Source organism: Mustelus asterias, chromosome 29 (genome assembly GCF_964213995.1).
Source record: "Mustelus asterias chromosome 29, sMusAst1.hap1.1, whole genome shotgun sequence".
Lineage (NCBI taxonomy): Eukaryota > Metazoa > Chordata > Chondrichthyes > Carcharhiniformes > Triakidae > Mustelus > Mustelus asterias.
This window is the reverse complement of record NC_135829.1, coordinates 8227061-8370893: the sequence shown is the minus strand read 5'-3', so window position 1 is coordinate 8370893 and position 143833 is coordinate 8227061. Positions and strand designations below refer to the sequence as shown.

The 143833-nt window shown below is 48.2% G+C and overlaps 3 protein-coding genes across 4 annotated transcripts in view; all 3 read left to right on the top strand.

Moving 5' to 3' along the window:
* Positions 1-40673, top strand: part of LOC144480407 (sorbitol dehydrogenase-like) — a 59656-nt gene extending 18983 nt beyond the window's left edge. Inside the window, exons 3-10 of the mRNA XM_078199814.1 lie at positions 17152-17185; positions 18707-18871; positions 20034-20193; positions 24452-24570; positions 30908-30973; positions 33565-33743; positions 36621-36742; positions 40320-40673. Of these exons, the coding sequence (XP_078055940.1) occupies positions 17152-17185; positions 18707-18871; positions 20034-20193; positions 24452-24570; positions 30908-30973; positions 33565-33743; positions 36621-36742; positions 40320-40620 (1146 nt within the window). The 3' untranslated portion in view covers positions 40621-40673. The remainder of the gene's footprint in view (positions 1-17151; positions 17186-18706; positions 18872-20033; positions 20194-24451; positions 24571-30907; positions 30974-33564; positions 33744-36620; positions 36743-40319) is intronic.
* Positions 40674-46865: 6192 nt separating this feature from the next.
* On the top strand, positions 46866-98428 carry LOC144480529 (sorbitol dehydrogenase-like). The gene is made up of 11 exons (XM_078200093.1): positions 46866-46994; positions 52475-52583; positions 61174-61317; positions 68168-68201; positions 69750-69914; positions 73676-73835; positions 86528-86646; positions 90087-90152; positions 91608-91789; positions 95848-95969; positions 97192-98428. Exons 3-11 carry the CDS (start codon positions 61270-61272, stop codon positions 97355-97357), a joined length of 1062 nt encoding a protein of 353 aa, XP_078056219.1. The 5' UTR covers positions 46866-46994; positions 52475-52583; positions 61174-61269; the 3' UTR covers positions 97358-98428.
* An 11556-nt stretch (positions 98429-109984) lies between these two features.
* On the top strand, positions 109985-143632 carry LOC144480523 (sorbitol dehydrogenase-like). 2 transcript variants are annotated; one of them, XM_078200086.1, is made up of 10 exons: positions 109985-110269; positions 114061-114094; positions 116274-116438; positions 117750-117909; positions 128921-129039; positions 130185-130250; positions 135540-135715; positions 138376-138497; positions 139976-140144; positions 142539-143632. In XM_078200086.1, exons 1-9 carry the CDS (start codon positions 110060-110062, stop codon positions 140139-140141), a joined length of 1218 nt encoding a protein of 405 aa, XP_078056212.1. In that variant the 5' UTR covers positions 109985-110059; the 3' UTR covers positions 140142-140144; positions 142539-143632. The 2 variants fall into 2 exon arrangements, with proteins under 2 accessions (XP_078056212.1, XP_078056211.1); XM_078200085.1 differs by lacking the exon at positions 142539-143632 and having other exon boundaries at positions 139976-140371.
* The last annotated feature ends 201 nt before the right edge of the window (positions 143633-143833 follow it).

Sequence of the window (143833 nt, the reverse complement as noted above, 5' to 3'; positions counted from 1 at the left end):
CTTTTGAATGGACCTACCTTGCATTAAGTTGATCTTTCTCTGCACCCTAGCTATGACTGTAACACTACATTCTGCACCCTCTCCTTTCCTTTTCTCCTATGTACTCTATGAACGGTATGCTCTGTCTCTATACCGTGCAAGAAACAATGTTTTTCGCTGTATCCCAATATATGCCACAATAATAAATCATCATGCTGGAAATCTGAAAGGAAAATGTTAAGTTGCCTGGCCTGCATTTAAAGTTAACATAGAACATAGAACATAGAACATTACAGCGCAGAACAGGCCCTTCGGCCCACGATGTTGCACCGACCAGTTAAAAAAAAAAACTGTGACCCTCCAACCTAAACCAATTTCTTTTCGTCCATGAACCTATCTACGGATCTCTTAAACGCCCCCAAACTAGGCGCATTTACTACTGATGCTGGCAGGGCATTCCAATCCCTCACCACCCTCTGGGTAAAGAACCTACCCCTGACATCGGTTCTATAACTACCCCCCCTCAATTTAAAGCCATGCCCCCTCGTGCTGGATTTCTCCATCAGAGGAAAAAGGCTATCACTATCCACCCTATCTAAACCTCTAATCATCTTATATGTTTCAATAAGATCCCCTCTTAGCCGCCGCCTTTCCAGCGAAAACAATCCCAAATCCCTCAGCCTCTCCTCATAGGATCTCCCCTCCATACCAGGCAACATCCTGGTAAACCTCCTCTGCACCCTCTCCAAAGTTAAATTTATTTATTAGTCATAAGTAATGCTTACACTAACACTGCAATGAAGTTACTGTGAAATTCCCCTAGATGCGACAGACTGGCGCCTGTTCGGGTACACTTAGGGAGAATTTAGCATGACCAATGCACCTAACCAGCACGTCTTTCAGACTGTGGGAGGAAACCCACGCAGACACAGGAAGAATGTGCAGTCTCCGCACAGACAGTGACCCAAGCTGGGTATCGAACCCAGGTCCCTGGTGCTGTGAGGCAGCAGTGCTAACCACTGTGCTGCCATGCCGCCCTTCTGCTTTTGATTCAGATTTCTCACGTCAGAGCTACATGAATCACGTCATTTAATTTTCTTCCACTTTCCTCCTAACTCCAGGCAGTGAAATTCTCTAATTATTGAGGTTATCCCAACGTTCCTTGGCATTGAGCCAAGGAGTTTGCTTTTAAACCTCCGTTTTCTACCCAATTAAAGCTTTGCTTTCCCGATAACCTTCACCTGGCATTTACAACCTCACAATCAGCACCAAAATACATCAGTCGAGATAATGCCTGTAATCTAACAGGCACAATCAGTTTGCTCTTCAAATACCTCCCACGACTGAGACTGGGACATCCAAAGTTGTGTATCTAGGCTTGTGAAAGTAATAGTGCAGGATAATTAACTCCTCGTTTCCCACTGTTGCACAGTTTTGATCAGATTACATTGCATAGGATTTAAGTTTTAAGTTTATTTATTAGTGCCACAAGTAGACTTTTTAAAAAATTCATTCGTGGGACATGGGCGTCGCTGGCTAGGCCAGCATTTATTGCCCATCCCTAGTTGCCCTTGAGAAGGTGGTGGTGAGCTGCCTTCTTGAACCGCTGCAGTCCATGTGCTGTGGGTTGACCCATAATGCCGTTAGGGAGGGAATTCCAGGATTCTGGGGATTCCAGTGATATATTTGGGATGGCATGGTGGCACAGTGGTTAGCACTGCTGCCTCACAGCGCCAGGTACCTGAGTTCAATTCCCGGCTTGGGTCAGTGTCTGTGTGGAGTTTGCACATTCTCCCCATGTCTGTGTGGGTTTCCTCCAGGTGCTCCGGTTTCCTCCCACAGTCCAAAGACGTGCTGGTTAGGTGCATTAGCCGTGTTAAATTCTCCCTCAGTGTACCCGAACAGGTGCCGGAGTGTGGCGACTAGGGGATTTTCACAGTAACTTCATTGCAGTGTTAATGTAAGCCTACCTGTGACTAATAAATAAATAAACTAAATAAAACTTTAATATATTTCCAAGTTAGGACGGTGAGTGGCTTGGAGGGGAACTTGCAGGTGGTGGTGTTCCCATGTTTCTGCTGCCCTTGTCCTTCTAGATGGAAGTGGTCGTGGGTTTGGAAGGTGCTGTCTCAGGATCTTTGGTGAATTGCTGCAGTGCATCTTGTAGACTGTACACACTGCTGCTACTGAGCGCCGGTGGTGGAGGGAGTGGATGTGGTGCCAATCAAGCGGGCTGCTTTGCCCTGGATGGTGTTTGAGCTTCTTGAGTGTTGTTGGAGCTGCACCCATCCAGGCAAGTGGGGAGTATTCCATCACACTCCTGACTTGTGCCTTGTAAACATAGAAACTAGAATCAGGAGTAGGCCATTCGGCCCTTTGAGCTGCTCTGCCATTTATTTTGATCATCGAATTCAATATCCTGTTCCTCCATTCCCTCCCATATCCCTTGATTTTTTAGGCCCAAGAACTATATCCCCATAATCCCACATATTTACCCTGCTAATCCCCCTGACACTAAGGGGCAATTTAGCATGGCCAATCCACCTAACCTGCACATCTTTGTACTATGGGAGGAAACTGGAGCACCCGGAGGAAACCCATGTGGACATAGGGAGAATGTGCAAACTCTGCACAGACAGTGACTCAAGCCGGGAATTGAACCCGGGTCCCTGGTGCTGTGAGGCAGCAGTGCTAACCACTGTGCCACCATGCTGCCAAATGCTCTGAGGACATGGGTTCAAATCCCACCATGGTAGCTGATGGAATTTAAATTCAACTAATAAATTTGGAATTGAAAGCTAATCTCCATAATGCAACCATGGAACTATCATCAATTGTCGTAAACAAGACCCATCTGGTTCACTAATGTCCTTTTAGGAAAGAAATCTGCCTTCCTTACCTGGCCTGGCCTACACGTGTCTCCAGAGCCGCAGCAATGTGGTTGATTCTTAACTGCCTTCTGAAATTTCTTCTCCCTTTCAGGCCTAGTGGTACTATCGCTAGACTATTTATCTAGAAACTCAACTAATGTTCTGAGGACCCGGATTCGAATCCCGCCACGGCAGCTGGTGGAATTTGAATTCAATAAAATTATCTGGAATTATGAATCTACTGATGACCATGAAACCATTGCCGATTGTCGGAAAAACCCATCTGGTTCACTAATGTCCTTTAGGGAAGGAAATCTGCCGTCCTTACCCGGTCTGGCCTACATGTGACTCCAGAGCCACAGCAATGTGGTTGAGTCTCAACTGCACTCGGGGAACTAGGGATGGGCAATAAATGCTGGTCCCAGCCAGCGACACCCATGTCCCAGGAATGAATAAATTAAATTGGCCTCACAAGCCACTGAATTTCAAGACATTTAGTGAAAGGCTCTCAACTGCCCTCAGGGAACTAGGGATGGCCAATAACTGCTGGCTTTTTGCCAGCGACGCCCACATTCCAAAAAAGATTTTTTTAAATCTTGAGGAAGCCTCAGTCTGTTTGAGCTTTCCTGATAGCAAGACTATTCTATCAGATCTGTGAAGCAGAGTCCTGGAGTCAGGTTTGTAATGGTTGAATTCTCCACCCACTGGCAAATTATAAATAGTCGGGGGAGGCATTATTGTATAAAGCGTACAATTGAAAATCCTACCAACCCAGAAGGAGAATTGAAGAACGTCTCCTGCCACTGTGTAGTGGCTACATGAGTGGTACGGGCAAAGCTCGATCTTACCCGGTACCATTTTACCAGAATGAAAGTGATTAGATTGGAAACTGATATTTTGTGTTGGCTGCTCCCTCAACCACATGAAATCACTCGAACACATTTCCCTGTTCAATATAGAAACATAAAAAATAGAAGCAGGAGTAGGCCATTCAAGCCTGCTCCGCCACTCATTTTGATTATGGCTGACCATTGTGGTAAACCACTGTCGTGCCTTCGGCACGGTTGAGCTGTATATATTGTTGCCACCACTGTTCGTATATGAGACACTCCCTGACACCTTTAATTCGGCTGCACCTTTAACTGGAGGCTCCGCCCTCAGGGTATAAAGGCTGCAGCCCTCCCCCTCCGGCCTCAGTCGGGAGATCCTCATGCTCAGTATCGTTCTGTTTATTGTCTGTTCCACATCGTTCCTTTTTAGCGAATAAAAGCCTTCTGTTCCTGGCAACATCAGCCTTGTCTATTTATCAGACGCGCCTCAATCATCAAATTCAATATCCTGATCCTCCCCTTCCCCCCCCCCATATCCCTTGATCCCTTTAGCCCCAAGAGCTATATCTAATTTCTTCTTGAAATCACACAATGTTTAGACCTCAACTACTTTCTGTGGTAGTGAATTCCACACATTCATCACCTTCTGGATGAAGAAATTTCTCCTCAACTAAGTTATAGAATCATCGAATCCTGCAGTGCAGAAGGAGGCCACCCAGCCCATCAAGTCTGCATCGACCACAATCCCACCCAGGCCCTAACCCCATGCACTTATCCTAGTTAGACACACCAACACTAAGGGGCAATTTAGCCTGGGCAATCCACCTAACCCGCACATCATTGGACTGTGGGAGGAAACTGGAGCACCCGGAGGAAACCCACACAGACACGGGGGGAATGTGCAAACTCCACACAGACAGTGTCGCGAGCGGGAATTGAACCCGAGTCCCTAACGTTGTGAAGCAGTAGTGCTAACCACTGTGCCACCGTGTCGCCCAGTTCTAAAAGGTGTTCGGGTTAGGTGGATTGGCCATGCTAAATTGAGACTAAATGTCAGGGGTTCTAGCTAGGGTAAATGCATGGGGTTATGGGGATAGGGCCTGGGTGGGATTGTGGTCGGTGCAGGCTCAATGGGCTGAATGGCCTCCTTCTGCACGGTAGGGATTCTATGAAATTAACGGATCTCCATCTCTCCCCTTAACAATACAAAGGAGAAAGTAGCTGTCACTGAAAGAGAGGAGATTGGCCCTCAGGACAAGACCAAGACCCAACGGCACTGGTTGTGGGAGCTGTGTCCTCCGTAGCTGCTGCCTCCCCAACCCCATGAATAGTTGTCTCACCGAGAGCCATAGTGCCAAGGTATTGCCTCCCTAACAGCATTGTGACCAAGAAGGCAACTCACCACCACCTTCCCAAGGGCAATTAGGGATGGGCATCAAGTGCTGGCCTAGCCAGAGTTGCTCACATTCCATGGCAGAATAATAAAATGTCCACAGGTGTTAAAGGACAGAAACAAGCCCTTCAAATCTTAGAATCCTTACAGTGCAGAAAGAGGCCACTCGGTCCATCAAGTCCATACTGACCTCAATCCCACCCAGGCCCAATCCTCGCAACCCCATTCGTTTACCCTGCTAATCCCCCGACACTAGGGTCAATTTAGCATGGCCAATCAACCTAACCCGCACATCTTTGGACTGTGGGAGGAAACCGGAGCACCCGGAGGAAACCCACGCAGACACGGGGAGAACGTGCAGACTCCACACAGACAGTGACCCGAGGCCGGGAATCGAACCCACGAGCCCGCATAGGGCGCGAACACAGAGTCCATGGTTTTGATTTGATTTATTATTGTCACATATATTAACATACAGTGAAAAGTATTGTTTCTTGCGCGCTGTACAGACAAAACATATCGTTCATACAGAAGGAAACGAGAGAGTGCAGAATGTGGTGTTACAGTCATAGCCAGGGTGTAGAGAAAGATCAACTTAATGCAAAGTAGGTCCATTCAAACGTCTGACAGCAGCAGGGAAGAAGCTATTCTTGAGTTGGTTGATACATGACGTCAGGAACATGATCTCAGTCTTGTGTATCTTTTTCCCAATGGAAGAAAGAATGTCCGGGGTACGTGGGGTCCTTGATTATGCTGGCTGCTTTGCCGAGGCAGCATTGAGTGTAGACAGAGTCAATCCAGGTTGGTTTGGAAAGGAGAGGGTGCAGAATATAGTGTTTAAAGTTAATTTATTAGTCACAAGTAAGGTTTACTTTAACACTGCAGTGAAGTTACTGTGAAATTCCTCTTTGCGAGAGAGAGAGCGCGCGAGAGAGAGAGAGCGAGAGAGAGAGAGAGCGTTAGAGAGAGAGAGAGAGAGCGCGTGAGAGAGAGAGAGAGCGAGAGAGAGAGAGAGAGAGCGTGAGAGAGAGAGAGAGAGAGCGCGCGAGAGAGAGAGCGCGCGAGAGAGCGCGAGAGAGAGAGCGCGCGAGAGAGCGCGAGAGAGAGAGAGAGCGAGAGAGAGAGAGAGCGCGCGAGAGAGAGAGAGAAGTGCCTGTTCGGGTCACTGCACCTAACCAGCACGTCTTTCAGACTGTGGAAGGAAACCAGACCACATGGAGGAAACCCATGCAGACACGGAGAGAATGTGCAAACTCCGCACAGACAGTCACCCAAGGCAGGGAATTGAACCCAGGTCCCTGGCGCTATGAGGCAGCAGTGTTAACCATTGTGCCACCATGCCGCCCCGTGTTACAGTCATAGCTAGGGTGTCGAGAAAGATCCACTTGATATATGGTAGGTCCATTCAAAGTCTGATGGCCGCAGGGAAGAAGCTGTTCTTGAGCTGTTTTCAGGGATAGACTGAACTTTTATGTTCTGTAAAGATATCCGACAATTCCCAGTACTCCCTTGTGGCGTGGGCCTTTTGTCCCTTCTTCACTTTGTTTTTTTTTTCCAATTCTTCCGAGTTTTTTTAAAATTTCATGAGGTGGCGTATGACAGAGGCAGCAATAAATAGCTGCAGCTTTACATAGCTTACAGGATGGTGTGGTAGCTGCCATATCTCATCAGTTGCACCTACAAATAAGCATAGGTTGCAGGCGGTAATTAGCATTTTTCTAAGTGACTAATCGTGAGTTCAACGGAAGGTCATTTCTGGAAGGGAGACTCAAATGAATGGGTCTGAGATAACAATGCTGAAATAGCAAAGTCAGTTCCAATTGGCTAATGGGAAACGTCAGCGTGCTTGAAGGGAAAAGTGAAAGGACCTCGTGAATGGCTGCACAGTCTCTGTCGACTACTCCTTATTTGTTTTTCATTTCATGTTAACTATTCACAAATTAATTCAAGTGCGGTTTATGTTGCTGCCGTCTGCGTGGGCAATGTGCCGTGGCACAATCTTTTTCCAACTGTGCTACGTTCTAGTGAAGTACTTGGGGTACATTTTCTGGTCCTGCCCGCCACAGGAATCCTGGCTCGCGGGGTGGAGAATTTGACAGACCGTTGACCTCGGGTGGAATCAGAAAATCCCACCCTTTTAGCTTTCAATTGTAGGCATTGGTCTCAGCCCTCTCCATCTTTGTACACTACCTCCAACCCTTCGAGATTTGAAGCGGCACGGTGGCACAGTGGTTAGCACTGCTACCTCACCGTGTCAGGGGCCAGGGTTCAATTCCTGGCTTGGGTCACTGTCTGTGTGGAGTAAAGCAGGGAAGAAGCTGTTCTTCAGTCCGTTGGTGCGTGATCTCACGTATCTTTTTCCCGATGGAAGAGAGAATGTCCGGGGTGCGTGGGATCCTTAATTATGTTGGCTGCTTTGACTAGACAGGGTGGATTTGGAAAGAATATTTCCGATGGTGGGGAGTCCAGAACTGGGGGGTCACGTTCTCTCTGTGTCTGCGTGGGTTTCCTCCGGGTGCTCCAGTTTCCCCCCACAGTCCAAAGATGTGCAGGTTAGGTGGATTGGCCATGCTGAATTGCCCCTTTGTATCAGGGGGACTAGCTAGGGTAAATGCATGGCATTACGGGGATAAAGCCTGGGTTGGATTGTGATCAGTGCAGACTCAATGGGCCAAATAGCTTCCTTCTGCATTGTAGGATTCTATGAGTTTTTAAAATTCATTTGTGGGACATGGGTGTCACTGGTTGGACTGCAGATACCCAACCCTCGTCCTCATTCCCCAAGTCTATGAAACATTTGTACTTGCTATAGAGGGAGTACAGCGAAGGTTTACCACGCTGATTCCTTGGATGGCAGATCTGTCATATGAGGAGAGACTAAGTCGGTTAGGATTATATTCATAGAAACTTATAAAATTCTAACAGGACTAGACAGGGTGGATTCAGAAAGAATGTTCCTGATGGTGGGGGGAGTCCAGAACTAGGGGTCATAATTTGAGGATAAGGGATAAATCTTTGAGGACTGAGGTGAGGAGAAATTTCTTCACCCAGAGGGTGGTGAATGTGTGGAATTCACTACCACAGAAAGTAGCTGAGGCCAAAATATGTGATTTCAAGAAGAAATTAGATATAGCTCTTGGTGCTAAGGGGATCAAGGGATATGGGGGGAAGGGGGGATCAGGATATTGAAATGATCAGCCATGATCAAAATGAATGGCGGAGCAGGCTCAAAGGGCCGAATGGCCTACTCCTGCTTCTAGTCTCTATCTAGCATTAACACTGCCAAGGTTTTGTGAACTGTGTTAGTAATTACCAGTTTATGTACCCAAATTGGTAGTTTTGACGTTGTGAGTGCATTGCACTGCCATTGACCCTCCTAATTAATGTGAGCATGGATTCAAACAAACCGACTACTGTGCTAAAGAAAACTTACAGCCTGTAAAATCTAGCATAGAACAAAGCACTCTCACTGTTAGTAACAGTGAAAACCTAATTACGTAAGTGACAATTGGATCAGCATGAGATTGGGATTAAAGAATCCCAAACTGTGAAGGAGTTTGCACATTGAGTCACAATGCCTGGTGTGGCCTGTATTCCAAACCAAAAATCACAAAGAAAATCACTTTCTCTCCGCATCAAATGATTCCATGAACTGAACAGAGAACCATTGGACACACCGAGGGGGAATTTAGCATGGCCAATGCACCTAACCAGCACGTCTTTCGGACTGTGGGAGGAAAGACAGAAGCTCTTTCCCAGGGTGGAAGAGTCAATTACTGGGGGGCACAGGTTTAAGGTGCGAGGGGCAAGGTTTAAAGGAGATGTACGAGGCAGGTTTTTTACACAGAGGGTGGTGGGTGCTTGGAACTCGTTGCCGGGGGGAGGTAGTGGAAGCGGATACAGTAGTGACTTTTAAGGGGCGTCTTGACAAATACATGAATAGGATGGGAATAGAGGGATATGGTCCCCGGAAGGGTAGGGGGTTTTAGTTCAGTCGGGCAACATGGTCGGTGCAGGCTTGGAGGGCTGAAGGGCCTGTTCCTGTGCTGTAATTTTCTTTGTTCTTTGTTCTTTGAAAGCAGAGCACCTGAAGGAAACCCACGCAGATACGGGGAGAACGTGCAGACTGCACAGACAGTGACCCAAGCCGAGAATTGAACCCAGGTCCCTGGAGCTGTGAGGCTGCAGTACTAATTCACCACTCTCTGGGTGAAGAAATTTCTCCTCACCTCAGTCCTAAAAGGTTTACCCCTTATCCTCAAACTATGACCCCTAGTTCTGGACTCCCCCGTCATCAGGAACATTCTTTCTGAATCCACCCTGTCTAGTCAAAGCAGCCAGCATAATTAAGGACCCCACGCACCCCGGACATTCTCTCTTCCACCTTCTTCCGTCAGGAAAAAGATACAAGTCTGAGAGCACGTACCAACCAACTCAAGAACAGCTTCTTCCCTGCTGCCATCAGACTTTTGAATGGATCTACCTCCCATTAAGTTGATCTTTCTCTACACCCTAGCTATGACTGTAACACTACATTCTGCACTCTCTCCTTTCCTTCTCCCGTGTACTCTATGAACGGTATGCTTAGTCTGTGTAGCGCGCAAGAAATAATACTTTTCACTGTATACTAATGCATGTGACAACAATAAATCAAATCAAGTCAGTCATCAGTCATGATAACAGGGAAAGCAATGCTGGAATGAATCAGTGTAGCCATTTGATCCAAAATACCTCTACTGGAAGATCTATCCCACTCCTCTGCTCTTGCTCATAGAAAGAAGTCTCACAACACAACAATAGGGATAGCCCAGGAAATTACCGACCGGCGAGTCTAACCTCAGTGGTTGGTAAGCTGATGGAGAAGATCCTGAGGGACAAGATTTATGAGCATTTAGAGAGGTTTAGTATGCTCAAGAATACTCAGCATGGCTTTGTCACAGGCAGATCGTGCCTTACGAGCCTGGTGGAGTTCTTCGAAAATGTGACTAAACACATTGACGAAGGGAAAACGGTGGATGTGGTTTATATGGATTTTAGCAAGGCGTTTGATAAGGTCCCCCATGCAAGGCTTCTCGAAAAAGTGAGAGGGCATGGGATCCAAGGGGCTGCTGCCCTGTGGATCCAGAACTGGCTTGCCCAAAGGAGGCAGAGAGTGTGTATAGATGGGTCTTTTTCTAATTAGAGGTCAGTCACCAGTGGTGTGCCCCAGGGATCTGTTCTGGGACCCTTGCTGTTTGTCATTTTCATAAATGATCTGGATGAGGAAGTGGAGGGATGGGTTGGTAAGTTTGCCGACGACACGAAGGTTGGTGGGGTTGTGGATAGTCTGGAGGGATGTCAGAAGTTACAGAGGGACATAGATAGGATGCAAGACTGGGCGGACAAGTGGCAGATGGACTTCAACCCAGATAAATGCGTAGTGGTCCATTTTGGCAGGTCGAATGGGATGAAGGAGTACAATATAAAGGGAAAGACTCTCAGTACGGTAGAGGATCAGAAGGACCTTGGGGTCCGGGTCCATAGGACTCTACCATCGGCCCCGCAGGTGGAGGAGGTGGTTAAGAAGGCGTATGGTGTGCTGGCCTTTATCAATCGAGGGATTGAGTTTAGGAGTCCGGGGATAATGATGCAGCTATATAAGACCCTCGTCAGACCCCACTTGGAGTACTGTGCTCAGCTCTGGTCGCCTCATTACAGGAAGGATGTGGAAAAGATTGAAAGGGTGCAGAGGAGATTTACAAGGATGTTGCCTGGATTGAGTGGCGTGCCTTATGAGGATAGGCTGAGGGAGCTCGGTCTTTTCTCCTTGGAGAGACGTAGGATGAGTGGAGACCTAATAGAGGTGTATAAGATGTTGAGAGGCATAGATCGGGTGGACTCTCAGAGGCTTTTTCCCAGGGTGGAAATGGCTGCTACGAGAGGACACAGGTTTAAGGTGCTGGGGGGGTAGGTACAGGGGAAATGTTAGGGGGAAGTTTTTCACACAGAGGGTGGTGGGCGAGTGGAATCGGCTGCCGTCAGTGTTGGTGGAGGCAAACTCAATAGGGTCTTTTAAGAGACTCCTGGATGAGTACATGGAGCTTAATAGGATGGAGGGTTATAGGTAGGCCTAAAAGGTAGGGATATGTTCGGCACAACTTGTGGGGCCGAAGGGCCTGTTTTGTGCTGTAGTTTTCTATGTTTCTATGTTTCTAACACCAAGTTAAAGTCCAACAGGTTTATTTGGAGTCACAAGCTTTCGGAGCGCTGCTCCTTCAGAGGCACCTTATAAAGCAACAATACCCCGAAAGCTGGTGATTCCAAATAAACCTGTTGGAATTTAACCTGGTGCTGTGAGGACTTCTTACTCGGCCCTATATAGATATAGATGTCTCTATAGGAAACTTGTGGCTGTGTTGTGGGGGGAATTCTCTGGTTTAAAGTTGACCCCTTTATATGTCTAGACGGTGCACATTTTGGCCTCTGACTGTCTGAACTTCAGCCTTTGTAAAATAATGACGGGAGGGCGGATGTCACAGGTACGCTTGAAAGGTAACCCTGATAGTTTTTGTGACGCAGCCTGTGGTAAACAGCCCTGCGCTGGGCTGGCCAGGTTATAGCCAGGGACCTGTGCAGAGCGTGTGTGTGCAGTCAACTCGGGCGGCAGAAAGAAGTGGAAATAACAGCAGCAAAGGAGTCCAACGCTGACCAATGATAACTTCATCCCAATAGGAAAAGAACCCGACAACCCAAGCCCCCGACTGTTCAGAAGCCACTAGTCACAGGGATAAGAAGATGTCGGAAAACTTAGCCCTGGTGGTCCATGGACCTGGAGATATCAAACTGGTAACCCGTTTCCCTGACGGTCTTTGTCCACCCTGTACTCTCGCACATCTTCCACCCGAACTCCCCAGGGATTAGAATCATAATGGAGAAACTGGGATCCACCCCACCCCAGGGATTAGAGTCACAATGCAGCAACTGAAAGTTGCTGAAATTTGATGGAGGTGTTTAAAAGAGAAATGGAAGGGAAAGGTGTGGGTGGGCTGAAATGTTAATTCCCAGAGCGCACAGGTTTAACATCACTGGCGAAAGAACCAGAGGTAGAGAGGCACAGATAGGAAAAGATTTTTTTTTCCCTTGGTAGAGGGGTCAATAACTAGGGGGACATAGATAGGGTAGAGAAGAAAGGACTTTTTTCCCTTGGCAGAGGGATCAGTAACTAGGGAGACATAGGGTAGAGAAGAAAGGACTTTTTTCCCTTGGTAGAGGGGTCAATAACTAGGGGTACATAGCTGGGGTAGAGAAGAAAGGACCTTTTTCCCTTGGCAGAGGGATCAGTAACTAGGGAGACATAGGGTAGATAAGAAAGGACTTTCTCCCTTGGTTACAGGGGTCAGTAACCAGGGGTCATAGATAGGGTAGATAAGAAAGGACTTTTTCCCTTGGTTACAGGGGTCAGTGACCAGGGGTCATAGATAGGGTAGATAAGAAAGGACTTTTTCCCTTGGTTACAGGGGTCAGTGACCAGGGGTCATAGATAGGGTAGATAAGAAAGGACTTTTTCCCTTGGTAGAGGGATCAATAACTAGGGGAGCTTGAATAGGATAGGTAGAAAATAACTTTTTCCCTAAGTAGAGGGGTAACAGTAATCACGGGGACATAGGGTAGATAGAAATTTTTTTTTTCCCAAACCAGAAGAGAAAATGCTGGAAAATCTCAGCAGGTCTGGCAGCATCTGTAAGGAGAGAAAAGAGCTGACGTTTCAAGTCCAGATGACCCTTTGTCAAAGCTAAAAGGCAGAGAAAGTGAGAGATATTTATACTGCAGGGGGCGGGAATGAAAGATGCGTCATTGCCACATAAACTAGAGGAAAAGACTGCTGATAGATGTCCACAGAGAGAATAACGGGCGTGAATGGCCAAACGGCAGAGAAGCTGTAAATGTGACAGATGGAAATAATTTTTTTTATTTGATTTGGTTTATTGTTGTGACATGTATTAGTATACAGTGAAAAGTATTGTTTCTCGCACGCTATACAGACAAAATGCGCAAGAAACAATACTTTTCACTGTAGATTAATACATGTGACAATAATAAATCAAATCAGGGGCATACTTAGGGTAGATAGAAAAGAACTTTTAAAAAATTTATTATTGTCACGTGTTAATGTACAATGAAAAGTATTGTTTCTTGTGCATGAGACAAACAAAGCGTGCAAGAAACAATACTTTTCACTGTATACTAATACATGTGACAATAATAAATCAAATCAAATCAGGGGGCTTACTTAGGGTAGATAGGAAAGAACTTTTTCCCTTGGTAGGAACATAGGAATTAGGAGCAGAAGTCGGCAAATTCAGTCTTTTGAGCCTGCTCCGCCATTCATTCAGATCATGGCTGATCTCTCCCTGGTCTCAAATCCACCTCCCCACCTGTTCCCCATATCCCTCTTTCCGTCTATCTCCCTCTTGAAACCATTCAACGATTCAGACTCCACCGCGCTATGGGGCAGCGAGTTCCACAGATTCACCACCCTCTGCGAGAAGTAGTTCCTCCTCATCTCAGTTTTAAATCTACCGCCTCTCAACCGATACCTGGGACCTCTTGTTGGAGATTGTCCCACAAGGGAAAACATTTAGTCTATGTTTACTTTATCAGTCCCTTTTCATATTTTATACACGTCGATCAGGTAAAGGGGTCAATGGCCAGGGGCGTAGATAGTAAAGGAACAAACACAGGAAATGCTGGAAAATCTCAGCAGGTCTGACAGCATCTGTGGGGAGAGAATAGAGCCAACGTTTCAAGTCTGATGACCCTTCATCAGAGCTGAAGATCTGATGAAGAGTTATCCAGACTGGAAACGTTGGTTCTATTCTCTCTCCACAGATGCTGTCAGACCTGCTGAGATTTTCCAGCATTTTCTGCTTTTGTTTCAGATTCCAGCATCTGCAGTAATTTGCTTTTATCCATCGATAGGAAGGGACATTTTTCCTTAGTAGAGAGGTATGATTCTATGATTCTATGAAGGAATATGGGGAACAGACTATGACCTTGTATACTCTGTACACAGACTGTGACTTTGTATACCCTGTATGCAGACTGTGATTTTGTATACTCTGTACTCAGACTATGACCTTGTATACTCTGTACACCAGACTTAAGGCCAGGGGCAGGAGATTTAGAGGGGATTTGAGGAGAAGCGTTTTCACCCGGAGGGTGGTGGGAATCTGGAACTCACTGCCTGAAAGGGTGGTAGAGGCGGGAACCCTCACAACATTGAAGAAGCATTTAGAGGAGCACTTGAAATGCAATGGCATACAAGGCTAATGGACCAAGTGCTGGAAAATGGGATTAGATTAGATAGGTGCTTGATGTCCAGACATGATGGGCTGAAGGGCCTCTTTTTGAGCTGTAAAGTGCTCTGACATGAGGAAAATGGTGCTTACATCACCAATTATTAAGATCTGGAGTGCCTGATCCATTGGTGTAAAGAGAACCGGATGAAGATTAGGATTTTTAACAAATACATGTTCTTTCCTGGGGTGTTTATTGCCCATCCCTAATTTCTCTTAAAATAAGGGTCTTGCTAGTCGATTTCAGAGGGCAGTTTAGACTGAGTAACGTTGATGTTAGTCTGGAGTTACATGTAGGCCAGACCGGGTAAGGAAAACAACATTACTTTTATGACAACTAACTAGTTTTAAATTCCAGATTTATTAATTGGGTCCCAAAGCATTAGCCTGGGACTCGGAGTTACTAGGCTAGTCACATTAGCACCATACCACCATCTTCCTGCAATAACTAGGAGAGAAGCTATGTGGGGATTTGGGAAGAGATCCAGGAAGTGAGATTACTTGGATTATCCCTTGAAAGAGCTAGCACAGACTTGAAGAGCAGAATAGTCTCATTGAGTGCTGTACCATATAAAGTATAAACTGTACAATCTGTACTTGTATACCCTGTACAACAGACTGTGATCTTGTATACTCTGTACTCAGACTGTGACCTTGTATATCCTATACATATACTGTAATCTTGTATACCCTATATTCAGACTCTGATCTTGTATACCCTTGTACATAGACTGTGATTTTGTGTACCCTGTGCTCACACGGTGACCTTGTATATCCTGTACTCAGACGCAGACCTTATGTACTCTATACTTAGACTGTGTGACCTTGTATACCCTGTACTCAGGTGATGATCTTGTGTACCCTATATTCAAATATGTATCTGTATTTCCTGTTCATAGACTATGATCTTGTGTACCCTGTACATAGACTACGATCTTTATACTCTGAGCACAGACTGTGACCTTGTATACTCTGTACACAGACTGCGGCCTTATATACACTGTACATATACTGTGACCTTGTATTCCTTGAAAATAGACTGCGATCTTGTATACTCTTTACTCAGACTGTAACCTTGTATACCCTGTACATATACTGTGAAATTGTATACCCTATACTCAGATGATGATCTTGTGTCATCTGTACATAGACTGTGAGCTTGCAAGCCCTTACTCAGATTGCGATCTTGTATACTCTTTACTCAGACTCTGACAATGCATACTCGTTACTCAGACTGTGATCTTGTATACTCTGTACTCAGACTGTGATCTTGTATACCCTGTACTCAGACTGTAACCTTGTATACTCTGTACTCAGACTGTAACCTTGTATACTCTGTACTCAGACTGTAACCTTGTATACCCTGTACTCAGACTGTGACACATTATCACCCTGCAAATGGACTTCTGAACTGTGAGTTCAAAATTGTTGGATATTAAAGGATGCCATTGACTCAGAGAGGAGGGCTATGTGGATGTTTTATGTGGAAGAATATGTACACTGTGAGAGGAACATAATTTAATCTGAGGTAAAGTTTGTTTATTGACAGACTCGGGAGATATTTTAGGCAAGGTTGAATCTAAGGATAGTATCTGACTGGAATATCATTTTATTACACTTACCAAGACTTGCAATGATTTCAACTATGACTTTTTTTATGGTGGGTCGCTTTATTTAACTGCATGTTATAGAACGCAGGAAACAAAAGCAGGAGTGGGCTACCAGACCCATCAAGTCTGCTCTTCCATTCAATACCACCATGGCTGATCTATGCCGGCCTCAGCTCCTGTTCTGTCCCTTTACCCATAGCCCTCTATTCCTCAATCTATCAAATATTTATCCACCTCCACTTTAAATTCTTCTAATGATCCAGCCTCCACTACCCTTTGGGGCAAAGAATTCCAGAGATTCGCCACCCTCTGCGAGAAGAAACTTCTACGCATCTAAGTTTCAGCCCTTTATCAAGTAGCTATGTCCCCTTGTTCAAGACTATGGGCCAACTGGTAGCTGGGATTAGGTGGGAGTTTGGGTGTTTCTAATGTATTGGTGCAGGCTTGATGGACCGAAGGGCCTCTTCTGCACTATGATTCTATCTTGGCACATGATAACTCTCCCACCAGCGAAAGCATCTCACCATCTACTCTGTCAAATCCCATCATAATCTCATATGTTTGAATAAGATCACCACTCCAAGAATACAGAAAGCGACAGAAACTTGTATGCAGATTCATAAGTTCATAAGATATAGGAGCAGAATTAGGCCATTCGGCCCATTGAGTCCGCTCCGCCATTCGATCATGGCTGATATGCTCCTCATCCCCATTTTCCTGCCTTCTCCCCATAACCCTTCAACCCATTACCAATTAAAAATCTGTCTAACTCCTCCTTAAATTTACTCACTGTCCCAGCATCCACCGCACTTTGGGGCAGCGAATTCCACAGATTCACAACCCTTTGGGAGAAGTAGTTTCTCCTCAACCCTGTTTTAAATTTGCTGCCCCTTATCCTAAGACTGTGACCTCTCGTCCTAGAATTCCCCACAAGAGGAAGCATCCGCTCCACGTCTACTTTATCCATGCCTTTTATCAGCCGTTGTGATCGGGTTGCGGACTGAAGGGACTGTGGGAGGAGGTCACCCGATGACCACGTTCAGGACCCTGTGGGTGGCAAACATGCCAAATGTTCTTGGGTGGTAAAATCTCAATGTTTATTTCCATCACATCATACATTTCTTCTCCCAACAGGAGAATCGACCAATTCCAGAACCAGGCGCTGGCGGTAAGTATCCACTCCAAATGATTTCCTGAATGAAGCCTTACTCGGTCCTTTCGAATTATGCTTTTTCTCTTTTGTCACACACTGCTAGTGTTATAAAGGGAAGGTTGATTCTCTCTCTGAGAACTAACACTTAACCGCTCAAAGAGGAGTCCCTCGCCTCATAATCTGTTAAAGAGTGTGTGAGAAGAAGTACGATCTGCTCTTCAGCAACTTCTAGTGGCGAAATCAAAATAACTACCTTTCAAATCTCTCTTTAAAATCAACAACTGACTATTTGTCTAACTAACAGTGAACTGGTTAACTCAATTATTAACAGCCGAATAAAACACTATTCTAATGGAATGCTGTTTAGATAAATACAATTTCCAATTATTAACAAAAAAATAGAATTTTTTAGTCACTCTCAAAATTTCAACCGGGTTTGTCATCTTCCTGAATTTTCTTTCTTCCGTCTGGAATCTCTGCTTTCTTTCTTCTGTCTGGAATCTCTATCTTCTTTCTTCTGTCTGGAATCTCTGCCTTCTTTCTTCTGTCTGGAATCTCTGCCTTCTTTCTTCTGTCTGGAACCTCTGTCTTCTTTCGATACCTTTTCTATTCAGATGAGGCTTTGAGCTAAAAGCTTTTAGCTGTCGCAGAAAGCAGTTGCTGGCCCCTCTGGAGCTGAGAACTGTCACTTATAGCCCTGATGGCAATAGGATTGGTTCTCAGGTTACTGAAACATCGAATTTATATTTAATAGGCTGCTGTTATTCAAGATTTGAGGCGGCACAGTGGTTAGCACTGCTGTCTCACAGCACCAGGGACTCTCTTCGATTCCAGCCTTGAGTGACTGTTTATCTATGCGGAGTTTGCACATTCTCCTCGTGTCCGCGTGGGTTTCCTCCGGGTGCTCCGGTTTCCTCCCACAGTCCAAAGATGTGCAGGTTAGGTGGATTGGCCATGCTAAATTGCCCCTTAGTGTCAGGGGGACTAGCAGGATAAATATGTTTAAAGTTTATTTATCAATGTCACAAGTAGGCTGACATTAACACTGCAATGAAGTCACTGTGAAAATCCTCTAGTCGCCACACTCCAGCACCTGTTCGGGTACACTGTGAGGGAGAATTTAGCATTGCCAATGCACCCTCCTAGCACGTCTTTCAGACTGTGGGAGGAAACCGGAGCACCCGGAGGAAACCCACGCAGACACAGGGAGAACGTGCAAACTCCACACAGACAGTAACTCAAGCCGGGAATTGAACCCAGGTCAATGGAGCTGTGAGGCAGCAGTGCTAACCACTGTGCCAACTGGGGGTTACGGGGATAAGCTCTGGGTGGGATTGTTGTCGGTGTGGACTCGATGGGCCAAATGGCCACCTTCTGCACTTTGGCGAATCTATTCTATAAAGTGCGAGGTTAAGTATAATTTATTTGTTAAATTTATTAGGACTTGCGTTCAAGCTGTGGATTTTCTTCTCGCAGAGGGTTGCTACTCGGTTTGAGATGCGTGGTTTAATTACCTTGCTGTGCTTGTGCTTTCAGAGGTCCTGCTGAAGATGCATTCGGTTGGGATCTGCGGTTCTGATGTGCATTACTGGCAACATGGAAAAATAGGCGATTTTATTGTCAAGAAGCCAATGGTTTTGGGGCACGAAGCTTCAGCGACTGTGCATAAACTGGGGGCTGGAGTGCAGCATCTGAAAGTAGGTCAGTTCCAAAAACCAAAAAAAAGCCTCTTCAAAAAAACATACAGAGAAATCGTAACAATTTTCCCACAACTCCAGAAAGCACCAAAACACTTCACGGCCTGTGAGGTGTTTTTGAAGCACATTATCCGTCGTAATGCAGGAAATGTGGCATCCAATTTGCCCGCAGCAAGCTCCCGAGAGAGACAGTGAGATATTCAGACCTGCAGAGGACGTGTGAGTGCCAGGAAGTGTCCTCTGCAAGGATCAACAAGGGCGGCACAGTGGCACAGTGGTTAGCACTGCTGCCTCATAGCACCAGGGATCCGGGTTCAATACCCGGCTTGGGTCACCGTCTGTGCGGAGTCTGCATATTCTCCCTGTGTCTGCGTGGGTGTCCTCCGGGTGCTCCGGTTTCCTCCCACATTCCAAAGATGTGCAGGTTAGGTGGATTGGCCGTGCTAAATTGCCCCTTAGTGTCCAAAGATGTGCAGGTTGGGTAGATTGGCCGTGCTAAATTGCCCCTTTGTGTCCCAAGATGTGTAGGTTAGGTGGATTAGCCGTGCTAAATTGTTCCTTAGTGTCCAGAAATGTGCAAGTTAGGTGGATTGGCCATGTTAGATTGCCAGTTAGTGCCCTAAGAGATGTAGGGGTTTAGCCATGGTAAAATGTCCCTTAGTATCCAAAGTTGTGCAGGTTTAGATGTATTAGCTATGGTAAATTGTCCCTTAGTGTCCAAAAATATGCAGGTTAAGTGCATTGGCCATGCTAAGTTGTCCCTTTGCGTCCTAAGAGGTGTAGTTTAATGGGATCAGCCATGGTAAATTGTCCCTTAGTGTCCAAAAATGTGCAGGTTAGGTCGATTAGCCATGGTAAATGGGTGGGGTTATGGCGATTGGTGGGAGGGGAAGTGGGGGGGGGGGGGGGGGGGGTGGTGTGGGTGGCGGTGGGCCTGGGTAAGAAGTCCTTTCGGAGGGTTGGTGCAGATTCGACGGGCGAAATGGTCTCCTGCTGCACTGTAGGGGTTATATGGTTTAAGCTTGAGTCATAAAATTGTAGAATGATACAAGAGAAGGCCGTTCGGCCCATTGTGCTGGTTCTCTTTTTGAAGGAGTTGTGCGATCAAACCCACTATCCTGAACTTCCCCCGTGGCTCAGTATCTAAAGTGCTTCTTCTGCTGTAGGTGACAGAGTGTCTATCGAGCCAGGTGTCCCAAAAGAAAATTGTGAGTTTACCAAAATTGGACGCTACAATCTTTCCCCGACGATTTTCTTCTGTGCTACTCCCCCGGACGATGGGAATCTTTGTCGGTACTATGTCCACAATGCCAACTACTGCTACAAGTGAGTACTCGTACATATAGTTATAGAGTTTTACAGCACAGAAGGAGGCCCTTTGGCCCATCGTGTCAGCACCAGCCATCAAGCATCTATCCCATTTTCCAGCTCTTGGTCCATTAGCCTTGTATGCTATGGCATTTCAAGTGCTCATCTAAATGCTCCTTAAATGTTGTGAAGGTTCCCACCTCCACCACCCTTTCATGCAGTGAGTTCCAGATTCCACCTAGGTGAAAACGTTTTTCCTCAAATCCTCCCTAAATCTCCTACCCCTTATCTTAAATCTATGCCCCCTGGTTATTGACGCCTCTACTAAGGGGAAGAGTTCCATTCTGTGTACCCTATCTATGTCCCTCATAATTTTGTACACCCCGAACAGATCCCCCCCCACCCAGCCTTCTCTGCTCGAAGGAAAACAACCCAAACCTAACCAGCCTCTCTTCATAACTGAAACCCTCCAGCCCAGGCAACATTCTGGTGAATCTCCTCTGCACCCTTTCTAGTGCAGTCACATCCTTCCTATAGTGTAGCGACCAGAACTGTACACAGTACTCTAGCTGTGGCCTAACAAGCGTTTTATACAGCTCCGTCATAACCTTCCTGCTCTTGTCTTCTGTGTCTCGGTTAATGAAGGCAAGTATCCCGTATGCTTTCTTAACCAGCTTACAGGTGGCACAGTGGTTAGCACCGCTGCCTCACAGCGCCAGGGACCCGGGTTCGATTCCCGGCTTGGGTCACTGTCTAGTCCTTTCGGGATCTTGTCTGCTTTCTTGCATGTTTGTAGAAACTTGATGTCTGTGTCGATATGCGCGATCTTCTTGGAGATCCTCTCCACTTGGAGCCCGCAGTTTGCGGCGTCGATGGTAGCCATGATGTGGAGATGCCGGCGTTGGACTGGGGTAAACACAGTAAGAAGTCTCACAACACCAGGTTAAAGTCCAACAGGTTTATTTGGTAGCAAATACCATAAGCTTTCGGAGCACAGCTCCTTCGTCAGATGGAGATACCGAAAGGACTACGGATCACGAACCCACTCAGGTCAACCTTTAACACAGACTACGCTGAGAGACTTTGCCGTCGCACCTCTCTCACCCTCCTCAAACACCTCGTACACCAACTCTACAGCAAACGCCGCAGCCTGGAAACCAAGATCGAATCCATATTCTCAACTTGCGCTCAGGACGCAGCTGCGAAACTCTGCCAAGCAGACGAGACAAAGGAACTACACCATCTACATGCACACCAAGAACAGGAAACTTGAGAAACTCGGCATCACCACCAGCAGCAACCAAGCCTCCCCCGGTACCACAGTAGAAAACAGTACCACTGCAGGGAAGTCCATTGTCAACCTATCGGACTACACACTTCAGCCAGATGAAATCGAAGTTCTCAGCCGAGGGCTCAACTTTTGCCCCACCACCAAAATAGACCCCATCAGTCTCGCAGCGGACACAGAGGAATTCATCAGGCGAATGAGGCTGCGGGAGTTCTTCTACAAACCCCAAGAGGCCAACAGCGAACACAGTGAGACAGCTAATGAACCGGAACAGCAGACAGAGAGACCCGCAGTGCAACCGAAGAGGAAAGAGTCGAATTGGACTCCTCCGGAAGGCCGCTGCCCTCGACTTGACATGTATGCCCAAGCCGTCAGGAGGTGCGTCAACACCAAATTCATCAGCCGCACTCACAAGACAGCCCCGAACATCACCCAAGCACAACGCAACGCCATCCACGCTCTCAAGACCAACCGCAACATTGTCATCAAACCAGCAGACAAAGGAGGGGCCATCGTCATACTGAACAGAACGGATTACTGCAAAGAAGTGTACCGACAACTGAACAACGAGGAACACTACAGACAGTTACCCACAGATCCGACCAAAGAACACACCCGTCAACTCAACACTCTGATCAAAACCTTTGATCCGGACCTTCAGAGCACCCTCCGTGCTCTCATCCCACGTACTCCACGCGTTGGAGATCTCTACTGCCTCCCAAAAATACACAAGGCAAACACACCCGGCCGTCCCATCGTTTCAGGAAACGGAACCCTGTGCGAGAACCTCTCCGGCTATGTCGAGGGCATCTTGAAACCCATTGTACAAAGAACCCCCAGCTTTCGTCGCGACACTACGGACTTTCCACAGAAACTCAACACACATGGAGCAGTTGAACCAGGAGCACTCCTCGTCACAATGGATGTCTCGGCACTCTACACCAGCATCCCCCACGATGATGGCATTGCTGCAACGGCCTCAGTGCTCAACGCCAACAACTGCCAGTTTCCAGATGCAATTTTACAACTCATCCGCTTCATCCTGGACCACAATATCTTCACCTTCAACAACCAGTTCTTCATCCAGACACACGGAACAGCCATGGGGACAAAATTCGCACCTCAATATGCCAACATCTTCATGCACAGGTTCGAACAAGACTTCTTCACCGCACAGGATCTTCAACCGATGCTATACACTAGATACATCGATGACATTTTCTCCCTTTGGAGTCATGGTGAGCAATCACTGAAACAACTATATGATGACATCAACAAGTTCCATCCCACCATCAGACTCACCATGGACTACTCTCCAGAATCGGTTGCATTCTTGGACACACGCATCTCCATTAAGGACGGACACCTCAGCACCTCACTGTACCGCAAGCCCACGGATAACCTCACGATGCTCCACTTCTCCAGCTTCCACCCTAAACACGTTAAAGAAGCCATCCCCTAGGGACAAGCCCTCCGAAAACACAGGATCTGCTCGGATGAGGAGGATCGCAACAGACACCTCCAGACGCTGAAAGATGCCCTCATAAGAACAGGATATGGCGCTCGACTCATCGATCAACAGTTCCGACGCGCCACAGCGAAAAACCGCACCGACCTCCTCAGAAGACAAACACGGGACACGGTGGACAGAGTACCCTTCGTCGTCCAGTACTTCCCCGGAGCGGAGAAGCTATGGCATCTCCTCCGGAGCCTTCAACATGTCATTGATGAAGACGAACATCTCGCCAAGGCCATCCCCACACCCCCACTTCTTGCCTTCAAACAACCACGCAACCTCAAACAGACCATTGTCCGCAGCAAACTACCCAGCCTTCAGGAGAACAGTGACCACGACACCACACAACCCTGCCACAGCAACCTCTGCAAGACGTGCCGGATCATCGACACGGATGCCATCATCTCACGTGAGAACACCATCTACCAGGTACACGGTACCTACTCTTGCAACTTGGCCAACGTTGTCTACCTGATACGCTGCAAGAAAGGATGTCCCGAGGCATGGTACATTGGGGAAACCATGCAGACGCTACGACAACGGATGAATGAACACCGCTCGACAATCACCAGGCAAGACTGTTCTCTTCCTGTGGGGGAGCACTTCAGCAGTCACGGGCATTCAGCCTTGGACCTTCAGGTAAGCGTTCTCCAAGGCGGCCTTCACGACACACGACAGCGCAGAGTCGCTGAGCAGAAACTAATAGCCAAGTTCCGCACACATGAGGACGGCCTAAACCGGGATGTTGGATTTATGTCACATTATCAGTAACCCCCACAGCTTGCCTCCTGGACTTGCAGAATTTCACTTGCTGTTCTGTCTGGAGACAATACACATCTCTTTAACCTGTGTTGCATGCTCCCTCCACCCACATTGTCTGTACATTTAAGACCTGGCTGGCTGTAGAGATTTGCATTCTAATCAGTATTCTGTAATTTGTTTTCTGTGTCTGTTTGCACTGTTTGAGAACAGATATCCACTCCATCTGACGAAGGAGCTGTGCTCCGAAAGCTTATGGTATTTGCTACCAAATAAACCTGTTGGACTTTAACCTGGTGTTGTGAGACTTCTTACTAAGATAATCTGCCAGAGGACCGGTGCAGACTCGATGGGCCGAATGGCCTCCTTCTACACTGTAGTGGTTCTATGATTCTACTCTAAAGGAAATGGTTTAGGGGATTGTTAACATTGTAGAAAAGCTTCTGGTTTCTCTCCTGTCACTGTCCGTTAGGACAATATTGCTTCATTAATTGACCAATGCTCTGTAAACGGTGGACACGGGCAGGGTCTCGCGTTGAACGTGGAGGTAGCCAGGGATGAAATTAGCAAACAGATTTCCCCTTGCGATCCCTTTAATATTGTAGCCATTTGGTTTCAGTGGGTCACCGTCTAATCATTTCAGGTGAAACACCAGTAACGACGTGAAAATCTTCTCGCGTAACAAAAACGTTAACAGTTGTGCCATTTTCCAGGCTTCCTGAGTGCGTGGATTACGAGGAAGGTGCACTGATCGAGCCTCTTTCTGTTGGGATACATGCCTGTCGCAGAGGTGAAGTTCGCATGGGCCAGAAAGTCCTCATCCTTGGGGCAGGTAGGCAAGGCAGTTATTTGCCCCTGATTTAAGCAACGACTACATGGGTTCATGAGAAATAGGTTATGTTCTTTTAAGCTGAGATCAAGAAGGAACAAGATTGCGTTGTGGGGATCCCTTGAGTCAGTTGGAAAAAAAAAGAGTTGGAAGGAACCATTAACCCAACATGGGTGAACCAGTTTCAGAAACTCGACAGAAACTCATAAAAGTTTACAGCATGGAAACAGGCCTTTCAGCCCAACTTGTTCATGCCGCCCAGTTTTTCATAAGTTCATAAGATATAGGAGCAGAATTAGGCCATTCGGCCCATCGAGTCAGCTCCGCCATTCGATCATGGCTGATATGCTCCTCATCCCCAGTTTCCTGCCTTCTCCCCATAACCCTTCAACCCATTACCAATTAAAAATCTAACTCCTCCTTAAATTTACTCACTGTCCCAGCATCCACCGCACTTTGGGGCAGCGAATTCCACAGATTCACAACCCTTTGGGAGAAGTAGTTTCTCCTCTACTCTGTTTTAAATTTGCTACCCCTTATCCTAAGACTGTGACCTCTCGTCCTAGAATGCCCCACAAGAGGAAGCATCCGCTCCATGTCTACTTTATCCATGCCTTTTATCATCTTGTATACCTCAATTTGATCTCCACTCATTCTTCTAAATTCCAGAGAGTATAGGCCTAAACTGTTCAACTTTCTTTTACCACCAAGCTAGTCCCAATTGCCCGCATTTGGCCCATATCCCTCTATACCCATCTTACCCATGTAACTGTCTAAATGCCTTTTAAAAGACAAAATTGTACCCGCCTCTACTACTGCCTCTGGCAGCTTGTTCCAGACACTCACCACACACTGTGTGAAAAAATTGCCCCTCTGGACCCTTTTGCATCTCTCTCCTCTCATCTTAAACCTATGCCCCCTAGTTTTAGACTCCCCTACCTTTGGGAAAAGATGTTGACTATCTAGCTGATCTGTGCCCCTCATTATTTTATAGACCTCTAGAAGATCCACCTCTAAGCCTCCTCGATTGGGACTAGTTTAGGGGTTAAAAGAGGGGCGGCATGGACAAATTGGGCCGAAGGGCCTGTTTCCATGCTGTAAACCTCTATGACTCTATGAGAGCAATGAACTGGGCCGAAGATTTCCTGGCCTGCCCCACAGCGGGAATTGTAGCGGGCGAGACCAAAACGTTGGCCGACCATATAAAGGTCCGTTGAGTTTGGATGGGAATTTCTGGTCTTGGTGGGGGCATCCCGCCCGATAGCTCTGGTTGGAGACCTAGCAATGGTGATGATTGGCGGGAATGAATCACTGTTATGTTTTTCATTGGCTTTGTTCCCGTACTTGCTGAGTAATGTTGGCGTTGGCCGTTGATTACACTCTCCACATCGCTCGTTGAGGATTGCCTCCAGATTTAGTTCAATGTGGATGCTCATAATACAAAGAACAAAGAACAAAGAAAATTACAGCACAGGAACAGGCCCTTCGGCCCTCCAAGCCTGCACCAACCATGCTGCCCGACTTAACTAAAACCCCCTACCCTTCCAGGGACCATATCCCTCTATTCCCATCTCAGTCATGTACTTGTCAAGATGCCCCTTAAAAATCACTACTGTATCCGCTTCCACTAGCTCCCCCGGCAATGAGTTCCAGGCACCCACCGCTCTCTGTGTAAAAAATCTGCCTCGTACATCTCTTTTTAAACCTTGCCCCTTGCACCTTAAACCTGTGCCCCCCAGTAATTGACTCTTCCACCCTGGGAAAAAGCTTCTGACTATCCACTCTGCCCATGCCTCTCATAATCTTGTAGACTTCTATCGGGTCGTCCCCTCAACCTCCGTCGCTCCAGTGAGAACGAACCAAGTTTCTCCAATCTCTCCTCATAGCTAATGCCCTCCATACCAGGCAACATCCTGGTAAATCTTTTCTGTACCCTCTCCAAAGCCTCCACATCCTTCTGGTAGTGTGGTGACCAGAATTGAACACTATATTCCAAGTGCGGCCTAACTAAGGTTCTATAAAGCTGCAACACGACTTGCCAATTTTTAATACCCCAGTCGATGAGGGCAAGCATGCCGTATGCCTTCTTGACTACCTCCTCCACCTGCATTGCCACTTTCAGTGACCTGTGTACCTGTACACCCAGATCCCTTTGCCTATCAATAAGGGTTCTGCCATTTACTATAGATTTCCTATCTGCATTAGACCTTCCAAAATGCATTACCTCACATGTGGATAAAACTGGTGGATAATAGAGTTGATTCTACAAACTCTGCTTCTTGGTGACCTATGGGTGGCACAGTGGTTAGCACTGCTGCCTCACAGCGCCAGGGACCCGGGTTCGATTCCCGGCTCGGGTCACTGCCTGTCATGGATGGGCTTTTCCTGATTTTATGCTCTTCCAAGAGTCCATTAACTTGGGTATTAAGACTTTTGAAGGCATACTGAGATCCAAATTGAGACAAATTTAGTCCATAAATTTCAGAGAGACCAGAGGATGGACTCTTAACAAAGATGAGAAGAAATAGGAGAGGAGAGGTCACCCTGTTGGGAGTCTTTTATAGACCTCCTAAAAGTTCTAGAGAGGTTGAGGAAAGGATTGCGGAGTCAATCCTGCTTAGGAGTGAAAGTAATGGGGCAATTGTTATGGGGGATTTTAACTTGACTAATATTGACTGGAATTGTTATAGCTCTAGCTCGTTAGAGGGGTCAGTTTTTGTTCAAAGCGTGCAGGAAGGTTTTTTGACTCAGTATGTAGACAGGCCAACTAGAGGTGAGGCTATATTGGATCTGGTGCTGGGAAATGAGCCAGACCAGGTGCTAGACTTGGAAGTTGGTGTGCATTTTGGTGATAGTGACCACAATTCGGTTACGTTCACCTTAGTGATGGAAAGGGATAGGCATGAACCTCGGGCCAGTGGTTTTAGCTGGGGGAAGGGTAATTATGAGGCTATTAGGAGAGAATTAGGAAACATAGGTTGGACTAGGAGATTACAGGGACTGGGAACGTCCGACATGTGGAGTTTTTTCAAGGAGCAGCTACTGCGAGTCTGTGATAGGTATGTCCCTGTCAGGCAAGGAGGAATTGGTAGGGCTAGGGAACCGTGGTGCACCAAAAAAGTTTATTTGTTGGTTAAAAAGAAAAAGGAGGCTTATGTTCGGATGAGACGTGAGCACTCGGGTAGTGCACTAGAAAGCTTTAGATTGGCTAAGAGGGAGTTGAAGAGCGAGCTTAGAAGGGCTAAAAGGGGACATGAGAAGACTTTGGCGGATAGGGTTAAAGAGAATCCTAAGGCGTTCTATAGGTATGTCAAGAACAGAAGGTTGGTTAGGGCAAGTTTAGGGCCAGTTATAGATGGCAGAGGGAAGTTATGTGTGGAACCGGAGGAGATTGGTGAAGCATTGAACCAATATTTCTCTTCGGTGTTCACGCAAGGGGACATGAATATAGCTGAGGAGGACACTGGGTTGCAGGGGAGTAGAATAGACAGTATTACAGTTGATAAGGAGGATGTGCAGGATATTCTGGAGGGTCTGAAAATAGATAAATCCCCTGGTCCGGATGGGATTTATCCAAGGATTCTCTGGGAGGCAAGAGAAGTGATTGCAGAGCCTCTGGCTCTGATCTTCAGGTCGTCGTTGGCCTCTGGTATAGTACCAGAAGATTGGAGGTTAGCGAATGTTGTCCCATTGTTTAAGAAGGGGAACAGAGACTTCCCCGGGAATTATAGACCGGTGAGTCTCACTTCTGTTGTCGGCAAGATGTTGGAAAAAATTATAAGGGATAGGATTTATAGTTATTTGGAGAGTAATGAATTGATAGGTGATAGTCAGCATGGTTTTGTGGCAGGTAGGTCGTGCCTTACTAACCTTATTGAGTTTTTTGAGAAAGTGACCAAGGAGGTGGATGGGGGCAAGGCAGTGGACGTGGTATATATGGATTTTAGTAAGGCGTTTGATAAGGTTCACCATGGTAGGCTTCTACAGAAAATGCAGATGTATGGGATTGGGGGTGATCTAGGAAATTGGATCAGGAATTGGCTAGCGGATAGGAAACAGAGGGTGGTGGTTGATAGTAAATATTCATCATGGAGTGCGGTTACAAGTGGTGTACCTCAGGGATCTGTTTTGGGGCCACTGCTGTTTGTAATATTTATTAATGATCTGGATGAGGGTATAGTTGGGTGGATTAGCAAATTTGCTGATGACACCAAAGTCGGTGGTGTGGTAGACAGTGAGGAAGGGTGTCGTAGTTTGCAGGAAGACTTAGACAGGTTGCAAAGTTGGGCCGAGAGGTGGCGGATGGAGTTTAATGCGGAGAAGTGTGAGGTAATTCACTTTGGTAGGAATAACAGATGTGTTGAGTATAGGGCTAACGGGAGGACTTTGAATAGTGTGGAGGAGCAGAGGGATCTAGGTGTATGTGTGCATAGATCCCTGAAAGTTGGGAATCAAGTAGATAAGGTTGTTAAGAAGGCATATGGTGTCTTGGCGTTTATTGGTAGGGGGATTGAATTTAGGAGTCGTAGCGTTATGTTGCAACTGTACACAACTCTAGTGCGGCCGCACTTGGAGTACTGTGTGCAGTTCTGGTCCCCACATTACAGGAAGGATGTGGAGGCTTTGGAGAGGGTGCAGAGGAGGTTTACCAGGATGTTGCCTGGTATGGAGGGGAAATCCTATGAGGAGAGGCTGAGGGATTTGGGATTGTTTTCGCTGGAAAGGCGGCGGCTCAGAGGGGATCTTATTGAAACATATAAGATGATTAGAGGTTTAGATAGGGTGGATAGTGATAGCCTTTTTCCTCTGATGGAGAAATCCAGCACGAGGGGGCATGGCTTTAAATTGAGGGGGGGTAGTTATAGAACCGATGTCAGGGGTAGGTTCTTTACCCAGAGGGTGGTGAGGGATTGGAATGCCCTGCCAGCATCAGTTGTAAATGCGCCTAGTTTGGGGGCGTTTAAGAGATCCGTAGATAGGTTCATGGACGAAAAGAAATTGGTTTAGGTTGGAGGGTCACAGTTTTTTTTTAGTTTTTTTTTAACTGGTCGGTGCAACATCGTGGGCCGAAGGGCCTGTTCTGCGCTGTAATGTTCTATGTTCTATGTTCTATGTCTCACAACACCAGGTTAAAGTCCAACAGGTTTATTTGGAATCACGAGCTTTCGGAGCGCTGCCCCTTCATCAGGTGAGTGGAGGGATGGGTTCACAAACACGGCATATATAGACATTGTCTGTACCTGTAAAGACTTGATTACCTGTAAAGAACCATAGAACCATAGAAAATTACAGCATGGAAACAGGCCTTTTGGCCCTTCTTGTCTGTGCCGAACCATTTTTTGCCTAGTCCCACTGACCTAGGACTAAGACTCGCATTCCAATCATTATCTTGCAATTGTGTCTCTGTCTATTTGTGCCCTGTCTGTGAACCCATCTCTCTACTCACCTGATGAAGGAGCGGCGCTCCGAAAGCTCGTGATTCCAAATAAACCTGTTGGACTTTAACCTGGTGCTGTGAGACTTCTTACTGTGCCCACCCCTGTCCAACACCGGCATCTCCACATCATAACAAAGATAAGCAAAAGGACCATAATAGGCTAAAATGTTCATGGGATAGTTGGATTGAATAGAGAAATTTAGGGCGGCACAGTGGCACAGTGGCTAGCACTGCTGCCTCACAGCGCCAGGGACCCGGGTTCGATTCCTGGCTACTCCTGTGGCATTGCCAGTCAGTCACGGTATCCCATGATGGGATGATGCTCATGTTAACGCTGAGTTTAATGGTCGAATGGAGTAACTAAAACATACACCAGATTAGTGTATGATTAAAAATGGTAGCATTCTCCTTGTCTAGACACAGTCAAATTATCAGTTGTCAATGTTATCCTGCTACCGGCACAGTGGTTAACACTGCTGCCTCACAGCGCCAGAGACCCAGGTTCAATTCCTGGCTTGGATCACTGTCTGTGTGGAGTTTGCACGTTCCCCTCCCCGTGTCTGCGTGGGTTTCTTCCGGTGCCTCGGTTTCCTCCCACAGTCCAAAAGTGTGCAGGTTAGGCTGATTGGCCATTCTAAATTGCTCCTTAGTGTTAGGGGGATATCAGGGGGATTAGTAGGGTAAATATGTGGGATAGGGTCTGGGTGGATTGTTGTCGGTGCAGGCTTGATGGGCCGAATGGCCTCCTTCTGCACCGTAGGTATTGTATGATTCTTGTATGATTCATAGCAATGTTAATGTAAGCCTGCTTGTGACACAAACAAAAAAATAAATAAGGATTCAACTATTTGCATTAACAATGCAATCCTGTGCTTATGATCTAACTTTCAACCTTTCATCTAGGGACAATTGGACTTATGAATGTGCTTGTTGCCAAGTCTATGGGAGCCAACCCAATTATAGTTGTTGGTAAGGATACTTTTGTGTCATTTTTTCCAACATGTTTCTGGCTCAGATGAGCAAATTTTACGTTTTTTTGGCTTGTCTTCTGATGTTATGTTTTGGTGAAGCAATAAGATGCCTTTAGTATTCATTCATGAGATGTGGGCATCATTGGCTAGGCCTTAGCATTTATTGCCCTTATTGCCCCTCACGGATTACATGTCAGGAATGCTTTGTTACAGCTTAATTCACCAGTTCGTTCACTGCTTACCCCCTGAAGCCAAACTAACGTTAGCCCCTCTGAAGAGATTTTACATCATTTGCATTTTTTTTTAAGCGACTGGTTTGACCTCTGGATATTTACAGAAACGAGACTTTGTACCTTCCACATCAGGGCAGGTGAATGTCTCCGGGGTCTATGAGTCCAGTATTCTCTCTGTGTGTCCATTCCGTGTATCGATCATTCTGCGGACTAACTGGATCTTGAATCTACAAATGAGGCCAGGTTTTACCCCCATGTTTTCATAAAGTATGGCACGATGCCATGAACTTTGCAACCTGACATCATCCCACCAGTCAGACAAATATAGATAGCGAGCGGACGGTAAAATTGCAAGCCCGTCCGCCCAGTTGGAAAAACAGACGATTAGCAAGCTGCTGAACTTGTTTAAAAAGTCAATCGACTGCAATTTCCCATCGACCCACTCCGTCATCCACCATGGGATGGGAAAACCATTGGGAAAACCATGTCTGCATGTGTTTTCCTCACAGCGCCAGGGACCCGGGTTTGATTCCCGGCTTGGGTCACTGTCTGTGCGGAGTCTGCACGTTCTCCCCGTGTCTGCGTGGGTTTCCTCCGGATGCTCCGGTCTCCTCCCACAGTCCGAAAAGACGCATTGGCCGTGCTAAATTCTCCCATCTGAACAGGCGCCGGAGTGTGGCGACTAGGGGATTTTCACAGTAACTTCGTTGCAGTGTTAATGTAAGCCTACTTGTGACACTGATAAATAAACTAAAGTTTTAAAGTTCAGGCTTACTGTATTATAGAATCATAGAACCCCTACAGTGCAGAAGGAGGCCATTCAGCCCATCGAGTCTGCATCCTACTCTAGGCTTTATCCACCCCATCATCAAATTGCTACCAGGTCAGAGTGGGCGGGATCCCAGAGGGAATTCTGTTCATGCAATTTCATGCTAACGCCTACTCAAATGTGGGTGGGGGGGGAGTGGGGGGGTTGGGCAGTGGGGTTGCTGAGTGAAAGATTCGAGTATGGGTGGGGATTTGCAGTTGAGGCCACCATCAGATCAGTCATGAAGTCATGATCTTATGGAATGGCAAAGCAGGCTCGAGAGGTTAAACGGCCAACTCCCCCTTCCTTATGTTCCTCTTCTGAATCGGTATCGATTGCTGTTAATTAACTTCTAACTCATTGATATTTGGGTATCATGTGCACAATTATCTTTATTACTGTCCGGTCTCCCTTACCTTAGAAAACTTTACGTGGTAGGGGAGTCTAAAACTAGAGGGCATAGGTTTAAGGTGAGAGGGGAGAGATACAAAAGAGTCCAGAGAGGCAATTTTCTCACACTGAGGGTGGTGAGTGTCTGGAACAAGCTGCCAGAGGTAGTAGCAGAGGCGGGTACAATTTTGTCTTTTAAAAAGCATTTAGATAATTACATGGGTATGATGAGTATAGAGGGATATGGGCCAAATGCGGGCAATTGGGGTTAGTTTAGGGGTTTAAAAAAAAGGCGGCATGGACAAGTTGGGCTGAAGGGCCTGTTTCCATGCTGTAAACCTCTATGACTCTCTGACTCTATGGTGTAGTTTAAAGGAAAGTAAATTCATTTTTATTGGCTGTATTGGTGTCTCTCTAGGGAGTATTCATAGTGTGTGGAAGAATTAGGGTGGCATGATGACACAGTGATTAGCACTGCTGTCTCACAGCACCAGGACCCAGGTTAGATTCTAGCCTTGGATGACTGTCTGTGTGGAGTTGACAGATTCTCTCCGTGTCTGCGTGGGTTTCCTCAGGTGCTCCAGTTTCCTCCCCAAAGTCCAAAGATGTGTAGCTTAGGTGGATTGGCCATGCTAAATTGCCCCTTAGTGTCCAAAGATGTGCAGGTTAGATGGATTGACCATGCTAAATTGCCCCTTAGTGTCTCAAGATGCGTAGGTTAGGTGGATTGGCCATGCTAAATTGCTCCCTAGTGTCCCAAGATGTGCAGGTTAGGTGGATTGGCCATGCTAAATTGCTCCTTAGTGTCCCAAGGTGTGCAGGTTAGGTGGATTGGCCATGCTAAATTGCTCCTTAGTGTACAAAGATGTGCAGGTTAGGTTGATTGGCCATGCTAAATTGCCCCTTATTGACCAAAGATGTGCGGATTAGGTGGATTAGCGCCGTGGTAAATACATCAGGTTACGGGGATGGGCCTCGGTGGGATTGTTGTCGGTGCAGGCTCGATGGGCCGAATGGCCTCCTTCGGCGCTGTAGGGATTCTAATTTTACTGATCATTATAAATGTTCCCGTGATTAAAGACCTACATTTATTTTGAACCTTCCGCTGCAGATTTATCTCTAAGCGTTTGAGATCTTGTTGCTTTCGTTCTATTTCAGACTTGGTGCAGGAGCGATTGGACATGGCAAAGTGCATGGGTGCCCACTGTATCTGTAAGATGGAGAAGAACACATGTCCAAGAGAGATGGCATCGAAGGTGAAGGCTGCTCTTTGTGGCATGCCAGAAGTAACAATTGAATGCACTGGGGCAGAGCAGTGTGTGCAGACGGGTATCTATGTAAGTGTTGACTGATGTTTGGTCAAATGTTTTGTGGTCTGCTGCTTTTGCACCATGAGTTAGTTACGGATCACCATCCATTTTATTGATAAGGCCGCATTTCTTGCCCAACCCCTTGTAGTCCTAAGTGGAGCTAAGGGTGGTCAACATGTACAGGACTGGACATACATTTAGACCACTGAGATCAAGGCAAAAATACTGCAGATGCTGGAATCTGAAACAAAAACAGAAAATGCTGGAAAATCCCAGCAGGTCTGACAGCATCCGTAGGGAGAGAATAGAGCCAACGTTTCGAGTCTGGATGACCCTTCGTCAGAACAGATGCGGCAGGGGCGAAGGAACTGAGAAAATGGGATGGAGTCCGTACACGATGTTGGGTGTGTGAAGAGCTGTAGTCAAGGTGGCTGCGGGAGTCGGTGGGCTTGTAATGGACACTGGTGGACAGTCTGTCACCAGAAGTGGAGACAGAGAGGTCAAGGAAGGGAAGAGAGATGTCAGAGATGGGCCATGTGAAGGTGATAGAGAGGTGGAAATTGGAAGCGAAATTGATCAATTTTTCCAGGTCCAGATGACAGCATGAAGCGGCACCGAAACAGTCATCAATGTATCCTTGAAAGAGGTTTGTGTGGGGGCTGGAGTAGGACTAGTTCTTTGGCATCATCAGAGCAGATGTGGCGGAGGCGAAGGAATTAAGAGAAAGGGATCGAGTCCTTACAGGATGTGATGAAAGGTCACCCAGACTCGAAACGTTGGCTCTATTCTCTCTCCACGGATGCTGTCAGACCTGCTGAGATTTTCCAGCATTTTCTGCTTTTGATACATTTAGACCACTAGGGTTGGCATGTTTCTCTCCATGTCAGCGTAGGTTTCCTCCGGGTGCTCCGGTTTCCTCCCGCAGTCCAAAGATGTGCAGGTTAGGTGGATTGGCCATGCTAAATTGCCCCTTAGTGTCCAGAGATGTGCAGGTTAGGTGGATTGGCCATGCTAAATTGTCCCTTAGTGTCCAAAGATGTGCAGGTTAGGTGGATTGGCCATGCTAAATTGTCCCTTAGTGTCCAAAGATGTGCAAGTTAGGTTGATTGGCCATGATAAATTGTCCCTTAGTGTCCAAAGATGTGCAGGTTAGGTGGATTGGTTATGCTAATTTGCCCCTTATTGTCCAAAGATGTGCAGGTTAGGTGGATTGGCCATGCTAAATTGCCCCTTAGTGTCCAAAGATGTGCAGGATAGGTGGACTGGCTATGCTAATTTGCCCTTTAGTATCCAAAGATGTGCAGGTTCGGTGGATTGGCCATGCTAAATTGTCCCTTAGTATCCAAAGATATGCAGGATAGGTGGATTGGCCATGCTAAATTGTCCCTTAGTGTCCAAAGATGTGCAAGTTAGGTTGATTGGCCATGATAAATTGTCCCTTAGTGTCCAAAGATGTGCAGGTTAGGTGGATTGGTTATGCTAATTTGCCCCTTATTGTCCAAAGATGTGCAGGTTAGGTGGATTGGCCATGCTAAATTGCCCCTTAGTGTCCAAAGATGTGCAGGATAGGTGGACTGGCTATGCTAATTTGCCCTTTAGTATCCAAAGATGTGCAGGTTCGGTGGATTGGCCATGCTAAATTGCCCCTTAGTATCCAAAGATATGCAGGATAGGTGGATTGGCTATGCTAATTTTCCCCTTATTGTCCAAAGATGTGCAGGTTAGGTGGATTGGCCATGCTAAATAAATTGCCCCTTAGTATCCAAAGATGTGCACGTTAGGTGGATGGGCCCTGCTAAATTGCCCCTTAGTGTCCCATTAGCCATAGTAAATGTGCGGGGTTATGGGGATAGGGTGGGGGAGAGAGCCTGGGTAAGATAACCGGCCAATGTCAGAGAATCAGTACAGACGCCATGGGCTAAATGGCCTTTTCTGCATTTCCAGGATTCTATTTTCCCTTCTGTAAAGGAGGTTTGCGAAAGCAGCTTGGGTTTTTTTAAAATGACAATACGTTAGATATCCTCATCATTTTTCCAGCGGCAACCGAGAGATTATTGAGACTTATTGCAAAATCCCCACCCACGCCTGCGAATCCCCTGGCCCCAAGACCACCCCATGGGGAGGAGAAGCACCCAAGAAGGAGCTGAACATCCGGCGTGTTTCATTGCTGAGAGCAAGCGGACCCCAGCGAAAGAAGTGTGTGGCAACCCGGGTACCTCACCCACTTGCCCCTCTGGCTACCATCTGCCCTATGCCCCCCCCCCCGGTGAGAGAGACTGTGAAGTGAATGGGCATTTCCAACAATTTAGTCAGTTCATGGAACGGAATTCTCCCATCTGGGACTAAGTCCCATGATGGGAGCGACGGGGAGGGGGAGCATTTAAGAGTCAATCTCATTGCTGTGGATCTCGAGTCACATGTAGGCCAGACCGGCCAATGGTGGCAGATTTCTATTTTATGTTTTGTTAGTGTCACAAGGAGGCTTACATTAACGCTGCAATGAAGTTACTGTGAAAATCTCCTAGTCGCCACACTCTGGCGCCTGTTCGGGTACACTGAGGGAGAATTTAGCACGGCCAATGCACCCTAACCAGCACATCTTTCGGACTGTGGGAGGAAACCGGAGCACCCGGAGGAAACCCACGCAGACACGGGGAGAACGTGCACACAGACAGTGACCCAAGCCGGGAATCGAACACGGGTCCCTGGCGCTGTGAGGCAGCAGCGCTAAACCACTGTGCCACCGTCTTGCAAGAGAGCACTAAATGGCGATTTTGCTGCACTTAAACCAAATTATTTGGTACTTCAGTCATCAGGAAATGAATGGATAATGTTTGATGCTCCTTGAAGATGCATTTATAATTAAGAAGTTTGACTTTCCCCTGTTTGTCTCCTGTTTTTTAGGCTACCAAGTCTGGCGGAGTTTTGGTCCTGATTGGAATGGGTAACACAAATACCAGCGCCCCCCTGATCAACGCAATATCCCGAGAGTTGGACATCCGTGGGATTTTCCGATACTGTAACACGTAAGTGGCAAGGGCAACGTGGGCAAATTTACAGCAAAAGACAGTTGGTCCCAGAACTTTTGCCCGCTCGCCTGTGGATGTTGTTTCATGGCATAATGTGGGAATTATTCCGGGTGGTGGAGAGAGGGATAGCCTGCAAAGAGCTCTCCGTCGCCTCCTTCAGGTAAGGCCCCACCATGTGAAGGGTCAGTGGGGCACAGAAGTGGCCAGCAACAGGCCGTCTCCAGGGTCAGAGAACTCGGGGACAGAGGCCTGGCAGTCGGAGGTAGCCATGATGTGGAGATGCCGGCGTTGGACTGGGGTAAACACAGTAAGAAGTTTAACAACACCAGGTTAACCATTATTCATGTAAATTGAGTCTGTGTCTTTATAAGCTCTGTTTGTGAACAGAATTCCCACTCACCTGAAGAAGGGGCTCAGAGCCTCGAAAGCTTGTGTGGCTTTTGCTACCAAATAAACCTGTTGGACTTTAACCTGGTGTTGTTAAACTTCTTACTGTGTCGGAGGTAGCGCCAGTGGAAGAGGCAATGCCAGCTGTTGGCAATGTCCTCCATGGGTGGAATTAAGCTCCCACCCAACACCATCTACTCTGATTAAATATCATTCCCACCTCCGAGTTCGCCTCGAGAGAGGGCAATAAAGTTGCAATGAGGTTATTGTGAAAATCCCCGAGTCGCCACATTCCATGAACAGTAAAAATAGTAAAAGGGGCGGCACAGTGGCACAGTGGTTAGCACTGCTGCCTCACAGCTCCAGAGACCCGGGTCCAATTCCTGGTCTCAGGTCACTGTCTGTTTGGAGTTTGCATGTTCTCCCCATTTCTGTGTGTGTTTCCTCCGGGTGCTCCGGTTTCCTCCCACAGTCTAAAGAAGTGCGGGTTAGGTTGCTTGGCCATGCTAAGTTGCCCATAGCGTCCCGGGATGTGTAGGTTAGAGGGATTAGCGGGGTGAATTTGTGTGGATGGGGCATAGGGTGGGATTGTTGTTGGTGCAGACTCGATGGGCCAAATGGCTTCCTTCTGCACTGTAGGGTTTCTATGATTTCTATGAGTATGTTCTTGTCTGTGCAAGAAGCAATAATTTCCACCATATACTAATACATGTGACAATAAAAGCAAGACGGCACTCAATATTTCCTCGACTTCAGTGAGTGTAAAGGCAAGCAGGCACCACTAGGAGGTGCCACCCTCCACGGTTGCCAACGCTCTCGCCCAGGGCCTAGTAGCGGGTGGAAGAGGAGTGCAGACACCTCGCAGTGGAAAGAAACATCTTTCCTACACCTCAACCATGCAAGGGATATGACTCTGGAATCCAAGCCAGATAGTACAACAGGATTTAAGCTGTGAGACGATGAACGTTGATTTATCCCAAGATGTTTGGGCTTTGGCGCAATGATATGCCAAAAAAAAATACAATTAAATGAGAGGCCTGGATTGGCCATTATTGAACAGGAGGAGGATAAATGCTGCCAATTTTGTATCTGTCTGTCACATAGATCCATCTTGAAAATAGTGCTTCCGTTCATTGTTAATGAACCCAAACAGAATCATTGTCAGACCGTGTTCCATAATATTCAAATTTACCCAACCCTTAAAAGAGGCCACCTCTCAGAAGCTTAAAGGAAAATTTGGCAAGAAGGGTGGCATGTCCTGATGGTGCCGACTTGCCTTTTCACCCATTGAAATCCAGGAAATATTGGGTGTGATTTTACCGTCCCGCCTGCCACGGGAATCGTAGCAGGCAGGACACGGACTATGCAAAGGTCCTTTGACCTCGGGCGGGATTTTCCAGCCTTGCGGCGAGTGCGGACGGAAAATCCCGCACACTGAGTGCAGTCTCGCTCCCAACTTTCCTTTTCCTGCCCTTTATCCAGGTTGTACAGATAAAAACCTCCAAGTCTAATTTCCACCTCAGTCACCTTGGAGGACTGATTTGATCAGTTAACTCTTTATCTGATTACAAAAGTCATAGAAACTAGAAGCAGGAGTGGTCCATTCGGCCCTTCGAGCCTGCTCCCCCATTCATTATGAACATGGCTGGTCGTCAAATTTAATATACTGATCCCCCACTTCCCACATATCCCTTGATCCCTTCGGCGCCAAGAGCTATATCTAATACTTTCTTGAAATCACAAAGCTTTTTGGCCTCAACTACTTTCTGTGGTAGTGAATTCCACACATTCACCACTCTCTTGGTGAAGAAATTTCTCCTCACCTCAGTTCCAAAAGATTTACCCCTTATCCTCAAATTATGACCCCTAGTCTGGGCTCCCCCACCATCGGGAACATTCTTTCCGAATCTACCGTTAGAATTTTATAAGTTTCTGTGAGATCCCCTCTCACTCTTCTAAACTCCAATAAATACAATCCTAACTGACTTAGTCTCCCCTCATATGGTTGACCTGCCATCCCAGGAATTCCACCCCCTGCCCTAGCCCCGTAACCCATTTACATAGCTAATTTACATAGCTAATTTACATAGCTAATCCATCTAACCTTGGGATACTAAGGGGCAGTTTAGCATGGCCAATCCACGTTTCCCGCACATCTTGGGACACTAAGGGGCAATTTAGCACGGCCAACCCACCTAACCAGCATGTCTTTCGGACTGTGGGAGGAAACCGGAGCACCCGGAGGAAACCCAAGCAGACACGGGGAGAACATGCAGACTCTGCACAGACAGTGACCCAAGGCCGGAATCGAACCCGGGTCCCTGGTGCTGTGAGGCAGCAGTGCTAACCACTGTGCCACCGTGCCACCCAGGAGAATATCACACAGTTACATAGTTTGTAGAAATTTCTCGGCTCTGGTAAATTGATGTGGGATTCTAGATGGGATGAGTATACATTTTAATGTTTAAAGTTATTATTTTAAAGTTTATTTATTAGTGTCACAAGTCGGCTTACATTAACACTGTCCTGGAGTTACTGTGAAACTCCCCTAGTCGCCACACTCCGGCGCCTGTTCGGGTACACTGAGGGAGAATTTAGCACGGCCAATGCACCTAACCCGCACATCTTTGGGTCTGTGGGAGGAAACTGGAGCACCCGGAGGAAAGCCACGCAGACACGGGGAGAATGTGCAGACTCCGCACAGACAGTGAACCGAGCTGGGGATTGAACCCGGATCGACACAAGGGGAGTACGGTGGCGTAAGGGCAATATCACTGGATTCAAAGTAGAATCCGACAGTGCAGAATGAGACCATTCGGCCCATCGAGTCTACACCCGACTACAATCCCACCCAGGCCCTATTCCCGTAACGCCACTTATCTAACCTACAAATCTCCCTGATACTACAGGGCAATTTAGCACGGCCAATCAACCTAACCTGCACACCTTTGGGACTGTGGGAGGAAACCGGAGCACCCGGAGGAAACCCACGCAGACACGGGGGAGAACGTGCAAACTCCACACAGACAGTGACCCAAGCCGGGAATCGAACCCGGGTCCCTGGCGCTGTGAGGCAGCAGTGCTGTAAATGGACTAGTGCATGCATTTAAAAGGTCCCTGCTTGTCGCGATTGTCGGGTACTGGGAGCGCTGTGGGAATTGCTAACATGTTTTTGTCACTGCTTTAGATGGCCCACAGCAATTAACATGCTGGCTTCAAAGATGATAGATGTGAAACCTCTGGTCACCCATCGCTTCCCCCTGGAGCAGGCCATCGAAGCGTTCGAGTTGGTGAAGAAAGGTGCAGCACTCAAGGTGATTGTGCAGTGCGAGGAGCAAGAGAAAAAAGAGGAACCGCAGGCAAAGACACTCGAACAGTGCCAGCAGCAGTGTCAACAGTTGCTGCAACAGTGCCAGCAACAATGCCAACAGCTGCAGAAAGACCAGAAGGAACACTGTGGGCGCACCGGTGGCAGTGGTCACTCCTGAGCTGGTTTGTGCTTCTTGGTCTTGCCCGCAGACCCTCGCGCGCTGTGTTTACACCAAACATCTGTCCCAAGCTTGTAATAAACACACTGAACGATAGATAACATTTGTACGTTTCTTATCTGGCAAAGTTTCATTATTGCTTGAGTGGGGGGGGGGGGGTGGGGGATCTGACTGGCTCGTCATGCTTGGTGGCAAGATGTTAAGATCATGAGAGAGGCTAAAACCGGGTTCGCACCAGGGGTGGCAGGGGCGATATACAGAGTGTTGGGGTGGGGGGGGGCGATTGGCTGGGAGGGTCAGCCGTCAGTCAGGGGGGTTGGCAATATCCAAGGGGGGAACGGGCTGACAGATTTTCAGTGTTCCGAGCATTGCACGGAACAGAGAGATCTGCTCATGCACGATAACGCCCTCTAGTGTGAGCAGCTGGCTTTCCAACGAGCAGTGACTCCTTCCACTCGCCCTCCTGGCATGAATCACATTTTGCACTAAGTGCCACAAGATTGTGTTTGAATGCTCGCTGGGTGCGATTCTCTCCAGTTTTCATGTCCATTTGGCACTTGGAATTTATTTGGTAACATCGCCCTCTCGATTTCCTCCAGCACCCTGGTCCAGTCCCATTTGTAGATGCAAGGTACAATTAGGGTCCCCGTGTGTTCTGATTGCTGCTCTGGAGAGCTATGTTACAACAGCTTGCTTTTATAAAGTGTCTTTATTGTAAAATGTCCCAAGGCACTTCACAGAAGAAAAACAAACAAAAATTAATACTGAAACAAGGAATAGGGCACTGTGCCTACGCCTAATTATACTCCAGAAAAAAATGAAGATTTTTTTTGTGCATTCATGGGACATGAGTGTTGCTGGCTGGCCAGCATTTCCTGCCATTCCCTAGTTGCCCTTGGAGGGCCACACAGCGCCAGGGACCTGGGTTCGATTTGGCCTTGGCTGACTGTCTGCATGAAGTTTGTACATTCACCCCATGTCTGCGTGGGTTTCCTCCGGGTGCTCTGGTTTCCTCCCACAGTCCAAAGATGTGCGGGTTAGCTGGATTGGCCATGCTAACTTGCCCCTTAGTGTCCCAAGATGTGTGGGTTCGGTTGATTGGACACTAAGGGGCAATTTAGCATGGCCAATCAACCTAACCTGCACAACGTTGGACACTAAGGAGCAATTGTGCATGGCCAATCCACCTAATCTGTACATCTTTGGACACTAAGGGGTAATTTAGCATGGCCAATCCACCTAACCTACACATCTTTAGACACTAAGGGGCAATTTACCATGGCCAAAGATGTGCAGGTTAGGTGAATTGAGTATCCAAAATTGCTCCTTAGTGTCCAAAGTTGTGCAGGTTCGGTGGATTGGCCATGCTAAATGGCCCCTTAGTGTCCAATGATGTGCAGTAAGGTTGATTGGCCATGGTAAATTGCCCCTAAGTGTCCAATGATGTGTAGGTTAGTGGATTGACCATACAAAATTGTTCCTTAGTGTCCCAAGATCTGCAGGTTAAGTGGATTGACCATGCTAAATTGCCCTTAGTGTCAAGGAGATTAGCAAGATAAGTAAGTGGGGTTACGGGATAGGGCCTGGGCAGGATTGTGGTTGGTGCAGGCTCGATGGGCCTAATGGCCTCCTTTTGCACTGTAGGGATTCTATGATTAATTATTTTTTTAATTTCTAACTACTTTGGTCTCCCCTGGCCCCTTCCCCTCCTTCACTTGAAAGACCCTGAGTGATGGTCTTGATTTAGCTCCTCAAGGTTGCTGATTAAGAATCTCTTTGAGATTCTACAGGATTGATCAGTGTGAAATCTGGAAATGTCACATTACACAGTGCCTGTGATTTAATGCACTGCCGTCTGTCAAAAAAAGGACACCAGCTTCACTGGCCTCTTGGTGTTCGGGAAGGTGCGTTTTGGAAAAGTATATAGTTCGTGTTAATTTTCCTGAAACCAGAGATTAAAAAGATTACAAAAGCAGGGAAGTCATGATGGAGTTGTATAGACCTTTGGTGAGGCCACAGCTGGAGTACGGTGCGCGATTCTGGTCGCCACATTATAGGAAGGACGTGAACGCAGTGGAAGGGGTGCAGAGGAGACTCACCAGGATGCTGCCTGGGATGGAACATTTAAGTTATGGAGAGAGGTTGGATAGGCTTGGGTTGTTTTCTCTGGAGCAGAGAAGACTGAGGGGCGACCTGATTGAGGTGTTCAAGATTATGAGGGACACGGACAGGGTGGATAGGGAGCAGCTGTTCCCCTTAGTTGAAGGGTCAGTCACGAGGGGACACAAGTTAAAAGTGAGGGGTGGGAGGTTTAGGGGGGATTTGAGGAAAAATGTTTTTACCCAGAGGGTGGTGAGGGTCTGGAATGCGCTGCCTGGGAGGATGGTAGAGGCGGGATGCCTCACATCCTTTAAAAAGTACCTGGATGAGTACTTGGCACATCATAACATTCAAGGCCAAGTGCTGGCAAGTGGGATTAGATGGGCAGGTCAGGGCCTTTCATGCGACGGTGCAGACTCGATGGGCCGAAGGGCCTCTTCTGCACTGTAGGATTCTGTGATTCTGTGTGAAATACTTTCCCTCTTTGTCAACAAGCTTTGACAAACTCTCCTCAAAGGCAGAGGAAGAGAGACACCAGCTCTGAAACCAGTGAGAGAGACTGCAACGTCCCTCATGTGAAAAAAAAGAATATCACATTTTCTCAACCGTAGGATATTAAATAGGCGATAAGGAGGTCCACCAGGTGATGGAACGGTGGCACAGTGATTAGCACAGCGTCAGGGACTTGGGGTTCAATTCCGGCCTTGGGTAACTGTGTGGAGTTTGCACATTCTCCCCATGTCTGCGTAGGTTTCCTCTGGGTGCTCAAGTTTCCTACCAAAGATGTGCAGGTTAGGTGGATTGGCCATGCTAAATTGCCCCTTAGTGTCCAAAAGTGTGCAGGTTAGGTGGATTGGCCATGCTAAATTGCCCGTTGGTGTCCAAAGATGTGCAGGTTAGGTGGATTGGCCATGCTAAATTGCCCGTTGGTGTCCAAAGATGTGCAGGTTAGGTGGATTGGCCACGCTAAATTGCCCCAAGGTGTCCAAAGATTTGTAGCTTAGGTAGATTGGCCATGCTAAATTGCCCCTTAGTGTCCAAAAGTGTGCAGGTTAGGTGGATTGGCCATGCTAAATTGCCCCTTAGTGTCCAAAAGTGTGCAGGTTAGGTGGATTGGCCATGCTAAATTGCTCCTTAGTGTCCAAAGATGTGCAGGTTAGGTGGATTGGCCATGCTAAATTGCCCCTTAGTGTCCAAAAGTGTGCAGGTTAGGTGGATTGGCCATGCTAAATTGCCCCTCAATGTCCAAAGATGTGCAGGGTAGGTGGTAAATGTGTGGGGTCACAGGGATATGGTGGGGGGAGAGGGCCTGGGTACGATATTCTGTCCGAAGGTCATCTTATGGACTCGATGGACCAAATGGCCTCTTCTGCAGTGTGGGGATTCTGTGATTCCAGGGGTGGGATTTTCCGGCTGCGCTCGCCCCAAAACCCGCAAAATCCCACTCGAGGTCAATGGACCTTTGCATGGTCCACCCCCATCCAACCCCGCCGCAACGATTCCTGTGGCGGGTGGGACAGGAAAATTCCCCCGAAAGTGTCACAGAGACATAAACAGTTAACTAAGAATGTTTGACTCAGATTGTTGTGCCCACTTGAAGGTAACTTTTTTAGTTAATGGATAGAGAATGCCCCTGAAAGCACTCCAAACACTCAGCTATACTCATGTCAAATGCAATTGATTACCATCTACTCAACTCAGGAAGGACAGCTTAAAATAGTTACACAAGACATGACACTGGTAACTCTAAACAGGCTGTATTGTGTTTCTCCCTCCATGTCTTTTACCATGACTCACACATCATGTCAAGTGCAAATATAATATTGCCACCGACAATATCATAGAATCATAGAAATCCTACAGTGCAGATGGAGGCCATTCAGCCCATCGAGTCTACACCGACAACAATCCCGTCCATGCCCTATCCCCGTATCCCCATATATTTACCCCACTGATCCATTTAACCTATGACGTGGAGATGCCGGCGTTGGACTGGGGTAAACACAGTAAGAAGTCTCACAACACCAGGTTAAAGTCCAACAGGTTTATTTGGTAGCAAACGCCACTAGCTTTTGGAGCGCTGCTCCTTCGTCAGGTGAGGAGGAGCAGCGCTCCGAAAGGTAGTGGCGTTTGCTACCAAATAAACCTGTTGGACTTTAACCTGGTGTTGTGAGACTTCTTACTCTCTTTAGCCTACGCATCCCAGGATACTAAGGGGCAATTTAGCATGGCCAATGAATCTAACCCGCACAACATATAATAATAAAAGCAAGTTACTACGGATGCTGGAATCTGAAACTAAAAGAGCAAATGCTGGAAAATCTCAGCAGGTCTGGCAGCATCTGTAAGGAGAGGAAAGAGCTGAGGTTTCGAGTCCAGATGACTCTATATCAATTTGACAAAGGGTCATCTGGACTCGAAACATCAGCTCTTTTCTCTCCTTACAGATGCTGCCAGACCTGCTGAGATTTTCCAGCCTTTTCTCTTTTGGTTTCTAAGCCGCACATCTTTAGACTGTGGGAGGAAACCGGAGCACCGGGAGGAAACCCACGCAGACACGGGGAGAACGTGTAAACTCCACGCAGGCAGTGATCCAAGCCAGGAATCGAACCCGGGTCCCTGGCACTGTGAGGCAGCAGTGTTAACCACTCGAATGGATACAATCCCCCAACCCACATAACCCTGGGCAGGGAGGGAGGAGGTCCTGTTCATGGGCCTGCACTTGATCGAGGTGGCCATTGATAGGTCCAGGCCGTGGGGGCAGTCGGGGTGAGGGGGTTGAGGGGTGGTCCATCTCGACAGTCAAGGACCTCACGCACCCCGGACATTCTCTCTTCCACTTTCTTCCATCGGGAAAAAGATACCAAAGTCTGAGGTCACGTACCAACCGACTCAAGAACAGCTTCTTCCCTGCTGCCGTCAGACTTTTGAATGGACCTACCTCGCACTAAGTTGATCTTTCTCTGCACCCTAGCTATGATTGTAACACTACATTCTGCACTCTCTCCTTTCCTTCTCCATGAACGGTATGCTTTGTCTGTATAGCGCGCAAGAAACAATATGTTTCACTGTATACTAATACATGCTACAAGTAATAAATCAAATCAACTCAAATACTTTATTAACTGCTCTCCCCACCTGTCCTGCCACCTTCAGTGATCTGTGCGCATATACACCAAGCTCCCTCTACTGCTGCACCACTTTAAGAATTGTACCCCTTATTTTCTATTGTCTTTCCATGTTCTTCCCACCGAAATGCATCACCTTACACGTCTCTGCACTGAACTTCACCTGCCACCTATCTGCCCACTCCACCACCTTGAACTCTCCTTGAAATTGAACTGCCCAGTGTGGCCCAGTGACTCTCCCCAGGACTGTGGCCATTGTGGGTCAACCTGGGGCGGCACGGTGGCACAGTGGTTAACACTGCTGTGCCTCACAGCATCAGGGACCCGGGTTCAATTCCTGTCTCGGGTCACTGTCTGTGCGCAGCCTGCACGTTCTCCCCGTGACTACGTGGGTTTCCTCCGGGTGCTCCGGTTTCCTCCCACAGTCCGAAAGACGTGCTGGTTAGGGTGCATTGACCTGAATAGGTGTCAGAATGTGGCGAATCGGGGAATTTCTCAGTAACTCTATTGCAATGTGAATGTAAGACTTCCTTGTGACTAATAAATAAGTAAATTAAACTTGTCTATGTTCTTCTGAAAATCTACACGGCCCTCTTCACAGTGTATAATATAGTATTCTTCACACTTTACTATTTATCCATCCAATACTGGCTCCATCTGGAAGGATGTAGTGGCAGGTTCCTCTAGGAGGTGCCACCTTCCTTGCCTCTCTCTCTGCTGTGCCCAGCTGGGACTATCTTATGCAGGATAGTGCCCGAATCACGTCTGTGTGAATGATTTGGTTAATTTGAGCGAGCCAGGAACTGCAAAGCAAGTTAAAGGGGTGAAGAATCCTGAAGCTAGACTTGTCTCTGCAGCTCAGTAGCAACTAACTGAAAACAGCTGAAATAACTGATACTGTTGCAATTACTGTGAGTGACAGCGGCGTTGGCCAATGGGGGTGTCGCAGGCATGTTGCAATAGCCTGTAGGGCGTGGCCTATGGAGGGTTCCAGCCAATCAGTGCTGGGGTCGGTGTCCGGGTTTGATCTGGGCTGTCGGATGGTGAAGGGGTCGGTGCGCTGAGTGTGGGCACACACACACAGAGAGAGTGTGGGCACACACAGGGATTGCTGTCTCACAGGGAGAGAGACACAGAGAGCTCCTGGTAAAGGAATTGCTGCGTCCAACAACGGGGCCGATTTCCTCCCCCCCCCCCCCCCATTCCCTGTTAATTTCCCTCTTTGGGGCGATGGATGGTGAGAGAGGGTCTCACCTCTGGACTGTGTCCAGTGTGGGTCAGTGACTCCTGGGCTGTGTCCAATGTGGGCCAGTGTCTCCCACCAGGACTGCGTCCAGTGCGGGTCAGTGACTCCCCCAGGACTGTGTCCAGTGTGGGTCAGTGTTTCCCCTGGCCTGTGCCCAGTGTGGGGCAGTGACTCCTGGGCTGTGCCCAGTGTGGGTCAGTGTTTCCCCTGGACTGTGCCCAGTGTGGGTCAGTGACTCCTGGACTGTGTCCAGTGCGGGTCAGTGACTCCCCCCAGGACTGTGTCCAGTGTGGGCCAGTGACTCCCCCTCTGGACTGTGCCCAGTGTGGGTCAGTGACTCCCCCCAGGACTGTGCCCAGTGTGGGTCAGTGACTCCCCCCAGGACTGTGCCCAGTGTGGGTCAGTGACTCCCCCCAGGACTGTGTCCAGTGTGGGTCAGTGACTCCCCCCAGGACTGTGTCCAGTGTGGGTCAGTGTCTCCCACCAGGACTGCGTCCAGTGCGGGTCAGTGTCTCCCACCAGGACTGTGTTCAGTGTGGGTCAGTGACTCCTGGACTGTGCCCAGTGTGGGTCAGTGACTCCCCCCAGGACTGTGTCCAGTGTGGGTCAGTGTCTCCTCCCAGGACTGTGTCCAGTGTGGGTCAGTGTCTCCTCCCAGGACTGTGTCCAGTGTGGGTCAGTGTCTCCTCCCAGGACTGTGTCCAGTGTGGTCAATGACTCCCCTGGGCTGTGCCCAGTGTGGGTCAGTGACTCCTGGACTGTGCCCAGTGTGGGTCAGTGTCTCTCCCCAGGACTGTGCCCAGTGTGGGTCAGTGTCTCCCCCCAGGACTGTGCCCAGTGTGGGTCAGTGTCTCCCCCCAGGACCGTGCCCAGTGTGGGTCAGTGACTCCCCCCAGGACTGTGCCCAGTGTGGGTCAGTGTCTCCCCCCAGGACCGTGCCCAGTGTGGGTCAGTGTCTCCCCCCAGGACTGTGCCCAGTGTGGGTCAGTGACTCCTGGACTGTGCCCAGTGTGGGTCAGTGTCTCTCCCCAGGACTGTGCCCAGTGTGGGTCAGTGTCTCCCCCCAGGACTGTGCCCAGTGTGGGTCAGTGTCTCCCCCCAGGACCGTGCCCAGTGTGGGTCAGTGACTCCCCCCAGGACTGTGCCCAGTGTGGGTCAGTGACTCCTGGACTGTGCCCAGTGTGGGTCAGTGTCTCCCCCCAGGACTGTGTCCAGTGTGGGTCAGTGTCTCCCCCAGGACTGTGTCCAGTGTGGGTCAGTGTTTCCCCTGGCCTGTGCCCAGTGTGGGGCAGTGACTCCTGGGCTGTGCCCAGTGTGGGTCAGTGTTTCCCCTGGACTGTGCCCAGTGTGGGTCAGTGACTCCTGGACTGTGTCCAGTGCGGGTCAGTGACTCCCCCCAGGACTGTGTCCAGTGTGGGCCAGTGACTCCCCCTCTGGACTGTGCCCACTGTGGGTCAGTGACTCCCCCCAGGACTGTGCCCAGTGTGGGTCAGTGACTCCCCCCAGGACTGTGCCCAGTGTGGGTCAGTGACTCCCCCCAGGACTGTGTCCAGTGTGGGTCAGTGACTCCCCCCAGGACTGTGTCCAGTGTGGGTCAGTGTCTCCCACCAGGACTGCGTCCAGTGCGGGTCAGTGTCTCCCACCAGGACTGTGTTCAGTGTGGGTCAGTGACTCCTGGACTGTGCCCAGTGTGGGTCAGTGACTCCCCCCAGGACTGTGTCCAGTGTGGGTCAGTGTCTCCTCCCAGGACTGTGTCCAGTGTGGGTCAGTGTCTCCTCCCAGGACTGTGTCCAGTGTGGGTCAGTGTCTCCTCCCAGGACTGTGTCCAGTGTGGTCAATGACTCCCCTGGGCTGTGCCCAGTGTGGGTCAGTGACTCCTGGACTGTGCCCAGTGTGGGTCAGTGTCTCTCCCCAGGACTGTGCCCAGTGTGGGTCAGTGTCTCCCCCCAGGACTGTGCCCAGTGTGGGTCAGTGTCTCCCCCCAGGACCGTGCCCAGTGTGGGTCAGTGACTCCCCCCAGGACTGTGCCCAGTGTGGGTCAGTGTCTCCCCCCAGGACCGTGCCCAGTGTGGGTCAGTGTCTCCCCCCAGGACTGTGCCCAGTGTGGGTCAGTGACTCCTGGACTGTGCCCAGTGTGGGTCAGTGTCTCTCCCCAGGACTGTGCCCAGTGTGGGTCAGTGTCTCCCCCCAGGACTGTGCCCAGTGTGGGTCAGTGTCTCCCCCCAGGACCGTGCCCAGTGTGGGTCAGTGACTCCCCCCAGGACTGTGCCCAGTGTGGGTCAGTGACTCCTGGACTGTGCCCAGTGTGGGTCAGTGTCTCCCCCCAGGACTGTGTCCAGTGTGGGTCAGTGTCTCCCCCCAGGACTGTGTCCAGTGTGGGTCAGTGTCTCCCCCAGGACTGTGCCCAGTGTGGGTCAGTGATTCCCCTGGACTGTGCCCAGTGTGGGTCAGTGATTCCCCTGGACTGTGCCCAGTGTGGGTCAGTGACTCCAGGACTGTGTCCAGTGTGGGTCAGTGACTCCTGGACTGTGCCCAGTGTGGGTCAGTGTCTCCCCCAGGACTGTGCCCAGTGTGGGTCAGTGATTCCCCTGGACTGTGCCCAGTGTGGGTCAGTGACTCCAGGACTGTGTCCAGTGTGGGTCAGTGACTCCTGGACTGTGCCCAGTGTGGGTCAGTGTCTCCCCCAGGACTGTGCCCAGTGTGGGTCAGTGATTCCCCTGGACTGTGCCCAGTGTGGGTCAGTGATTCCCCTGGACTGTGCCCAGTGTGGGTCAGTGACTCCAGGACTGTGTCCAGTGTGGGTCAGTGACTCCTGGACTGTGCCCAGTGTGGGTCAGTGTCTTGTCTGGATGGCTGCATTCAATGAGCCCCCTCGACTCTGCCGGATGTGGGCCTATCTTGTGCTGAAGCCACTGCAGCAATTCTGTTGAAGCTTCTCAAATTAGGTTATGGGGTTCCATTCACACTGTAAATTTGAGCTGAAGGTTAGAATTCTTCTCTGTGCAGTCACGCTGGTTAAAGTTCCTGCAACCTCTTCCCGTCTCGGCTGTTGCTGTCCTCCTCTTGACTGTTGCAAATGCCTTGCTTTTTATTTAATTCATCAATGGGACGTGAGCACCGCTGACAAGGCCATGTGCCCATCACCTGGTGGCTTGCTAGGTCATTTAAAGTTTAAAGTTCATTTATTAGTGTCACAGGGAGGCTTAGGTTAACACTGCAATGAAGTTACTGTGAAAATTCCCTAGTTGCCACACTCCGGCGCCTGTTCGGGTACACTGAGGGAGAATTTAGCACTTAACCCGTACATCTTTCGGAGTGTGGGAGGAAACCGGAGCACCCGGAGGAAACCCACGCAGACACGGGGAGAACGTGCAGACTCCGCACAGACAGTCACCCAAGCCGGGAATTGAGAGTGGGTCCCTGGTGCTGTGAGGCAGCAGTGTTAATTCAGAAGAATGAGGGGGAGATCTTATAGAAACATATACGATTATGAAGGGAATCGATAAAATAGAAGCAGGGAAGTTGTTTCCAGTGGTGGGTGAAACTAGAACTAGGGGGCATGGCCTCAAAATAAGGGGAAGCAGATTTAGGACAGAGTTGAGGAGGAACTTCTTCACCCAAAGGGTTGTGAATCTGTGGAATTCCCTGCCCAGTGAAGCAGTTGAGGCTACCTCATTGAATGTTTTTAAGGCAAGGATAGATAAATTTTTAAACAGTAAAGGAATTAAGGGTTATGGTGAGCGGGCGGGTAAGTGGAGCTGAGTCCATGAAAAGATCATAGAACATTACAGCGCAGTACAGGCCCTTCGGCCCTCGATGTTGCGCCGACCAGTGAAACCAATCTAAAGCCCATCTAACCTACACTATTCCACAGCCCAAGGGAAGTGGAAGAACGGATATATCAGGAGATATTGGATAGGTGCAGGAAAAATAGGGTTGTTGTAGTGGGAGACTTCAATTTCCCTGGTATAGACTGGAAATTGAATGGCGGAGCAGGCTCGAGGGGCCAGATGGCCTACTCCAGCTCCTTGTTCTTCTGTTCTTATGTTTAACCACCATGCCCGCTAGAGGGCAGTTAAGTGAGACTGGGGTGGCAAGTAGGCAAGACCAGCTAAGGATGGCAGATTCCCTTCCCTGAAGACACAGATGGGATTTGAAACATGGTCACGTTCACGACTATTAACTTTTTAATCTTAGATTTAACTAAATTAACTAAAGTTTTCCTGCAACCGTGTTGGGATTGGGACCCATGCTGCCAGGTTGTTAGTTCAGTTCCCTGGGTTACTAGTCCAGTAATGTTCCCCCTATGCTACCATTCCCTTCAGCGGTAAGAATGGCACTGGGTTTCATCTCTGTCACCTGAAGGAAAAAATAATCTGGTGCCGGCATAAATTTTTGTGAAAACAAAATGAAGTTTACAATTCTAAATCATAATATTATTAGCTATGCCTTGCTGATATTTTATTCTTGGCAATAGCCACCCGTCCTAAAGGCCCTAACACAAAGCCTCCGACATAGGCCCTGTTTCATAGAACCCCTACAGTGCAGAAGGAGGCCATTCGGCCCATCGACAACAATCCCATCCAGGCCCCATCCTCATAACCCCATGTGTTTACCCTGCTAATCTCCCAGGCCAATCCACCTAACCCGCACATCTTTGGAGTGTGGGAGGAAACTGGAGCACCTGGAGGAAACACACACAGACGCGGAGAGAACGTGCAGACTCCACACAGTCACCCGAGGCTGGAATCGAACCCGGGTCCCTGGCGCTCTGAGGCAGTAGTGCTAAGCACTGTGCCACCCCAAAATTGGCCTGGACTTGTGAGTGACTGTTTTTTTTTGGCTAGAAGACACTCCAACCTGTCCACTACCCCCTGCACACTGAGTGGCCAAAGATCAGGTCGAAAATTGCAGAGTAGCCCCCTTAGATAACCAGACGGGAGCTGCAACATCTCACACTTCAGTGCTGCATGATGGCACAGTGGTTAGCATTGCTGCCTCACAGCGCCAGGGACCCGGGTTCGATTCAGGCCTTGGGTAACTGTCTGTGCGGAGTTTGCACATTCTCCCCGTGTCTGCGTGGGTTTCCTCCGGGTACTCTGGTTTCCTCCCACAGTCCAAAAGCGTTAGATGGATTGGCCATGCTAAATTGCCCCTTAGTGTCAGGGGGATTAACAGGGTAAATACATGGGGTTACGGGGATAGGGCCTAGTTGGGATTGTTGTAGGTGCTGGCTCGATGGGCTGAATGGCCTCCTGTAGGGATTCTATGATCAACTGATTCAGAGCAGCGATCAGCAAAGCCAATAGGATGACTACCTGCATAGCCAAAATAGTTAAATACAAGTTCGGAGATAATGATTTTACAGTGTTCCATTCAGGCCACACCTTGACAGTTCCATTCCATTCTGCTCACCACTTACAAGAGATCTTCAAGCTGTTCAGAGAAGAGGTTGATCCCAAGAAAGCAGCAGTAAATAAATCCTAACTGTGAGTATTGATATGGTTCACTTTTATCTGTTTTAATAAAAGGGGAGGCGGTGGTATTATCGCTAGACTGTTAATCCAGAAACTCAGCTAATGTTCTGGGGACCCGGGTTCGAATCCCACCACGGCAGATGGTGGAATTTGAATTCAACAAAAAATAAATCTGGAATCTACCGATGACCATGAAACCGTTGTCGATTGTCAGAAAAACCCATCTGGTTCACTAATGTCCTTTAGGGAAGGAAATCTGTTGTCCTTACCCAGTCTGGCCTACATGTGGCTCCAGAGCCACAGCAATGTGGTTGACTCTCAACTGCCCTCTGAAATGGCCTAGTAAGCCACTCAGTTTCAAGAGCAACTAGAGATGGGCAACAAATGCTGACCATGACGTGAGAGAGGGAGGGAGTGAGGGGGAATGGGAGGGGGAGGGAGGGAGTGAGGGGGAATGGGAGGGGGAGGGAGGGAGTGAGGGGGAATGGGAGGGAGAGGGAGGGAGTGAGGGAGAGGGAATGAATGAAGGGAAGGGAGTGAGGGAGAATGGGAGGGAGAGGGAGGGAGTGAGGGGGAAGGAATGAATGAAGGGAGTGAGGGAGAAGGGGAGGGAATGAATGAAGGGATGGAGCGGAAGAGGAAGAGGGAAGGAGTGAGGTGAGGGAGGGAGGGAGTGAGGTGAGGGAGTGAGGTGAGGCAGGGAGTGAGGGGGAATATGGGAGGGAGGGAATGAAGGGAGGGGGCGAGGAAGAGGGGGGAGTGAGGGGGAATATGGGAGGGAGTGAGGGGGAATATGGGAGGGAGGAAATGAAGGGAGGGGGCGAGGAAGAGGGGGGAGTGAGGGGGAATATGGGACGGGAGGGAAGGGGAAGGGGATGGAAGGAGTGAAGGGAAGAGGGAGTGAGTAAGTGGGAGGGAAAGAAGGAGAGGGAGGGAAAGAATGAGGGTGAGGGAGTGAGGGCAGGGAAGATGGAGGAGAGAGGGAGGGAGGGAGGGGGAGAGGGAGAGGCAGGGAATGAGGGGGAGATGGAGAGTGTGAGGAGGAGGAGGGGGAGAGCGTATATTAATACAAAGCTGAATAGTAGAGAAGTACAATTTGTGCAAAGTAAGATCCCAGGATTTGCACTGAGATAAGGGAGCAGTGATCTCTGTTTCCGCGCTCTCTCTGAGGGACAGACATGTGGCCAGGAGACTGGGACGGTTCACTGCTCTTTCTAGAATATTGCCCTGGCAGAGGAGGGTGCTTGGTTAATCATCTCATTTGAAAGTTTCTAACCCCCAATGGTGCAGCATTCCTTCAGTCCTGCAGTTGTGTTTGAGCTTCGGGGGATGCTGGAAATGCTTTGCCCCAAGGTCCCAGTGAAATAATGTAGCTCTTCAATGAGATAACTGTTTTTTGCGCTGTTCCGCCCTGTCACACTCTAAAGTCATATTTATTTATGACTCATTTTTTGGAATTATCCATCCATTGCTTTGACATTGTGATTTTTCTCTGCAAGTTTTCAAACTTCACCGTTTAAAAAAAAAAAATCCTGTTTAATGTTGTGGCAAATCTTGGCCGGACCTTTCCGGCAGTTCACACCGGCAGGGTCGCCTGGTCCCATCGACGGCGCACTCTCCCCGTGAGTTTCCTGCTGTGTGGGGTGCAGTCAATGGAAAATCCCATTGACAGCGGTGAGAAAAAAGCCTCAGGGAGGCCAGGGTCCACCCCCACTCCCCTCACCCCCTACAACTCCACCCCCCCCCCCCCCCCATCCACTGCACCCCCATCTTTCCAAAATTTGCTCTTTGGCCCCTTGAGTGAGAAAAATATTTAGATGTGGCTCCCCCATTTGATTTGATTTATTATTGTCACAAGGGCGGCACGGTGACACAGTGGTTAGCACTGCTGCCCCACAGCGCCAGGGACCCGGGTTCGATTCCCGGCTCGGGTCACTGTCTGTGCGGAGTCTGCACGTTCTCCCCGTGTCTGTGTGGGTTTCCTCCGGGTGCTCCAGTTTCCTCCCACAGTCCGAAAGGTGTGCTGGTCAGGTGCATTGGCCGTGTTAATTTCTCCCTCAGTGTACCCGAACAGGCGCCGGAGTGTGGCGACTAGGGGATTTTCACAGTAACTTCATTGCAGTGTTAATGTAAGCCTTACTTGTGACACTAATAAATAAACTTAAACTGTATTGCAATACAGTGAAAAGTATTGTTTCTCGCGCACTATACAGACAAAGCATACCATTGATAGAGAAGGAAAGGAGAGAGTGCAGAATGTAGTGTTACAGTCATAGCTAGGGTGTAGAGAAAGATCAACTTAACGCGAGGTCGGTCCATTCAAAAGTCTGCCAGCAGTGGGGAAGAAGCTGTTCCTGAAGTCGGTTGGTACGTGACCTCAGACCTTTGTATCTTTTTCCTGACGGAAGAAGAGAGAATGTCCGGGGCGCGTGGGGTCCTTGATTATGCTGGCTGCTTTGCCGAGGCAGCGGGAAGTGTAGACAGAGTCAATAGAAGGCTGGAAGAGCCTGTCCTACTGGTTTGTTTGAGGTAGGTATATGTCTGTTGAAGCGTAGATAAACATCCGCGCACCATGAGTACACATTGTACAAGTCTGAAATGTCAATAGTTGCGGCGAACAAGGGCATGTTTAACAATTTGCCTGCAGCCAAATCTAATACAGCTTGGTTACGTTAAGCAGCGTGGAGACTGGGTATTGTTTCCAGGATTGTGAAATCCTCACGATTACTTAGATTTTGTGTTTTGCGACATTTATAGGAAATGGATAAACGGGTGGCCTTACGGGCAAGTGACTCTGACTTAGATTACAGACTTTATGATTTGAGTTGATTTATTATTGTCACATATATTGGGACATGGCGTGGAAAGATTGCCCTTGACCTGACTGTGTGGCCATTTCAGAGGGCAATTAAGAGTCAGCCACATTTTGATTTCATTTGATTTATTATTGTCACATGTATTGGGATACAGTGATAAGTATTGTTTCTTGCGCGCTACACAGACAAAGCATACCATTCATAAAGTACATAGGGGAGAAGGAAAGGAGAGAGTGCAGGATATAATGTTGCAGTTACAGATAGTGTGCAGAGAAAGATCAACTTAACATATAATAGGTCCACTCAAAACTTGGATGGCAGCAGGGAAGAAGCTGTTCTTAAGTTGGTTGGTACGTGACCCTCAGACTTTTATATCTTTTTCCTGACGGAAGAAGGTGGAAGAGAGAATGTTTTAAAGCTTATTTATTAGTGTCACAAGTAGGCTTACATTAACACCGCAATGAACTTGCTGTGAAAATCCCCCGGTCGCCACAATCCGGCACCTGTTCGGGTACACTGAGGGAGAATTTAGCACGGCCAATGCACCCGAACCAGCACGTCTTTCGGACTGTGGGAGGAAACCGGAACACCCGGAGGAAACCCACGCAGACACGGGGAGAACATGCAGACTCCGCACAGACAAGCCGGGAGTCATAGAGTCATAAAGGTTTTACGGCATGGAAACAGGCCCTTCGGCCCAACTTGTCCATGCTGCCCCTTTGTTTTTAACCACTAAGCTAGTCCCAATTGCCTGCGTTTGGCCCATATCCCTCTATAGCCATCCTACCCATGTAACTGTCTAAACGCTTTTTAAAAGACAAAATTGTACCCGCCTCTACTACTACCTCTGGCAGTTCCAGACACACACCACCCTCTGTGTGAAAAAACAGCCCCTCTGGACCCTTTTGTACTTCTGCCCTCTCCCCTTAAACCTATGCCGTCTAATTTTAGATTCCCCTCCCTTTGGGAAAAGATATTGACTATATAGCTGATCTATGCCCTCATTATTTTATAGACCTCTATAAGATCACCCCTCAGCCTCCTACGCTCCAGAGAAAAAAAAGTCCCAGTCTATCCAGCCTCTCCTTATAACTCAAACCATCAAGTCCCGGTAACATCCTAGTAAATTTTTTCTAGCTTAATAATATCCTTTCTGTAATAGGGTGACTAGAACTGTACACAGTATTCCAAGTGTGGCCTTACCAATGTCTTGTACAACTTCAACAAGATGTTCCAACTCCTGTATTCAATGTTCTGACCAATGAAACCAAGCATGCCGAATGCCTTCTTCACCACTCTGTCCGCCTGTGACTCCACTTTCAAGGAGCTATGAACATGTACCCCTAGATCTCTTTGTTCTGTAACTCTCCCCAATGCCCTACCATTAACTGAGTAAGTCTGCCCTGGTTCAATCTACCAAAATGCATCACCTCGCATTTATCTAAATCTAAATCGAACCTTGGTCCTTGACGCTAAGAGGCAGCAGTGCTAACCACTGTGCCCCCATGCTGCCCGGAGTCCTTGGGGTCCTTGATTATGCTGGCTGCTTTTCCGAGACAGCGGGAAGAGTAGACGGAGTCAGTGGACGGGAGGCTGGTTTGCGTGACGGATTGGGCTACGTTCGCGACCCTACTGGCTTCTTATTTAGGCCGTCAGGTCGCTGAGGCCTCTGCTCCAAGAATATCTGTGCCATCCGACCTTGAAAGCAGCAGACGTTTTGGAAAAATTTGTTTTCCAAAAATATACCTTCTAAGATTTGGAAAAGCACATTAACAATTCAAATTTGACATTAATTGCAAGATAGACCCGGTTTCTGTTGATACATCAGGTGCCTCAATGCACTTGCCAAAGCAGATTCTATTTGCAATATACATTTACATTTAATGTTCAACAATCTCTGGTGCGCACTGCCTGAGGGAGTTTAAACGCTTTCGAGCTTGTTAGTGTACCGTTAGCGCGAGTGGGTGAACACGACCACTTCGGACTCAGAGTCAGGTTCAACAGCGGTACAGCTTTATTAACGTCGACGGAGGTGCAATCAGGACATACAAACAGCACTGTCCCGAAAGCACTCTGACAGCCCACCGCAATGGGCTACAGTTATACTCGAACTTTGACACGTTGTATGATTCAAATGTTAATGTTTTGTTTACAGTATTTGACTCTGACCGTTCTGTTTTGATGTTTTAAGTACAGTATCGATGTTTAGGTATGGTAATCGTTTCTGTCCGATGGGTTTATCAATCATAGAAGTCATAGAAACCCGACAGCACAGAAAGAGGCCATTCGGCCCATCGAGCCTGCACCGACCACAATCCCACCCAGGCCCTACCCCCATGTCCCTACATATTTTACCCGCTAATCTACGCATCCCAGGACACTAAGGGGCAATTTTAGCATGGCCAATCAACCTAACCCGCACATCTTTGGACTGTGGGAGGAAACCGGAGCACCCGGAGGAAACCCACGCAGACACGAGGAGAATGTGCAAACTCCACACAGACAGTGACCCGAGTCGGGAATCGAACCCGGGACCCTGGAGCTGTGAAGCAGCAGTGCTAACCACTGTGCTACCGTGCCGCCGATGGTCTAGAATCTCCGGGGTTTCTTGAACAATGGGTGTTTGGCTGATCTCAGGAAGTCCTTTGAGGCCAAGAAGGCTTCCTGATATCACTTGATTAGGTCAGTGGTGCTGATTTGATTAGATGAGGGGGGGGGTACCCTTACTTTAGTTTCCTTTGGTGCCACCCTGTCTGGCTCCCTTTTGTTGTTAGACCTTGTTTGCATTTTAAAAGCATGCCTTTTGCCTGCTTGTCAGGATCTGTCCCTTTTAATCTTTAATGGAGGGGTTCTGAGTGCAGTTTGGCCTGTTTCATATTATATACGTAACTTCATCAATTTGTTGTCCGCTAACAGTACAATAATGGGAGGGCCTCAGACAATGGCTGAAATATGTTTCATTCATAAAAATCTGTGAAGGTATGTTAACTGTTGAAATTTAACATTTTATAAAGAGTGAAAGCAGTTTGCTTTCTGTCAGTTTGTGAAGCCGAGGTGCCTCATCGCACTCACAACGACAGGTCACATTCTCATGTCCTTGGGAAAGCTAATGGAATGCTTTCGTTGATTGTGAGGGGGTTTGTAGGGGTGGCTGAGTGGTTAGCACTGCTGCCTCACAGCGCCAAGGACTCGGGTTCGATTCAGGCCTCGGGTCACTGTCTGTGTGGAGTTTGCACGTTCTCCCCGTGTCTGCGTGGGTTTCCTCTGGGTGCTCCGGTTTCTTCCCACAGTCCGAAAGATGTGCGGGTCAGGTGGATTGGCTGTGCTAAATTGTCCCTTAGTGTCCCAAGATGTGCAGATTAGATGGATTGGCCATGCTAAATTGCCCCTTAGTGAACCAAGATGTGCAGGTTAGGTGGATTGGCCATGCTAAATTGTCCCTTAGTGTCTCAGAATGTGTAGGTTAGGGAGGTTAGCGGAGTAAACACGTGTGGTTATAGGGGGTGGGGGGATGAGCCTGTCAATAGTTGGCGCAGTCTCATGAGTCGAATCACCTCCTTCTGCACTGTAGGTATTCTATTCTATGAATAGAGGTTATGCTGGAGCTATTAGAAAGGTCGATAAGGGTGGTGCTGTTGATGTGATGCACATGGGTTTTCAAAAGGTATTGGGCGCAGTGCCACACAACAGACTTGTGAGAAAAGCTCAAGGGATAAAAGGGACAGTGGCAATGTGGATACAAACCTGGCTGAGTAACAGTCAATGGGTCAGGAAGATTTGTAGCGGACTTCCCCAGGGTTCGGAATTACGATCCTTACTACATTGATGATCTAGTTCTTGGTTTGCAGGGGATAATTTCAGAGTCTGCAGACGACACTAAACATGGAACCATTATAAACTGTGGGGTGGACAGTGTAGAACCTCTAAAGGACATAGCCAAGTTAGTGGAGAGGGCAGATAGGTGGCAGATGAAGTTCAGTGCAGAGAAATGTGAGGTGATGCATTTTGGTGGGAAGAACATGGAAAGACGATATAAAATAAGGGGTACAATTCTTAAAGGGATGCAGCAGCAGTTAGACCTGTATTTGTGCACAGAGTATTGAAGGTGGCAGGATGGGTGGAGAGAGCAGTTAATGAAGCATATTATTCATTTATTAGTGTCACAAGTAAGCTTACATTAACACTGCAATGAAGTTATTGTGAAAATCCCCTAGTTGCCACACTCCGGCGCCTGTTCGGGTACACTGAGGGAGTATGGTTAATGCATCTAACCAGCACGTCTTTCAGACAGTGGGAGGAAACCGGAGCACCCGGAGGAAACCCACGCAGACACGGGGAGAATGTGCAGACTCCGCACAGACAGTGACCCAAGCCAGGAAGTGAACCCGGGTCCCTGGAGCTGTGAAGCAGCAGTGCTAACCACTGTGCCACCTTGCCAACGGATATAGAGTACAGAAAGAGGATATTCTGATCCAACCAGATCCACCGTGCCACCCCCATTAAACCTGGGATTTCCCCTTTAGAAATGCAGGCCGCCTTCTGCTCGAGTGTAAATTGCAAGGATGGATTTCTGAAATGGCGGAAATATTAATAAATCGGGGCGGCACGGTGGCACAGTGGTTAGCACTGCTGCTTCACAGCGCCAGGCACCCGTGTTCGATTCCTGGCTTGGGTCAGTATCTGTGTGGAGTTTGCACGTTCTCCCCGTGTCTGCGTGGGTTTCCTCCGGGTGCTCTGGTTTCCTCCCACAGTCCGAAAGACGTGCTGGTTGGGGGTGCATTGGCCGTGCTAAATTCTCCCTCAGTGTACCCGAACAGGCGCCGGAGTGTGGCGACTAGGGGAATTTCAAAGAACAACGAACAAAGAACAATACAGCACAGGAACAGGCCCTTCGGCCCTCCAAGCCTGCACCGATCATGTGTTCCTAACTAGACCATTCGTTTGTATCCCTCCATTCCCAGTCTGTTCATGTGGCTATCTAGATAAGTCTTAAATGATCCTAGCGTGTCTGCCTCAACCACCTTGCTTGGGAGCGCATTCCAGGCCCCCACCACCCTCTGTGTAAAATACGCCCCCCGCATATCTGTATTGAACCTTGCCCCCCTTACCTTGAACTTGTGACCCCTTGTGTTTGTCATTTCTGATCTGGGAAAAAGCTTCCAACTATTCACCCTATCTATGCCCTTCATAATTTTATACACCTCTATTAGGCCGCCCCTCAACCTCCGTCTTTCCAGGGAGAACAACCCTAGTTTACTCAATTTCACCTCATAGCTAATACCCTCCATACCAGGCAACATCCTGGTAAACCTTTTCTGCACTCTCTCCACAGCTTCCACGTCCTTCTGGTAGTGTGGTGACCAGAACTGGGCGCAGTATTCCAAATGTGGCCTAACCAACGTTCTATATAACTGCAACATCATATGCCAACTTTTATACTCTATGCCCCGTCCAATAAAGGCAAGCATGCCATATGCCTTCTTCACCACCTTTTCCACCTGTGCTGCCACCTTTAAGGATCTGTGGACTTGCACACCCAGGTCCCTCTGTGTGTCTATACTCCTGATGGTTCTGCCATTTATTGTATAGCTCCCCCCTGCATTAGATCTACCAAAATGCATCACTTCGCATTTTTCACAGTAACTTCATTGCAGTGTGAATGCAAGCCTTACTTGTTAAATAAACTTTGATATTAATCGTCGCGTACGCAGATCGTTATGCGATCAAAGCTTTTGCTTGTGCTGCACTCCAGTAAGCAATCTTAAAACGTACGATTCCAATTTCAGCTCTAGGACTCAGCCAGTGCTGGAAGGACCTTTGGAATGAAGTAGAATTCGTCATCGAGTGAAAGCCACTCATTTTTAACCTGTTGGAGCTCGGAGATGGAGAATCTATCAGTGGTGCTGTACAAGAAACATGATCTGAGACTGGTAAGTAATTTTAAAAAAATCTCTCTTATCTCCTCTTACATCTAAACCGGAAGTCTGAGAACGATCTTGCATTAGGGAAACCAGGCAGAAAAAAAACCCAAGAGTTTCCAGCGCGTCAGTACATTTTATTGAAGTCAGGCAGGGAACAATTAGCTTGTGAATCTTTGAGAGAATTGTGACATCCTCGTGAAAGGGAATATTTTTAATTGATTTATGTTTAGGATTGGCAAATTTATCTCAGATTCTCATCTTACCAGATTTAAAAATAAAATGCTGGGAAGAAAACCTGTTTTTCCTGGATTACTTAAGATTTTTTAAAGTTTAGAGGGTGAATTCCCTCGTCCCACCTGCCACGGGAGTCGTGGGGGGGGGGGGGGGGGGGGGTGGACCACGCAAAGGTCCGTTGACCTCGGGTGGGATTCTCCAGTTCATGAGGTGAGCGCAGCCGGCGAATCCCACCCCGATTTATTAGCGTCACAAATAGGCTTACATTAACACCGCAATGAAGTCACTGTGGAAATTCCTCCAGTCGCCACACTCCGGCGCCTGTTCGGGTACGCTGAGGGAGAATTTGGCAATGCACCTCACCATCGGACTATGAGAGGAAACCAGAGCGCCCGGAGGAAACCCACGCAGACACGGGGAGAACGTGCAGACTCCGCACAGACAGTGCTGGGAATTGAACCCGATTCCCTGGCGCTGTGAGGCAGCAGTGCTAACCCGCTGTGCCACCGTGTCCGCCCCTGAAGCAACCGCTGGTTGTGATAGGCCTCAAATGCGCGGGCGGATACTGCGTGCTCACTCTCCCAGGGCCTCCTGGTTGCGGGCCTTGCAGCAGAGGAGGGGCGGACAGTCAGGGCTAAATATCCCCCTTCATGGCCCACTGACTGAACCTGTAGATGCTGCCTTGGCAAAGCCTAAGCTTACATGGAATGCCCTCTGTATTGCCCGCACCATCACCCCTCCCCTCCCCACACACACACACACACACACACACACAGGGTGGCCAATGATCAGCTGCATGGGGATAAAGGAGCAGCCCCCTTGCAAATAACCAAAAAAGGAGCCGCAATCTCTCACTATCTATCTACATGGGGAACACTAACTCCCCAAGGCCGCACAAGAGACAAGCGGCCTGGGAGTCAATGAACCACCAACTAATGCCTCCTTTCAAAGCTAATAAAATAAACAAATTGACCAATAAACAAATTAGCAGCCCCTTAAAGGGGCACTCTAACAAAAAATTAAAGTTTACTTATGAGTGTCACAAGTAGGCTTACATTAACGCTGCAATGAAGTCACTGTGAAAATCCCCTAGTCGCCACACTCAGGCGCCTGTTCGGGTACACTGAGGGAGAATTTAGCACGGCCAATGCACCCTAACCAGCACGTCTTTCAGACTGTGGGAGGAAACCGGAGCACCCGGAGGAAACCCACGCAGACATGGGGAGAACGTGCAGACTCCGCACAGACAGTGACCCAAGCCGGGAATCGAAGGTAAGGGGGACAAGGTTCAATACAGATATGCAGGGGACGTATTTTACACAGAGGGTGGTGGGGGCCTGGAATGCACTGCCAAGCAAGGTGGTTGAGGTAGACACGCTAGGATCATTTAAGACTTATCTAGACAGCCACATGAACAGACTGGGAATAGAGGGATGCAAACGAATGGTCTAGTTAGGAACACATGATCGGTGCAGGCTTGGAGGGCCGAAGGGCCTGTTCCTGTGCTGTTTTGTTCTTTGAAATTCCCCTAGTCGCCACACTCCGGCGCCTGTTCGGGTACACTGAGGGAGAATTTTGCACGGCCAATGCACCCTAACCAGCACGTCTTTCGGACTATGGGAGGAAACCGGAGCACCCGGAGGAAACCCACGCAGACACGGGGAGAATGTGCAAACTCCACACAGACAGTGACCCAAGCCGGGAATCGAACCTGGGTCACTGGTGCTGTGAGGCAGCAGTGCTGACCACTGTGCCACCGTGCCACCATAACAAGACAAAACAATAAAGGAAATGTATAAAACTAAATGAAAATAGTGTTCCCGGGGCTGATAATAGACTTCAGTCCCTGTGATGTCCACTAGTCATGCAAGGTTTCTAAGCCTACTGCAGCTTGTATCCCAGGTGGTCTCCTATCCAACTGCCAACCAGGCCTGAGTTTCCTTAACTTCCGAGATTGGACAAGTTTGGGCATCATTAGACCAGTGTGGTCCTGGACTAATCACTCTTAACTTGCTCTTTTGATAACTCATAAAACTAACAAAAACTCCAAAACAAATTCATAGGATCATAGAATCCCAACAGTGCAGAAGGAGGCCATTCGGCCCATCGAGTCTGCACCGACAACAATCCCACCCAGGCCCTATCCCCTTAACTCCACATATTTACCCCGCTAGTCCTTCTGACATGAAGAGGCAATTTAGCATGGCCAATCCACCTACCCAGCAAGTCTTTGGACCGTGGGAGGAAACCGGAGGAAACCCACACAGACACGGGGAGAACATGCAAACTCCACACATTCACCCAAGGCTGCAATTGAACCCAGGTCCTTGGCGCCGTGAGGTCGCAGTGCTAACCAGTGTGCCACCGCGTGCCCCAAAATTAATGAATTGTGTTTTTCTTTATGATAATCGATGATAGTTTCGTGGTCTGGTTTTCAATTCCAGATTTTATTAGTTAAATTTAAATTCCAACAGCTGCCGTGGCGAGATTTGAACCCGTGTCCCCAGAGCATTAGCTTGGGCCTCTGGATTACTAGTCCAGTGAGAGTCCAGTTAGTCACTGACTAACGATCAATTGAAAGCCCCTTAAAGCGATACTCTAATTAACAAAAACCTAAAATTTTGAGATCGCTTACAAAATCAGGTGTTTTCAGACCAGCAAAGGTCATAGGCTAGTCCCTCTGTATTTATTAGTCACAAGTAGGCTCACATTAACACTGCAATGAAGTTACTGTGAAAATCCCCGAGTCGCCACACTCCGGTGCCTGTTCGGGTCAATGCACCCTAACCAGCACGTCTTTCGGACTGTGGGAGGAAACCGGAGCACCCGGAGGAAACCCACGCAGACACAGGGGGGGAATGTGCAAACTCCCACACAGACGGTCACCCAGAGCCGGGAATCGAACCCGGGTTCCTGGCGCTGTAAGGCAGCAGTGCTAACCACTATGCCACCGAAATGGCCTCGCAAGCCACTCAGTTGCCAAGAAATGCTACAGTGGACTTACAGCGGCTTGAAAAGGTGTCTTGCCAGTTCCTTCCCAGGGGGCGATTAGGGTTGGACATCAAATGCTGGCCTGTGAATGAACCGATAATTAAAAAATCCAGAAACAGAGAGAGATTTGACAGGGGTAGAAAAGTCAAGTACTGGGGGACATAGGTTTAAGGTGCGTGGGGAAAAGTTTAGAGGAGATTTTTTTTTAATAGAATCCCTACAGTGCAGAAGGAGGCCATTCGGCCCATCGAGTCTGCACCGACCACAATCCCACCCAGGCCCTACCCTCACATATTTACCCGCTAATCCCTCTAATTTACGCATCTCAGGACTCTAAGGGGCAATTTTTAACCTGGCCAATCAACCTAACCCGCACATCTTTGGACTGTGGGAGGAAACCGGAGCACCCAGAGGAAACCCACGCAGACACGAGGAGAATGTGCAAACTCCACACAGTGACCCAAGCCGGGAATCGAACCCAGATCCCTGGAGCTGTGAAGCAGCAGTGCTAACCACTGTGCTACCGTGCCGCCCTATGTGCGAGGCAAGTTTTTTTACACAAAGGTGAATGTCTGGGGCGCGCTGCCCGGGGAGGGGGTGGGAGTAGGTACGATAGCGGCATTTAAGGGGCAACTAGACGAATACACGAATAGGATGGGAATGGAAGGATACGGACTCCGTAAGTGCATACAGTTTTAGTTTGGGCAGGCATCATGATCGGCGCAGGCTTGGAGGGCCGAAGGGCCTGTTCCTGTGCTGTAATGTTCTTTGGGATGGGGTTTGATCGTATGGGTAACCCCAGTGGGAGTCTGTACTGTGCGTACGCTGGGACAAGGTGATTGTTAACCAAAGGAACTTTGGCAATGAAAGCTTTGACACGTTCAGAGTGTTCGACAAGCTTATTCAATGCTGCAGTGATGTTTAATGGAGCATGATGTCAGAGCAAAATTACACATTAACGTTACAAATATTTCTCGAAACTGTGGAGGAAGATGTCAACAAGGAAGTAGATTTTTTTTTGACCTCTTAAGAAAAAATGACCGCAGTGTTTTTGGAACATTCATCGACCTTATTTCCCAATTTCATATTTGTTGGCCACACCTTTCTGGCAGAGTTTACCATTGGAAATTGGTATGTCCTGCTCAATTTTGTTGTCGCAATGTACTGGCCTCCAACCAGTTTAGTGGAATAAGGTAGTGAAGTGAGTGCCAATTTCACCTCAACTCAGTGAAGACCAATCATAGAATCAAATAATCCCCGAGGGCAGAGGGAGGCCATTCGGCCCCATCAAGTCTGCAACGACTCTCTAACAGAGAATCATACTCAGGCCCACCCCCCTACCTTATCCCAGTAACCCCACATATTTACCCCACTTTTCCCCCTACGCTACCCATCTTGGGACACTAAGGAACAATTTAACATGGCCAATCCACCTAATCTGCACATCTATGGACCCAGTAAGCAGTCTCACAACACCAGGTTAAAGTCCAAGGTTTATTTGGAATCGCGAGATTTCGGAGTGTCGCTCCTTCATTCGCTGAGTCACTCACCTGATGAAGGAGTAGTGTTCCAAAAGCTCGTGCTACCAAATAAACCTGTTGGACTTTAACCTGGTGTTGTGAGACTGCTTACTGTGCCCACCCCAGTCCAACGCCGGCACCTCCACATCACATCTTTGGACTGTGGGAGGGAAACCCACGCAGACACGGGCAGAATGTGCATTCTTCACAGAGCTCCACTGCCTGGAGCTATCTGAAAGACATGCTGGTTAGGTGCATTGGCCGTACTAAATTCTCCCTCCGTGTACCCGAACAGGCGCCAGAGTGTGGCGACTGGGGGATTTTCACAGTAACTTAATTGCAGTGTTAATGTAAGCCTACCTGTGACACTAATAAATAAGTTATAGTTCTGGAGCTTCTAATAGAGCGTGGCGTTCCAGGATTCGATGAAACTTGGATGAAACAGGCCTTTCGGCCCAACTTATTCATGCCACCCCTTTTTTTTTAAACCCATAAGCTAGTCCCAATTGCCCGCATTTGGCCCATATCCCTCTGTACCCATCTTACCCATGTAACTGTCTAAATGTTTTTTAAAAGACAAAATTGTACCCGCCTCTACTACTACCTCTGGCAGCTTGTTCCAGACACTCACCACCCTCTGTGTGAAAAAATTGCTCCTCTGGACACTTTTGTATCTCTCCCCTCTCACCTTAAACCTATGCCCTCTAGTTTTAGACTCCCCTACCTTTGGGAAAAGATATTGACTATCTAGCTGATATATGCCCCTCATTATTTTATAAACCTCTATAAGATCACCCCTCAGCCTCCTACACTCCAGTGAAAAAAGTCCCAGTCTTTCCAGCCTCTCTTTATAACTCAAACCATCAAGTCCCGGTAGCATCCTAGTAAATCTCTCCTGCACTCTTTCTAGTTTAATAATATCCTTTCTATAATAGGGTGACCAGAACTGTACACAGTATTCCAAGTGTGGCCTTACCAATGTCTTGTACAACTTCAACAACTCCTGTATTCAATGTTCTGACCAATGAAACCAAGCATACCGAATGCCTTCTTTACCACTCTGTCCACCTGTGACTCCACTTTCAAGGAGCTATGAACCTGTACCCCTAGATCTCTTTGTTCAAGAACTCTCCCCAACGCCCTACCATTAACTGAGTAAGTCCTGCCCTGGTTCGATTGACCAAAATGCATCACCTCGCATTTATCTAAATTAAACTAGAAAGTCAATATCTTTTCCCAAAGGTAGGGGAGTCTAAAACTAGAGGGCATAGGTTTAAGGTGAGAGGGGAGAGATACAAAACGGTCCAGAGGGGCAATTTTTTCACACAGAGGGTGGGGAGTGTCTGGAACAAGCTGCCAGAGGTAGTAGTAGAGGCGGATACAATTTTGTCTTTTAAAAAGCATTTAGATAGTTAAATGGGTAAGATGGGTATAGAGGGATATGGGCCAAATGCTGGCAATTGGGATTAGCTTAGGGGTTTAAAAAAAAAGGCCGGCATGGACAAGTTGGGCCGAAGGGCCTGTTTCCATGCTGTAAACCTCTATGACTCTAAATTCCATCTGCCATTCGTCAGCCCACTGGCCGAATTGATCAAGATCCCATTGCAATCCTAGATAACCTTCTTCACTGTTCACTATGCCACCAATCTTGGTGTCATCTGCAAACTTACTAACCGTGCCTACTAAATTCTCATCCAAATCATTAATATAAATGCCAAATAACAGTGGACCCAGCACCGATCCCTGAGGCACACCACTGGTCACAGGCCTCCAGTTTGAAAAACAAGCCTCCACAACCATCCTTTGTCTTCTGTCATCAAGCCAATTTTGTATCCATTTGGCTACCTCACCCAGGATCCTGTGAGATTTAACCTTATGCAACAAACTACCATGTGGTACCTTGTCAAAGGCCTTGCTAAAGTCCATTGTGTAGACATTGTAGGCATTGTTTCCCCATTCTATCCCGTTCTCAGATAACTTCCAGGTTGAAACTTGTTGAGGAAGAGTTCCTTTTCAATGTAATTCGTTTATGCTTGTAATGGGATATCAAAGTCTTGACTTCTATCACAAGGGTTAGACATTCCTCAAGTAGAGATCCCATTTTCTCTTTGCAGGAAAAACGTCCCATTCCGGAACCGGGGCCAAATGGTAAGTTATTTTATTCATTCCTCCTGTCAGTAATTCCCCATTTCGTTATGAGACAGAGTGCTGAAATTTCAAATAAGTAAGCAGAACGTGTTGGAACTAAGGGTCCCTGTTCAGCCAATGCTGAATCGGTTACGTTCGAAAAGGGAAGCAAACTGAACCTGACGTAAAATAGAAAGTGCTGGAAACACTGCACAGGCCAGGTGGCACAGTGGCTAGCACTGCTGCCTCACAGCATCAGGGACCCGGGTTCGATTCCTGGCTTGGGTCACTGTCTGTGTGGAGTTTGCATGTTCTTCCCGTGTCTGCGTGGGTTTCCTCCCACACTCTTAAGGTGTGTAGGTTAGGTGGATTGGCCATGCTAAATTGCCCCTTAGTGTCCAAAGATGTGCAGGTTAGGTGGATTGGCCATGCTAAATGCTTGGAGTTATGCGGATAGGGTAGGGTGGGGTGAACCTGGGAAAGATGCTCTTTCCGAGACTTGTGGAAACTTGATGGGCCTCCCTCTACACTGCATGGATTCTATATTGTGCAGAGAGAGAGAGAGAGTTAGTGTTTTGGCTTGGTAACTTGCTTTGAAGCAAGTTCATCACCACCACATTCTAGTTCTGACAAATGGTCACTGCACACTGATAGAGCTAACAGCAGCAACAACATCCTGCATTTATGTAGCACCTGTAACGTCACAACTTAGCCCAAGACATTTCACAAGAGACCAAGTCAAAGCCGGACGTAAATATTATTACCAAGATCCATGACTTCTGGGCCAATATAAAATTGACCCACCCAAGGGGTAACACCCACTTGTTTACCTCTCCATAAAACAGAAGTTGACACTCAGTCCCTATTGAGGCACAGATCACCAAAAGCCAGGTCAAAAGGGAAGGGTTTCAGGAGCATCGTAAAGGTGGAAAGAAAGGCAGTGAGATTTCGGAAGCAAATTGGGGCCCAAGGCTGCTAGAGGCATGTCCACCAATGCCGTGGCCTAGTGGTATTATCGCTAGACTATTAATCCAGAAACTCAGCTAATTTACTGGGACCCGGGTTCGAATCCCGCCACAACAGATGGTGAAATTTGAATTCAATGCATAAAAAAATCTGGAATTAAGAATCTACTGACAACCATGAAATCATTGTCGGAAAAACCCATCTGGTCTATTAGGGAAGGAAATCTGCCATCCTCACCTGGTCTGGCCTACATGTGACTCCAGAGCCACAGCAATGTGGTTGAATCCCAACTGCCCTCGGGCAACTAGGGATGGGCACTAAATGATGGCCAGCCAGCGACGCCCATGTCCCACGGATGAATTAAAAAAAATATGGAAGGCGAAAGAATTTGAGTAGAGCAGACATCTTGGATGGTTGTGGGGATGAAGGAGATGATTAAATGGCCAAAATATTATATCAGAATCTTCTTTTCTCAGTTGGAGTGAACACGCAATGCTTGCTCCTCATGTATTTTGTCAAACCCTTTCCGTGGGGGTCATCAAACGATCCCAAAATGCGCCAATTCTAAACTGCATCTTTTCCAAGGTTTTGATTTGGTTTCAGAGGTCCTACTGAAGATGGATTCCGTTGGGATCTGTGGCTCTGATGTCCATTACTGGCAAAATGGAGGAATTGGAGATTTCATTTTGAAGGAACCAATGGTTCTGGGGCATGAGGCCTCAGGGACGGTATTTAAAGTGGGATCCGGAGTTCGACATCTTAAGGCAGGTTAGTCCGCAAGAAACTGGAAGCGTTGATGTTACCTCTGCAGTCACGGGTGCGAATGTATGAGAAGCGTAAAAACTAGGAGCAGGAGGCGACGGTCTAGTGGTATTATCGCTGGATAATTAATCCAGGAACTCAGCTAATGTTCTGGGGACCCCGGGTTCGAATCCCACCGCGGCAGATGGTGGAATTTGAATTCAATAAAAAATATGTGGTACAATGGTTAGCAGCCCTGACTAAATGGATAGCTCTCTCAACACTGAGTCAGACAGATGTGGGTTCAAGGCCCTCTCCAGCTCAATATTTTAGGCCGATGCGCAAGTGCAGTATTGAGGGAGTGCAACACGGTGGCACAGTGGTTAGCACTGCTGCCTCACAGCGCCAGGAACCCGGGTTCGATTCCCAGCATGGGTCACTGTCTGTGTGGAGTTTGCGCATTCTCCCCGTGTCTGCGTGGGTTTCCTCCGAGTGCTCCGGTTTCCTCCCACAAGCCAAAGATGTGTAGGTTAGGTGGATTGGCCATGCTAAATTTACCCTAGTGTCAGGGGGATTAGCAGGGTAAATATGTGGGGTTCTGGGAATACGGCTTGAGTGGGATTGTGGTCTGTGCAGACTCGATGGGCCGAATGGCCTCCTTCTGCACAGTAGGGATTCTGTGATTCTAATGACAAGAGTCTACTGACGACCATGAAACAATTGTCGATTGTTGGAAAAACCCATCTGGTTCATAGAAATCATAGAAACCCTACAGCACAGAAAGAGGCCATTCTGCCCATCGAGTCTGCACCGACCACAATCCCACCGAGGCCCTACCCCCATATATTTACCCACTAATCTACACATCTCAGGACACTAAGGGCAATTTTAGCATGGCCAACCAACCTAACCCGCACATCTTTGGACTGTGGGAGGAAACCGGAGCACCCGGAGGAAACCCACGCAGACACGAGGAGAATGTGCAAACTCCACACAGACAGTGACCCAAGCCGAGAATCGAACCCAGGTCCCTGGAGCTGTGAAGCAGCAGTGCTAACCACTGTGCTACCGTGCCGCCATGGTTCTTTAGGGAAGGAAATCTGCCATCCTTACCCGGTCTGGCCTACATGTGACTCCAGAGCCACAGCAATGTGGTTGACTCGCAACTGCCCTCGGCCAACTAGGGATGGGCAATAAATGCTGGCCAGCCAGCGACGCCCATGCCCCATGAATAAAAAAAAAATTCTTTCATGAAAAAAAATTCTTTCAATGCTTTCATGGCAAGGCCAGCATTGGTTGCCCATCCCTAATTGCCCTCGAAATGGGTGGCTTGCACGACCATTTTGGAGTCGACCACACTGCTGTGGGTCTGGACTCCAGAGCCACAGCAGAGTGGTTGACTCTCAACTGCCCTCTGAAATGGCCGAACAAACCACTCAGTTCAAGGGTGACTAGAGATGGACAATAAATGCTGGCCAGCCAGTGACACCCATTGTTCTACCAATGAAAGAAAAAGAAAGTAGGTTGTTTGGTCCTTCGAGCCTGCTCCGCCATTCAATATGATCATGGCTGCTCGTCTATCTCAACGCCATGCTCCCACCCTCTCCCCATATCCCTTAACACCTTTATCAAGTCTAGAAATCGATTCCCTTCTTAAATATATTCAGTGTCTGGGCCTCCAGCCTTCTGTGGGAGAGAATTCCACAGGTTCATCCCACCCCAATCTGAGTGAAGAAGCTTCACCTCAACTCAGTCCTAAATGGCCTACTCCATATCCTGAGACTGTGACCACCCCGCCCTTGTTCTAGAATCCCAGCCAGAGGACACAGGTTCATTGGAAAAGTCCAAATGCCGTCCCCAATGTGGGTTGGGGGAAATATGAAAGTATTAATCACACATGTTAATTTGCTAAGAGCTTATCATCAGCTGACTCAATAAAACTGTGATGTTCTTTTGGAATAACAATGGGCCCTTTGGTAGAATTTGGCAAAATGAAAGACTGTGTTTCCCGTGCCGTTAGACTGATGGTGATTTTCTTCTAACTACTCTCAAAGATACCCTTCCTCTTCCCGACTTTAAGTATGGGATCCTATCTCGAAAGATTTTATTGAAGATCCTTCAACAGTGCCTTCCAAACCCATGACCACTTCCGTCTAGAAGGACAAAGGCAGCAGATACGTGGGAACACCACCACCTGCAAGTTCCCCTCCAAGCCACTCATCATCCTGATTTGGAAATATATCGGCCATTCCTTCACAGTCACTGGGTCAAAATCCTGGAATTCCCTCACTTCACGGCATTGTGGGTCAACCCACAGCACGTGGACTGCAGCGATTCAAGAAGGCAGCTCACCACCACCTTCTCAAGGGGCAACTAGGGATGGGCAATAAATGCTGGCCTAGCCCGTGACACCCATGTCCCACAAATGAGTAAAAAAAGCGTCTTGACAGTGGATTAATAAAGGGAAAACTGTTATAAACTGGTGGCCTGTAGTATGGAAATTGCGTGTGTGTCCCATTTTTCCAAAAATGATTCATGTGACCGGAGACTCAGGACCGATCAGATCCTAATTATTTTTCAATCTCGCCTCTCTTCAACCTCCCCGCCCACCCGCACCGCGTGCCCCCCCCACCAAGTGAGGTAGTTGTGCTAACCACAGTGTTACCTTGGCACTCTTTCTGCACTTTCCTCTGAACCCATATTTGGAACATGCCCTTGTCTACATCAACGGGGACGAAGTAGAAAGGGTCGAGAGCTTCAAGTTTTTAGGTGTTCAGATCACCAACAACCTATCCTGGTCCCCCCATGCCAACACTACAGTTAAGAAAGCCCACCAACGCCTCTACTTTCTCAGAAGACTAAGGAAATTTGGCATGTCAGCTACGACTCTCACCATCCTTTACAGATGCACCATAGAAAGCATTCTTTCTAGTTGTATCACAGCTTGGTATGGCTCCTGCTCTGCCCAAGACTGCAAGGAACTACAAAAGGTCATGAACGTAGCCCAATCCATCACGCAAACCAGCCTCCCATCCATTGACTCTGTCTACACTTCCCGCTGCCTCGGCAAAGCAGCCAGCATAATTAAGGACCCCACGCACCCCGGACATTCTCTCTTCCACCTTCTTCCGTCGGGAAAATGTTACAAAAGTCTGAAGTCACGTACCAACCGACTCAAGAACAGCTTCTTCCCTGCTGACTTTTGAATGGACCTACCTTGCATTAAGTTGATCTTTCTCTACACCCTAGCTATGACTGTAACACTACATTCTGCACTCTCTCCTTTCCTTCTCTATGAACGGTATGCTTTGTCTGTATAGCGCGCAAGAAACAATACTTTTCACTGTATGTTAATACATGTGACAATAATAAATCAAATCAAAGTCAAATCATAGCTGTTGTGCAAGTTGACCTCCCTCCGTCTCTGAGATCCTGGTCTCACATCCATACTTGGGCTAAGTTGAAGCCAGGTGGAACACACCAGCAATCTCCTCCAGCAATGATGGTGTTGAAGCAAGCTTTTTACACAGAGAGTGGTGGGTGCCTGGAACCCGTTGCCGGGGGAGGTAGTGGATGCAGATACAATAGTGACTTTCAAGTGGCATCTGGACAAATACATGAATAGGATGGGAATAGAGGGATACGGTCCCCGGAAGGGTAGGGGGTTTTAGTTCAGTCAGGCAGCATGGTCGGCACGGGCTTGGAGGGCCGAAGGGCCTGTTCCTGTGCTGTAATTTTCTTTGTTGTTTGTTTGCGGATTGACTGTCCGAGTGTTTACTCTGCTACAGGAGACAGAGTTGCCATTGAGCCTGGCATTCCCAGGGAACTGGATGAACATTGCAGAGTTGGGCGTTACAACCTCTCCCCCACTATCTTCTTCTCCGCTACTCCTCCGGATGACGGGAATCTTTGCCGATACAATACCCATGATGCCAACTATTGCTACAAGTGAGTATCGGTTATTTAAGGCGAAATGACCCTGATGGGTTTTTTTTCAGTACATTGTTGGGTAAATTTAAGTTTATTTATTTATTAGTCACAAGTAAGGCTTACATTAACACTGCAATGAAGTTACTGTGAAATTCCCCCCGTCGCCACACTCCAGCGCCTGTTTGGGTACATACAAACATAGAAAAACTACAGCACAATACAGGCCCTTCAGCCCACAAAGTTGTGTCGAACATGTCCCTACCTTAGTGATTACTAGGCTTACCTATAACCCTCTATCTTACTAAGTTCCATGTACTTATCTAAAAGTCTCTTAAAAGACCCTATCGAATCCGCCTCCACCACCGTTGCTGGCAGCCCATTCCACGCACCCACCACCCTCTGAGTGAAAAACTTACCCCTGACATCTCCTCTGTACCTACTCCCCAGCACCTTAAACCTGTGTCCTCTTGTGGCAACCATTTCAGCCCTAGGAAAAAGCCTCTGACTGTCCACTCGATCAATACCTCTCAACATCTTATACACCTCTATCAGGTCACCCCTCATCCTTCGTCTCTCCAAGGAGAAAAGGCCGAGCTCCCTCAACCTATCCTCATAAGGCATGCTCCCCAACCCAGGCAACATCCTTGTAGACTGAGGGAGAATTTAGCATGGCCAATCCACCTAGCCAGCACGTCTTTCAGACAGTGGGAGGAAACCGGAGCACCCGGAGGAAACCCACGCAGACACGGGGAGAATGTGCCGACTCCGCACAGACAGTGACCCGAGGCCGGAATTGAATCAGGGTCTCTGGAGCTGTGAGGCAGCAGTGTGAACCACTGTGCTGCTTTGCTTGTAGTCGGGTAACATTGGAAATTTATGACAATTGACAATTTGACTGTGTCCAGGCAAGGAGAATGTTAACATTTTTAATCATACACTACCAGAAGGATGTGGAGGCTTTGGAGAGGGTACAGAAAAAAATTACCAGGATGTTGCCTGGCATGGAGGGCATTAGGTATGAGGAGAGGTTGGAGAAACTTGGTTTGTTCTCACTGGAACGACGGAGGTTGAGGGGAGACCTGATAGAAAGTCTTCAAGATAATGAGGGGCATGGACAGAGTGGATAGTCAGAAGCTTTTTCCCAGGGTAGAAGAGTCAATTACTCGGGGGCACAGGTTTAAGGTGCGGGGGGCAAGGTTTAAAGGAGATGTACGAGGCAAGTTTTTTTTACACAGAGGGTGGTGGGTGCCTGGAACTCGCTACCAGGGGAGGTAGTGGAAGCAGATACGGTAGTGAGTTTTAAGGGGCGTCTTGACAAATACATGAATAGGATGGGAATAGAGGGATATGGTCCCTGGAAGGGTAGGGAGTTTTAGTTCACTCGGGCAGCATGGTCGGGGCAGGCTTGGAGGGCCGAAGGGCCTGTTCCTGTGCTGTAATTTTCTTTGTTCTTTGTACATTAATCTGGTGTATGTTTCATTTACTCCATTAGGCCATTAGACTCAACATTAACATTAGCATCACCCTATCAGGGGATACATGACTTACTGGCAATGCCACGGGAATCACAATCCAGCAGCCCTCCTGCTAATGCTCAGGTGAAATGGGTTCAAATCCCACTACGGCAGCTGGTGGGATTTAAATTCAATTAATAAATACAGAATTGAAAACTAGCTTAGTAATAGTGGCAATGAAATTTACCACCTTTTGTCATTAAAAAACAGAGACTCAGTTGATGTTCTGGGGACCCGGGTTCGAATCCAGCCCCGGCAGATGGTGGAATTTGAATTCAATAAAGAATATCTGGAATTAAGAATTTACTAATGATCATGAAACCATTGTCAATTGTCGGAAAAACCCACCTGGTTCACTAATATCCAGTTAGGGAAGGAAATCTGTTGTCCTTACCTGGTCTGGCCTACAGGGGCGGAATGGTGGCACAGTGGTTAGCACTGCTGCCTTAGAGCGCCAGGGACTTGGGTTCGATTCCTGGCCTTGGGTCACTGTCTGTCTGGAGTTTGCACATTCTCCCCGTGTCTGCGTGGGTTTCTTCTGGATGCTCCGGTTTCCTCCCACAGTCCAAAGATGTGCGGGTTAGGTGGATTGGCCATGCTAAATTGCCTCTTAATGTCAGGGGGACTAGCTAGGAGTAAATAGATGGGGTTATGGGGATAGGGCCTGGGTGGGATAGTTGTCGGTGCAGACTCGATGGGCCGAATTGCCTCCTTCTGCACTGTAGGACTCTAAGTGACTCCAGACCCACAGCAATGTGGTCGACTCTGAAATGGCCGAGCAAGCCACTCAGTTCAAGGGCAATTAGGGATGGGCAATAAATGCTGGCCTTGCCAGCGATGCCCACATCCCATGAAGGAATTTTTGCTGGCTGGCTAACATTTATTGATGTGGAGATGCCGGCGTTGGACTGGGATAAACACAGTAGGAAGTCTCACAACACCAGGTTAAAGTCCAACAGGTTTATTGGTAGCAAAAGCCACTAGCTTTCGGAGCACTGCTCCTTCATCAGGTGAGTGGGATTTCACTTCACAAACAGGGCATATAAAGACACAAACTCAATTTACAAAATAATGGTTGGAATGCGAGTCTTTACAGGTAATCAAGTCGTAAAGGTACAAACAATGTGAGTGGAGAGACGGTTAAGCACAGGTTAAAGAGATGTGTATTGTCTCCAGACAGGACAGTTAGTGAGATTTTGCAAGCCCAGGCAAGTCGTGGGGGTTACAGATAGTGTGACATGAGCCCAAGATTCCAGTTGAGGCCGTCCTCATGTGTGCAGAACTTGGCTATCAGTCTCTGCTCAGCGACTCTGCGTTGTCGTGTGTCGTGAAGGCCGCCTTGGAGAATGCTTACCCGAAGATCAGAGGCCGAATGCCCGTGACTGCTGAAGTGTTCCCCAACAGGAAGAGAACACTCTTGCCTGGTGATTGTTGAGCGGTGTTCATTACCTTTGAGACTTGATTACCTGTAAAGACTCGCATTCCAGCCATTATTTTGTAAATTGAGTTTGTGTCTTTATATGCCCTGTTTGTGAGCAGAACTCCCACTCACCTGACGAAGGAGCAGCGCTCCGAAAGCTAGTGGCTTTTGCTACCAAATAAACCAGTTGGACTTTAACCTGGTGTTGTGAGACATCTTCTAACATTTACTGCCCATCCCTAGTTGCCCTTGGAGGGCAGTTGAGAGTCAACCAAATTGCTGTGGCTCTGGAGTCACATGTAGTCCAGACCAGGTGAGGACGGCAGATTTCCTTCCCTAAAGGAACCAGATGGGTTTTTCCGACAATTGACAATGGTTTCACGGTCATCAGTAGATACTTAATTCCGGATATTTTTTATGGGATTCCAATTCCACCACCTGCTGTGGCGGGATTCGAACCCAGGTCTCCAAAACATTAGCTGAAGTTTCTGGATTAATAGTCTGGCCATAATACCACTAGGCCATCACCTCCCTTTAGTGAAACATGTGTGAGTGGCATTTCAGGCTTCACATCTGACTGTAGCTTCCAAATTGGGCACTCCTTTCGGAAATGTCGTAACTCCTGTGAATCGAAGGGTGTTCGGGTAAGCAGGAAATACAACTCCGAAGGCATGTTCTGTGAGAACAATAGACCCAGTGATCATCTTTTGGATTGGAAACGGAATTTCCATTGCCTGTCCCTGACTCATGGTGAAACAATATTGGTCATGTTACATTGCTCTGTAAGAGTAATCCATCAAACTCTTTTTTTTTTTGAATAGTTATTTGAAGTCACAGAACGCACCAGTGTTTATTTGAAACTAGCTCCTAAACAGATCAGCCTTTTGACTGTTCCACGCGCAGAGGGAAATAGAAACTGTCTTGTTAAAGTCTTGCTAAAACGATACGAGGAACTGGTCACACCCCACACCAGGAATACGGTGAACAGCTTTGGTCCCCTAATCTAGGGAAAGATATACTGGCATTGACGACAGTCCAGGGAAGGTTCACAAGGTTGACCCCAGGTGTGGAGGAATTTTCTTATGGGGAGAGGTTGAGTCGGTTGGTCTGTACTCACTGGAGTTTAGGAGAATGTGAGGTGACTTTTTTGAAATATATCGGAATCCCAGGGGGCCTAATAGGATAGATTCTGAGAGGTTGTTTCCCCTTGTGGGGAGCGTCTAGGTCCAGAGGACATAATCTCAGAGTAAGGGGGTCGCCCATTTAAGACAGGGATGAGTAGGAATTTCTTCTCTCAGAGGGGGGTGGAGTTCATTACCGCAGAGGGTCGTTAAGTATGTTCAAGGCTGAGATAGACAGGTTTTTAATTAGTAAGGGAATCGAGGGTTATGGGGATAAGGCGGGAAAATGGAGTTGTGGATCATCACATCAGATCAGTCGCGGTCTCATTGCATGGCGAAGCAGACTTGATGGGCTGAATGGCCTAATTCTGCTCCTATGTTTTATGGTCTTATGAATCTACATTCTTACTGCATCGAATTACAGACAGCATTCATAAGGCCATTCATCCTTATTGAGACGTATCAGATTCTCAGGGGGCTTTGACAGGGTAGATGCTGAGAGGTTCTTTTCCCCCCTTGTGGGAGAGTCGAGGACCAGAGGGCGTAATCTCAGAGTAAGGGCCCATTTAAGACAGCGATGAGGGGGAATTTATTCGTTGAGTGTACTGAGTGTGTGAAATTCTTTACCGCAGAGGGCTGTAGAGGCTGGGTCGTTCAGTACGTTCAAGGACAGATTTTTAATCAGTCAGGGAAACAAGGATTATGGGGATAAGGCGGGAAAGTGGAGTTGAGGATTATCACCTCAGATCAGTCATGATCTCATTGAATGGCAGAGCAGACTCGATGGGCTGAATGGCCTACTTCTGCTTCCACATTTTATGGTCTTATGCATTGGCTATTTTGTTGACCCTTATAGGAACATAGGAGTTAGGAGCGGGAGTGGGCAATTCAGTCCTTCCAACCCACTCCGCCATTTAATATGATCATGGCTGATCTTATCCTGGTCTCAACAGCCCTTTCCTGCCTGCTCCCCATAACCCTTTACCCTTCATAGAGTACATAGGGGAGAAGGAAAGGAGAGGGTGCAGAATGTAGCATTACAGTCATAGCTCGGGTGTAGAGATAGATCAGCTTAATATAGGATAGGTCCTTTCCGAAGACTGATGGCAGCAGGGAAGAAGCTGTTCTTGAGTCAATTGGTACGTGATCTCAGACCGATGGAAAAAGATGGAAGAGATTATGTCCAGGATGCGCGTGGGGTCCTTGTTTATGCTGGCTGCTTTTCCGAGGCAGCGGAAGTGTAGATGGATTCAATGGATGGGAAGCTTGTTTGAGTGATGGACTGGGCTACATTCACAACCCTTTGTAGTTTCTTGCAGTATTGGACAGTATTGGCCATACCAAGCTGTGATACATCTGGAAAGGATGCTTTCTATGGTGCATCTGTGAAAATTGGTGAGAGTCTTAGCGGACATACCAGACTTCCTTGGCCTCTTGAGGAAGTAGAGGCGTTGATGAGCTTTTTAAGTTATAGCATCGGCATGAAGGGACCAGGACAGGTTGTTGGTGATCTGAACACCTAGGAACGTGAAGCTCTCGACCATCTCCAGTTCATCACCATCTTTGTAGACATGGGCATGTCCTCCACTATGTTTCCTGAAGTCGATGACTATCTCCAGGGAGAGTGCAGGGTCCATTCATTCCTTAGAATAGACGGAGACGGCACTGATACGATGAATTTCTTTTATTAAACAGAATTTAAAATTAAATCATCACAGAAAGAGAAAATAACTCGCGAGAGAGAGAGAAAGATATACTGGCTTTATTTACCAGTCCTGGACTGATCAAAGAACTCAAAACAGACTGAACAGATCTCGAAAACAGACTGACCACTGCACACACAGTTCCAAAACTATATCTTAACCCTTATCTCGTACTGAAATTGTTTGGTACATGCTGTCTCTGACTACCAAAACAATCCTCGCAGCTGTGGCCATGGAGAGCGTGTTTTTGGGTATGAAAGGCAAGTTTTTGCTGGCATTGTACTTTCAAAAATGCGGTCAACTTTTCCAGCGAATCCCAGCATGCCTGCTGAGTTTTAAAATGTAGTTGAGTTAATTTTTTTTAAGCTTTGCATTTAAATGTAATTGCATCGGCAGAAATATCTAACAATGAAGTCTTTGCACAGATGAGGCAAACCACCCACCGGCTCCACAACAGCGAGCCTGAATGTGACAGCGTTTTACTCATTCTGTTGCTCAATTGTATCCAATGCTTGCAACATGAAACAACTTGATCCTACCGGATTACAGTAAATCTCGGATTAATCAATCACTCAAAAAGAATTTATTCATCAATGGTTGGCTGATGATTTTGAATGATTTGGAGTTCATAGAATCCCGACAGTGCAGAAGGAGGTTATTTGGCCCATCGAGTCTGCACCGACCACAATCCCACCCAGGCCCTATCCCCGTAACCTCACATATTTACCCTACTAGCCCCGCTGATACTAAGGAGCAACTTAGCATGGCCAATCCACCTAACCCGCACATGTAGGAGGGAACCGGAGCACCCGGAGGAAACCCACGCAGACACGGGGAGAATGTGCAGACTCCGCACAGACAGTGACCCAAGCCGGGAATCAAACCTGGCGCTGTGAGGCAGCAGTGCCACCGTGCCGCCCCGGGTCCCTGGCACTGCTTCAATTACTTTTACAACTGGGCAGCACGGTGGTACAGTGGTTAGCACTGCTGCCTCCTCGCACCAAGGAGGCCATTAACATTGCAATGAAGTTACTGTGAAAATCCGCCAGTCGCCTCACTCCGGCGCCTGTTCGGGTACACTGAGGGAGAATTTAGCACGGCCAATGCACCCTAACCAGCATGGACTGTGGGAGGAAACCGGAGCACCCGGAGGAAACCCACGCAGACACGGGGAGAACTTTCAAACTCCACACAGACAGTGGCCCAAGCCGGGGATCGAACCCAGCTCTTTGGCGCTGTGAGGCAGCAGTGCTAATCACTGTGCCACCGTGCCGCCCCTCCTTGCTCATAGCCATCCGGGTACAAGTCCAACTTGTTTGCCCGAGGGATACTTTTGGCAGGTGACCTTGCAGAGGAGGTAGGGTCAAGCTGTCGTAGCGCCAGTATCTTGAATCTGCTCCTTGCCGGCATGAGTCCAAATTTGGAAAATTCACCCCCTCAGCCTATTTTGGATTTAACCGTAGAATATCCAATCATGCTGGAAATCTGTTTAAAAAAATAAACTGCAGCTAGCCTCTCCAGGAGACCAGAATTTCCAGAAAGAAAAGCATCGTGTAAATGAGGAGGTTGTGTCGGACAAAGTTCATCTTTAGCATCAACTTACACAACTTTAGTTAGGCCTCATTTTAGAATATAGTGTTCAATTCTGGTCGCCACACTACCGGAAGGATGTGGATGCTTTGGAGAGGGTACAGAAGAGATTTACCAGGATGTTGCCTGATCTGGAGGGCATTAGCTATGAGGAGAGGTTGGAGAAACCTGGTTTGTTCTCACTGGAATGACGAAGGTTGAGGGGTGATTTGATAGAAGTCTACAAGATTATGAGTGGCATGGACAGAGTGGATAGTCAGATGCTCTTTCCTAGGGTAGGAAAGTCAAGTACTCGGGGACATGGGTTTAAGGTGTGTGGGGAAAAGTTTAGAGGAGATGTGCGAGGCAAGTCTTTTTTACACAGAGGGTGGTGAATGTCTGGAACGCGCTGCCCGGGGAGGTGGTGGGAGCAGGTACGATAGCGGCATTTAAGGGGCAACTAGACAAATACATGAATAGGATGGGAATGGAAGGATATGAACTCTGTAAGGGCATACGGTTTTAGTTTAGGCAGGCATCATGATCAGCACAGGCTTGGAGGGCCGAAGGGCCTGTTCCTGTGCTGTACTGTTCTTTGTTCTTTGCTCAGATACACTCATTTGGTTACATTCCTAGTAGAATTATAACAGTCGCCTGGGTCCAAAAAGTACAGGACATGTTGTACTGAAAACTGCATAGTCTCACGTAGCTTTTTCCAAATGTCACAGTCAGTGCCGTTCGTCCAAAGTTATTTGATTTGAATTGAAACAGACTCTGCAAAAGCCTATCAGAGTATTTTGTACTCGGTTGGTTCATTTGTGGGCGGCACGGTGGCACAGTGGTTAGCACTGATGCCTCACAGCGCCAGGGACCCGGGTTCAATTCCCGGCTTGGGTTCACTGTGTGGAGTTTGCACTTTCTCCCCGTGTCTGTGTGGGTTTCCTCCGGGTGCTCCGGTTTCCTCCCACAGTCTGAAAGACGTGCTGGTTAGGGTGCATTGACCCGAACAGGCGCCGGACTGTGGCGACTAGGGGAATTTCACAGTGACTTCATTGCAGTGTTAATGTAAACCTTATTTGTGACTAATACACAAACTTTTAAACTTTACTTTGAATTTCTGATTGACATTTGGAGGGTGACATAATGTCATGGAAACATAGAAACTGGAAGCAGGAGGAGGCCATTGGGCCCTTCAAGCCTGCTCCGCTGTTCATTATGATCATGGCTGATCATCAAATTCAATATCCTGATCCCCCTTCCCCCATATCCCTCGATCCCTTTAGCCCCAAGAGCTGTATCTAATTTCTTCTCAAAATCACAACGTTTTGGCCTCAACTACTTCCTGTGGTAGTGAATTCCACACATTCTCCTCACCTCAGTCCTATAAGGTTTACCCCTTAGCCTCAGACTATGACCCCTCTAGTTCTGGACTCCCCCACCACTGGAAGCATAGGCCGGAGTTTTACCGACCCGCCCGCCACGGGAATCGGAGCACGGGAAGGTCCGTTGACCTTGGGTGGGGTTTTACGTTGCGGGACGAGCGAGACCGTAAAACCCCGCCCATTATTTCTGAACTCTCGCTCTCCTAAACTCCAACAAACACAATCCCAACCGGCTTAGTCTCTCTTGCTGTCCCACACCGCCAGGGATCCGAGTTCAATCCCCGGCTTGGGTCACTGTTTGCACGCTCTCCCCGTATCTGCGTGTGTTTCCTCCGAGCGCTCCGGTTTCCTCCCACAGTCCAAACATGTGCGGGTTAGGTTGATTGGCCGTGCTAAATTGCTCCTTAGTGTTTGGGTGATATCAGGGAGATTAGTAAATATGTGGGGTTACAGGGATAGGGCCTGGGTGGGATTGTTGTCGGTGCAGACTCAGTGGGCCGAATGGCCTCCTTCTGCATTGTAGGGATTCTATTCTATTCCATGACTCTCCACATACGACAGACCTGCCCATCCCAGGAATCAGCCTGGTAAACCTTTGCTGTACTCCCTCTATAGCAAGAACATCCCTCCTCAGATAAGGACACCAAAACAGCCCAGAATAAATGCCTTTGGATTAGCAGAAGTAAACTGTGGCCTCTCCATTCTGCCCTTCAGTTGAAAGCGATCATGTCTCAGACCATATTTGTTAGAAATTTGGGCGGGATTTTATGTAACAAATTCTAAGTGCTCAACAAGCGAGAAAGCGGGAGAGTTTCAGACTCATTTTTTGGGCGAGTTTTTAAAAAAAGCAATCTTATGGCACTGAGTCAAAAAAAAGTGCCAGGATGTGATTCTTGCCAGTAGGGGGAAAGGCGGAGCCTAATCTCGCTGGGATTTATTATTGTCACATGTATTAGCATACAGTGAATAGTATTGTTTCTTGCGCACTATATAGATAAAACATGCCGTTCATAGAGAAGGAAAGGAGAGAGTGCAGGATGTAGAGTTACAGTCATAGCTAGGGTGCAGAGAAAGATCAACTTAATGCAAGGTAGGTCCATTCAAAAGTCTGACAGCAGCAGGGAAGAAGCTGTTCTTGAGTCGGTTGGTACGTGACCTCAGACTTTTGTATCCTTTTCCCAACGGAAGAAGGTGGAAGAGAGAATGTCCGGGGTGCGTGGGGTCCTTAATTATGCTGGCTGCTTTGCCAAGGCAGCAGGAAGTGTAGACAGAGTCAATGGATGGGAGGCCAGCAGAAGCCAGCTGCTGAACTCTAGGGGCGCTACTGAGGGATGGAGGGTGAAATTCCGGGCGCGGTACTGACTTTATTTGCCTCTTGCCCGATCTTACCGGTTCGCCTTGCCGATCGACCAGAGAAACAAACTGGTCAGATCGCCCTCAGCGGGTCATAGAATCCCTACAGTGCAGAAGGAGGCCATTCGGCCCATCGAGTCTGCACCGACTCATCCAATCTCATCCAGGCCCCATTCCCGTAACCCCACATATCTACCCTGCTAATCCCCTTGACACTAGGGTCAATTTGGCATGGCCATCTAACCAGCACGTCTTTCGGACTGTGGGAGGAAACCGGAGCACCCGGAGGAAACCCACGCAGATACAGGTAGAACGTGCACAGACAGTGACCCAAGCCGGGAATTGAACCCATGTTCCTGGCTCGGTGAGGCAGCAATGCTTTTTTATCCATTCATAGGACATGGGCATCACTGGCTGGGCCAGCATTTATTGCCCATCCCTAGTTGCCCTTGAACTGAGTGTCTCGCTCGGTCATTTGAGGGCCGTTGAGAGTCAACCACATTGCTGTGGCTCTGGAGTCACATGTAGGCCAGACCAGGTAAGGACGGCAGATTTCCTTTCCAAAAGGGACATAAATGAACCAGATGGGGTTTTTCCACAATCGACAATGGTTTCATGGTCATCATTAGATTCTTAATTCCAGATTTTTTTATTGAATTCAAATTCCGCCATCTGGCGTGGCGGGATTCGAACCCAGGTCCCGAGAGCATTAGCTGAGTTTCTGGATTAATAGTCTCGCGATAATGCCACTAGGCCACCGCCTCCGCTGACCACCGCAGATACTGGGGATCTATCTTGAGAAAAATGCAATTTGTGCTTAACCTAGTAGCTTGGCTTTATTATTAATTGCGGTAAGAATATATTAGCTAGCTTTCTTTCCCTCACAACTTGCCCTTGATTTTCATAGTTCTGATGGGACAAATCAGTCGTCAAGGTATGGAAGGAGAAAGCTTTCTTCTCCCTCCCTATTAGAATACTGTGAGAGGCTTTCAGACGGCCCATTTCAATTCAAAGTGAACAAGCGTGAGTTGTGCCACTCCAAAGTTCATTTTTAAGCCAGTCCGTTTGAGGTTACGTGAGACTCTGCAGTTTTCAGTACAACATGTTCTGTACTTTTGGACCCAGGCGACTGTTTTGTTTCCACAAGGAATGTAACCAGATGAGTGCATCTGAGTAGATGCTAAAAAGGAACTCCTGTCCTACATAATCTCCTGGTTGACGTGACGGTTGGGTGTGAATTCTATTACTTTGCCAAGCCAGTTGGGCTAGATAAGCCATCTTTCCCAATGTAGAAACTCCAAGGCTATAGTTATTCTTGAGCTTGGCAAGGAAAGAACCTGAATTTGTATAATGCCTCTCGTGACCTCAGGGTATCTCCATGTTCACAGCCAAAGGGTGTTGTAATGTAGCAATCAATTGGCACACAGCGACAAAGAGCAGCGTGATTAAAGTTTATTTATTGGTGTCGCAATTAGGCCTCCATTAACACTGCAATGAAGTCACTGTGAAAATCCCCCAGTCGCCACACTCCTGTTCGGGTACACTGAGGGAGAATTTAGCATGGCCAATGCGCCCTAACCAGCACGTCTTTCAGACTGTGGGAGGAAACCAGAGCAAACCCACGCAGACACGGGGAGAACGTGCAGACCCCACACAGACGGTGGCCCAAGCCGGGAATCAAACCCGGGTCCCTGGCACTGTGAGGCAGCAGTGCTAACCACTGTGTCACTGTGCTGTAAGAAGTTTAACAACACCAGGTTAAAGTCCAACAGGTTTGTTTGGTAGCAAAAGCCACAAGCTTTCAGAGCGCTGCTCCTTCAACAAGATCACCTGATGGTCCATCCGGTCCACCGTCCACCCCCCCCCCCCCCCCCCCCCCCCCGCTCCCTCCAGCTATGATTCCCATGGCGGGCAGGACAAGAAAACTCCCCTCATGTGGATGAAGATTGTCCTCTGCAAGAAAAAGGGACCTGTCCAGGCATTGTGCCTTTTTTTGAATTAAGCAAGAGCATGGGGCAGTATTTCCACAGTCTATGGCAGTGCCTCATAGACACATAACATAGAAGATAGATAGATGGCGGCACGGTAGCGCAGTGGCTAGCACTCACAGCGCCTGGGACCCGGGTTCGATTCCCGGCTTGGGTCACTGTCTGTGCGGAGTTTTAACATTCTCCCCGTGTCTGCTTGGGTTTCCTCCGGGTGCTCCGGTTTCCTCCCACAGTCCAAAGATATGCAGGTTAGGTGGATTGGCAGCTAGGGTAAATGTATGGGGATGGGGTCTGGGTGGGATTGTTGTCGGTGCAGACTCGATGGGCTGAATGGCCTCTTTCTGCACTGTAGGATTCTATGATTCCATGATTCTATAGGAGCAGGGGGAGGTCATTCGGTCCTTCGAGCCTGCTCCGCCATTCATCACGATCCTGCTTTCTCCCCATAACTTTTGATCCCATTCGCCTCAACCAATCAGAGATGATGAGCTAACCAATCAGCACCCGCTTCCCGTGCAGTGTTAATTGTTGCTCCCTTTGAAATTTGCTATTCTTCAGTCTGTCCTGATGTGTGCAGGATGGAAAACTTTGACAACATGCCTCTTGTTTTCGGATTAGTCTGGAAGAGTTAGTTTTTCTGGTTTTTCTTTCTTGTTTCAGGCTCCCCGAGTCTGTGAGCTTTGAGGAAGGTGCGATGATTGAGCCCCTCTCTGTTGCAATTCACGCCTGTCGTAGAGGAGGGGTAACAATCGGCAGCAAGGTCTTCATATTAGGGGCAGGTAGGTGCCACACCGTATAAATTACTATCAGCAGCGGCTAAATGTGTACCTGAATTCCTTTTGCTCCATTTCCCATTTTTGAGGGTGGCACAGTGGTTCAATTCCGGCCTCGGGTCACTGTCTGTGTGGTGTCTGCACGTTCTCCCCGTGTCTGCGTGGGTTTCCTCCGGGTGCTCCGGTTTCCTCCCACAGTCTAAAGATGTGCGGGTTAGGTGGATTGGCCATGCTAAATTGCCCCCTAGTGTCCAAAGGTGTTCAGGTTAGGTGGATTGGCCATGCTAAATTGCCCCCTAGTGTCCAAAGATGTGCAGGTTAGGTGGATTAGCCAGGCTAAATTGCCCCCTAGTGTCCAAAAATGTGCAGGTTAGGTGGATTAGCCATGCTAAATTGCCCCCTAATGTATAAGATGTGCAGGTTAGGTGGATTGGCCATGATAAATTACCCCTTAGTGTCCAAAGATGTGCAGGTTAGGTGGATTGGCCATGCTAAATTACCCCTTAGTGTCCAAAGATGTGCAGGTTAGGTGGATTGGCCATGCTAAATACACAGGGTTATGGCGTGGGGGTGTGTCTGGGTAAGATGCTCTTTTGGAGAATTGGTGCAGACTCGATGGGTGAATGGCCTCCTTCTGCACTGTCAGAATTTGATGGTTCTCACTGCCATTTACCTAACAGTTTTGGTCTTCATATCAGTAGATTTCTTGAAATCATTATTCATTCACTGAGTGGCTAGGCCATTTCAGAGGGCATTAAAGAGTCAACCCCATTGACTCTGGATCTGAAGTCAAATGTAGGCCAGATCAGATAAGCATGGCAGATTTCCTCCTTAGTGACTGGAGCTCCGGCCTACAACAGGACCGTCGGTAGCCCCACACCTCCTCTCTTTGGAAGATTCAGACTTTTAAAGTTGAATTCAAATTTTCCCCATGGTGGGATTTGAACGGTGGCGCTGCTGTCTCACAGCACCAGGGATCCACGTTCAATTCCGTCCTTGGGTGACTGTCTTTGGAATCTTCCAAAGAGAGGAGGCGTGGGGCTACCGACGATCCTGTTGTAGGCCGGAGCTTCAGTCACATCCACAAGGTTCTGTCTAGTGTTGTTGGTCACCTGTCCCCGATATCTCCATCAGACCATGAGATATAGGAGCAGAATTAGGCCATTCGGCCCATTTGAGTCTGCTCCGCCATTCAATCATGGCTGATAAGTTTCTCAACCCCATTCTCCTGCCTTTTCCCGTAACCTTTGGATCCCCTTGCCAATCAAGAGTCTATCTATCTCTGTCTTAAGTACACTCAATGACCTGCCCTCTACAGCCTTCTGCGGCAATGAATTCCACAGATTCACCACCCTCTGGCTGAAGAAATTCCTCCTCATCTCGGTTCTTCCTCACCTCTTTACTCTGAGGCTGTGTCCTCGAATCCTAGTCTCTCCGACCAATGGAAACATCTTCCCCGCGTCCACTCTATCCAGGCCTTTCAGTATTCTGTAAGTTTCAATGAGATCCCCCCTTCATCCTTCTAAACTCCATCAAGTACAGACCCAGAGTCCTTAAACTCTCCTCATACATCAAGCTTTTCATTCCTGGGGTCATTCTCGTGAACCTTTGGACCCTCTCCAAGGCCAGCACATCCTTCCTTAGATACGGGGCCCAAAATTGCTCACAATACTCCAAATGTGGTCTGACCAGAGCCTTATACAGCCTCAGCAGTACATCCCTGTTTTTGTATTCTAGTTCTCTCGACCTGAATGCTAACATTGCATTTGCCTTCCTAACTGCCGACTCAACCTGCCAGTTAACCTGATGAGAATCCTGAACTAGGAATCTAGAAATCTCCCAAAGAGAGGAGACGTGAGGCTCTCGACAACTCTGCAGCTGTAGGCCAAGGCTCCTTGTGCCAAAGCTCCAACATTTCCTTGTGTGTGTGTTTTGTCTTACAATGCCCCAGGGAATGTTTTATTACTTCTATAGAGACTAATATAAGTCATTGTTGTAGTGAAGAACAAAAGTAAAAATCTACACCTGGGACCTGGGATTCTCCAGTCCCACTGAGCGCCGGATTTTCCGTTCTCGCTGGTAGCAGGCGGGAATGGAGTTTAAAATCAATTAAATAAAAGTGGAATATAAAGCTAGTCTTAGGAATAGTGACTATGAAAATATCATTGATTGTTGTAAAAACCCATCTGGTTCACTACTGTCCTTTAGGGAAGGAAATCTGCCATCCTTACCCGGTCTGGCCTACATGTGACTCCAGAGCCATAGCAACGTGGTCGACTCTTAAACGTTCTCGGAAATGGCCCTCGCAATAAACTCAGTTCAAGGGCAAATAGGGATGGGCAACAAATGCTGGCCTTGCCCGGATCCCATGAAGGAATAAGGCCGGAATCTTACCACCATTCACACTAGCGGGATTTTCCTGTCCCGCTGCAGTGAACGGAGATTTGGCTGGCCGCCAGATTCTCCAACCTCGCTGCAGCGGGACCGTGACGTGAACAGCTGGTAAGATCGCGCCCTTACATATTTAAAAATGTGTGGGATGGTAGTTTCTCATCCAACAAGAATCCCAGTGAGTATTTGCAGGATTTTAGTCAAACCTATTCAGTAATTCCTTGCAAATTCCCCTCTAGTGCAGCATGGTGGCATAGCAGTTAGTACTGCTGCCTCATAGCACCAGGGACCTGGGTTCGATTCCCAGCTCGGGTCACTGTCTGTGTGGAGCTTGCACATTCTCCCCGTGTCTGCGTGGGTTTCCTCCGGGTGCTCCGGTTTCCTCCCACACTCTGAAAGACGTGCTGGTTAGGTGGATTGGCCCTGCTAAATTGTCCGTTAGTGTTCCAAGATGTGTGGGCTAAGTCGATTATCAGGGTAAATGAGTGGGATTGTGGGGATAGGACACCCGGTGGGCCTGGGTAAGATGCTCTGTTGGAGAGTCGGGGCAGACTCGACGGGGGGCGAGTGGCCACCTTCTGCACTGTAGGAATTCTACAGCCGGAATTTTACCGTCCCGCCTGCCACGGGAATCGAGTGAGCGAGGGGCAGACCATGGAAAGGTTTGTTGACCTAGGCCGGGGCTTTACGGTTTCGGGATGAGCGAGGTCCTAAACACAGCCCCATGAGTTGACGTGTGGGTTAGGGTGGATTGGCCGTGCTAAATTCTCCCTCAATGTACCCGAACAGGCGCCGGAGTGTGGCAACAAGGGGATTTTCACAGTAACTTCATTGTAATGTAAGCCTGCTTGTGATACTAATAAATAAACTTTAAAACTCACGCATATTTTAAGAGCAGGAGAACTGTGTTTGCCAAGGAATTAAGAGTGTCACACCCCAGTTATCAAATGTCTCTCCTGTAGGCGAGGCCTAACACCGGGGAAGTTTACCCTGTCAATTTTTTTTCCCAACCCTGCCAAGTGTTTTTCTAATGAACAATCACTTTTATGCTTAAGGGCCAATCGGGCTTGTGAACCTGCTCGTTTCCAAGTCCATGGGAGCATCTCAGATTGTGATCTGCGGTAAGTTGTTAGTTTTGTGTGTGTCTCGCTCTCTCTCTCTCTGAATTTTAAATACAAAGGAAAATCTGCTGCATCCAGAATCAATGCACTGTTCATCTGTCATGGATTATTGTCAGATTTCAAAACACAGACACTGGATCAAACATTTCACATAGAATAGAATACCTACAGTGCAGAGGGAGGCCATTCGGCCCATCGAGTCTGCACCGACAACAGTCCCACCCAAACCCTATCCCTGTAACCCTACTGATTTACCCTGCTAACCCCCTTGACACTAAGGGGCAATTTAGCATGGCCAATCCACCTAACCTGCACATCTTTGGACACTAAGGGGCAATTTAGCATGGCCAATCCACCTAACCTGCACATCTTTGGACATTAAGGGGTAATTTAGTAGGGCCAATCCACCGAACCTGTACATCTTTGAACACTAAGGGGCAATTTAGCATGGCCAATCCACCTAACCTACACATCTTTAGACACTAAGGGGCAATTTAGCATGGCCAATCCACCTAACCTGCCCATCTTTGAACACTAAGGGGTAATTTAGCATGGCCAATTCATCTAACCTACACATCTTTGGACACTAAGGGGTAATTAAGCATGGCCAATTCATCTAACCTACACATCTTTGGACACTAAGGGGTAATTAAGCATGTCCAATCCACCTAACCTGCACATCTTTGAACACTAGGGGGCAATTTAGCATGGCCAATCCACCTAACCTACAAAACATTGTATCTTGCTCTATGATATTACGCACTTGTTTCCATTTTTCTCCAGCGATTTCTCGCACTTCTTCATTATGCTTCCTGTCTGGGTAGGATATGCGAAACCTCTATGTCCACAACTCAAACAATTCAGCTGATCAATAGTCTGTTTGTTAGTTGTCCATATCGCCAGGGTACCAAACATAGATGTTAAAAGCGTTCCTTTCCTAAGACTGGGCTTCGGTATATTTGATGTTCATTCTAGCACAGCTCCATCTTTATTTGCCGACAGTATTACTAAAATCGTACATGTTACCGGAGAAGATGGAGGGGCAACCTGATTGAGGTGTTCAAGATTATGAGGGGCATGGACAGGGTGGATAGAGAGCAGCTGTTCCCCTTAGTTGAAGGATCAGTTAGGACGGGACACAAGATAAAAGGTGAGGGGTGGGAGGTTTAGGGGGGATTTGAGGAAAGCATTTTTACCCAGAGGGTGGTGAGGGTCTGGATTGCGCTTCCTGGGAGGGTGGTGGAGGCGGGACGCCTCACATCCTTTAAGAAGTACCTGGATGAGCACTTGGCACGCCATAACATTCAAGGCTATGGGCCAAGTGCTGGCAAGTGGGATTAGGTGGGCAGGTTGGGGCCTTTCATGCGTCGGTGCAGACTTGATGGGCCGAAGGGCCTCTTCTGCACTGTAATGTTCTGTGATACTACAAGTGTGACCCGGATCCCCCTGTTTCAGATATGTCCGTGGCTCGGCTGGAGAAAGCTAAGCAGATGGGAGCCAGTTTCACCGTTGCGGTCGAGAGAGACATGAGTGCCAAGGAGCTGAGCCAGAAAGTGAAGCAGGTTCTCGGTGGAGCGATGCCCGATGTATCCATCGACTGCACTGGAGCAGAGTTGTGTGTACAGGCTGGAGTCTTTGTGAGTATGGAAGGCGCACAGCTCATACCCGAGTGGCAATCGTACAATAGACTCAAAAGGCGGGATTTTCCAACCGCGTTCACTCCGAAGTCGGAAAATCCCGCTCGAGGTCCCTGGACCTGTGCGTGGTCCTTGACCCGCCGGCTACAATTCCCATGGCGGGCCGGACGGGAAAATTCAGCTCATAGAATCCCGAAAGTGCAGAAGGAGACCATTCAGCCCATCGAGCCTGCACCCATAACCCAGGCCCCATCCCCGTAACCCCATTTATTAATCCTGCTCGTCCCCCAGACACTATGGAGCAATTAATCATGGCCAATCCACCTAACCTGCACATCTTTGGATGCTAAGGGGCAATTTAGCATGGCCTATCCAGCTAACCTGCACATCTTTGGATGCTAAGGGGCAATTTAGCATGGCCAATCCAGCTAACCTGCACATCTTTGGATGCTAAGGGGCAATTTAGCATGGCCAATCCACCTAACCTACACATCTTTGGATATTAAGGAGCAAATTAGCGTGGCCAATCCAACTTACCTGCACGTCTTTCGGACTGTGGGAGGAAATCGGAGCACCCGGAGAAAGTCCACACAGACACGGGGAGAATGTGCAGACTCCGCACAGACAGTGACCCGACGCCGGGAATTGAACCCGGGCCCCTTGTGTTGTGAGGCAGCAGTGCTAACCACTGTGCCGCCCCAAAGTATGATAGTTGGGTACCTATGTACTTTTAATCGAACTAATTGAATACAAGGAGGCAGGCTGTCAATAATTAACAGGCCAATTAGGGGCCATTTTATGGACCACGATGGGGATGGGACAATGTACAGGGGGGCTGTCAAATTTTTACAAATCCTTTTATGGAACCTGGGCACCAATGGTTGCGCCAGTCTTTGTTGGCCATCCCTAATTGCCCTGGTTCAAGTGGCTTGCTAGGCCTCAGAGGGCAGTTAAGAGTCAACCACATTGCTGTGGATCTGGAGTCACATGTAGGCCAGACCAGGTAAGGACGGCAGATTTCCTTCCCTAAAGGAGCATTGGTGAACCAGGTGGGTTTTTCCAACAATCGATGGTCACCATTACTGAAGCTTAGCCTTTAATGTATTGAATCTAAATTCCACCGAGGGTTCGAACTCTTGTCCCCGGAGCATTAGTCTGGGTATCTGGATTACGAGCCCAGTGACATTACCACTGTGCCACCATCTCCGCACGATGGAGCGGTGTCCTCTGAGCAGCGGAGGAGGTTAGGCGTGGGGTCACCAGTCTAAATATCCCTAAGAGGGGGCTACTGTCAGTGAAGGCAATCTGAATCTGCGCCCCCCACCCCCATGCCCTCCCTGGGTTTTCCCTCTGACCCTTGAACTTTAACTTATCTTGCCCAGCTCGCTAAGGGTTCCATCCTCCCCCTGCACCTTTCCCGGTGGCTTCAGTGCAATTAGGAATCCGCCTGTGGTAAAATTGGCCATCGCGTTTCCGCTGTTGGCAAGAGGGGACTTGTCACCCACTTTACACCCATTCGTTGGCATCCCAACATCCCTTGTAAAGAGGACGACATTGACGGCGAGGGGCGAGGAATGTCCAAAATGGCGAGAGATGCAACTTCCGAACCTTGCGGCCCCACCGGTATTCGCACGGAAGGCGAACGCAGGCTCAAAATCGTTCCCCCCCCCCTCTCCCAAACTGCATCTCTTTCCCACAGATGCTGTCAGACCTGCCGAGATTTTCCAACATTTTCTGTTTTTGTTTGAGTACAGATTTGTTTTCATGAGATGGGCGCCACCAGCAAGGTTTATTTGCCACTCAGCCCAAGAATCGGAACAGGGTTAGGACACAGAAGGAGACCATTCGTCCCTTTCTATCCAGGCTTGCTCTCTGCAAGAGAAATTCACTCATCCCATCCCCCCCCCCCACTCCCCCACTCCCCGTAGTCTTGAACATATTTTTTTCTGATTCTCCAGGCGGCACGGTAGCACAGTGGTTAGCACTGCTGCTTCACAGCTCCAAGGACCTGGGTTCAATTCCCGGCTTGGGTCACTGTCTGTGTGGAGTTTGCACATTTTCCTCGTGTCTGCCTGGGTTTTCTCCGGGTGCTCCGGTTTCCTCCCACAGTCCAAAGATGTGGGGGTTAGGTTGATTGGCCATGCTAAAATTGCCCCTTAGTGTCCTGGGATGCGTAGATTAGAGGGATTAGTGGGTAAATATGTAGGGATATGGGGGTAGGGCCTGGGTGGGATTGTGGTCGGTGCAGACTTGATGGGCCGAATGGCCTCTTTCTGTACTGTAGGGTTTCTAAGCCTACCTGAGTTTGACAGCTGAGGAGAGCCATTGACTCAAGGTGACTTCCTGTTTCTGGTCTGCCATTTTGTATTAACCATATTACTGATTACACAGTGTATGTCTTTTGATTTGATTTAATTTATTATTGTCACATGTATTGGGATATAGTGGAAAGTATTGTTCCTTGCGCAGTAGACAGACAAGCATACCATACCGTTCATAGAGTACATAGGTGAGAAGGAAAGGGGAGGGTGCAGAATATAGTGTTACAGTTTATTATTGTCACATGTATTGGGATACAGTGAAAAGTATTGTTTCTTGTGCTAAACAAAGCATACCATTCATAGAGTACACAGGTGAGAAGGATAGGAGAGTGTGCAGAATGTAGTGTTACAGTTCGGGCACAGCTCAGGCATAGAGAAAGATCAGCTTAATATAAGGTAGGTACATTCAAAAGTCTGATGGCAGCAGGAGAGAAGCTGTTCTTGAGTAGGTTGGTACGTGACCTCAGACTGTTGTATCTTTTTCCCAACGGAAGAAGGTGGAAGAGAGAATGTCCAGGGTGCGTGGGGTCCTTGGTTATGAATCATAGAATCCTACTGTACAGAAGGAGGCCATTCGGCCCATCGAGTCTGCACCAACCACTATCCCACCCAGGCCCTTTCCCATAGCCCCATGTATTTATCCTAGCTAGTTCCCCCGACACTAAGGGGCAATTTATCGTGGCCAATCCACCTAACCCGCACATCTTTGGTCTGTGGGAGGAAACCAGAGCACCCGGAGGAAACCCACGCAGATGCGGGGAGAACCTGCAGCCTCCACACAGTGACCCAAGCCGGGAATTGAATCCGGGTCCCTGGTGTTGTGAGGCAGCAGTGCTAATCACTGTGCCACCGTGCCGCTCTACACTGGCTGCTTTTCCCATGGAGTGGGAAGTGTAGACGGAGTCAAATGATGGGAGGCTGGTTTGCGTGATGGATTGGGCTATGTTCACGACCCTTTGTAGTTTCTTGCAGTCTTGGTCAGAGCAGGGGCCATACCAAGCTGTGATACATCCGGAAAGGATGGTTTCTATGGTGCATCTGTAATGGTCCCTGTATAATCTGCTATATTATTCAATCAATGCGAGAGAGTAGTTACGTATTCTTGTAACTGTCCTCTATCGTGAATTTAATTGAGGGTTAAGGGGAGAATGGGGATGAGAATCATATCAGCCATGATTGAATGGCGGAGCAGTATCAATGGGCTGAATGGCCTAATTCATAGAATCCCTACAGTGCAAAAGGAGACAATTTGGCCCATCAAGTCTGCACCGACCACATCCCACCCAGGCCCTATTCTCGTTACCCCACATATTTACCCTGTTAATCCCCTGATACTAAGGGTCAACTTAGCACGGCCAATCCACCTGATCCGCAGCAGATCTTTGGACTGTGGGAGGAAACCGGAGCACCCGGAGGAAACCCACACAGACACGGGGAAAATGTGCAAACTCCACACAGACAGTGACCCGACGCTGGAATCGAACCCGGGTCCCTGGCGCTATGAGGCAGCTGTGCTAACCACTGTGCCACCGTGACGCCCAAATTCTGCTCCTATATCTTATGATCTAAATATCAAAAAGCTGAATTTGCAATTGACTGATGGTGACATCTTGACTAATGAGTTCCTTAACAATGATTGCAGAATCCTTTTTGGGAAGTATTTGGACAAATGAATTTCAACGTCCAACCAAAATTTTGAATGTCGTTCATCGCACATATTTTATATTTTATTCTCAGGCTACCAAGTCCGGAGGTGTGTTGGTTCTTGTCGGTATGGGCAAACCTACAGCAAGTATTCCCATTCTAGATGTGACGATACGCGAGATTGATGTGCGAGGGGTTTTCAGATACTGTAACACGTAAGCACCAAGGAAAATGAAACATACTTTTTCAACCTTATTGGCAAAAAAAAGCCCCTGGGTTCATTTAGTCAACCGTCATAACTTGAGAAATCCTAATTGCACGTAATCAATGACAACACAAGAACGCAAGAAATAGAAGCAAGAGGGCCTACCAGGCCCTCCAAGCCTGACCCACCATACAATACCATCATGGCTGATCTATAGTGGGTGGCACAGTGGTTAGCACTGCTGCTTCACAGCGCCAGGGACATCTTTGGACATTAAGGGGCAATTTCGCATGGCCAATCCACCTAACCTGCACACCTTTGGAGTGTGGGAGGAAACCAGAGCATGTTCGGGTGCACTGAGGGAGAATTTAGCATGGCCAATGCACCTAGCCAGCACGTCTTTCAGACTGTGGAAGGAAACCGGAGCACCCGGAGGAAACCCACACAGACACGGGGAGAACGTGCAAATTCCACAGTCACCCGAGGCTGGAATTGAAAAGTTTATTTATTAGTGTCACAAGTAAGGCTTATATTAACACTGCAGTGAAGTTACTGTGAAAATCCCCTAGTCGCGCCACACTGGTGCCTGTTCGGGTACACTGAGGGAGAATTTAGCACGGCCGATGCACCTAACTAGCAGATCTTTCAGACTGTGGGAGGAGACTGGAGCACCTGGAGCAAACCCACACAGACATGGGGAGAACGTGCAAACCCCACACAGACAGTGACCCAAGGCTGATATTGAAAAGTAAAATAAAGTTTATTTATTAGTCACAAGTAGGCTTACATTAAACTTCAATGAAGTTACTGTGAAAATCCCCTAGTCGCCACATTCTAGCGCCTGTTCGGGTACACTGAGGGAGAATTTAGCACGGCCAATGTACCCTAACCAGCACGTCTTTCGGACTGTGGGAGGAAACCGGAGCACCCGAGGAAACTCACACAGACACGGGGAGAACGTGCAAACTCCACACAGAAAAAGCCGGGAATCGAACCCGGGTCCCTGGCGCTGTGAGGCCGTAGTGCTAACCACTGTGCCACTGTGCCGCCCCCAAATCTCCCCGGGTCCTGGCACTGTGAGGCCGCAGTGCTAACCACTGTGCCATCATGCTGCCGCTAAATCCCCCCTCATCCTTCTGCAAAGAACATAATGGTGTAAACATTATTGCGTGAATAAGTGCAATTATACTCTGTTCTCTTCCCCCTTCCCTCCCTCGTTCCCGTTGATTCAGGTGGCCTGTAGCGATTGACATGTTGGCTTCAAAGAGGATTGACGTGAAACCACTGGTCACCCATCGCTTCCCCCTGGAAGAGGCTCTCGAAGCGTTTAAAACCACTGAGAAAGGGGCGGGAATCAAAGTGATGCTGAAGTGTGACCCAAGCAACCAGAATCCCTGAGAGATTGTCTTTTATAAATTGCCTCCAGTGTGGTAACGGTTTAGTGCCCGCTGGGATCATTGCGAGTGCGCAATCAGCGCTGTTAGTTAGCGAGCTGCCCGAGTTCCCTTGCTTTTATCTCAGGGTTCCTTTTTTGTTTTGGTATCAAGTCGATTTTGTTAATGTTGTGGTGCCGTGGCAACCCTGAATGCTGCCTAAGGTGACAGGCACATATTTAACGGAAAGGTGTTGGTGGACTTTGACATCAATGTGAGTGGAATTCACTGTGGGGGGGTGGGGTGGGGGGGGAAGGAGGTGGGGTGGGGGGTGTTGGGTTGGGGGGTGGGGGAGTGGGTAACAATTGTACCAAAAAAAATTCTAAGTCCCGAACGAGCGTGAAAATGGGAGAAATTCGCGCCGTTTTTTTTTCTGGGCGACTTAAAAATCGACCCTTCCCCGACTTAGTCAAAGAAATCTTACCAAACCCGGAATCGTGTTGGGACCTCTCTCCTCCCCCCGCCCCGGTGAGGCCACAGCAGCCCAGATGATAGTGTCCCCCAGGCTCACTTGAATATTACAATCAGCCTCACGCCCGTCTCGGGCGATCTCGCTGGATATCCGGTGCCGGTGAGGTCGCGAGAGGCGAGAAATCGGGCGCCAACCGGATTTCTTGACCCTCTCACGGACTTAACCCCCCCCTCCCTCTCCCTCCCCATTGGCCGGCAGGACGCAATGGTAAGGTCACACCCCCCCCCCTACCTCCCCATGGTGTTTGTTAATGTCACCTGATCACAAGAACAACTTAAAGACTTTCTTCCTCTTGTATGTTCCCCACCAACCCCACATCCCACACTAGTCCTTGCACTAATTAGCCCCAAATGTTTAACCTCAGTGGTTTTAATCTTCTGAAATGTGATACAAGAGACAACATACAATACTTGAATACCGCGCACTGTGATACACGCATGGAACTTTTGATTGGGGTAAATATTGAGGCTGCTTTAACAATGTACCAATTAATGAATAGCAAAATCATGTACCGCACTGGAGGATTAAATTAAGAGAATAAAGATAATGATGAATGATCTTGGACACTCGCCTCTCTGGCTTTAATCCTCAATCGCAATATACTTTCCTCCATTATACCCTCCCTATTAACATACAACTTGATGAAGGGGCAGTGCCCTGAAAGCTCGTGCTACCAAATAAACCTGTTGGACTTTAACCTGGTGTTGTGAGGCTTCTTACTGTGCTTACCCCAGTCCAACGCCGGCATCTCCACATTAACATACAACACCGACAGATGTGAAAATCATTGGCTGCTCCATCAAGCCTGCACTACATTCTTGACAGCTGGATCATCATAACAGGTGATTGTCATCTGCGGGGAGAGAATAGAGCCAACGTTTCGAGTCTGGATGACGCTTCGTCAGAGCGGTGTCCTGTTGTGATGAGTAAGAAGTCTCACAACACCAGATTAAAGTCCAACAGGTTTATTTGGCAGTACAAGCCACAAGCTTTCAGAGCGCTGCTCCTTCACCAGGGAGTTGTGTAACCCTAACCCTAAAGACTTGATTACCTGTAAAGACTTCCAACCATTATCTTGTAAATTGAGTTTGTGTCTTTATATGCCCTGTTTGTGAACACAACTCCCCACTCACCTGATTATGAAGGGTATAGATAGGGTGAACAGTGGGAAACTTTTCCCAGGCAGGAGGTGACGATCACGAGGGGTCACGGGCTCAAGGTGAGAGGGGTGAGGTATAACTCAGTTTTCAGAGGGACGTTTTTTTACACAGAGAGTGGTGGGGGCCTGGAATGCGCTGCCAGGTAGGGTGGTGGAGGCAGACACACTGGCATCGTTTAAGACTTACCTGGATAGTCACATGAGCAGCCTGGGAATGGAGGGATACAATTGAATGGTCTAGTTGGACCAATGAGCAGCACAGGCTTGGAGGGCCGAAGGGCCTGTTTCCTGTGCTGTACTGTTCTTTGTTCTTTGAAACTTACAGAATCAAAGAATTTGTTAGTGTGAATAAAGGATCACTGTTCCGAAACTTATTCTGTAGCTTCCATGTGATTTAGTCCAGCATAACATAGAGGAGGCCATTTGGCCCTTTGAGCCTGCTCCGCCATTCATTATGATCATGGCTGATCACCCAACTCAATAGCCTGATCTTGCCTTCTCCTACATCCTTTGATTCCCTTTGCCTCAATCCCCCAGACACTAAATTGCCCCTTAGTGTCAGGGGGATTAGCTAGGGTAAATGCCTAGGGTTATGTGGATAGGGCCTGGGTGGAATTGTGGTTGGTGCAGACTCGATGGGCCGAATGGCCTTCGGCACTGTAGGATTCTATGATTCTTATGGTCTTAAACCTAACAGATTGACAATGTGTTGCAGAATGGTCCTCCAAGTAATTTTATTTCATTTATTTGTGGGACATGGGTGTCGCTGGCTGGCCAGCATTTATTGCCCATCCCTAGTTGCCCGAGGGCAGTTGAGAGTCAACCACATTGCTGTGGCTCTGGAGTCACATGTAGCCCAGACCAGGTAAGGATGGCAGATTTCCTTCCCTAAAGGACATGAGTGAACCAGATGGGTTTTTCCTGACAATCGACAATGGTTTCATGGTCATCAGTAGATTCTTAATTCCAGATTCAATTTTTTACTGAATTCAAATTCCACCATCTGCCGTGGCGGGATTCGAACCCGGGTCCCCAGAACATTAGCTGAGTTTCTGGATTAAATAGTCCAGCAATAATACCACGCGGCCATCGGCTCCCTCAGGTATGCAGGTTGTAAGGTCGTCACCTTGTGGTTGTCGCTGCGGGGACTCACTGAGACAGTGGGGCAAATTTTCCTGTTCCGCCCCCCACGGGAATCGTAGTGGGCAAGGGGCGGTCCCATGGAAAGATCCGTTGACCTCAGGTGGGATTTTCCAGTTTCAGGGCAAGCGCGGCTGGAAAATCCCTCCCAGTGAAGGAAGAACTGTCATCGCAATGTGATTGGGTTAGAAGGCTCCAGCTCTCTGCTGACCTCTGGTGGCAGCCGTATTACGGCAGGAACACCGGTGATCTCGTTGAAAAATATAAAATCCTGGAGGAGGCTGACTGGAGGACATTTCCTCTTGTGGGAGAGGAGAGGGCTAGGGGACACAATTTAAAAATAAGGGCCTCCCTTTTAAGGTGGAGATAAGGAAAATTTCTTTCTCTCAGACAGCTGTGATTCTGTGGACCTTTCTTCCCCACAGTGTGGATAACAATCATAGAATCCCGACAGTGCAGAAGATGCCATTCGGCCCATCGAGACTGCACCAACTCTGACTGTATTTCACCCAGGTCCTCTTCCCCGCCCTATCCCTATAACACCACACATTTCCCATGGCTAATATATCTAACCCTACATATCTTTAAACACTAAGAGGCAATTTAGCATGGCCAATTCACCTAAGCTGCACATCTTTGGACACCAAGGGGCAATTTAGCATGGCCAATTCACCTAACCTGCACATCTTTGGACACCAAGGGGCAATTTAGCATGGCCAATCCACCTAACCTACTCATCTTTGGACACCAAGGGACAATTTAGCATGGCCAATCCACCTAACCTGCACATCTTTGGACACCAAGGGGCAATTTAGCATGGTCAATCCACCTAACCTACACACCTTTGGACACTAAGGGGCAATTTAGCATGGCCAATCCCCCTAACCTACATATCTTTGGACACTAAGGTGCAATTTAGCATAGCCAATCCACCTAACCTGCACATCTTTGGACACCAAGGGGCAACTTAACATGGACTAATCTATCCCCAGGGCCTGATGGAATCTATCCAAGGCTGCTCAGGGAGACGAGAGATGAAATCGCTCGGCCTCTGACGCAAATCTTTGTCTCGTCACTGGACGCGGGTGAGGTCCCAGAGGATTGGAGGATAGCTAATGTGGTCCCATTATTTAAGAAGGGTAGGAAGGATAACCCGGGTAATTATAGGCCGGTGAGCTTGACGTCCGTGGTGGGGAAGTTGTTGGAGAAGATTCTTAGAGATAGGATGTATGCGCATTTAGAAAGGAATAAACTCATTAACGATAGTCAGCATGGTTTTGTGAGAGGGAGGTCATGCCTCACTAACCTGGTGGAGTTTTTTGAAGAAGTGACCAGAATGGTTGACGAGGGAAGGGCCGTTGATGTCGTCTATATGGACTTTAGTAAAGCGTTTGACAAAGTCCCTCAGTAGGCTGGTGAAAAAGGTTGGATCTCATGGGATAAAGGGGGAGGTGGCTAGATGGGTGGAGAACTGGCTTGGTCACAGAAGACAGAGGGTGGTAGTGGAAGGGTCTTTTTCCGGCTGGAGGCCTGTGACTAGTGGTGTTCCGCAGGGCTCTGTATTGGGACCTCTGCTGTTTGTGATTTATATAAACGATCTGGAAGAAGGAGTAACTGGGGTGATCAGTAAGTTTGCGGACGACACAAAATTGGCAGGACTTGCAGATAGTGAGGAGCATTGTCAGAAGCTACAGAAGGATATAGATAGGCTGGAAATTTGGGCAAAGAAATGGCAGATGGAGTTCAATCCTGATAAATGCGAAGTGATGCATTTTGGTAGAAATAATGTAGGGAGGAGCTATACGATAAATGGCAGAACCATAAAGGGTGTAGATACGCAGAGGGACCTGGGTGTGCAAGTCCACAGATCCTTGAAGGTGACGTCACAGGTGGAGAAGGTGGTGAAGAAGGCATATGGCATGCTTGCCTTTATAGGACGGGGCATAGAGTATAAAAGTTGGGGTCTGATGTTGCAGATGTATAGAACGTTGGTTCGGCCGCATTTGGAATACTGCGTCCAGTTCTGGTCGCCACACTACCAGAAGGACGTGGAGGCTTTGGAGAGAGTACAGAGGAGGTTTACCAGGATGTTGCCTGTTATGAGGAGAGATTGGGGAAACTGGGGTTGTTCTCCCTGGAAAGATGGAGGATGAGGGGAGACTTAATAGAGGTGTATAAAATTATGAAAGGCATAGTTAGGGTGAACGGTGGGAAGCTTTTCCCCAGGTCGGTGGTGACGGTCACGAGGGGTCATAGGTTCAAGGTGAAGGGGGGGGAGGTTTAACACAGATATCAGAAGGACATATTTTACACAGAGGGTGGTGGGGGCCTGGAATGCGCTGCCAGGCAAGGTGGTGGAGGCGGACACACTGGGAACGTTTAAGACTTATCCAGACAGCCATGTGAACGGAGTGGGAATGGAGGGATACAAAAGAATGGTCCAGTTGGACCAGGGAGCGGCACGGGCTTGGAGGGCCGAAGGGCCTGTTCCTGTATTGTTCTTTGTTCTTATCTAACCTATACCTCTTGGGATACTAAGGGGCAATTTATCATGGCCAATCCATCTAACCTGCACATCTTTAGACTGTGGGAGGAAACTCACACAGACACGGGGAGAACATGCAAATTCCACACAGTTACAAGAGGCCAGGATTGAACCCGGGTCCCCGGGGCTGTGAGGCAGCAGTGCTAACCAGTGTGCCACTGCGCTGCCCCCTTGTCATTGAATATTTTTAAGGCAGAGGTAGATAAGTGATTAACTAACAAGGCAATCAAAGGATAGTGGGATTGAGGCCACGATCAGATCCGCCAGGGTGGAGCAGGTGAGAGGGGCCGAGTGGCCTACTCCTTCCCCTAATTCATATGTTTGTATGTTCATTTTCTTTGAAGGGATTGGAGTGATTTCCCTCCTGAGCACCATCATGATGGAAAGCAGGAGACTTGCATCAGGGACCATGAGTTTACCATGGATTTAAAGGAAAAGAATTACTTGAGGTTAGCAGCCCTGACTAAATGGAAAACTCTCTCAACACTGAGTCAGACAATTGTGGGTTCAAGGCCCACTCCAGCCTCAGTCCAGCACAGCATTTTAGGCTGACACTCAAGTGCAGTACTGAGGGAGTGCAGCACGGTGGCACAGTGGGTTAGCACTGCTGCCTCACAGCGCCAGGGACCCGGGTTCAATTCCCAGCTTGGGTCACTGTCTGTGTGGAGTTTGCACGTTCTCCCCATGTCTGCGTGGGTTTCCTCCGGGTGCTCCGGTTTCCTCCCGCAGTCTGAAAGATGTGCTGGTTAGGGTGCATCGGCCGTGCTAAATTCTCCCTCAGTGTACCCGAACAGGAGTGTGGCGACTAGGGGGATTTTCACGGTAACTTAATTGCAGTGTTAATGTAAGCCTACTTGTGACACGAATAAAAATATACAAAAGTCTGTGGTCATGTACCAACCGACTCAAGAACAGCTTCTTCCCTGCTGCCATCAGGCTTTTGAATGGACCTACCTCGCACTAAGTTGATCTTTCTCTCCACCCTAGCTATGACTGTAACACTACATTCTGCACTCACTCTTTTCCTTCTCTATGAACGGTATGCTCTGTCTGTATAGCGCGCAAGAAACAATACTTTTCACTGTATGCTAATACATGTGACAATAATAAATCAAATCAAGTCAAATCGAATTCAAAGAGCATGGCATTTCAAAATTGCAGAGTGAATCAGATAGATCCAAGGGTGAAAGAGCAGGAGCAGACATGCTTCTCTTTGGAAAGCAAGAGGCCTTCGACACAACCACTGGGAACTGGCTACAGTATGGGGAACAGTTGGGATATTCTTTCAGGGCTGATGGAGTGGAGAGGAGGGGGGTGGGGGAGGATAAGAAGAAAGTCACTTCACTTACCGCATGTTGGCAAAGATGAAGTATATGCTGTTGTCTGGTTGGCAAAATGAGAACACCTTGTGAGAAATGAAGCCTTATCAGTTCCCAAAAGATGGGCTCAGTTGCGAAGCTGGTCTCATCCTTCGGAGAGCGAGAGTGGTCATCCCCAAACCAGGAAGAAAATCATAATTCCTTACAGTGCAGGAGAGTGCCATTCGGCCCATCGAGTCTGCACCAACTCTCTGACACAGTATCTTACTCAGGCCCTCTTCCCCCACCCTATCCTCGTAACCTCAAACATCTCCCATGGCTAATCCCATCTAACCTACACATCTTGGGGACACTAAGGGGCAATTTACCACGGCCAATCCACCTAATCTGCACGACGTTGGGAGGAAACCGGAGCACTCGGAGGAAACCCACCCAGACATGGGGAGGACGTGCAAACTTCACACAGTCACAGTAACCCAATGCCGGAATCGAACCCGGGTCCCTGGCGCTGTGAGGCAGCAGTGCTAACCACTGTGCCACCCTTTAATTACTGCAAGAAGAATTGCCCAGTGCCCATCTGGGCGCATCGAAGACGAAAATGTTAGTGAGGAGTTGCTATTGATGGCCTGGCATTGACGCTGATATAGAAAAGGACGGCAAAACAATGCGACCAGTGCCAACTATGGCACAGGTTACCCGCTGCTGCTCCCTTGCAGCCTTGGGAATGGCCAGGTCGGCAATGGGTGAGAGTTCACGGTGATGACATCAGCCAATTTAAGGACACAATGTCCCTTTTGCTGGTGGATGCCCTTTCGAAATGGATTGCGGTATTCGAAATGAGGGCCACAGCTTCACCCGCACCACTTGAAAAGCCGCGTCAATGTTTAGCTCCCCATGGTGTACCAGAGGCATTGGCCTCAGACAATGGAATAGCATCCACAAGTTCCAAATTCCAGCAGCTCATGGCCTTCAATGGGATCAAATTTATCCGCACGTCACCTTATCACCCCCTCGTCACATGAGCCGGCTGAATACCCAGTTCAAATGTTCAAAGCCAGCAATGAGAAAGCAAGCACCTGCTTCATTAGAAACTAAAGTGGCCCATTTGAATCATTGAATCCCTACAGTGCAGGAGGAGGCCATTCGGCCCATCGAGTCTGCACCGACCACAATCCCACCCAGGCCCTATCTCCACATATTTACCCTAGCTAATCCTGCTGACACTAAGGGGCAGTTTAGTATGGTCAATCCACCGAACTTACACATTTTTGGACTGCGGGAGGAAACCGGAGCATCCAGAGGAAACCCACGCAGACACGGGGAGAACATGCAGACTCCGCACAGACAGTCACCCAAGCCCGAAATTGAACCCGTGTCCCTGGTGCTGTGAGGCCAGTAAGAGTTTTAACAACGCCAGGTTAAAGTCCAACAGGTTTATTTGGTAGCAAATGCCATTAGCTTTCGGAGCGCTGCTCCTTCGTCAGATGGAGTGGAAATGTGCTCTCAAACAGGGTGCAGAGACACAAAAATCAAGTTACAGAATACTGATTAGAATGCGAATCCCTACAGCCAGCCAGATCTTAAAGATACAGACAATGTGGGTGGAGGGAGCATTAAGCACAGGTTAAAGAGATGTGTATTGTCTCCAGACAGGACAGCCTGCAAGTCCAGGAGGCAAGCTGTGGGGGTTACTGATAATGTGACATAAATCCAACATCCCGGTTGAGGCCGTCCTCATGTGTGCGGAACTTGGCTATCAGTTTCTGCTCAGCGACTCTGCATCGTCGTGTGTCGTGAAGGCCGCCTTGGAGAACGCTTACCTGAAGATCAGAGGCTGAATGCCCGTGACTGCTGAAGTGCTCCCCCACAGGAAGAGAACAGTCTTGCCTGGTGATTGTCGAGCGGTGTTCATTCATCCGTTGTCGTAGCGTCTGCATGGTTTCCCCAATGTACCATGCCTCGGGACATCCTTTCCTGCAGCGTATCAGGTAGACAACGTTGGCCGAGTTGCAAGAGTAGGTACCGTGTACCTGGTAGATGGTGTTCTCACGTGAGATGATGGCATCCGTGTCGATGATCCGGCAGGTCTTGCAGAGGTTGCTGTGGCAGGGTTGTGTGGTGTCGTGGTCACTGTTCTCCTGAAGGCTGTGAGGCAACAGTGCTAACCACCGTGCCTCCCCTCATTAGCTTATAGAACCACCCACATACCACTGCTGGAATAGGTCCAGCTGAGCTGCTAATGGGTTGATTCCCGAGGACCGGGTTTAGCCTGGTAGTTCTGGATTTGGTGGGGAGGGTGGAGTCAAGACAGATCAGTCGGTAAAGGAACCAGGATTTGTCCTAGGCAGGAAGGGCATTAGGAGATAGACAATCTGGTCTTTGTGAAGAATTTTGAAAGCAGACCAACCCAGGCGTTGTTACGATCAGGACAGGGTAATTGTTCTATGAAGGGAAAGTGCAGGACAAGCTAGTGAAGAAACATGTTGCTCATTGGGGCACAGCTTTAAGGGGCGAGGGGCAAGGTTTAAAGGAGATGTACGAGGCAAGTCTTTTACACAGAGGGTGGTGGGTGCCTGGAACTCACTGCCGGGGGAGGTAGTGGAAGCAGATATGATAGTGACTTTTAAGGGGCGTCTTGACAAATACATGAAAAGGATGGGAATAGAGGGATACGGTCCCCGGAAGGGTAGGGAGTTCTAGTTCAGTCGGGCAGCACGGTCGGTGCAGGCTTGGTGGGCCGAAGGGCCTGTTTCTGTGCTGTGATTGTCTTTGTTCTTTGATCATTTGCAGGGTTAGAAGCCATCCCGAGGGCCGGTGATTCAATTAGGGGTAGCACAGTGGTTAGAGCTACTGCCTCACAGTGCCAGGAACCCGGGTTCTATGAGGAGAGGTTGGATAAACTCGGTTTGTTCTCACTGGAATGACGAAGGTTGAGGGGAGACCTGATAGCGGTTTACAAGATTATGAGGGGCATGGACAGAGTGGATAGTCAGATGCTCTTTCCTAGGGTAGAAAAGTCAAGTACTGGGGGACATGGGTTTAAGGTGCGTGGGGAAAAGTTTAGAGGAGATGTGCGAGGTAAGTTTTTTTTTACACAGAGGGTGGTGAATGTCTGGAACGCGCTGCCCGGGGAGGGGGTGGGAGCAGGTACGATAGCGGCATTTAAGGGGCAACTAGACAAATACATGAATAGGACGGGAATGGAAGGATATGGACTCTGGCAGTGCATACGGTTTTAGTTTAGGCAGGCATCATGATTGGCACAGGCTTGGAGGGCCGAAGGGCCTGTTCCTGTGCTGTAATTTTCTTTGTTCGATTCCTGGCTTGGGTCACTGTCTGTGTGGAGTCTGCACGTTCTCCCCAGTGTCTGCAAGGGTTTCCTCCGGGTGCTCCAGCTTCCTCCCACAGTCCGAAAGACGTGCTGGTTAGGGTGCATTGGCCGTGCTGAATTCTCCCTCAGTGTACCCGAACAAGCGCCGGAGTGTGGCGACTCGGGGATTTTCACAGTGACTTCTTGCAGTGTTAATGTAAGCCTATCAACTTTAAACCTTGTGCAGCGAGCAGTGTTGTTTGCCCCAGGGATGAAGTGACTGATCAGTAAATGGCAGGTCAAAGTGCTGCATCCAATTGCACGGAGGAAAATGAGGCACTGATTCCAGGAGCAGATCCTGGAATCCTCGTGAAACAAATTCAACTGAAACTACCTCTACCATCGAACCTCAACCGTTCTGTCGCTCTCAGAGAAAGAGAAATTCCCTTGACAGGCTTGCATTTCTGATAAAGTGTGTTAACAGTGTTTCTCAGTACTAATCTTTTGAAAATTGTAGAAACTATTTATGTATTGTGCAATAAGGGACTTAAAAGCAGGGGCGGCACGGTGGCACAGTGGTTAGCACTGCTGCCTCACAGCGCCAGGGACCCAGGTTCAATTCCTGGCTTGGGTCACTGTCTGTGTGGAGTTTGCACGTTGTCTGCGTGGGTTTTCCTCCGGGTGCTCCGGTTTCCTCCCACAGTCCAAAGATGCGCATGTTAGGCGGATTGGTCATGCTAAATTTCCCCTTAGGTTAATGAGGTAAATACATTAGGTTACAATGATAGAGCCTTGATGGATTGCCCTGTCAGGGAGTGGGAGGTGGGCAAGGGAGGGGGTTTGGATTTTACATGTAGAGTGACTTTTCCATACCCACATCAAAATCTCAAGAAGAACTTAAGTGAGTGGCACGGCAGCACAGTAGTTAACACTGCTGCTTCACAGCACCAGGGTCCCAGGTTCGATTCCCAGCTTGGGTCACTGTCTGTGTGGAGTTTGCTTGTTCTCCCCGTGTCTGCGTGGGTTTCCTCCGGGTGCTCCAGTTTCCTCCCACATTCTGAAAGACGTGTTGATTGGGTGCATTGACCCGAACAGGCGCCAGAGTGTAGCAACTCCCTAGGGGAGTTTCACAGTAACTTCATTGCAGTGTAAGCCTTACTTGTGACAAATAAACAAACTTTAAAGAATCAAGTGAGAAGCGTGATGTTCTCGAACATGACTCCAAATTTTCAAGTTGTACTGGATTCTGTAATACCAAGTTCACATCAGCTTACAGGTGACTTACATGCGTCATTTTAAGTGATGCACTTTCCCAAAGCATTTGAACTAGCTGTGTTGTGTCAGGGAGACTCTTAAAATGGGGTTTAAAAACTGCTTAAAATATATTGCAAAATCCAAAATGCTGAAATTCATTCCAGACACTGACATCCAGTTTGTTAGATGCGAACAAACATTTTTAATGGAATTAGTTGTCATGAAAAAAAATGCAAAAGTTATTCCTTCACTTTTTTGTGCTTTACATATTTATTTTACATATATATTAAACAACTTCAGGGCAGAGATGACAATTACAAGGGGGCACAAGATCAAGATAAAGAGGGGAAAGGTTTCAGTGGAGATGTGCGGGGGAAGTTTTTTTACACAGAGGGTGGTGGGGGCCTGGGATGCACTGCCAAGTGAGTGGTTGAAGCAGATACGTTAGCGACATTTAAGACTTATCGAGATAGGCACACGAACAGACGGGGAATAGAGGGATATAAGAGGTTGGTCTAGATAGGACAACGTGATCAGCACAGACCTGGAGGACCAAAGGGCCTGTTCCTGTGCTGTATTATTCTTTGTTCTTTATGTACAAAAAATTAGTAACCCATCCAAATAATGTCTGTCGCCTCTGCGTGCTGCAGCGAGACCAAAAAATAAAAGTAAGAAGTCTCACGACACCAGGTTAAAGTCCAACAGGTTTATTTGGAATCGCGAGCTTTCGGAGCGCTGCCCCTTCATCGGGTGAGTGGAGAGGTAGGTTTCACAAACACGGTATATATCGGCCAAGACACAATTGCAAGATAATGGTTGGAGTGCCCAGTAAGCAGACTTTAACCTGGTGTTGTGAGACTTCTTACTGGGCACTCCAACCATTATCTTGCAATTGTGTCTTGGCCGATATATACCGTGTTTGTGAAACCTACCTCTCCACTCACCTGATGAAGGACCAGCGCTCCGAAAGCTCGCGATTCCAAATAAACCTGTTGGACTTTAACCTGGTGTCGTGAGACTTCTTACTGTGTTCACCCCAGTCCAACGCCATCAAAAAATGAAAAGTGCCAATGAAATAAGGGCAAAAAACTCACCTAACCAACAGCGCAAGTGGCGGAAGTTTCGGCGCAATTGCAGCGCAGCGCTTCAGAATTTGCATGGGCGGTTCAAAATTGGCGCTCTTTCAGTGCACAAGACTTCTGTGCTGGCCCCACGCGCATGTGCGGGCGCATAATCGACTTAAGCCGGTATTCCGGGTCGGAAGTTACGGGGCAGCGTATCGTCGCATTCGCCCTCTGTGTAACCAGGGCGACGCCTCATGATTGGAGCTCCGTTTAAAGAATCGGAGCGCACGCAAATAAAACAAAACACATTCCACTGTTGTTTTTGAGGCAAAGCAGGAAGGCAGCCAAGCAACTCCGCATTACCTTACCTGTGCTGCTCAAAGAGGCAGATAAACAGTGACTCGATGAATGAACTCCTGGGCAGTCGATACAAAGCATTGATTGAGTTGAGTTCCAGGAAAACAGAAGCAAACTTTGCCCAGTGTAAGTCACTCATTGAACCAGCTCTGAGTTCAGCAGCAGCTGAGTCAATCACCATCTCCATTGTGAAGTTGGACATGGAACATCAGGAGAATCTATCTGTTGTGATCCATGCAGCGGGGGATTTAAGACTGGTAACTTAACATCTTCTGTGTCTTGTTATATCCCTAACATTGGGTGGGCGCGGAGTTATTGTAGATTAGCACTGCCTGCTCACACCAAATTTAGCCTGCCAACTCTCGGGGGGCATTAGTGCAGTCAACAGAAAGAAAGACTAGGGTGTTTTGGAAACAATACCTGGGGAGCGTCGTCACTGTCCTTACCTAGGCAAAGGTGGCAGGAGTTTTTGCAAGCAGCAAGATCTCCACAGCCGGAAAGCTGGCACAGGCAGCTACGCGCTGACCTGGGTTGAGAGAATTGAGCAGAATTCTCAGCGCTTTGTCAAATGGGTGGCACAATGGGTTAGCACTGCTGCCTCACAGGGGCTCCGGGTTCGATTCCCAGCTTGGGGCGGCACGGTGGCACAGTGGTTAGCACTGCTGCTTCACAGCTCCAGGGACCTGGATTCGAATCCCGGCTCGGGTCACTGTCTGTGTGGAGTTTGCACGTTCTCCCTGTGTCTGCATGGGTTTCCTCCGGGTGCTCCGGTTTCCTCCCACAGTCCAAAGATGTGCGGGCTAGGTTGATTGGCCATTCTAAATGGCCCCTTAGTGTCCTGGGATGCATTGGTTAGAGGGATTAGTGGGTGGATATGGGGATAGGGTCTGGGTGGGATTGTGGTTGGTGCAGACTCGATGGGCCGAATGGCCTCTTTCTGCACTGTAGGATTCTATGGTTCTATGGGTCACTGTCTGTGCAAAGTTTGCACGTTCTCCCTGTGCCTGCGTGGGTTTCCTCCGGGTGCTCCGGTTTCCTCCCACAGCCCAAAGACGTGCTGGTTAGGGTGCATTGGCCGTGCTAAATTCTCCCTCAGTGTATCCGAACAGGCCCCAGAGTTAGGTTGATTGGCCATGCCAAATTGCCCCTTAGTGTCGGGGGGGACTAGCTGGGGTAAATGTATGGGGATAGGGCCTGGGTGGGATTGCGGTTGGTGCAGTCTCGATGGGCCAAATGGCCTCCTCCTGCGCTGTAGTATTCTTTGATTCTGTGAAGTAAGGTGTGGCTGCTACATTGGAATTCTGTTGCTGCACTCCCTCGGTTCTGTGTTTGAACTGTCCAAGAATCAAAGAATCCCAGCAGTACAGAAAGAGGCCGTTCGGCCCATCGAGCCTGCACCAACCACAATCCCACCCAGGCCCCATTCCTGTAATCCCATATATTTAGCCTCCTAATCCCCCTGACACTAGGGTCAATTTAGCATAGCTAATCCACCTAACCTGCACATCTTTGGACTGTGGGAGGAAACCGGAGCACCCGGAGGAAACGCACCCTGGCGCTTAAGAACATAAGAACTAGGAGCAGGAATAGGCCATCTGGCCCCTTGAGCCTGCTCCGACATTCAATAAGATCATGGCTGATCTTTTTGTGGACTCAGCTCCACTTACCCGCCCGCTCACCATAACCCTCAATTCCTTTACTGTTCAAAAATCTATCTATCCTTGCCTTAAAAACATTCAATGAGGTAGCCTCAACTGCTTCACTGGGCAGGGAATTCCACAGATTCACAACCCTTTGTGTGAAGAAGTTCCTCCTCAACTCAGTCCTAAATCTGCTCCCCCTTATTTTGAAGCTATGCCCCCTAGTTCTAGTTTCACCCGTCAGTGGAAGCAACTTCCCTGCTTCAATCTTATCTATTCCCTTCATAATCTTATATGTTTCTAGAAGATCTCCCCTCATTCTTCTGAATTCCAATGAGTATAGTCCCCGTCTACTCAGCCTCTCCTCATAACCCAACCCTCTCAACTCCGGAATCAACCCAGTGAATCTCCTCTGCACCCCCTCCAGTGCCAGTATATCCTTTCTCAAGTAAGGAGACCAAAACTGTACACAGTACTCCAGGTGTGGCCTCACCAGCACCTTATACAGCTGCAACATAACCTCACTGTTTTTAAACTCCATCCCTCTAGCAATGAAGGACAAAATTCCCATTTGCCTTCTTAATTACCTGCTGCACCTGCTTAGCCTGGAAATGGAGCAATAGGGAATTAATCCGGAATGGTAGTCGTGCACTCCCTGTGCATCCAATCAAAGATGTTTTGTCAATGACAGTTGTATTAATATATGAATGATTCAACATTTTCCAAAGCTTGTTGTGAAATATCATAGAATTTATAGAATCCCTATGGTGCAGAAGGAGGCCATTTGGCCCATCGAGTCTGCACCGATTCTCTGACAGAGTATCTTACCCAGGCCCTATCCTCTTCCCCTATCTCAAAGTCTGAGGATTCGGGGTGGACCATTTAGGACGGAGGTGAGGAGACATTTCTTCACCCAAAGAGTGGTGAGCCTGTGGAATTCATTACCACAGGAAGTAGTTGATGCCAAAACATCGAATGTATTCAAGAGGCGGCTGGATATAGCACTTGGGGCGAATGGGATCAAAGGTTATGGGGAGAAAGCAGGATCAGGCTATTGAGTTGGATGATCAGCCATGATCATAATGAATAGGATATTGGTATGTAGATAGGCTGGAAAATTGGGCGGGGATCCTGGATTCAGGATTCAATCCTGGACCGGGGAGCGGCGCGGGCTTGGAGGGCCGAAGGGCCTGTTCCTGTGCTGTATTGTTCTTTGTTCTTTGTTCTTGTTCTTTGAATGGCGCAGCAGGCTCGAAGGGCCGAATGGCCTCCTCCTGCTCCTATCTTCTATGTTTCTTTATTTCTATAATCCCACGTATTTACCCTGCTAATCCCACGACCCATATTGGGACACTAAGGATGGAACTTTCCCATCCCGCCCATCACGAGATTCGTGGCGTACGGTACACGGACCATGCAGAGGTCTGTTGACCTCAGGTGGGATTTTCCAACCTTGGGGTGAGTGCGGCCGGAAAATCCGGGTCAGTGAGGGTCAGTTTAGCATGGCCAATCAATCTAACCTGCCCATCTTTGAAGAGTGGGAGGAAACCGGAGCACCCGGAGGAAACCCACACAAGGAGAATGTGCAAACTCCACACAGACTATCACCTGAGGCTGGAATTGAACCCGGGTCCCTGGCGCTGTGAGGCAGCAGTGCCACCTATTCGGCATGTATTAATTGCATTTAATCTTATTCAAGGGTCACGGTTAGTGGACAAGCCCGATTTCAATCTTGCGGCCCACTGAGATGAAGGAAGGGCCACTCATGCGGCCCACTCACTAGCCTAGGTTGCCCATTGCTGGGATAGAAGGGGACGATGGCAGGATGGGGTGAGGTGGGAATGGAAGGAAGCTTGCGTGCAGTGTAGACAGTGGCACCAACCAGATGGGCTGAATGGCCTGTTTCTGTCCTGTGAAATTCTGTGAACTAAGGCAGGAGTAGCTACCGACTGCACATGTGGAAGTCCTTACAAATTGGGCAGTTCTAGTTGGTGCGACCTTTCGTTTGCCATCCCTCAAGTGAGGAATTTTGAGAAGCACATGTACTCTCCCTGTCCCATTTGACCTGTTGGAGCCAACGGCACTGTGGCGATTATTCTTTAGAAGGGCAACACAGCAGAGTAAGGGTCAGCTGGCTTGGGTGACCAATCGGGACTTGAGAGTGGGGAATCACCCCAGGGGGAGGAGTTCTCCGAGGATAGAGGTATTTTGGAACAAGCTGCAAACATGCGGCTGCTCTTGGAGATCGCTTTATTGTTCAGTGATTAAGCCTTTGAAAGTGTATCGTTACAGGGACCGGACGGAACTTTTAATTCACGGACGTGAAGAGCGATCATCCAGAGACCATTTCTACTGCTCTGTGTCATATCCGTGAAGGATTAAATACTTTTCTGACTATCTGTCCACAGGAGCAGCGACCGATTCCAGAACCAGCACCCAACGGCAAGTCTTAATATTTCTATTAATATTAATGCAGCAACGATTGGCCGGGATTTTCCAGACCCCCCCCCCTTCCCTGCAGGTTTTTCCAGTGGTGAGGCAGCTAGATGCAGGAAGAATGTTCCCGATGGTGGGGAAGTCTGGAACTGGGGGGGGTCACAGTCTAAGAATAAGGGGTAAGCCGTTCAGGACTGAGATGAGGAAGAGCTTCTTCACTCAGAGAGTTGCGAACCTGTGGAATTGGCTACCTCGGGGGTGGCACGGTGGTTAACACTGTGCGGTGTTACGGGGGATAGGGCTTGGATGGGATTGTTGTCGCTGCAGATTTGTTGGGCTGAAGGTCCTCCTTTTGCACTGTAGGGATTCTGTCTGGTGGCACAGTGGTTAGCACTGCTGCCTCACAGCGCCAGGGACCCGGGTTCGATTCCCAGCTTGGGTCACTGTCTGTGTGGACTCTGCACGTTCTCCCCGTGTCTGCGTGGGTTTCCTCCGGGTGCTCCGGTTTCCTCCCACAGTCCGAAAGACGTGCTGGTTGGGTGCAGTGGCCGTGCTAAATTCTCCCTCAGTGTACCCGAACAGGTGCCGCAGTGAGGTGACTAGGGGATTTTCACAGTAACTTCATTGCAGTGTTAATGTCAGCCTTACTTGTGACAAATTAATAATAATAAGCTTGTGACTAATAAATAAAACTTAAACTTAACTTAGAAAGCTCTTGGGGCCAGTTCGTTAGATATATTCAAGAGGGATCTGGACGTGGCCCTTTTGTCCAAAGGGATCAAGGAGAGAAAGCGAGAGTGGGATACGGAAAGTGTATGATCAGCCATGACCATATTGAATGGTGGAGCAGGCTCGAAGGGCCGAATGGCCTACTCCTGCACCTATTTTCCATGTTTGGCTTCCAGCGGGATCTTCCAGTCCCTCCTAAATCAATGGCCACGGGGAACCCGCCAACGGATATCGCCTTTAATGGGACCAGAAGTGGCTGCCGGTGCAAAGAATTACTTCTCAATGTATTTATGTTCATGTTTATTTATTAGTGTCACTAGTAGGCGTACATTAACACTGCAATGAAGTTACTGTGAAAATCCCCTAGTCGCCACACTCCTGTTCGGGTTACACCGAGGGAGAATTTAGCACGGCCGATGCACCCTAACCAGCACGTCTTTCGGACTGTGGGGGGGAAACCGGAGCACCCGGACGAAACCCACGCAGACACGGGGAGAATGTGCAAACTCCACACAGACAGTGACCCAAGCCGGGAATCGAACCGGGTCCCTGGCGCTGAGAGGCAGCAGTGCGAACCACTGTGTCACATTCCAAAGACGCATCTAAAAATATGAAAAATTACAGAAAGGCAGCACCTCCTATCTCTTTTAGCCATTGAATTGGATCATGGTCGGTGCAGATTCGATGGGCCGAATGTCCTCCTCCTGCAATATAGGGAATCTATGATTCGACGATAACTGTATTCTGTGGTTTATTGTTCCCAAAGAATGTGTCCTGTCTGGTTTAACTCTCCTTCCATTATGCTCCAGGGCAGTTTGCATTTTAGCCAAGTTACACAATTCAAAACATACTTGTTTAAATCTAAAATACATGTTTAATTTCCATAGCTGTAGTTATGTGAGTGTCTCTGCAAGTAGTACCTTTAGTATAAAATAAGTATAAACCACATTGTGGTCCTTGATAAAAGCAAATTACTGCGGATTGCTGGAATCTGAAACCAAAAGAGAAAATGCTGGAAAATCTCAGCAGGTCTGGCAGCATCTGTAAGGAGAGAAAAGAGCTGATGTTTCGAGTCCAGATGACTCCTTGTCAAAGCTCTCAAAGCTTTGACAAGGGGTCATCGGGACTTGAAACGTCTGCTCTTTTCTCTCCTTACAGATGCTGCCAGACCTGCTGAAATTTTCCAGCATTTTCTCTTTTGACATTGTGGTCCTTGCTCTAAGTTAATTTCCTCCGTTTAGTAACCCAGGGTTTTCTGAACCCCCTTTTAACAATCATCAAAGCCCCAGAAGCCCTCTTGCCCTCAGCACGCCATCATTGACTCACCATCATAATTTTCGGGCGATAATAACTCGGAGCTCAAGGGGCAATAAGATAAACGCTCGGAACTCCAAGTGTTTGTAGGGCAGCATTTGTACCTCGGCCGCTGGTTACAACCTCCCCACTGTTTCTTCAGAGGTTCTGCTGAAGATTAATTCCGTCGGGGTGTGTGGCACGGATATCCATTTCTGGCTGCATGGAGGAGTTGGAGATTTTACCATCAGGAAGCCACTGGTTGTGGGTCACGAGGTCGCTGGGACGGTGATTAAAGTGGGATCTGAGGTCCAACACCTCAAAGCAGGTGAGGCCGCAGTGCGTTCATCCTGTATTAACCGCAGAAATGGAGGTGGGTTGAAGAGAGGACGTTAGGAACTATAAAGGTGGAATAAATGAGGAGGAGGTTTTCCTCTGGCAAGTGGGTCAGGAACCAAAGAAATGCAGATTTGATGGAATTGACGAAAGATCCAGGGGAGACACCAGGAGAAATTTTTGTGCGGTTTTATATGGTTAAGTGGCACAGCCTGAAAGGGCAGTAGGAGTTAATTTTAACAAGGAAATGGGATACATACTTGGCACCAAAACACTTGTCATTGTTAATGGCAATTAATATCGGGGTGGCACAGTGGTTGGCACTGTTGCCTCACAGCGCAGGGACCCCAGGTTCAATGCCCGGCTTGGGTTACTGTCTGTGTGGAGTCTGCACGTTCTCCCCGTGTCTGCGTGGGTTTCCTCCGGGTGCTCCGGTTTCCTCCCACACTCCAAAGATGTGCAGGTTAGGTGGATTGGCCATGCTAAATTGCCCCTTAGTGTCCAAAGATGTGAAGGTTAGGTGGATTGGTCATGCTAAATTGCCCCTTAGTGTCCAAAGATGTGTAGGTTAGGTGGATTGGTCATGCTAAATTGCCCCTTAGTGTCCAAAGATGTGAAGGTTAGGTGGATTGGTCATGCTAAATTGCCCCTTAGTGTCCAAAGATGTGTAGGTTAGGTGGATTGGTCATGCTAAGTTGCCACTTAATGTCCTTCCGACAGTGTAAGGATCGAGAGGGCACCAACTTAAGGCCATTGGCAAAAAAAGACGAGGAGAAACTTTTCCACACAGCGAGTGGTTAGGATCTGGAATGTACTGTCTGAGCGTGTGGTGGAGACAGATTCACACAGCGAGTGGTTAGGATCTGGAATGTACTGTCTGAGAGTGTGGTGGAGACAGATTCAACTGAGGCCTTCAAGAGGGAGTTGAATTGGAATGTGAGAGGGTAGAATGTGCAGGGTTACAGGGAGAAGACTAATCTCATGGGGAGAATTGCTCATAGGTAGAGCAGACACAATGGGCCAAATGGCCTCCTTCTGCATGGTAATGATTCTATGAAGACTATCAGTTTCAAGACGACTTACCGTTTTTTGCTACTCATTTCAGAGAATTCATGCGTCAACACTCTCAGACGTAGGGATGCTAAAATGACCATATTCAGAGAACCTGTAGTCTTGGCACACACCAAGTTTCCAGAAACCCAACATTCTTGAGTTCAGAGAATGCCGGAAACTGAAAAGAAATAATTTTCTTTCTTAATTCTTTGTTAAATTTAACGGTTGGCTGTGTTTTTCTTTGCTCCAGGTGACAGAGTTGCTGTGGAACCTGGCGTCCCCAGAGAGAACGATGAATTTGTCAGAACTGGGCGTTACAACTTGTCCCCCACGAGCTTCAGCACAGGTCTCCCCGATGACGATGGAGCCATGTGCCGTTATTATGCTCACAATGCCAGCTACTGCTACAAGTTAGTGCCTCAAGTTAAAATTATGATACGACTTGAAGCAATAAACCTTCTTTTACTGAATTTGTATTATCAGACATGTTTCGACAGAGCACTTGGATAGAATCCCGACAGTGCAGAAAAGGCCATTCAGCCCATCGAGTCTGCACTGACTTTCTGACAGAGTACCTTACCCAGGTCCTCTAAAAGTTTATTTATTAGTCACAAGTAAGGCTTACATTAACATTGCAATGAAGTTACTGTGAAATTCCCCTAGTTGCCACACTTCAGAGCCTGTTTGGGGCAATGCACCCTAACCAGCATTAGGGTTTTTCAGACTGTGGGACGAAACCGGAACACCCGGAGGAAACCCACGCAGACACGGGGAGAACGTGCAAACTCCACACCCAAGCCAGGAATCGAACATGGGTCTCTGGCGCTGTGAGGCAGCAGTGCTAACCACTGTGCCGCCTCTGCCTCGCCCTATAACTAACCTACACATCTTTGGACACTAAGGGGCAATTTAGCATGACCAATTCACCTAATCTGCACATCTTGGAGACTAAGGGGCAATTTAGCATGGCCAGTCCAACTAACCTACGCATCTGTGGACACTAAGGGGCAATTTAGCATGGCCAACCCACCTGACCTTTACATCTTGGGACACTGAGGGGCAATTTAGCATGGCCAATCCACCTAATCTGCACATCTTGGGATTCTAAGGAGCAATTTAGCATGGCCAATCAACCTAACCCGCACATCTTTGGAGTGTTGTTAGAAAAAGGAGAACCCGGAGGAAACCCATGCAGACACCGGGAGAATGTGTGGACTCCACACAGACTCAATGACCCAAGCTGGGAATCGAACCCGGGACCCTGGCGCTGTGAAGCAGCAGTGTTAACCACTGTGCCACCGTGCCTGCCCCTCTTGTAAGTGTAAGGGACTGAGGAAAATTTGTGGGGAAGACGTTTACCAGTGTTCTTTGTCCCTTGTGGGTTTCAGTGTCCTGTTTGCCGGGCGGGTGCTGTGAACAGGATGCTGTTGGTTGAGTGATGTGGGCTGGGCCAATGGGATTGCTCTGGGGGCGGGAGGAAAAAAAAGGCGCCAGGAAGTGAAGCAGCTGCAGAGCTGAGGAGGGAGTGTGCAGAAGAGGGACAGCCACGTTTTTTGAAGAGAAGCTTTTCAGAGGCAGTGAAAAGTCAGTTCGAAGTGAATCTTTCTCGGGTAGAACTGCTTGGTTTTTCATGACTGCCGAGGAGGACAGCCTTCAGCGCACTGGACCTGCGTTACTACACAGATAGCTCGCGGCACCTCTGCCTCGTGTGCTTGCTCCATCATCTTCCCTCTCGTAGACCCGTCTGGACTGTGTGTGTGTGTCGGGGTTAAGTGAGTACTATCAGACAGGAACGGTAACAGAATGTGGTTTCCTTCAGATGTGCACCAACGGATGGGCCCCAACGTTTAAAATTCAAAGTGCTTGGTGATATTCTGAACATTTCTCAGGTTGAAACTGTTAATTGGAAAATCTTCAGTTGGGATTCTTTACTTGTTTATATCTGCTAATTATATTTGTTATTAAATTTTTTTGTTATCCCGTTTACCTTGTTGTTCCAAACCTTTTCTCATGATAAGGTTTATCTCAATAACATTTTTGGAGGCACCGCGCTAAACATACTCAAATCCTTTCCATGCAAGCCTGTACTGGCATTTATGGGTAAACAGGAAGTTTAGCCAGCTCACCATCAACTGCTAGGAATTCAGGATCCTGTAAATCGAACAGTTAAATAGTAGCCCCATATAGTGGTCAGCAGGGGGTTACATTTTTGGAGGCACCGCTGGGATCATTCCTGTTTACCAGACAGGTCAAATAATTTTTTCCCCGTCAGTCAGTAACAGTTAACCCAGTAATTACAACAGGAAAAGTTTTACAGTGTTCGGAGCTCACTTAAGACAATGGATTTTTCTCAGGCTGCTGACTGGAGCCGCCAAAAGAATATCTGCCTTTCTCGTGGCATATTACTGAGCAATGTGCCAATAGATACTAGTGAGGAGACCATTGCTAGGGTCTTAAACACAGTGAAAGTCTTTGGTCGCACCAAGATTTGTGGTCGCCGTGGGGATTCTACTGGCACACAGTTGTTCATACTAGTGGAGACTAGCATTGATTTAACCCCTGACACTGTACCTCCAGATGTAGGTATTGAAGGAGAACCTGGGCCATGGGCTGTGCATACGCTAGAAAGCCTTGTCACACAGGATGCTGTTCCTGAAGAGGACGCTTTCCATCCAAAGCTGTTGTTACTACTACAACAGGAAGGCAAGTCAATGGAGGATTTTCAGGCCATAGTATCAGAAAATCGAGCTCCCAAAGTGGATGTGAACATGGATTTAGTGACTGCTATTGGCAAACTGGTGGACAAGTGCAACCAAGTGTCTACCGATGGGCCTAGCTACAGAAAGCTGAGACTGTTTTCAGGACTGAAACCTGTACCCCCAGGTGAGGAAGAATATGATGCCTGGATGGAGCAGGCTACCCAGATGATCAATGAGTGGCAATGCACTGACGCTGCCAAGAGACAGCGTATAGTGGAGAGTTTAAAAGGGCCTGCTGCTGACATCGTCCGATTTTGAAAGTTAGCACTCCCACTGCTACGGCCACCAATTATTTATCTGCTCTGGACACAGCTTATGGCACCACAGAGAGTGGAGCCGACATCTTGGCCAAGTTCAGACACACTTACCAGGATGAAGGAGAAAAACTCTCTGCTTTTCTATATCGCCTTGCCACACTTCTCCATCGTGCTCTTCTTAAGGGAGGAATTACGGCTGCAGACATGAATCGAGCTCGGATGGAACAGCTGGTCAAGGGTGCACTCGCTCGAGACATGGTTGCTCTGCGTGTAAGGATGAGCCACACCCTGGACAAACCCCCTTCCTTCTTCCAGCTGATGCGGGAGGTAAGAGAGGAAGAAAATTGGATTAGCGCCAGAGAAGGGGTGAAAGCTACTGCCACCGCCAGTGTACCGCAGTCCTCAGTTACGGCTGAGTTGAACAGCCTACGAAATGAGGTAAGGGAACTGACTTCTCAGGTGGCCAGACTGTTGAGCGCCGTTCCAGTTACCCCCACATCTGAAAGTACGACAGCAAGGACTGGGTCCGTACAGCAGGCGCCAGAAGCTGCTGTTCGAGACACGTCGCCCCGAGTGAAAATGTCCAAACCACTACCGGCAGGAATCGTTTGCTACAGGTGTGGGCAAGATGGGCATACAAGGAGAGGGTGCAAAGAACTCGAGGATCTGAGGAAAGTGAATCAGAAGCTGATCAAAGCAAACAGACAGCAGGGAAACTTCTCAGGAGCCAGGTGAAGGAACGGTGCTTGGTTCCGTGTGAAATACGTTCCACCCACTGTCCACCCCCAGCGAAGCAAGGCTCAAAACAGTTACCTGCAGGATTAGTGGGGCCCATCTCTGGTGTACCTGTGCAAATAGAAGGAGTTTATGCAAGAGCTTTGCTTGACAGTGGCTCCCAAGTAACCATTTTGTATCGCAACTTCTACGACACCTACCTGAAACACTTACCTCTCCAGCCACTTGAAGACCTGGAAATATGGGGTTTAAGCTCTCACCAATACCCATATGATGGCTACCTGTCCTTACAACTCAAGTTCACTGCTGCTGTAACCGGAGTGCCGCAGACAGTTGACACTTTGGCCTTAGTATGTCCTGACCCTGTGAAAGATAACAACATTGCCGTGCTGGTGGGGACTAATACCTGGCTGGTGAGAGAGTTGGTGGAGTCCTGTAAAGAACAGGCAGGAGAACGCCTCTTGGGTACTTTGACCATACACCCCGTCCTCCGAGAAGCTTATGAGACACTCACCCAGTCTGAAACAACAGAAGGGGTAGACAAGCATGGTACTGTGTGGTTTACCCAGCACAAGCCAATCACCTTGCAACCAGGACAAGTGTTTAAAGTCACTGGCCTCCCAAGGTTTCCTGGTGATTTCACAGACCAGCGAGCATTGATAGATCAGCCTATTGACACTTTTTCCCCTGAAGAGTTGTGGGTGAGGCCTGAGATTCATCTTGCATCAGTTGTTTCCAGCAGACGCATTACTGTGACTGTGAAGAACCTGTCATCCAGAGAAATCTCCTTGAAACGTGGGACTCCAGTAGCCCATATTTTTCCAGTAGCCCCTGTTCCTCTGCCGAGGGCACAGTGTGCGGATAAAGCTGCAATCGAACTGACCCCTTCCTCTTTTGATTTTGGAGCCTCTCCGATGCCAGAGGAGGCAAGGAGGCGTCTCTGTGAGAGAATTATGGAGAGGAAAGAGGTTTTCTCTCAGCACGAGTGGGATGTAGGTTGTTCTAAAAGCACCAGACGTGAAATAAGACTGAAGGATGCAAGGCCCTTCCGAGAGAGGTCACGTCGCTTGTCGCCTGCTGACTTTGAGGATGTGCGCCAGCACCTACAGGAACTACAGAGCCATGGCATCATCTCTGAATCGCGTAATCCCTACGCATCGCCAATAGTAGTCGTACGCAAGAAGTCAGGGAAGGTACGAATGTGCGTGGACTACCGAACCCTTAACCTTCGAACAATACCGGACCAGTACACTGTCCCAAGGATAGAAGACGCTCTTCACTGCTTGTCTGGGAGTAAATGGTTCACAGTCCTCGACCTGAGGAGCGGGTACTATCAAATACCCATGAGTGAGGCTGACAAGGAGAAGACTGCTTTTATCTGCCCGTTGGGTTTTTATCAGTTCGAACGCATGCCTCAGGGAATTTCCGGAGCACCGGCCACTTTTCAGAGAGTCATGGAACATACTGTCGGCGACATGGACTTTCTGGAGGTGTTGGTGTACCTGGATGATCTCATTGTGTTTGGACGAACCCTCGAAGAACACGAGGAGCGGTTGCTCAAAGTGCTTGACCGGCTCCAAGAAGAAGGTCTGAAGCTGTCGCTTGACAAGTGCCAGTTTGGCAGGACTTCTGTCACCTATGTTGGACATGTAGTGTCGCAGGACGGAATAGCGACAGACCCATCCAAGGTAGAGGCTGTTGTCTCCTGGCCAAGACCCCAAACGGTGACAGAGCTCAGATCCTTCCTTGGATTTTGTGGCTACTATCGCCACTTTGTCAAGGACTTCTCCAAACTCTGCCGTCCCCTCAACGGACTCCTTCAAGGATATCCTCCCCATCCCCGCTCCAAGGGGAGTCAGACTGCAAACTCACCTGACAAGACTTACTTCAAGCCTTCTGAACCCTTTGGCTCTTGGTGGAGTGAGCAATGCGAACCTGCTTTCCAAGGACTCAAGACCCGGCTCACCAAAGCACCTGTATTGGCGTTCGCAGATCCACAGAAGCCTTACATTCTGCACGTGGATGCTAGCCTGGACGGACTAGGTGGTGTCTTATACCAAGAGCATGATGATGGTCTACGCCCAGTTGCATTCATCAGCAGAAGTCTCTCGCCATCTGAGGAAAAACTATCCAGCACACAAACTGGAGTTTTTAGCTCTCAAGTGGGCTATTGTGGATAAGCTACATGACTATCTTTACGGAGCTACTGTACAAGTCAGAACGGACAACAATCCCCTGACCTACGTCACAACGTCAGCTAAACTGGATGCCACTGGTCATCACTGGCTCTCAGCACTGTCCACCTACAACTTTAGCCTTAAGTATAGACCAGGCCGGCATAACCTTGACGCAGACTCGTTGTCTCGACGTCCACATGACAGCATGACACCAGATGATGAATGGCAAGAAATCCCAGTTCCAGGAGTGCGGGCTCTCTGTCAGACGGTGTCGAGTAGCACACGAGCAGGACACTCCTATCCATGTGTGATCGAACAAATAGGAGCTCATGTGTCGGCAGTTCCCAAGGCTTTCTGTCATACCGTTGCAGTAGTAGCTGATCAGCTGCCCACTTTCAGTCCAGCAGAGCTTCAAGCTGCTCAGAAAAGCGACCCGTGTATAGGAGAAATATGGCTAGCTGTCAATCAGAAGGCACCGGCAAGTCAAATACAGACAAACCATCCTGATCTTACACTTCTGAAACGAGAGTGGGGGAAGTGGTCAATCGAGCAGGGTCTGCTTTACAGGACAGTCAAACAGTCTGACCTACGCTTACAGCGACAGCTTGTGCTCCCCAAGAAGTTCCACCGTATGATTCTGAAGTCACTGCATGACAACAATGGACATCTGGGATTTGACAAGACCTATGCACTCGTCTGTGACAGATTCTTCTGGCCCCGCGTGAAGCTAGACGTAGAGACATACTGCAAGACATGTGAACGCTGCATTAAGAGAAAGACTCTGCCACAGAGAGCAGCACCACTTTCCCACATCCAAAGTTCAGGCCCTATGGATCTTGTATGCATTGACTTTCTCTTCATAGAACCTGATTCCCGCAATGTGTTGGTAGTCACTGACCACTTCACTCGGTATGCACAAGCATTCCCAACCAAGGTTTAGAGAGCCATAACGGTTGCCAGAACTCTATGGGAGAAATACTTCATTCACTACGGCCTACCAACTCGCATACATTCAGACCAGGGTTGGGATTTTGAAAGCCAGTTGGTGAAGGAGATGTTGACCATGTTGGGTGTGAGGAAATCAAAAACTTCACCATACCACCCACAAGGTGACCCTCAACCAGAGAGGTTCAATAGAACCCTGTTGAACATGCTAGGAACTCTTGAGCCCAGTCAAAAGTCCAAATGGAGTCAGCACATTGCACATCTGGTCCACGCGTACAACTGTACCCCAAATGAAGCTACCGGGTATTCACCCTACTTTTTAATGTTCGGGAGGGAAGCCAGACTTCCTGTGGACGTTTGCTTTGGCGTGTCAGCGGATGGGACCTCAACAACTTCCCACTTGCAGTATGTGTCTAAGATGAAGAAAGAGCTGCAAGCAGCCTATCAGTTGGCCCAAGCCACTTCCGCTAAAATGAACCAAAGTAACAAAGAGAGGTATGACCAGAGAGTGCGCTACCATTGCTTGAAGCCTGGGGATAGAGTCCTCATTCGAAACCTTGGCCTGAAAGGGAAACAGAAGCTTGCTGATCGGTGGAGTGCAAATCCTTATGTGGTTGAGAGTCAAATGTCTGATCTTCCTGTTTATCGTCTAAAACCATTAAGGTAATGCACCGAAATCATATTTTGCCCCTGGGACAAGAGGTCCAATTGAGCACTGAGATGACTCAAAGCCTACTCCCTCTCCAAGAGCCCTCAGGCGCAGAAAAGCAAAAGAAAGGAATCAAACTCCTGAGGTTCACAAAGATGACTCCGCAGCTGATGTGCCCCTGGGAGATCAAAACTCTTCAGACTCAGAGTCAGAGTATGGACATTACCCAGAGGACCTGATCATTGACAATCCGGAGGGAATCTGTGAACAACCGGAACAGGATGTCATACCTACAGAGTCCAATCCCCCCACAAATGCTACAGAAGTGACAGAAGTCGCAGCGAGCTCAGAATCTTCAGAAGGGCTACCTGTTGTGATAGAAGAGGTAGTAACTGAGCAAAGGGAAGTAGAATCAGACCGTTCTGTTGAGGGCACTTACAGACACATCTAACATAGCCAATCCAGAACCAGAGATAAGGAGATCACAGAGAGAGAGAGAAAGCCAGCAGACCGTTTCCATTATACAAAGCTGGGAGAGCCGTGTGCAAAGTCTGTAGTAGTAGGACATACAAGTGTTCACTCTTTTCACCCACTATTATACCAGTCATCACACTATAAGGTACATAGTGTAATTGGTTAACTGGGTCCTATGTCATGTACTTCACCATGGGGGCATGCTGTATTTTTGGTGGGGGGAGAATGTAAGGGACTGAGGAAAATTTGTGGGGAAGACGTTTACTAGTGTTCTTTGTCCCTTGTGGGTTTCAGTGTCCTGTTTGCCGGGCGGGTGCTGTGAACAGGATGCTGTTGGTTGAGTGATGTGGGCTGGGCCAATGGGATTGCTCTGGGGGCGGGAAGAAAAAAAAGGCACCAGGAAGTGAAGCAGCTGCAGAGCTGAGGAGGGAGTGTGCAGAAGAGGGACAGCCACGTTTTTTGAAGAGAAGCTTTTCAGAGGCAGTAAAAAGTCAGTTCGAAGTGAATCTTTCTCAGGTAGAACTGCTTGGTTTTTCATGACTGCCGAGGAGGACAGCCTTCAGCGCACTGGACCTGCGTTACTACACAGATAGCTCGCGGCACCTCTGCCTCGTGTGCTTGCTCCATCATCTTCCCTCTCGTAGACCCGTCTGGACTGTGTGTGTGTGTTGGGATTAAGTGAGTACTATCAGACAGGAACGGTAACAGAATGTGGTTTCCTTCAGATGTGCACCAACGGATGGGCCCCAACGTTTAAAATTCAAAGTGCTTGGTGATATTCTGAACATTTCTCAGGTTGAAACTGTTAATTGGAAAATCTTCAGTTGGGATTCTTTACTTGTTTATATCTGCTAATTATATTTGTTATTAAATTTTTTTGTTATCCCGTTTACCTTGTTGTTCCAAACCTTTTCTCATTATAAGGTTTATCTCAATAACATTTTTGGAGGCACCGCGCTAAACATACTCAAATCCTTTCCATGCAAGCCTGTACTGGCATTTATGGGCAAACAGGAAATTTAGCCAGCTCACCATCAACCGCTAGGAATTCAGGATCCTGTAAATCGAACAGTTAAATAGTAGCCCCATATAGTGATCAGCAGGGGTTACATAAGTTTCAATGAAATCACCTTTCATTGTTCTAAACTCCAGAGTATATGGATGCAATTTACTCAGACTCAGTAGGACAAACTTTTCCTCCCAGGGACTAATATAATGAAGCTTTGCTGCACCGTGTGCAACACGGGTATGTCCTTCCTTAAGTATGGAGGCTGCAACTGCCCGCAGTGTTCCAGGCACAGTCTTACCAAAGCTCTCTGCAAAATTGTCGAAAGACTTATTTATTCTTGTACTGCAAATCCTTTGCAATAAAGGCTAGTGTTTGCCTTCCAAATTGCGTGCTGTACTCGCATGCTAACTTTATGTTCCTTATGCATGGCAGCTGAAGGTGGGGTGATTAAAATCAGGGGGTTGTGTGGGGTGGTCAGGGGGCTGCTCAAGCAGCCAAAATCAGAGGAGGGCTACAATCTGAAACAAGAGGGTAAAGGCAAAATACTGTGGATGCGGCAAAACACAAACAGAAATTCATTGAATCCACGCAGAGCAGAAAGAGGCCATTCGGCCCATCACGTCTGCACCGACCACAATCCCACCCAACCCTATCCCCATGCACTTACCCTAGCTAGTCCCTCTGACACTAAGGGGCAATTTAGAATGTCCAATCCACCTACATCTTTGGGACTGTGGGAGGAAACCGGAGCACCCGGAGGAAACCCACGCAGACTCAGGGGAGAACGTGCAAACTCCACACACACAGTGACCCAAGCTGGGAATCGAACCTGGGTCCCTGGCGCTGTGAGGCAGCAGTGCTAACCCACTGTGCCGCCCAGTGAAGCTTTGCTTCCAGTGAAGCCCGGCGTAAACTGGAGGAACAGCAGCTCATCTTCCAACTGGGCACTTTACAGCCTTCTGGACTGAACATTGAGTTCAACAACTTCAGAGCATAAACTCTCTCCTCCACCATCGCCCCATTTCCATTCATTTTACTTCATTTCTTCTTTTCATCCTATTGATTCATTTTTATTACTTTTATATTCTTATTTTTATTTTTCCACTTCTAACATCTCGCTTCCCGATCTTGTTTACCCCCCTCTCCCCCACCCCACTAGGGCCAACTGCCACATTCCTACACTGCGTCCTGCCTTTTACACATTCTGATCTCTTTATGGACGCTATTAGCACCATTCCCGGCCTTTAATCACCACCATTTACATTCCCTTTGCCTTGTTGTCTCCGCCAGTCCGATCAATTACAGCCTCACAGTATAAATCTTGTCCTAGTTTCCTTGTCTACAGCTCTGATGAAGGGTCACCCTGACTCAAAACCTTGGCTCGATTCTCTCTCCACAAATGCTGTCAGACCCACATGAGATTTTACAGCAGTTTCTGTTTAGACCCTCGGAGGGTTTTTTGGGGCTGGAGGAGATCACATAGGTCGGGAGGGTCAAAGCCACGGAAGGATTTGAAATTGAGGCAGTCAGCGGAGGTCAGTGAGCACAGTGTAAAAGTAAAGTTAAAGTTTATTTATTAGTGTCACAAGTCGGCTTACATTAACACTGCAATGAAGTTACTGTGAAATTCCCCTAGTCACCACACTCCCGCAACTGTTTGGGACACTGCGCCTAACCCGCACGTCTTTCAGACTGTGGGAGAAAACCCACGCAGACACGGGGAGAACGTGCAAACTCCACACAGACAGTGACCCCGAAGCCGGGAATTGAACCCAGGTCCCTGGTACTGAGAGGCAGTAGTGCTAACCACTGTGCCACCGTACTGCCCCCTGGTAAGAGGTGAACGGAACGTGGATACTGCACATCTCGGTGTCACTGAGTAAAGTAAGAAATAGAGTGATAGAGTTTTACAGGTTTACAGCATGGAAACAGACCCTTTGGCCCAACTTATCCATGCCACCCCCTTTTTGTTAACCACTAAGCTAGTCCCAATTGCCCGCATTTGGCCCATATCCTTCTGTACCCATGTAACTGTCTAAACACTTTTTAAAAGACAAAATAAAAGACACTCACCACCCTCTGTGTGAAAAAATTGCCCCCCCCGGACCCTTTTGTATCTCTCCCCTCTCACCTTAAACCTATGCCCTCTAGTTTTAGACTCCCCTACCTTTGGGAAAAGATGTTGACTATCTAGCTGATCTGTGCCCCTCATTATTTTATAGACCGCTATAAGATCACCCCTCAGCCTTCTACGCTCCAGGGGAAAAATGTTCAGATCCAAATCGCGACGCCTGCCCACATTCGCAAATTAGGCTTGCTCAAACTGTGGACTGGTGCCAAACCACAGCAGCTTATCGTCATTATTCATGTCAGTAGATTGGGCTGCTTTCATGTTTGGTATGTCTCCTTGTTGCAGGCTTCCCGAATCTGTGAGCTATGAGGAAGGAGCGATGGTTGAGCCAATTTCTGTTGCGATACACGCCTGTCGCAGAGCGGGAGTGACAATGGGCAGCAAGGTCTTCATCTGTGGAGCAGGTAATGTGTCTACGGAGGAGCGAGCAAGCTCCCCTCAGATGGTCCTCTCTTTTCATGATTTCTCATCTTTCCCAATGTAAGCCATCGCCATTTCTGATACGTTCAAGAGCTCAGCCTGTCAAGAGGACAATCCCAGGCGTTGGGATGTGTGGACAGTAACACTCTGACTCTATAAACGCAGACAATTGGGACGAGCTTAGGGGTCAAAAAAAGGGGCGGCATGGACAAGTTGGGCTGAAGGGCCTGTTTCCACTGTGTCATCGTGCCGCCCCAATTCTTGAGTCATAGGTTGATGATTCTATCACTCAAGAATTGGGGTGGCACGGTGGCACAGTGGTGAGCACAGCTGCCTCACAGCACCAGGGACTCGGGTTCAATTCCCGGCTCGGCTCACTGTCTGTATGGAATTTGCACATTCTCCCCGTGTCTGCGTGGGTTTCCTCCCCCAATCCAAAGATGTGTAGGTTAGGTGGATTGGCCATGCTAAATTGCCCCTTAGTGTCCAAAGCTGTGCAGGTTAGGTGGATTGGTCATGTTAAATTGCCCCTTAGTGTCCAGGTTAGGTGGATTGGCCATCCATCGATTCTGTCTACACTTGCGGCTGCCTCAGCAAAGCAGCCAGCATAATCAAGGACCCCACGCACCCCGGACATCCTCTCTTCCACCTTCTTCCATTGGGAGAAAGATACAAAAGTCTGAGGTCATGTACCAACCGAGTCAAGAACAGCTTCTTCCCTGCTGCCGTCAGACTTTTGAATGGACCTACCTCGCATTAAGTTGATCTTTCTCTGCACACTAGCTAGCACACTGTAACACTGCGTTTTGCACTCTCTCCTTCTCTATGAACGGTATGCTTTGTTTAGCGTGCAGGAAACAATACTTTTCACTGTATACGAATACATGTGATAATAATAAAACAAATCAAATCAAAAGTTTGCCTCATTACAACAGTGATGACCTCTCAGATTGACTGCATTGGCTGCAAGGTGTTTTGGGATGTTCTGAGGCTGCGGCGGGCGCTACAGAAATGCACCTTCTTCTCTTTGTGTCAAATACCTCACATAACTCCTTGCCGCAGCGCTCGTACCGTCTTCTGTCTGGCTGTATTATCTTTGATCTGAAACGTTCTTTATCTATTATCACAGGGACAATCGGACTCGTGAACCTGCTTGTCGCCAAGACGATGGGGGCAGATCGGATCGTGATTTGTGGTAAGGCACAAGCGCACGTGTTTCAATCTATTCCTAGATCACATGTCCTTCCCTTCAGCTTCCTGCACGGTGGCACAATGGTTAGCACTGCTGCCTCACAGCCCCGGTGTCGAGTTCGTTTTTCGGAAGTCGAATCAAAAACTGAAGAGACACAGGTTTCTCTGAAAGCCTTCTTTATTGCATCGGAGGAGAGATCGTAAGACCATGCACATCCAGCATGGCTTCGTGAGTCTCTGTCCGACTTACAAAACAGTTTTTCAGTTATACCCGACGGAGATACATCCACATACTTCTGTAAGCCAATAAGGGCATAGCTGTATTGTTACATTTTGATTAGATTACTTTCAAGAACAAAAGCAATAGCCACGTAAAGACACAGCTATTAAAGTTTCTGATTAGATTAATTTCAAGGACAAAAGGCCAGTTGATAAGGCCCTGCCCTCCTAAGCCAGAACCACAATTACCTATTAGCAGTTTCTTTAACCTGATCATTAGTTTCGCTTGTCGCCCTCGCCTCAGGCCCTTTCCAAAATCAGTTTATCCCTCAACCGATTTCTAGTTACGCATCCCAATTTTAACCCTTTCCTCTTCTCAATGATGTACCTGGTTGGATTGATTAGCCTTGCAAATAATGGTTCTAGCTTCTGACTCAAGGACTAGAGCCACTAGAACTAGCACCTTTACCCACAAGCCCATTCCCTTTATACTAACTCCAATTTCCTTCAACTGTTACCTGCAGCGAGGGCGAGAGCAACAATAAGATCCCACTTTTTATAACAATCTAAAAGCGTTGGGGAGGAACAGTTAGAAAGTCCAGAAAAAGTCTGAGATCCTGGTTTTTGAAGTTGACAGGTCTTTCTTCATTAGTCATTCTGGATGTGATCAAGCTGTCCAATGCTTACAGTCATTCAGATGTATCCATCTTTCCTGCCCTTTCACCCTCACCGTGGTTGGGGTCTGTAGCAGAACTTGGAAGGGTCCTCTCCAGCGAGGTCCTAGTTTGGGTCGTTCCCAGTCACGAATCAGCACCCAGTCCCCGGTTTCGACTCCTTCCCAATCTCCGTCCTTGTTGGGTGGAGGCCTGGTAGATTCCTTCACCTGAGTGTGTAAAAACTTAAGAGACATCGTCAATTGTTTAAAATATTGCTGGAGTTGGTCAGACATGATGTGTCGATCTATCTGGGGAGGAGGAGGTGTAGCGCTATTCCATGGGGCTCTAAGTGGGCGCCCATATATTATCTCAGCGGCATTTAAACCGGTACCGGTATGGGGGGGTAATGCGCATATGATAGAGTGCCAATGGGAGGACCTTTAGCCAATTCAGTCCTGTCTCAAGGGTGAGTTTGGTTAGCTTATCCTTAAGAACATAAGAACATAAGAAATAGGAGCAGGAGTAGGCCATCTGGCCCTTCGAGCCTGCCCCGCCATTCAACAAGATCATGGCTGAGCTGAAGCGAATCAGTTCCACTTACCCGCCTGCTCCCCATAACCCCTAATTCCCTTATCGATCAGAAAACTATCTACCCGTGATTTAAACATATTCAACGAGGAAGCCTCCACCACTTCAATGGGCAGAGAATTCCAGAGATTCACTACCCTCTGAGAGAAGAAGTTCCCCCTCAACTCTGTTCTGAACCGGCCCCCCCTTATTTTGAGGCTGTGCCCTCTAGTTCTGGTTTCCCTTCTAAGTGGAAAGAATCTCTCCACCTCTACCCTATCCAGCCCCTTCATTATCTTATAGGTCTCTATAAGATCACCCCTTATCCTTCTAAACTCCAACGAGTACAGACCCAATCTGTTTAATCTCTCCTCATAAGCTACACCCCTCATCTCCGGTATCAACCTGGTGAACCTTCTCTGCACTCCCTCCAAGGCCACTATATCCTTTCGCAAATAAGGGGACCAAAACTGCACACAGTACTCCAGTTGCGGCCTCACCAGTGCCTTGTACAGTTGCAGCAAGACCTCCCTGCTTTTATATTCTATCCCCCTCGCGATAAAGGCCACCATTCCATTCGCCTTCTTGATCACCTGCTGCACCTGCAGACTGAGTTTTTGCGATTCGTGCACAAGGACCCCCAGGTCCCTCTGCACAATCGCACGATGTAATTTTTCTCCATTTAAATAATATTCCAATTTACTATTATTTCTTCCAAAGGATTTCTTAAGGATTCCATTTGCGCGTTCCACCATCCCCGCGGCCCTTGGGTGATGGGAGCAGTGGAATTGTTGGTTAATTTTAAGCACAGAGCATAGTTCTTGGTTGATCTTTCCAATAAAGTGTGGCCCATTATCGGAAGAAAGTCTTCGTGGTATCCCCATGCTTACGGCCGTGCAAGGAAAAGACAGGATATATAAATGGGGCCTGAACCTTAAAGCTATATATAATCTTTATTTACAGAATTAAAAAATTGCAACACTGGTTTGGGCTAATGCTGCTTCGGGAAGCACAGTCTGAATGGCCCAGGCATTGAAATTCAGTGGCCCAGGGGCTGTCCAGCGGTAACTGGAACCGAATGCAAGTTAAAGGGAAAATCCCACCGCGGAAATTCTCACGGGAATCAGAGCGCAACTTTCGGCTGCTCAAAAAAAAAGAGTTAAAATCGCTACTCCAATTCCGCAGACCGGATGCACAGGATGGCAATGATAAAAGCTCCATTAGGAAGGCAGAGGGGGGGGGAGTGCACAAACCAAGATCCCTGTCCATTTGATAAAACTGCCTTCATCCAATTTTCAAAGCACAAACATTCTCAATTAAAAAAAAAAAAATCCCTTTGAAGATTTTGCGCTGGTAAAACTAACCCCAAACATTGTTCCCATTTTAAAACAAATAAAAACTGGCGCTTAAAAAAAAAACCCCCGACATCAAGTTGGTGGGTCCCACCCCTTTCAGAAAGAGAAGTCATTGCCACTTTGAGAGAAGGCGCAGTGCATTGTGGCGAGTGGGTGCGTTGCCCCTTTTAAAAAATGATGTGGAGTTGCCGGCGTTGGACTGGGGTGAACACAGTAAGAAGTCTCACAACACCAGGTTAAAGTCCAACAGGTTTATTTGGTAGCAAATACCATTTGCTACCAAATAAACCTGTTGGACTTTAACCTGGTGTTGTGAGACTTCTTACTGCCTTTTAAAAAAGCCAGGCAGCGTCACGTGACGCCACTAGTTTCCCCATTCAACTCAACGGCGGCGATCCCCGGCGTCAGGGAGTCTTGAGAGCATTTAAAGGGACCGCGTCCCTCTCAAAGAAACAGCACCCATTCATCGCTCAATGGCTTTAAAAAAAAAAGTAGATTCAAATTTTCAAGCTTGACACTGTCCCTGGTTTTTAAAAAAAACTGTTCCAATTCCCCCCCTCCCTCAAGGTGCCATCCACTCAAACATCCAATTCCCAGAGGATGGGGGGAAAGAGTCAGTGACCCCCTTTTTAAAAAAAAGTCTTGAATAAAAAGAAACTGTCAACGATTTGCACATAGGAGTTTGCACGTTCTCCTTGTGTCTGCGTGGGTTTCCTCCGGGTGCTCCGGTTTCCTCCCACAGTCCAAAGATGTGCGGGTTAGGTTGATTGGCCAGGTTAAAAAAAAAATTGCCCCTTATAGTCCTGGGATGTGTAGGTTAGAGGGATTAGCGGTTAAAATATGTGGGGGTAGGGCCTGGGTGGGATTGTGGTCGGTGCAGACTCGATGGGCCGAATGGCCTCCTTCTGCACTGTAGGGTTTCTATGATTTCTATGATTTCTATGATTTTTTAAGTTGCTGTTCCCCAAAAAACAAATAAGAAAGAGCACTTTTGAGTCTTGTTTTTGTTAGCGCTGTGCTTTGCTTTTATAGTGAGGGGAGCCTAGTTTTCAGCTGTTGAGCGTTCCCAGAGTTGGTTCGCCTGCGAAACAACAAGAGCCAAAAAAAAAATTACAATCAAACTGCAAAGTGAATGCATCATGAAGTTTTTTTTCCTTTGAATGATGCGTTCCAGACCCCGTCCCCCCCCTACACTGATGTAAATTTACCTGAACAAATTTGCTTTTAAGATAATTGATAAAATGCATTAGAATCCCTGTAGATTTGCCGAGCAAATCCACATGCAGGTCACAACCCTCCTGATGTAATTGGAACTGCTCCAGTTAGTACCCTTAAGAGATACAGTCCAGAAGTGTCAGCACTAAATGCAATGCATGTTTCAATTGCATCAGTCCTAGTATTACTGTGCACGTTATATTATCCAATTCATTTGTATCCCTACCTTTTTTTAAGGTAACCTAGGATGTGCTCTGATTGGCTTTACGTCCCTGCATTCAGTAGGCTGACGATTTGAAAAACTGGTGACTTTTTTATTCGGCCACTTTGTCAGCCCGAATCATTAGTGAAGGTTTTGGCTGCTTTTTGTTTGTAGCTTTCGTTTCATTAAAGGTCGTGCAGTTCTATTAGATTTCAATCGTTACAGGGACTCGAACCCCCACGATCACGAAGTTAACTGCCTAATTCCCTGAGGACTCGAACCTCTTTCTTGTCAACCCACTTATTTCCTACTGGGGACTTGAACCCTTTCGTATTAGCTCGTCAATTGTAAACCTGTGGATTCTAACCTCCAGGCACATGTGGGGGACTCGAACCCTCCACTTTCTTGTTACCTGTGTCTCTCCGACTGTCTTATGTCCAGATTCGAGGAGCCCGTAGGATAGTTACTAGTTGGCCGAAGGGATTGAGATAGAAGCACAGGATGGTAGAGAGGAACCAAGGTTAATCTTACCTTGTAACGCCGTCCGTCTCTGTCCTTCCTCGCCCCGTCTCAATCGCTGACGCCGGTCGACCAGTACTATGCGTTTGGGCTCCTGGCTGGCTCGCCAATTGTAGAGTTCGTTTTTTGGAGGTCGGATCTAAAACTGAAGAGACCCAGGTTTCTCCGAAAGCCTTCTTTATTGCATCGGAGGAGAGATCGCAAGACCGTGCGCATCCAGCATGGGTTCGTGAGTCTCTGTCCGACTTACAAAACAGTTTTTCAGTCATACCCATCGGAGATACATCCACATACTTCTGTTAGCCAATAAGGGCATAGCTGTATTGTTACATTTTGGTTAGATTACTTTCAAGAACAAAAGGCCAATTGATAAGGCCCTGCCCTCCTAAGCCAGAACCACACTTACCTATTAGCAGTTTCTTTAACGTGATCATTAGTTTCCTGCCCCTCACCTTGAACCTATGTCCCCTCGTGACTGACCCTTCAACTAAGGGGAACAGCTGCTCCTTATCCACTCTATCCATGCCCCTCATCATCTTATACACCTATTGTTTTTAAAGATTTGTCAAGCAAGCGATTGGAGAAAGCCAAGGAGTTGGGCGCTGACTTTACAGTCAAAGTGGACAAAGAGACACCTCAGGAGCTGGCCCAGAAAGTGAAGGCCACTCTTGGTTCAATGCCGGACATAACCATCGAATGCACCGGGGTGGAGCACTGTGTCCAGGCCGGCGTCTACGTAAGTACTGTAGCTGTACAAATTAGCAGCTGAATGAGGGGTTTATCATCAGAGATCTACATTCCTGGGCAAGAAACTATGCAAAGCAAGAAGCGAAAACGGTGAGTCAAAATTAAAGAAAAGCGCACAAAACTGAAGCTTGAAATAAGCGGTAAGAGCAGGAGATGGCCTGGCCTAGTGGTATTATCGCCAGACTATTGATTCAGAAACTCAGCTGATGTTCTGGGGACCCGGGTTCGAATCCCGCCACGGCAGATGGTGGAATTTGAATTTGATTTAAAAATATCTGGAATTAAGAATCTACCGATGAAACCATTGTCGGAAAAACCCATCTGGTTCACTAATGTCCTTAGGGAAGGAAATCTGCTGTCCTTACCTGGTCTGGCCTACATGTGACTCCAGAGCCACAGCAATGTGGTTGACTCTTAAATGTCCTCCCAGGGCAACTAGGGATGGGCACTAAATCCTGGCCAGCCAGCGATGCCCATGTCTCATGAATGAATAAAAAAAAATCACAAAACTAAGACGCTGATAATCGCCACTTGCAACTCAGCTCACTGGAGTACGAATGTTGGCCAAGTCTCCACAGCCAATGAAAAATGATGCAACTTTGTTGTGCCTTATTATAATAATCTGCTCCTGCAGAGGCAATATTACTGCATCATTGGACAGCACGGTGGCAGTGCTTAACACAGCTGCCTCATGGCACCAGGGACTCAGGTTCAATTCCAGCCTCGGGTGACTGCGTGGAGTCTGCACGTTCTCCGGTTTCCTCCCACGCTCCCAAAGATGTGCAGGTTAGGTGGATTGGCCATGCTAAATTGCTCCTTAGTGTCCAAAGATGTGTAGGTTAGGTGGATTGGCCATGCTAAATAGGCCCTTAGTGTCCAAAGATGTGTAAGTTAGGTGGATTGGCCATGCTAAATAGGCCCTTAGTGTCCAAAGATGTGTAAGTTAGGTGGATTGGCCGTGCTAAATTGCCCCTTAGTGTCTAAAGGTGTGTAGGTTAGATGGATTGGCCGTGCTAAATTTCCCCTTAGTGTCCAAAGATGTGCAGGTTAGGTGGATTGGCCATGCTAAATTGCCCCTTAGTGTCCAAAGATGTGTAGGGATAGGGGGATTAGTGGGATAAATGTGTGGGGTTATGGGGATAGCACGGAGAGAGTGTGTGCAGAGTTCATGGGCCGAAGGCTTTCCTTCTGCACTGTAGGGATGCACTTAATGAAGGAAAAGAAGGTGATAAGGTTTAGGGGTGGCAGAATTTCCAAGCTTAGGGCCTAGACTGCTGCAAGCGAGGCCACCAATGAGGCAAGGGCAAGAGATCAGAAATGTAAACAGGCCAGAATTGGAGCTGCACACGATTCTCTGAAGGTTGAAGTTTTCTGGAGGTTTAGAGTTAGACCATGGTGAGGCCATCCGGGGATTTGAAAGCAAGAATGCAAATTCTAATTTTGGCATACTGTTGACCTGGGGGCCGATGTATGTCAGTGAGCGCAGCGTTCGTAGATGATGGAGCAGAAAAGTTGCCACCCTAGCTCCAGGTGATTCATTCAACAGAGCAAGGGGAGGTGGTGGCATTGTGGTACTGTCACTGGTCTAGTTATCCAGAGGCCCAGGGACTGAATCCCACCACGGCAGATGGTGAAATTTGAAATCCATAAAACTCTGGAATTACAGGTGGGATCCTTGCTCACCTTGAAACCGGAAAATCCGACCCGAGGTCAACAGATGTTTCCATGGTCCGCCCCTCGCCCCGTGGCAGCAGGACAGTAAAATTCACCCCTACGAGTCTAATGATGACCATGAAACCACTGTCGATTGTCATAAAAACATATCTGTCCTTTAGGGATGGAAATTATAGGCCATAGAATCATACATGCAGATGGAGGCCATTCGGCCCATTGAGTCTGCGCCGACCACAATCCCACCCAGGCCCTATCCCCAAAACTCATGCATTTACCCTCGCTAGTCCCCCTGAGATTAAGGGGCAATTTAGCACGGCCAATCCACCTAACCCGCACATCTTTGGACAGTAGGAAGAAGCCGGAGCACCCGGAGGAAACCCACGCAGACACGGGGGAGAATGTGCAAACTCCACACAGTCATAGAATCCCTACAGTGCAGAAGAAGGCCATGTGGCCCATCGAGTCTGCACCAACCCACAATCCCATCCAGGCCCTATTCCCGTAACCCCACATAATTACCCTGCTAATCCCCTGACACTGGGGTTAATTTAGCATAGCCAATCAATGTAACTGACACATCTTTGGAACCGGCGCAGACACAGGGAGAATGTGCAAACTCCACACATACAGTGACCCAAGCCGGGAATCTAACCCGGGGTCCTTGGCGCTGTGAGGCAGCAGTGCTAACCACTGCGCCGCCGTGCTGCCCACAAATCTGCCGTCTTTACCTGGTCCGGCCGACATGTGTTTGACTCAGATCAAGGGCAACCACGGATGGACAATAAATATTGGGCCAACCATTGACACCCATGAATGGATATAAAAAAAGACCAGATGTCGAAACAAGGACCCTCCTGCTCTGCTGCATTGAGAGCCTTCACCTCCTATCCCATTGTGAGTCTGAAAAATCTATCCATTGGTAAATGTTTGGTTAAATTTGCACGGCACCAAAACTTGGAACCTTTTGTCTCTTAGGCGACTCGCTCTGGAGGGGTTTTGACTCTGGTTGGGCTTGGTCCAGAACTGGTGAATGTTCCGATACTAAATGCAATAATTCGAGAGGTGGATATTCGCGGAGTTCTGAAATATTGTAACACGTAAGTATTGCAGTGATTTTCTCTTTGCTCAATTAATTGAAAACAATCAGAGGCAATACCTTCTACTCCAATGCTTCAGGAATGAAGAAAGGTGTTTGTGCATGGTGGTCACATCTTATGTGAGTGGAAACCACTCTTTCTTTACCTCATGAACATTAAGAAAGTTACCCGATGTCCATCAATCAATGGGCGGCACGATGGCACAGTGGTTAGCACTGCTGCCTCATAGTGCCAGAGACCCGGGTTCGATTCCCAGCTTGGAGTTTGCAAATGTCTGCATGGGTTTCCTCCGGGTGCTCTGGTTTCCTCCCACAGTCCGAAGGGTGTGCTGGTTAGGTGCATTGGCCATGCTAAATTCTCCCAAACAAGCGCCGGAGTGTGGCGACTAGGGGATTTTCACAGTCACTTCATTGCAGTGTTAATGTAAGCCTACATCATAGAATCCCTACAGTGCAGAAGGAGGCCATTCAGCCCAACAAGTCTGCACCGACCACAATCCGACCGGGGCCCCATCCCCATAACCCCACACATTTACCCTCGCGAGTCCACCTGACACCAGGGTCAATTTAGCATGGCCAATACACCTAACCCGCACATCTTTGGACAGTGGGAGGAAACCGGAGCACCCGGAGGAAACCCATGCAGACACAGGGAGAACGTGCAGACTCCACACAGACAGTGACCCAAGCCGGATCCCATGTGACACTCATAAATAAACTTCAAACTTCTCTGTTTCTGATGGATAGTTAGGGCAGGTTTTTACGGCCTCACTCTTCCTGAAACCATAAAACCCCGCCCGAAGGTCAACGAACCTTTCCATGGTCCGTTCCTCGCTCGCTCCGATTCCCGAGGAGCTAACATTCCGGCCTTAGTGTTTGCACAGAGTGACATTCAGTCGGATTATGGCTAACCTCTGATCTCGGTTTCATTTTTCCCCAATCGAGTAAAGCAGTGAGGATGCAGAGGGATTTTTAAGTTGCCGTGTGTGTCCCACAATTGATGGTGTATTGAGTGGTGAGCATGCTTGTCAAGGAATGGAAGAAATGGGAAATGGACATTTATTGCCCATCTCTAATTGCCCTTGAACTGAGTGGCTCACTCGGCCATTACAAAGGGCAGTTCAGAGTCAACCACATTGCTGTGGCTCTGGAGTCACGCGTAGGCCAGACCAGGTAAGGACGGCAGATTTCCTTCCCTAAAGGGACATTAGTGAACCAGATGGGTTTTTGTGAGAGAGAGAGAGAGAACGTGGGCTTCAGAATTCTGTGTGTGACTTAATTCCAATTTTAAATGTTGCATAACAGCGCAACATATCAATGTGGAACACCAGTGTTCAAATAAAAACCATTCAGTGACAAAAATAATGGATACAATTACACTTAATGTTCGTTAACAAAAATATCTCCCTGGTGTTTCAAGACATGAAGGGTGGTCTCGTACAGAGTTGTCTCATTACTAAATAACCTTGTCCTTCTTAGGTGGCCAGTGGCAATTGCCATGTTAGAGTCGAAGAGGATTGATGTGAAGTCATTGGTCACCCATCGCTTTCCCCTGGAAGAGGCCTTCAAAGCGTTTGAAACCACGAAAGGAGGAATGGGAATCAAAGTGATGCTGAAATGTGATCCAAAAAACATGCGCCAATAGGAGGTGTCTCCATGATATCTACTGTTACTCTCCTTCCCGCTCTGTAGGTTTGCGACCATCTGCGTTATCTCCACAATATCCCACCACCCCTGGTCCTACCTCTTAGATAGGTTTAAAGTTTATTTATTAATGTCACAAGTTGGCTTACATTAACGCTGCAATGAAGTTACTGTGAAATTCCCCTCGTCGCCACACTCTGGCGCCTGTTCAGGTACACTGAGGGAGAACATGGCCAAACGTCTTTGGAGTGTGGGAAGAAACCGGAGCACCCGGAGGAAACCCACGCAGACACGGGGAGAACGTGCAAACTCCACACAGACAGTGACCCAAGCCAAGAATCGAACCCAGGTCCCTGGTTGTGAGGCAGCAGTGCTAACCACTGTGCCACCAGATAGAATCCCTACAGTGCAGAAGGAGGCCATTCAACAACAATCCCATCCAAGCCTTATCCCCGTAACACCACATCTAATGCTAATCCCTGATGCTAAAAGGCAATTTAGCATGGCCAATCCACCCAACCTGCACATCTTTGGACTGTGGGAGGAAACCAGGGCACCCGGAGGAAACCCAGGCAGACACGGGGATAACGTGTAGATTCTGCACAGACAGTGACCTGAGGCTGGAATTGAACCCGGGTCCCTGGTGCTGTGAGGCAGCAGCGCTAACCACTGTGCCACCGTGACACCCTCTTCAACAGCACCAACTCTATTTCAGACCTTCCCCCTCCCCCGCCCCCCGATTCGACTTCCTGTCAGGACAACTGGTGGATGACTGGCTGTACTAGCATGCCTTTGATTTGATTTGATTTATTATTGTCACATGTATTAGTATACAGTGAAAAGTATTGTCTGAGTGCTACACAGACAAAGCATACCATTCATAGAGAAGGAAACGAGAGAGTGCAGAATGTAGTGTTACAGTCATAGCTAGGGTGTAGAGAAAGATCAACTTAATATATGATAGGTCCATTCAAAAGTCTGATGGCAGCAGGAAAGAAGCTGTTCTTGAGTCAGTTGGGACGTGATCTCAGACTTTTGCATCTTTTTCCCGATGGAAGAAGGTGGAAGAGAGAATGTCCGGCGTGCGTGGATTCCTTGATTATGCTGGCTGCTTTTCCGGAGCAACGGGAAGTGTAGACGGAGTCAGTGGATGGGAGGCTGGTTTGCGTGATGGATTGGGCTACATTCACGACCTTTTGTAGTTCCTTGCGGTCTTGGGCAGAGCAGGAGCCATACCAAGCTGTGATACAACCAGAAAGAATGCTTTCTATGGTGAGAGTCGTAGCGGACATGCCAAATTTCCTTAGTCTTCTGAGAAAGTAGAGGCGTTGGTGGGCTTTCTTAACTGTAGTGTTGGCATGGGGGGGCCCAGTTCAGGTTGTTGGTGATCTGGACACCTAAAAACTTGAAGCTCTCGACCCTTTCTTCTTCGTTCCCATTGATGTAGACAGGGACATGTTCTCCACTATGCTTCCTGAAGTTAATTAAAACATGCTACCGTGCAAAGGGACCTGGGGGTCCTTGTGCATGAGACGCAAAAGCCCAGTCTGCAGGTACAACAGGTGATCAAGAAGGCAAATGGGATGTTGGCCTATATTGCGAAGGGGATAGAATATAAAAACAGGGATGTCTTGATGCACCTGTACAGGGCATTGGTGAGGCCGCAGCTGGAATACTGTGTGCAGTATTGGTCCCCTTATATGAGGAAGGATATATTGGCATTGGAGGGAGTGCAGAGAAGGTTCACCAGGTTGATACCGGAGATGAGGGGTTTGGATTATGAGGAGAGGCTGAGGAGATTGGGTTTGTACTCGTTGGAGTTTAGAAGGATGAGGGGGGATCTTATGGAGACTTATAAGATAATGCGGGGGCTGGACAGGGTGGAGGCGGAGAGATTCTTTCCACTTAGTAAGGAAGTTAAAACTAGAGGACACAGCCTCAAAATAAAGGGGGGTCGGTTTAAGACAGAGTTGAGGAGGAACTTCTTCTCCCAGAGGGTGGTGAATCTCTGGAATTCTCTGCCCACTGAGGTGGTGGAGGCTACCTCGCTGAATATGTTTAAAGCGCGGATGGATGGATTCCTGATCGGTAAGGGAATTAAGGGTTATGGGGATCAGGCGGGTAAGTGGTACTGATCCACGTCAGATCAGCCATGATCTTATTGAATGGCGGGGCAGGCTCGAGGGGCTAGATGGCCTACTCCTGCTCCTATTTCTTATGTTCTTATGTTCTTATGTAAGTCGATGACAATCTCCTTCATTGCAGTGTTAATGTAAGCCTACTTGTGACACTAATAAATAAATGAACGTTGAAGCTGTTCATCTGTCACATCTGGCGGTTTTGACCGAGGCATGTGAGCCTGCAATGTGAACCTGAACTTTTTTCCCTTTCTCCACAGATTCAGCCTCAAGTTCTCCCAGGAACATCAGCTTTTATTTTCTGGGAAGATTTTCTTTGAGGGCGTACCTCCTATCAGGGTCAACTAAGAGGCAGTTCAGTACCAGTCCTCGAACGGTAGAATACTGTGTTAACAATAAAGGTGATTTCTTCCAGATAGTGTGCATCATTGGGATGTAATTTTACATTTTGTTTCCATCTTGTCAGTTTACACTCGCAGAACAAGTTATTTAAGATGCTGATGGGAGCCACTATACTTAATGAGTGATCGTACCACAGTGAAAGTCTGTACTGTAGCCAAGTAAATGATTGCAGCAGTTAATTGGTCTGTTATGGTTGTTGTCATAGTGAGATGCAGTTATATAACTCATTTGCTGAAACCACCAGTGGTCCAGCCTAATCTTTAATGCCCTCTGTTCTATCTCAGTAACATTCTCCTTATTGCAATGTGGAAGGAAGCTTTACCAAGTGGGGCGGCACGGTGTCACAGTGGTTAGTACTGCTGCCTCACAGCGCCAGGGACCCGGGTTCAATTCCGGCCTCAGATGACTGTGTGGAGTCTGCACCCAGGTTCCTCCGGGTGCTCCGGTTTCCTCCCACACTCCAAAGACGTGCAGGTTAGGTGGATTGGCCATGCTAAATTGCCCCTTCATGTCAGGGGGATTAGCAGGGTATATATGTGGGATCACAGGGATAAGGCCTGGGTGGGTTGGTTGTCGGTGCAGGCTCGATGGGCCGAATGGCCTCTTTCTGCACTGTAGGGATTCTATGATTCTAAGTTGTTAATCATCTCGAGGTTTTGAGTTGATGCATTTTGTAATGTGAATTTTTTTCACAGTCTGTGCAGTTACTGTACCTCCAATTCATGTGGGTAAAATCTTTACAAATGTGAGCCATGGCTAAGCGGTTTTATCAACGATCGGGTGCCTTGAACATGAGTTATTCAGTCGATAACAGTCAGAATTACAGGTGACAGATCAGACAGAGTGAGCAGCCAATCATTCAGTGGGAGTGTTCAGATGACATCAGAAACAGTCAGCATTAAGCTTAACGGATTATTAAGATCACGTGGTCCAAAGCGATTGGTGGCACAGCGCCTCGCACTGCTGCCTCACAGCGCCAGGGACCCTGATTCGATTCCCGGCTTGGGTCACTGTGTAGAGTTTGCACGTTCTCCCCGTGTCTGCATAGGTTTCCTCCGGGTGCTCCAGTTTCCTCCCACAGTCCGAAAGACGTGCTGGTTAGGGTGCATTGGGCGTGCTAAATTCTCTCTCAGTGTACCCGAACAGGTGCCGG

Coding starts and splice junctions, on each gene's coding strand:
- LOC144480523 (XM_078200086.1), top strand. CDS start 110,060: ATGAATGAACTCCTGGGCAGTCGATACAAAGCATTGATTGAGTTGAGT. Junction 116,439..117,749: donor GGTCCAACACCTCAAAGCAG/GTGAGGCCGCAG, acceptor TCTTTGCTCCAG/GTGACAGAGTTGCTGTGGAA. Junction 129,040..130,184: donor GGTCTTCATCTGTGGAGCAG/GTAATGTGTCTA, acceptor CTATTATCACAG/GGACAATCGGACTCGTGAAC.
- LOC144480529 (XM_078200093.1), top strand. CDS start 61,270: ATGGAGAATCTATCAGTGGTGCTGTACAAGAAACATGATCTGAGACTG. Junction 61,318..68,167: donor AGAAACATGATCTGAGACTG/GTAAGTAATTTT, acceptor TTCTCTTTGCAG/GAAAAACGTCCCATTCCGGA. Junction 86,647..90,086: donor GGTCTTCATATTAGGGGCAG/GTAGGTGCCACA, acceptor TTTATGCTTAAG/GGCCAATCGGGCTTGTGAAC.